We start from the raw sequence: 144,179 nt of genomic DNA on the forward strand, positions 1-144,179 counted from the left end.
CTGTATATATTGGTGTGTCACATTGTTTCTGTTGCATTTGTCCTTGGGACCTTCTTTTCAGATGAGGAAAATGGGCTGAAAGAGCATTATTCATTTATAGTCCAAGACCCCCAGCCTTTCGATGAAGGCAGCATCTGACCTTCCTTCAGTTCAGTGACCTCTATGCAGAAGAGGGCGTCCCTCAGCTTAAGAATCATCCCAAGCAAAACTTTAACTCTAAAACCGCTTCCATCCACCCATTCCATCAGCTCCCTACCTCCTGCCTTCCTCCACCTCCAATACAGACTGTGCGTGGAGAAAAATCCACTTGATTGTCAGTAGGGGCCAAACAGGGTTTAGAATGGGATTTGTCCCCCAAACATTATGGGCTCTGGAGCCAGATTCTCTAACATTTGCATGATGGCTGCTTTCTGGTGAGGCCGAGCCCGGTCCTGCAGAGCCCTGACTCAGAGAGGAGGAGAAAGGGGTTCTGGGGACTGCACTCTGCACCCTCAGGTTCTCTAAAAGGGGAAAAATGAACTGCTCAACGGGAGTTAAGAAACAAAATCCACACCAACAAAGCAAGATCTCATCTGAGAAGACTCAGACATTCCTGGTTAGTAATGAAAAGCATTCCCAAGGACAGCGCTGGTGAGAGAAAGGAGGGTTGGGGGTTATGAGATGTGCCTGGAGCCTCAAAGATCAGCTGGCTGAAGCAAAGCAGGGCTCCTACAGCGCTAGTGATCCCCTGCTCCCTGCCCTGCCGTCCACTCTGGGTTTTCGGCATTGGAAGTAGCTGCCCTGTGTGCTAAGTGCACTAACTCCAGGCTGAGAAAGGCCAGCTGAGCCCCTTACCATCCCAATTTCTAAATCTCGGGGAAATGCCACAGTCCGCAAGTTGGTGCTATGTTTCATCTCATTGCATAATACTACACCATTCTCCGTGTGTAGCGGCTGTTCTATTTATATACATCGGTAGGCAACATATGGCTCTCCCCACCCCCACCTGTCAAAACTGTGACTACATCACTTCTGACGACCAGAAGGAAGCTGCTAGGCTGGGCCAGGATTCTAAATGCTGCGGAGGTAATTCAGAGCCAGGAGAAGTTGCACCATATGCTTTGGGGTTGCCGGCTGCTTATGTGCATGGGGACGGGGTTCAGTGCCAGTCCGCAAAACCCAGGGATGGCCCTCTCCTGGCTGCGGTACGCACCTGGTGGGGGTCTGAGGTGCCACTTTCTCTCTCCCTGGAGGAGAATCTGCTGGGGGCCACTGTTCTTCACGAGGGGACCCACGAGGAAAGCAGGCTCCCCCCAAACCTGACCTGGATAACATCAGGCCTGGCCAAATAGTATTTCTTTAAAAAAAAAATTTTTTTTTTTTTTGGTTTGATTTTATTGGATAAAGATTAAGAAAGCGCCAGCGTCTGAGAGAAGGAAAGCAAACCACGGCCGGCGGCACGCCAGCCTGCCGAGGGTCCGTGGCGCGGCCGGGCGGTCTACCTGGAGGCGCTGGTCTCGGCCAGCCGGTTGTTCATGATGCCCAGCGCGCCTACGCCGCCGGAGAAGCCGTTCTGGCGCGTGTTGACGCACACGCTGCGCGGGTAGCCGTTGGCCGTCTCGGACAGCTGCTTCTGCAGCAGCGCCAGCGACACCTTGTTGGAGGCCGTGAGGTCGCGCATGGAGATGAGCTCGCCCGACAGGCGGCGGCCCTCGGCGTCGCTGTCGCGGGCCGCGGGGTCGGCGCCGAGCGCGGCCAGGCGGCGGCGCAGCCGGGAGCCCGGGGTGATGGCGTTGCGCCGGGCCAGGGGCGCGCCGGGCGCCGGGCAGCAGCGCGCGCAGCAGCGGCAGCTCAGCTTGCGCAGCATCCAGTTGAGCACCTGCTTGATGAGGATGGAGATGACGTTGAAGAGCGAGTAGATGCAGCACACGCCGAGCAGGATGAAGAGGAAGTTGCCCAGGCGGTAGAGCCCCTGGTTCCGGTAGGCGGCGTGCTGGCTGCTCACCAAGTCCCCGAAGCCGATGGTGCTGAAGGTGACGAAGCAGAAGTAGAGCGAGTCCACGTAGTCCCAGCCCTCCACGCTGGTGTACATGGCCGAGGCGCAGCACGACAGCAGCACGGCGAACAGGCCCAGGATCAGCAGCACGTGGTACACCGAGGGCTTCCAGCCCGCCAGGCAGTCGGCCTCCGAGAGCGCCGAGCCGCGGCGGAAGGTGGCGGGCAGCAGGCCGCTGCGGCGCAACTGGCGCTCCCTGCAGGCGCGCATGATGAAGGCCAGCAGAGAGATGATGCGCTCCAGGAAGAGGTTGAAGAACAGGATGGTTCCGGCGCAGCCGAACAGCCCGTAGGCGATGAGGAAGGCCTTCCCGCCTACCGTCGCGGGGGTGGTCATGCCAAAACCTGTGGAGACAGGGCAAGGGTCAGCGAGGTCCTGGCTGGGCAGGTGGTGCCCACTGGGCGGGGGAGCCGGGCGTACATAGGTGTTGACGCGGCTCCTACCGAGTGGCATCACTCGGGGGAGGGGAAACAGTACTTAGACATTTCTCGCCCTTGGCGGCGTGGTTCCTGATTGGGGCAACGCCTAAACTGATGGCAGAGATGTGGCTCCTCCTCTTGGGGTCTGTGGATCTAGATGGGTGGGCAGGATGGTTACTAGGAAGGACCCATAAAGACTCATGAAATGAAACCACTGTATGGGTGCAAACCATTGAGATACCTACAAAGCCTACAAAGAGATGTCACCTGCTCTCCCACCCCTCAATTTTTTTTTTTTTTTAATGTAACCAATGGCACACGTGGGCCTCCCTAGGACACAATTCCATAAAGGCTTCATTTGATCTGGGATTACTAGGGACCAGGTACAGTGTGTTCAGTCCAGGTGGCTATGTGTGATGGTCTCTGAAAAGGGGGTTTATGAAACTGACAAAAAGCTTGAGAATGAGTCCACAACATTCAGGGAGTGAGCTGGCTCTACCATGGGGTGTCATCGGGTGTCTTTCTCATCCAAGGACCACCATCACCCTTGCTCAGACTTGTGGCCAAGGGAAAGGTGGTGGCCCAGCGGGGTCCTATGCTGCCATGTGTCAGGGGTCACTTTTGTCCTAGGAGGCCTGTTCTGTGCCTGGGCAGCTATTTATTGCTTTTAGTTCATAATTAAGCCTTAACGTGTCCACTTGTTCAAAGCACAGGCTTTAAGGGAGATTCTTTATCATTTGATTTCTGCCGAAGGCTTGGCTTCCCACCAGTGTGCTCTGCCCTTGCCATCCCGGGCAGCTCTCCCCTCCCACCTGCGTGCTCAGCTGGCTGTGGGCTGTAGGCTCTCTGTGGGACCCATAACCCACTCTGGTTTCGGAAGGGGGTTTAATCTCTTTGCACAAATATTCACTGCTGCTCGGAGTCTGAGCTGGAAATAGATCATCTGCCCAAACAGCACCATGGCACCTTTCCCACCTCTGCAGCAAAAGTTCAGGGGCATCCCTATTAAATTTAGGTGCCACGTCAGAGGGGCTGCCTGTGTGCTGCTAGTGGGGTGAAGCCAGCCCTGGGAACTGGGTGCTGAAGACTTCTGTCTCACTTGGTTTACTATTTCCTTAAAAAAGCCAGAGGTAAAAGATTTTTTTCCAGTAATTCCTTAGCCTCTATGCTAATCATTCTTGAGATTCCCTGGAGGAAATCTCAATTGCCTGACCACGATCTTCATCTTATGCTTAATAACTTAATTTAGGAGAAAAGCTATGACAATATCCATGTTGAGGAAGATGGATTATATCCTTAGATTCAGATTTGGGCCACAAGAGAGTGAAAAAAACAACAACAAATTAGCAGTGTAAGCAATTTAACGGATTTTTCCACACTTCAAAGCCAAATCCAAGTTCTTGAATTCATAAAGAAATCAGCTTTAAATCTATATGGTTATATGTGGAGTGAGAGTATTTGTATTTGTGTGTGTGCATGTGTGTGTGTGTGTGCACGCTTGTTTGCATGTGCACATTTATATAAAGTCCTGGATCAATAACCCAATTGTCCACAACTAAGTCAGTCTGTTCCTACAAGGAAATACTCTACAGCAATGAGAAAGCATGAACCACAGCTACTTGCAATAATATGAATGAATCTCACAAAAAAGAAGCTGAACACAGAATGCATTCTGTATTATTCCATTTATAAAAAATTCAAATTCAAAACCAGGCAAAACCAAACTATAGTAATTTTTTTACGGACGCATTCTCGGTTGGTAAAATTATAAGGAAAATCAAGGAAGTGATTTCAATAAAAGTCACAATTGGGGTTTCCTCTGGGGATGGCAGGGGGTAATAAACGGGAGGGGACACAGGGCCTCTGGGATGCCAGAAATGTTAATCTGGGTAGTGGTTACATGGGTGTTGTATAATTGTCTAACCATGTGCCTTGTGACTTTTGTTGGTACTCTTATGATAAGAAAAACTTTTTTAAAAACTTCTATGGGGCACCTGGGTGGCTCTGTCAGTTGAGTTTCTGACTTTGGCTCAGGTCATGATCTCACAGCTTGAGTTCGAGCCCCACATCGGGCTCTGTGCTGACAGCTCAGAGCCTGAAGCCTGCTTCAGATTCTGTGTCTCCATCTCCTTCTGCCCCTCTCCCGCTCATGCTCTGTCTCTGGCTCTCTCTCTCTCAAAAATAAATAAACATTAAAAAAAATTTTTAAACCTGCTAGATTGTTAACTGTAAGGGAACTTAATTTTGATCTCTCGCTGTATAAGTGAGGGAGCAGGGGCAGAAGTGACATGATCTATAGCTTGTTGGGAACACATACCTTACACATGTCCTGGCTTCTAGCCTGGTCTTAGACCATTCTACCCGACACTGCTTCTACACATTGAGGAAAAACAGCACCTCTAATAGGGGATCACTTTGCTAGATTCCTGAAGAAATGGAAAGTCCTGAGCCTGGAAAATTAATTTGCCTAAGAGAATACTGAATGGGATTTTCCTAATCTTTAGGATTTTTAGCTGAAATCTCAAAGCTAAGAGTGACACGTGGCACATTATCCCCTATTGGAAAGAGAAGTTCTAGATGCATTTATGCAGAATTACTAGATCAAAATGGGTCTGGTGACTAGCACCCCCCAGCCCTGGGCTACATGGAAAGGCTGGGATAACGGGAGATGGTCATGAAGTAGCAGAGTGGTTGTCATAGTAGGAGGTGCTGTGGCATCCTCCACCTACCCTCAGGCCAAGTGATGGGGGTGCGGTCAAGAGCACCTCGCCTGCAGCTAGAGGGGAGCTGGCAGCTCACTTCCCAGAGGCTAGCTGACCTGCAGAACTAGGCAGGCCCATCCAGGGCCCCTGGATGGAGCATAGTGAGAGTTCTGGGAGAGGCAGAGGTATCTCCTAGAGTCTGAAGCTGTGCTGGAGAGTTCTCTGGGTGAGAGACTGACTGGAGCGGGCCACACAGACAGAGGTGGGAAGAGGGGAGCAGTCTGCACTTCAGATGCTTGTTGCATCAAGGCTGTGTGAGAGTGACAGGGTCAAGTGGATGTGCAGAAGGCAGCCAGGTCTGAAGACATTCTGCCCAAGAGGGTTGCTGCTGGGTGGAGGGGCCTCTAGCAATAAGAGGCTAGGAGATGGGGTGCTGGGACAGCATTTGAGGCACTCCCAGGAGGTAGGATGGAGAGGGTGCCCCCACTGAGGGAATGGTGCAGTAAAGTGGGCCCTGTGGGTGGTCTCCAAAGACCCATAGATAGGCCCCATGAAAGGGTATGTCTGTTCTAACAGTGGGCAATAGGTAAGAAAGGATTATAGTGGCACCAATGATGTCAGACTGAGCCAACAGACTGCCCTCCCCCCACAGGCCCCTGAGCTAAGGGCCAGACATGGAGCTGGAGGGAGAAGCTGATCTTTGATTAGAAGTGAACTTGAAGACTGGATTTATATTGGATTTAGATGGGACTGGATATCTGAGAATGAGTTTCAATTTTAAGACTAATGGTACTTAAAACAAACAAAAAAACAAACAAAAAAAAAAAACGGCTGATTGGAAAACTCTAGCATCTGCCCAAGACCTGAAGGGATCCGAAGGGAAGTTCCTTAAGACAGCAGATGAAGACAAGGTCACTTCTGTGTCAGGCCATTGGATAAACTGGTTCCACGTGGATTCACTTGCTGCAGCAAAGCCCCCAGCTCGAGCCCACAGTCCTTTCTCGCCTCACTCCATCTTGGCCACAGCTGTGGGGGAGGGACACCCCACTCACCAAGGGGTTAGGTAGTTGTCAAGGCCTCACAGCACAGAGCGGGAAGCTGTGCCTGAAACCCAGGTCTGTTGCTGTCTAACATTCATGTTCTTTCCACCAATCCCAAACTGCCTTCTGAGAGCACTGCAGGGCCTCCTTTCCAACTGTAACAGCTCATCTCAGTCCTCCAAGGCTGGCAGCCAAGAGAGCACTTTCCCCCGGGGAGGCTGGCTGACCCTGAGTCATGACTCGTGTCCCTAAGAGTCCTCTGTCCCCTGTGGCTCTCTTTCCCTGGACCATTGCCGGGGAGAGGGGCCACGGCTCCTCCTTTAACGTTCCCACTGAGATGGATGCATCACCCCTCCTGTGGCACAGCTAAGACAAGCAAGGCTTTAGAACCAGATGTCCCAGGGCTTGGTTAGGGACAGCAGGAGGCATGCCATACAGGGGGGCCTGTACTTTTGGCTAACAGTCTGGCTGGCGGCTCATCTGCCCCTTGGGGTCCTCACAGGACTGCCCGTAGCTGACCTACCCCCCCTGAGTCAAAGGCCAGGCCACCAGGAGCAGCCTCAGATTCCTCCAAACTCCCCCATGTCTGGATTCCTGGCCCCCCTCCAGAGTCTGGGTTCCCTGTTGAGGATTTGTCTCTTCCCTTCATGACGGGGCTGAGAATGTGACATGTTTCCCACTGACCATTCTCCCTCCCCAGAGGGTTATGGCCTTATCCTAGGGCCCCCATAAGGCCACAGCACTAGATACGCCACAGGAAGACGGACATCCACCCGTTCACTCCTTCAGAAACACAGCTTGGCCGACTCCGTGCTAGGCTCGGGGTATGTTGGAAAACCGGGCAGATGCGGTCCCTGCCCTCAGAGTATCTGGGCTGCCTTCTTAGAGGTTAGCACTCATCTACTCCTCTGCTCTGCAGGCTCACCCCTGGGCCAGGGCACAGCTTTTCTCTGATGCCCCCACAGAGTCTGAGCCAGAACTTGCTCTGGGGTCTCATCATGGCCATGACCACAGGCCCAAAGTGATGCCAAATGCTTGACTGGCTGTGGCACCGTCGGCCCAGAAGGAAGGGGACAGGCAGGTCAGGAGTTTCTCTGCCAGCACAGAGAGCACCCAATGCAAGTGTCCCTCCCACCAGCCCTATTCCTGAGGTCTGGCTCTGTGCCCATGACACCTCCTTTTGCTTTTCTACACACAACACTGTCTGTCTGCTCTGCCCAGGAGATAGGTGGCAGTTTACTGTCCTTCCCCATTGACACCGATAGGCTCAGAGCTCTGGGGGCACTGAGGCCTTGGGGTCAGGGCTGTGGAGTATGTGCCTGGTGCTGCTTCCCAGAGTGGAGTAGCAGTCCCTCAAGCTCTGGCAATCTGTGGGGAGCCAGGCTGGCTCCGGAGAGGGGCCTTAAAGCCTCAGCCAGAAAAAGGCAACCCCAGGCACCCTGAGAGTCCCCTCCTTCCCCCAATCACACCCTGCAGAGGCATAATCTGTCCCCAGGTTCACACCAAGCCTGCTGTTTTGTTTATGCCACAATTGATCTGCCATCCCCGTTTGCAAAGAGCAGACACTTGGGGGCTTTATTATGCCACTTTGACAAAAACTGTGAAGCTCGTTCCCACAGCCTGTCTGGTGCCGCCTTTGCAATTGGGGCTCTGGTGACGGGGCCTCTGGAGTTCAGCTCAAAGAGGCTGGAATCGAGATGGAGAGGCCCGTACTGATCTGTATCGGGTACCCCTGGCTGGCAGCGTCCGTGCTGGACACTGGACACTTGTCCTCTCATCCGATCCCCCAACCACCCTGGGAGGGAGGCATCATCAGCTTTAATAAGGACATGAGCTAAGGGAGGTGAAGGTACCGGCTGAGTTTCCGTTTGTAAGTGGCTGAGCTGACTCTGAAGCCCTTTCCATTGTGGCAGAAGGCTGGGGAGTCTTCGCTCTTTACCTGGGGTACATTTTCTGCTGGCTCTACAGTGTCAACTTAGAGAAGGGGAGATATAATATATAGTCCAATCCAGTATACTTTTGAGAGTAAAAGGGGCACTGATCATCATTACACCAGGAAAGCCATAAATCAGGGCTGATCCAAGCAACTGAGATGTATGATTAAAATTAAAGGGCAGATTCCAAAGCAGAGGCTGGTTAGCTCAGTTAGAATGTGGTGCTAACAAAATTCAGATTCCCACTCCAGAAGTTTATTTAGTGCGTCATGAAAAGGGCCCAGGAATCTACATTTTAGCAAATGTTTTCAGATGATTCTGATGCAGGCGGGCTAAAGCCCTTTCTTTAGAAAAAATGTGATAAGGTAGCCCTGTATGTCCTACTGGTTGGAATCTGCCCAATTTCAAATATTTTGATTTAAATTCCTTTAAAAAATTGGCTTACTGAGGTATAATTAATACATAAAATTGTAAGATATTTAAAGGGTATATTGTGGTGCTCTGTTGATTTAAATTTCAAGCAGCCTAAAACACTTGTGGATATTGTGGCTGTCTCCTTAACAACACCTCCCACCTCCAACTCCTATAGGAGGCAGCCAGGCCACTGGAAGAACTGACTGAGCATCAGGGGTGGGCTCTGTTAGTCTAGGCCAATCGAGATTACCAGTCCCTTACCATGACTGGCTCAAGGATGGATAAGCCTAAACCAATCAGTGCAGGACACTTTTATGGCCACAGAGATTGGTGTAGGAGTGGACACGTGACTTCATTCAAGTGAATCAGCTCAAAGAAGAGTTTCTCTGATAGTTCCCGGGTTAAAAGATTTCTCGCTCTAGAGCTGCCCTGGCCCCAGGAGTAGTCGGCAGCCATCTGTGGCCATGAGGTGGGGCCAACCTTAGATGAAGCTGACACTGCAGGAGGCTGAGTGGAGGCAGCCAGAAAGAAATGGGGCCTTCATGGCCCCAGTGAGCTGTCAAATCAAACTGGCCATGCTGCCCCACCTACCTCCAGCCTTCCCATTGCTTGAGCCCATAAACCCTTTTGCCTGCTTACACCTTCCATTACATGCCACCAAACATACTCCAACTGGTGTGATGGTTTGAGGGCCTGGGTGAGCAGCTCAGTGTCCAGGAAATAGAACCAGAGTTGAACTGGAAGTTATGACCTCTGTTGTGGCCTCTATCAGCCAAGCGTGAAGCAAATTGCTACCACTAACTTCTCTAAGCCTCAATTTCATCTGTACAACGTAAACCTCCCCCCGCCCCCCCGCAATGTGAACTCTCTTTGTAAACTGTAATACACTATGCCAAAGTATGCTCCTCAAGGTGAGCCTGGGTGGCTCCGTCGGTTAAGCCTCCGACCTTGGATCAGGTCGTGATCTCACAGTTGGTGAGTTTGAGCCCTGCATCGGGCTCTGCGCTGACAGTGCGGAGCCTGCTGGGATCCTCTGTCTCCCTCTCTCTCTGCCCCTCCCCTGCTCATGCTCTGTCTCTCTCAAAAATAAGTAAACATTAAAAAAAAATATGCTCCTTAAGATGATAAAACATGCTTAATGGCGGTGGGGAGAGGAGAATTCCTAAAATCAAAAAAAAAAAAAGGTGGATGTAAGGGCAACATGTTTATTTATGGTAGGACTTTTCAGAGCACTTATGTTAATGTGACTTATGAATCCGAGTAGGCTGTGCTGGCACTCTCCAGTGTTCCCCACACTAACTGGACCATAGACTGTATTTAATCACCTCAGGTGACTTGAGTGTTTCAAAGAATAATCTTTGGGAAATGCTGCACTCCACCCTCAGGAAGAATTGAGGATAAGACATTTTTAAAAGCGCTTGAGGAGTACCCACATTTTCAACAGTCACCGTGACAATGCGGTGCCTGGAATAGCCCCTGGGATGCAGAACGTGCTGGAGCTCAGCTTGTCGAGTGAATAAATAGACTCTCCCTCTGCTGGTTTGGAGCAGGGATTCTCAAACTAGTTTGCCTAGGACCCGCCTGGGGATCTTGTTGAATTCTGGGGCGGGGTTCCTGATTCTGCATTTGTAACCTGGCATCCAGTGATACCGCTGCAGCTGGTCAGTGAATCCTGAGTAGCGAGCACAGATGACTTACAGCATGAATTACCTTTTGGGGCCTGTCTCCACAATGAGACAGGGAATCCCTGGCAGGTGGGACCACATCGTAATTGGCTATTTGGAACTAGGTTGCTCAGGTTTGAATCTAGTTCCACCAATTAACCTCTCTGAGCCTCAATTTCCTCATCTGTAAAATGGAGATAATATAACTCCCTCAATAACTTTTTGTTTTGAGTTAAATATATGCAGAATATTTAGTGCCTAGCACATTAATAAGCCCTAAATAAAGATTTATTATTATGAATCTTTCTGTGCTCTACAGTGGACAAAGGAACCTCATGTAAAGTAGGCACTGATAGTTATTTGTTGACTGAATGACTGAAAGTAAAAATTTCAAGAATCTCTCAAGGGTGAGAGTTAAATACCAGAGACAGTAGGAAAGCTGAGATGTGGGGTCAGTGGGCAGGGATGGGCAAGGAGACTCATTAGCATTGCCAGATAAAATACAGAACTTCCGGGGCTCCTGGGTGGCTCAGTCAGTTAAGTGTCCAATTCTTGATTTCAGTTCAGGTCGTGATCTCATGGTTCAGGAGTTCAAGTGCAGCACCAGGCTCTGCACTGACAGCATGGAGCCTGCTTGAGATGGTCTCCTCTCTCTGACCCTCCGCAGTGTGTTTGTGTGTGTGTGCTTGCTCTCTTCCTCTCATAATTAAATATTTTAAAAAGCCAGAACTCCCAGTTAAACACGAATTTCAGATAAATAACGAATCATTTTTTGGTGTAAGTATGTCCCAAACATTGCATGGGGCACATTTACACTAAAAAAAAAAAAGATTCATTATTTATCTGAAATTCAAATATAACTAGGTGTCCTGTATTTTTATGTGCTCAATCTGGTGACCCTAACCAGGGCTCCGCTTGTCTGCTTGGCACAATCCCCTGGGAAGCCATCTCATTTGATCCTTCCTGACTGGCTGCTAGAAGGATGAACAGCCTCACTTTAAAAAAAAATTTTTTTTTTTTTTTTAAATTTAAAAAAAATTTTTTTTTTCAACGTTTATTTATTTTTGGGACAGAGAGAGACAGAGCATGAACGGGGGAGGGGCAGAGAGAGAGGGAGACACAGAATCGGAAACAGGCTCCAGGCTCTGAGCCATCAGCCCAGAGCCTGACGCGGGGCTCGAACTCACGGACCGCGAGATCGTGACCTGGCTGAAGTCGGACGCTTAACCGACTGCGCCACCCAGGCGCCCCAAAAATTTTTTTTTTAACATTTATTTATTTTTGAGAGACAGAGCACAAGCAGGGGAGGGTCAGAGAGAGAGGGAGACATAGAATCCAAAGCAGGCTCCGGGCTATGAGCTGTCAGCACAGAGCCTGACGCGGGGCTTGAACTCACAAACCGTGACATCATGCCCTGAGCCGAAGTTGGATGCTTAACTGACTGAGCCACCCAGGTACCTCTGAACAGCCTCACTTTAATATCAAGGAGGCTGGGTCTTGCCCAAGGCTACGTTAGCAGCCAGGCCTTCCTGTGTCCCTCCCCGCTCCCCCCCCACCAGGTAAGCAGGGAGCAGTGGGAGACTCAGGGTGGGCTGGGGGGTGGAAGGTGGAATGCCATTGGGCTGCTCTGTGGCCCGTGCCAAGACACTGACTCTCAGGGAGAAGGAGGGAGCTTCTTCTTGGAGGAAGGTTGGACACTTGAGAAGGCATCAGGCCAGAAAGATTTCCCTGGGACATGAGCCTCAGCCCTGGACCCTCGGGCTGTGGTGGGGGGAGTTGGGGGACAACTAACCAGCCTGGGTAAGCCCCGAATATTTTGGGAGAGCTGGGGCTGAAAGAACGGTGGGGGAAAGTCACTAAAGCATTCAGTGAGGAATAAAAACGTGGAGGGGGATAATAATAGCTGACATGTATTGAGCCCTCACTATTTCCAGGCACTGTGCCAAGACTTCATGTATATCCATGCATTTCATCCTCACGACTCCATGAGGCACTGGCTTTCATTCACTCTAAGTCACAGCTTTTTTTCCCTTGAATTTTAACATTCTTGAAATCAGATGCTTCCTACAGTCAATGACCTGGCATGGTTTATTTGGCAACATTTTAAATTCTTAACAGTACACAATAATGGTGCATTTCTAATCGATGGTGCATTTATAATCTTAGATGTGATGAACCACAGTGGGAATTGTTATCATCTCCATTTGTGAGATTAGTAAATGCGGTCACACTTAGTAAAGACACCGAGGTTAAATAACTTGCCCAGATCACAGAACAAGCGGCAGAGCCAGGAGGTGAACGTGGAGGAAAGAGCTTGCGATGTGATAAAGGAGAGAGTCAAACGCAGGGGAGTTCGGAAGAAAGGGAGGTCGGTTGCTTTTGGCTCGAACAGTGGCTCTTCACTCTGCCTATGCAAGAGAATCACTGGGGAAACTTAAAACTGTCCCCAGTACCCAGGTGCGCCCGGACCAGTGTAGGTCAGTACTGGGGCTGAGGTCCTCCCCGTGGAGGGTCTGGGAAAGACTTATGGAGGAAGGTGTATTTGTGTTCAGTCCAGAAGGGTGTGTGTTTTGGGGAGGGAGTGGAGTTTGGAGAGGGAGGAAGCTGAGGCCTGGGTCTGAGAAAAGCATGTCCACTGGGAGGGTGCCGGGCACTGGGCCGGGTGTGCGAGGGGCTCAGCCTGGCCCACAGTATCCAGTAACGCTCGCCTATGGATCAGGTGACCGTGTGGAAGGAAGGGGACGATGTGGGAGAACTTCCCATCCACCTTGTTCTCAGGCTGAACTACGGGAACACTGTGGGAATGAGGCCTCTAGAAACACCTCCAGGGGCAGCTCCAGAAGCTTCTCCAGCATCTGAGCCTGACATCCGGCAACATGCCCTGCCTTTGTACAAACTTACAAACTCCGGAAGCTTCACGCTACAGAAGACAAAATTGGCATGTCTCCATTCCTGCAGGCTTGGGAAGGGCCAACGTCACCTTTCTTGGAGAGCCGACAGCAGAAACTGGGAGCAGAGGCTGTGGCGTCAGGCGCATGCCTCACTTGTGAACGCGGCAACACGGACAGGTTACTTCTCCCTCTAAAAACGGCCTGCTGACCGCCTACCTCGGAAGGTTACTGTGAGGAGGTGGTTCCCACACGCCTCCCGCAGCACCTGGGACATGCTGAGTGTTCACAAAGCAGCGAGCTTAATTGGCAAACAGCACGGGAGAGGCAAGGCTCTTCCATCACAGCTCAGGTGCATCGGGTGAAACGTGGAAGCCAGGGGTGAGCCGTGACCAGAAGTTTCAGCGGCAAGAAAGAGCTCCCCATCTACACACCTAAGACCGACTCTACCACTGTCTGCTTTTACCTCCCTGGGCCTCAGTTTGCTGGGCAGTTTCAGGTGAGTGACAGCACCCTCTGGACTCGCTTCAGGCTCTGGCCTTGTGCACGGTGGGAGGCCCAGCTAGAGGGAGGCACTGCCTTCTCCAATCCCCCAAATTCGCATGGCAGGATCCTAGAAATCAGGACCGTTACGGAAAAGCCAAGACCGTGGGCTGCTGTATTTGTTGGCACTTGTGGATTTCTCTCAATTGCAAACCAGATGGACAGTTTCTCGAGGACAGCAGCTCCTGGTCCCCTTCTTTCCACAGCTGAGCGTGGGGCTGAGCTCATACCAGATGCCCCATGACTCAGGACAAAGAGGCACCGCCAGCAAAGCACCTGGAGAATGTGGGCCCCTCCTCATTCTCCTGTTTGCTTTTGGGTTGTTCTGTGGGGGCCTCTGGGATGATTCTTGATGAGAACAGGAGAGCAGTTGGGGGTGGCTTAGACGGCAGGGCCTGGGGGCTGGGAAAAGAAGGCTGAGCGCTGCAGGCCAGTGATGTTTAACGTTAGAAAAGTTTTGGTAAACTGTGAGCAATGGGCAAGTGACCCCGAGAACCAGTTTTGAACCTTGGCATGGGCGTTCCCAGCCAGCCGGGCTGACTTGAACCTCCTCCCACTCTGTGCTGCTTCTGTGGGATTAAGGTTTTTCTCTCCTCACCAGAAATCATTCAGCAAAATGAGTTATTAAAAGCCGGTTAACTACTCCTGCCTCCGGGTAGCTCCTGCTTAACAACCTCTCCCCGGGAGCAGCTGTCAAACCCAGGCCCCGTGGAGCTGGCGGGAAGATGAGTCATTTACATGGAGCCCATCCTGCGTCCTGCCCCCCAGATCTGTCCCTGCCTCTCTCATGACTAATCCTTTTGGGGGATGAGATCACTGCCCCTTCTGCCCCCCACCCTCCCCAAAGAGCAGAGCCCTAGCCTCAGCCCAGGGTTGTGGGAGAAGGCTGGATCCAAGGCCAGGGGGAGTGAGGAGCGGTCTCTGATGGGACAGAGGCCTGGCCAACAGGAGCCTGGAGAGGGCGCAGCGATATGGGGGAAGCCAGAGGCCGCCCTGGCCTTGCTCCTGGACCTCAGGGGAGGTGGGGGGGAGAGGAGGGGGGAAGGGGGGGTTTCCCCCACACTGGGCTGTGGTGAGGAGCTTGAGAGCTCACCTTTCAGGCAGACATGGTTGTGGGGAGAAAGCAGGTGTGTCAACCCTGCTTGGAAGTGTCACTACATCATCACCTGAATCTCCTGTCACCTCAAACCCTGTGCCATAGAGGAGCAGAGGTTTTAAAGCCCATGGTGGTTCCTGTAAGGCAGAATCGTGCTCTCCCACCGACAGTTCCCCTGCCTCTCGGCCAATTCCGTTTTCGTGTGCCTGGAGAAGCGCAGCTTCCCATCCTTCACCCCTGCCCATGGAGCTGCAAGGCACATTTGAAGGAGGAGAGATGCAGGGAAGGGGGCCAAGTGCCTGGGAAGCTGGATTCCGAGGCTCTTTGTGCACAGGGGTGCTCTTCAAGGCCCTGGTCTGAGGGGCTGTCCCAGCACGTGGCTCCCCCCACCCCCCCGCACCTCTCCTCACAGAAGGAGGGCTGTGGGCTGCTCCAGAGAGTGCTAGAGACAGACAAGCCCAGTGTTGAGAGCCGGACCTGGGGAAACGCTCTTGGGGTCCCCACAGACCCCTGTGTCTGCCCCGGTGTCCGCTGACATGCCCCCTGCCCTGTGGGCTGGCAAACAAGCTAGAGGGGCTGTCACGGTGCCTCGCTTGGCACAGGGGCCTCTGTTAGGGCCTGGCTGTGTCAGGAGGGATTGGACCTGTGGCCTCAGGACTGAGGCCAAGGGATCAGGGGTGCCATCTCCTCCAAATGGGGCAGGGCAGCTCCTACTGCACATTGTGCTCTCAGCCGCCTACGGGGAAGGGTGGGTGACCACCGGCTCACGGGAGGTGAGGGATGGAGGGACTGGTATGGAGCCCTAGCCCATGCCCAGCACTCTGCTGGTGCTTTCCAAGATGTACCCCGGAGAAATTCCTGGAGCAAGTGCTTCTGGTCCTTATTCAGGTGAGGAAACCAAGGCCCAGAGAAGTCAAGTAATGAATGAAAGAACACCAGCACACAGGTCCCAAACCCCACACCCATGGTTCTTTCCATTCGCCCTTTTGAGGCCCGACTCCTCTTTGGTTCAGAGAATGCACTGATTTTGCTCTAAAACATGCAAATGATCATACCGTGACAGCGAACTGTGACCAAAACCCCTGCCAAGGGTCTGCGCCATGAGTGTGTGTCAGATGCTAAGTGACAGGAGATGGAGGCTGGGGCTCGGCACCGTGAAGGACCTTGTCCAGGGTCACAGAAAATGGCCTAACTGGGATTCCAACTCAGGTCTGCCTGACTCTAAATCCTACATTTCTCCTCACCTTGCTTTTGGCACCCCATTCATAGAGAGGCCCTGATGACTTGGGACCCTCCTTCTGCACACTGTCCTAGATGGACTATCCTGCTCAAGCCACACTGAGCTCCCAGTTGACAGAAGGATCTGGAATGTCTTAGTCTGGCACTCAGGCCCTGACCCTCTTTTCTAGCATCATCTCCCCTCTTTGAACCTTCTTCCTCAGGCCCTCGGGTACCCTCACTGCCTTATGCATACACACACACACACTCATTCACCAGGAATTTACTGAAAGCCTGCTCTGTGTCGCGCATTGGTGGATACGAGGCAAGCAAGATGGTCAAAGCTGCAGCCTGAACAAAACCTAGTGTCTAGGAGATGTGCCACGAACACTCCCCCACCCCGCCCCCGTGCCATGCCTCTGCACCTGTCCTTCCCCACCTTGCAAGGTCTGTAACGGCTTATTTCCTTTTCTTTACACTTATCTGAAGTCCATTCACCACCTGGCAGCACCTTTAGCTCATCGGGTATTTAGTTCTGTGCTGCTGTGGTGGCCCCTGTACTACTGACCATGTCCCAGAGCATTCTTTACCTCTTTGTGCTTTTCTGGGTCGCCTTGTCAACGAGGACCCAGCCCATGTCTTACATTTCCTCTCTCCCTCTACAATGCAGGTGCTCAGGGAGCAGCTGCTAAATTCCTGACAGAACTGGCAGTGTGTCCAGTGGTCACCAGCAGGGACTGTCCCAGAAACATGGTTTCCACCTTCGTTTGAGTTAATTCACCTAACATGTTTTTGAGACCTGCTATGTGCCAGGCATGGGACAGGGGAGGGAATACTGTGATATACCGTATCGTCTGTGCCCTGCTGCCAAAGGCCACCAGGAACACATCTTTAGATGAACAAAATTAAGTTCACTGCAACAAGGGAGATGTACATCCTGGAGAGCCATGGAGCTTCTTAGCCAGTGGGTATCAGAAAGGACTTACTTAGGATTTGAGCTTGTATTAGGTGATCTGGGGGAGGGCTCAAGGAAGCAAGGCTTTGCTCAGGTAGCAGGGATCATTCTAGGATTGGGCATTTTAATACTTCTTACATAGGGATGCCTGGGTGGCTCAGTTGGTTTAGTGTCCAACTCTTGATTTCAGCTCAGGTCATGATCTCATGGTTTGTGAGACTGAGCCCCATGACAGGCTCTGCACTGACAACTTGGAGCCTGCTTGGGATCTCTCTCTCCCTCTCTCTCTCTGCCCCTCCCCTGCTCGTGCTCTCTCTCTCTCCCACTCAAAATAAATAAACATTAAAAAAATATTTCTGGGGCACCTGGGTGGCTCAATCAGTTAAGCACCCGACTCTTGATTTCGGCTCAGGTCATAATCTCATAGTTCATGAGTTTGAGACCCTCCTCGAGCTGACAGCATGGAGCCTGCTTGGGATTCTCTCTCCCTCTCTCTCTGCCCCTCTCTTTCTCTCTCAAAAATAAATAAACATTAAAAACATACTTCTTACTTAGAGGGTGGGAGTCATGGAGCAAAACCATAGCTGTGATTGGTAAAGAAGTAGAAGTCACTCATAGTAACCAGAGGAGGGTGTTTGGTCATGTTCGTGGCTTGGGTGATGTTCTTATTTGCTCTGTGTCTGGGCGTGATTATAGGTCTTGGTTTTATCTTACTCCGTTGTAGTCATAAAGAGGCCTCGTGTGATGTGGGTGTCCTGCAGAATTGCTTATGTTGAATGTGAGAACACCCCAGCCTAGATGTGAGCACAGGCCAGTTCCTGGCTTTCTGGGGCCGTTTTTGTCTTTCTCAAAATGGTTCTGCACTCAGCATTCCATAATAGCATTTTATTGGAAGCCATTCATTTTTTTTTTAAAGAAATTCCTTCTGTTAACTAACTAGAATTTAAATAAAATCTTGAAACATTAAAAAAATAAGGAAATTCCTTCTAAGTCTTCCAATGTACTTAAAAAATATGTGTATATGCATGTGCGTGTGTGTGTACGCACATGTATTTAGTTCTGTGAGTGGAACATACCTCTAGGTTGTAGAAATATGGGTGATTTTTATTTTAATTTTCTTCTGTATGCTTTTATAAATATCTCATATTCCCTGTGGTACAAAGGGGATAGTTACTACTTTTGAAATCATAACTTCCCCCCAACAGCGTTTAAAAAATTTAGACATAGGGGTGCCTGGCTGGCTCTCTCAATAGAGCATGTGACTTGATCTCAGGGTCATGAGTTCAAGCCCCACATTGGGCATAGAGGTTACTAAAAAAATAAAAAATAAAAATCTATAAATAAAAATGAGTAAAATAAGGCCCCTGTTCTCAAAAGAATGACCCTGATACCAGATGAAAAGGACAGCATGGGAGATGTCACAAGAAGCCAGGAAATAAGAGAAGGGGCCTGGGGGGCTTCCCACAGATGGTACCACTGGCTAAGTAGTAAACATGCCTTAGGCAAGCAGGTGGAGATTGGGAGATGGACTCAGGGGTCATGTGGGTAAGGTTTCTAGGGGAGAGTGTGCTGTATGAGAATGAGGGCCTCTGAGGAACCCCAGTATTTAAAGAGCAGAAGAAGGGTGCCTGGGTGGCTCAGTCAGTTGAACCCTTACATCTTGATTTCAGCTCAGGTCATGATCCTAGGGTCATGGGATTAAGTCCTGCATTGGGCTCTGGGCTGAGCATGGAGCCTGCTTAAGATTGATTCATTCTCTTTCTCTGACTGCCTCTCCCTCCCTCCCCCTCTCCCCCTCCCTCTCACCTTCTCCCCCTCTCCCCCTCTCCCTCCCTCCCTCTCCCTCTCTCCCTCCCCCTCTCTCCCTCCCCCTCCCTCCCCCTCCCTCTCTCCCTCTCTTTCCCTCTCTCCTATCTCTCCCCCTTTCTCCCTCTCTCCCTCCCTCCTGGGTGCCTGGGTGGCTCATTTGGACTTCGGCTCAGGTCATGATTTCACAGTTCATGAGTTTGAGCCCCCATTGGGCTCTGGGCTGACAGCTCAGGGCCCAAAGCCTGCTTCGGATTCTGTGTCTCCCTCTCTCTCTCCCCCTCCCCTGATCGTGCTCTGTCTGTCTCTCTCAAAAATAAATAAACATTAAAAGAAAAAAAAAGATTCTCTCTCCTCTGTCCCTCTCCCCTACTTGTGCTTTCTATAAATAAATAAATAAATAAATAAATAAATAAATAAATAAATAAATAAATAAAATAATAAAGGACAGAAGAGGAGCCAGTGAAGGAGGCTTTCATGTGCTCAACAAATACTTATTGAGGGCCTACTGTGTGCCAGGTGTTGTGCTAGGCCCTTGGGATTCATCAGTAATTCAAACAAAGTTCCCTGCCCCCACGAGGATTATATCTCAGCATGAGAGATGGATAATAAAGTACAAACATAATATGCAAGTAAACTGTGTTAGCAAGTAGTAAGTGCTATGGAGAAAAGAAAAAAATAGAGCTGGCCCAGCTGTGGGCTGGGAGGAGGCACACTGCAGTATGAAGTGGGGTGAGTCAGGGCAGGTCTCATTAAGGAGTAACATTTGATGAAGGATTGGAAGGAGGTATCTGGGGTAAGAGTGTTCCAGGCCAGTCAGCAGCCAGAGCAAAGGCCCTGAGGCAGGGGAGCTGGAGATGGGAGTAGAGAGCAGGAAAAAAAAAAAAAAGAAAAAAAAGAAAATACTGGACAGAGAGATTAGTCAGCAAATCTCTCAAGGACCCTCTCAGGGAAAAGTTGAACTCACGCAGATGTCCGACAGTGTCCGAAAACCTCCCACTCTCATTTGATTTTAGCATGAAGGATAAACAAATAAACTAGTGGTCTTAAAGAGGAAGAAATACAACTATTCAAGTAGATTTCAAGGGGCAGCAGAGATGCTGAATATAACTGATCGCTACCTTTGTTCTCGATCAGAAGGATGACATGCCATTCTAGAAGGAATTAAGATTATGAGAACCACCATCAGCTCTTCGGTGTACAGAGCAAATGTTTATGTCCTATCACATGTAGCCACTGCTACCACCCAGGAAGGAGAATGGCACCATCATCCCCATTTTACAGACCAGGAAATAAGTCTATGGGAAGTGATGTGAATTCCACGACATCTGACTTCCTCGAGTCTGAGCCAGAGTTTGTACCTCCTACCTCTCAAACCTAGATTCTTTCATTTATAACCAGGGAGATATTGGAGGGCGTGTCAGTTTGTATTTTGTATATAGTGTTCATGTGCTCTCAATCAGTTTTTAGCTATTAAAATTTTTACACGATGGTAATAAAAATAATTTTAAAAAGCCAGTTTCTCTGGCTGGCATGTGGAGGGCAGCCTGAAGGGCCAGGATCGAGGAGTCCAGTTCAGAGACTGTGGCGCCAAACAGGTGGGGGTGGCCCCGAACAGGGCAGTAGCCAGAAGGAGACTAAAGAAAGGGGGAAGACGCAAAAGCAGGAGAGAACAAAGTCACCGAAGCTAGAGCAGACAAAGGATTTGAGAAGCAGAAATGAGGCAGAAAGGGGTTGGAGACTTCTAGAAGGATCTGGTCAGATAGAAACCTGACAGTTTCCCTGGGATTTGGCAACTGGGAGAAGCTGGCTCTAGACATGAAAGGAGGGGGTGGGGCCTTATGGATGCCAGGCTGTAGGGGGTGCAGAGGTCTTGAAAGAGGAGGAATGGATGCAAGTGGGGAACCTGTCTTTGAAGCCCTTACGAAGGAAGTCTAGGACATCCCCACCCAGCAAGGCTCGGGGCCAAGATGGGTGCTTCGCTTACTTTACCTCAGGGAGTATTAAGGTCTTAATGTTTGTGTGTCTCCCCCCACCCCACCCCAAATTCATATGTTGAAATCCCACCCCACCCCCCACCCCCCTGCTCAGGTGATGGTATTAGGAGGTGGGGCCTTTGAGAGGTGATGATTAGGTCATGAAGGAGAAGCTCTCACAAATGGGGTCAGTGCCCTTATAAAGACCAGATCCCCTCATCCCTTCTGTCATATGAGGACACAGAGAAAAGGTGTCGCCCACGAACCAGGAAGGGGCATTTGTCAGACACCGCATCTGTCAGCACCTTGATCTTGGACTTCCCAGCCTCCGGAGCTGTGAGGAATAAATACAGTTTAAGCCACTCAGTGTAGGGTATATTGGTTATGGCAGCCTGAACAGAATAGGTGGGGAGGGTGAATAACTTGCCCAAGTATCAGAAGACTGTGGTTAAAATCCCAGGCCCTGGAGTCAGAGGTTCAGGTTGTAGCTAGCCCCACACTCACTCAGAGCTATTTGCCACGTCTCGTGTCTTCATCTATCAAATGGAGACAGTGGTACCTTGCAGGGTGGCTCTTGGACCAGCAGAGTGCCTGGCAGGGTGAACCTCAGTCAAGTGTTCATTATTAAGGTTACACACCCTGCAAGGGCAGAGAGGGAGAAGGCCTGGCTGGGCGGACCTCTGTCCTGGAGGAAATACCTACAAAGGGTCCTAAAATTTCAAGTGTCAGCTCTTGCTTTTAGGCATTCACCCCGTCTTAGCCCGTCCATGCTGCTGTAACACAATACTGTACATGGGGTGGCTCGTAAACAACAGAAATTTATTCCTCACGGATCTGGAGACTGGAAAGTCTAGGATTAAAGTGCCAGCAGATTCAATGTCTGTTGAGAGCCCTCTTCCTCATTCACAGATGGCACCTTTTCTCTGTGTTTACATGAGAGAAGGGGTGAGGGATCTCCCTGGGATCTTTTTTATAAGGCTCCACCCTCATAACCTAGTCATCTCTCAAGGGCCCCACCACTTAATACCATCATCTTAGGGGTTAGGTCTCAACATGGATTTTGGGGGGACACGAACATTTCAGACTATACCACCCCCTCACATGTGCTTCTGTAACATTATGAAGTGCCTACTGTGTGCCAGCCAGGAGCCGTGTTTGCTGTGTCAAGGGGCTTAGTGTCTGGGAAGACACAGGCTCAGCCCATTAGAGGCCTGAACAAGAGTCCAGGGACTCTAAGCAGTAAGCCCCCTCTCGTGGGATCTCCAAATGCCATGTCTGTGTTGAGTCACATCATCAGAAAACAGCAACCGCAAACCATATTACCCTCGCTCCTCACAGACATGCCTTCAGGAATGATTTAATGTTTTACCTCCTGCCTTTAGGAAGGCCATGTCTGTGTTTTCTGCAGAACCAAGGTAAAAATATTGCCCATGTCCCTTATTAAAGATCCGTGAGATTTGCTTCTCGAATTTAAGATCCGAAGTATCAGTTTCCCAGGGGCACTTGCACGTACTTGCTTCCTTTTCTTGAATGCTAAGCACCCAGTGTGTCTGCTCAGGGGAAGTTCAGAGCTGATGCAGTGACCGATGGCTGTAGGACTGTGTCCTACACTTGGGACAACCCTCATCGATTTGCAACTATTTTTTTTAGCTCTTTTTGCCCCTCCCTCCTTCCCTCGTCCGCTTCCTCCTGTCCACAAGACCTGCTGAGCACTTGCTCTGTGCAAGCACCGTGCTAGGGCACAGCCCTGCTCTCTTAGAGCTTACCCTTCAGTTTAGTCTAGTTTTATCACTAAGTTTGTTCACACTCTGTGGAAAGAAGCCGGCTTTTAGTCGTATATAATAAGCATCAGCAATTTCTAAAAATCTTAAGTCACAGTGACCCCACCAAATGTATGGAATCTCTTTCTCTAAGGTGGTTTTTAAAATGCAGACCAACTCTCCTTCACCAAGGAAGGCTCTGACATGTTTCAGTCTGAAGGCAGGGGGATGACCTCGTTGATCTCTTGTTCCCGCAAATTATTATGTTGAAGTCCTAAAATGACTGTATTTGTTTATAGAGGCTTTAACGAGGCAGTTTAAAGTAAGATGAGACCACATAAGTAGGTCCTAAATAGGACTGGGGTCTTTTTTATTTTTTTTTAATTATTTATGTTTGAGAGAGAGAGAGACAGAGTGCCAGCACGGGAGGCACAGAGAGAGAGGGGAACAGAGTATCTGAAGTGGGCTCCACACAGTCAGCAGAGAGCCCAATGTGGGGCTCTCACTCACAAACCTCAAGATCATGACCTGAGCCAAAGTTGGACACTCAACCAGCTAAGCCACCCAGGCTCCCCCAGGACTGGGGTCCTTGTAAGAAGAGGACATTAGGACGCAGACACAAACTGAGGCAAGACCATGTGAACACACACAGAGAAGACAGCCACCTGCATATCAAGGAGAGAGGCCTCAAAGGAACAAGCCCTATGGACACCTTGATCTTGGACTTCTGGCCTCCAGAACCATGAGAAAATAAGCCACCCAGTCCATGGCACTTGGTGCTGGTGGTCCAAGCTGACCGACCCAGCCTGTGAGCTAGGCTGCGGAAGCCCAGCATCGCCGCACCCTTGCTTATCCTGGGTTTTTGCAGCAGCGGTGGCAGCAGGGAGCTCAGATGCACAGCTCAGTTTCTGAGCCCTGATCAGGAGGCTGTGTTTATATTTATCCTGCTAGCTGCAGGGGACTGTTTATACCCAGAGCAATAACCTCCCGGGCGAGCTGAGGGCAGCCAAGGAGCCAGCTGCTCCCGTCAGGCCTGCTGGGTTCGTCCAGCCAGGCCCACACCATCAGGCCCCATGGTTCTCATGTGCCACGTCCCTCCAGGCTCTCTCTCATGCCAGAAGCTGGGCTTGGGCTCAGGGGCCGAAGTCTGGCCTTCCTGGAGCCCAGGCAGATTACACAGATGCTGACTGCTTCTCACACACTGTCTGGGGTGTGCATGGCCCAAGGACTGGCCTTTGCCAACCAGTCTCCATCCTAGTCTCACTCAGATTCAACATGATAGCAGGTGCTCAACAAACAGAGTAAGAAGGGGTTTTGGTTTAAAAAAAAATTAATCTAGGGGTGCCTAGGTAGCTCAGTTGGTTGAGTGTCTGACTCTTGATTTCGGCTCAGGTCATGATCTCACAGTCATGAGATCCAGCTTGGGATTCTCTCTCCCTCTCTCCCTCTGCCCCTTTCCCCCACTCACTTTCTCTCTCTCCCAAAAAATAAATTTAAAAACATTTTAAAGATTAGTCTGGACTTACAGCTTCATAAACTGTAAAGTGCTCCTGCCACCTGTCCTCCCTTTTTGGTCCCCTTCATGGGGGCTCTGAGAGGGCATCTCCTGGGAGCAGGTCCCAGCCACTCCAGGGTTGTTCAGCAGTCTCGAAGCTGGCTTGGGCTTCTGGGAGCCGATGACAGGTTTCAGCAGGACCCTGGCCATAATGCATAGATTCTTTTTTTTTTTTTCACCATTGCTCAACTGCTCATCTTTTATTTATTTATTTCCCCTAAGTACTGATGTTTATTGTTTGCTAAGTAGGGAGTAGAGGTTTAAAATTGATAATTTCTTTTTTTTTTAAATATAATTTATTGTCAAATTGGCTAACATACAGTGTATACAGTGTGCTCTTGGTTTTGGGGGTAGATTCCTGTGATTCATCACTTACATACAACACCCAGTGCTCATCTCAACAAGTGCCCTCCTCAGTTCCCATCACCCACTTTCCCCTCTCCCCCACCCCCCCATCAACCCTCAGTTTTTTCTCTGTATTTAAGAGTTTCTTATGGTTTGCCTCCCTCCCTCTCTGTTTGTAACTATTTTCCCCCTCCTTCCCCCCATGGTCTTCTGTTAAATTTCTCAAGATCCACATATGAGTGAAAACATATGATATCTGTCCTTCCCTGACTGACTTATTTCACTTAGCGTAATACCCTCCACTTCCACCCACGTTGCTGCAAATGGCAGGATTTCATTCTTTCTCATTGCCAAGTAGTATTCCATTGTACACATAAACCACATCTTCTTTATCCATTCGTCAGTTGATGGACACTTAGGCTCTGTCCATAATTTGGCTATTGTTGAAAGTGCTCATAATGCATAGGTTCTTATTTATCAGAGAAATCACTTCCGCACTGTGACCCTGAGTCCCCAGATCCGAGAGGAGTGGGATGAGAGTACCCGGGCCAGGCAGGGTGCCCAGGCCTCTGCCGCCTGCAGAGAACTCAAGTGTGCGGGGAGCCGGTGCATGCCACGGCAACGAGGGAGCAAAGACACAGAGAAGCTTACAGGTTTCCAGCGCTGGCTGGAGGGCACTTTATACTCAGGGGTGGACAGAGAACGCGGGTCAGTCTGCACAGCGACATGTACGTGTTCTCTTTAAAGGAATTATTTGAGGTGGGAACTTTAATTCACTTGAGCAGGTGTGCCAATGTAACCGTGAGAAAGGGAGCTGCCAGAGTGCTGTGTCACAGGCCCTGTCACAACCACGGCCACCACCACATGCACAGATGACAACTACATTGTTTAGCTCTGACCACTTCTCTGGGTCACTCTCCTCACTAGGTTTCTGTGGGGTTTTATGGTGGTAAAGGCCATTTTCACATATAGTTTATATATGTTTCCTCCCAACCATGGGAGGTGGGTGGGACGTCCCCGTTTTCAGATGCACAATCTGAGGTCAAGACAGGTTTGGTCTAAGGCAAGGAAGTGGTGCAGGCGGTGTCAGAATTCAGGCCAGTGACCCCACTGTGGCTGACCCTACCCTTTCGGGTCTGTGATGACACTGTCCCAGGGTTTGAGGGCAGAAACTCGTCAGAAGCTCAGCTGTCCCTCTTGGTGCTCCTGCCCCTGTCTGAACAGACACTCCGGAAGGCAGTGGGGTGTCTTGCCCCCCACCCCGCCCTCACATGTGCTCTGTGACTCTTTGGGAGGAAAGGCAGACTGGGGATCAACACGGTTACGTGGCCCCGGACACTGCCTGCGGGCTAGCCCTCTGGGGCCGGGCCCATGAGCTAGGACTTGGGGCTGGGTCACTCCCTCCTTTTCCCTGCCGCTATGATCCTGAAGGTCTATGAAAGAATGTGCACCATCTTTACAGTCTCTCTTTCCTCTCTGTGTCACAAAGTGAGATGTCATCCACCCAGATTCGATTCTCATAGCTCCTTCTGTCACTGACGGGAGGAGGGCAGGGGCTCTTTCCACCAAGGAGCCAGGAGGACGCCCATCACTGTTTCTGGGAGCAGGTGATCCCCAGATGTGGTGCCGAGTCCCCAGGGCCCACCTTCTCTCAGCTCTTGGTGGCAGTGAAAGTCCAAGAAAGATTCTGGAAACACTGCCACCAGTTTCACTTCTCTTTCTTTTGGACTGATTCCACTGTCTCAGAGGAGAGTAAAGACAGACCTCCATCCAGATGACAGCCACACAGACATGCCAACACTCCAGTTCACTGCCCTATCCCCCCTCAGCATACACTTGGAATCAGGGGCTAAAGCTAGGCCAATGGGCTTCTCATCGTATCTCTAGATCTTTGTATAGTTTCAGCCTGCTCTTCCGTAAGACTTCATAGCCTGGGGAGGCCCTGGCCTCTGTGCGCTGGGCCTAGGCCTTGCTACCTCTGAATGACGGGGATTATGGGCTGCGAACAGCATCTGGAGAAGCCTTTCTCCTTCACAAGGCACTTTTCCAGGCCCTAGAGAGGGCTAGCACCATTGTTCCCAGGGTTCCCACTAAAACACATCAGTCCCGTGTACTTTCGTGTCTGAGTAACTCATAGATTGCAAAGCTATAATTTCATGGGATTTGTTTTAAATGCCCTTTGTTGGCAGACGTGGGCTCAGCATGAGCACTCTGTAATTTTCCAGCCTCCTAAGTGGCCCCCCTGTAGCTAACACATACCACGCACCAAACATAACCCACCCTTTTTCCACCCCCCAGACAACCTGATTACTCACTCACATGGTCTTCACCAGGGCCCTCCCAGGGGGGGCGGGGGTCCCCTGGCCTAGGTCCTGTGGGGGCGGCATTCGTGCTTCTGAAAAGCCACAGCACATCCTCTCCAAAGAATACTATGCATCCAACAACAGGGATGCTTTTACAAAGTTTATTTCTACATTATATATCAATAATATAAGGCCTACAATTTTTCTACAGAAGAAAGACTCAAAGGCAAATCCCCGGCGTAGTTCTATTTTCGCGGTAGAAATATTGGGAAGGTTCTTCTTTCACTTCTATGTGCTCTTCTCTTTTTGAAATGTTCAATAACGAGCATATATTATTTTAATGGATTAAAAACTGTGTCATTCTATTTTAAAGGCAGGGTCTAGCCTCTGGTGGGGAGGGAAGTCACACACGTTTGTGGTCAGATAATCACTGGCAGAAGTGAAACGAAGAAGGAGGGTCCGTGGAGGCTGAATTAGCAGGGTGGGCCCTGCCGTGGAAGACGCCCTTGAGTGCTGTGTGGGTTTTGGAGAAATGAAGTGGGGGAGGACCGGAGAGGGCTTTCTGGGCAGAGGTGATGTGGTAATAAAGAGCCGAGCGGGATCAGGTGTTTGACTAGAGCCGAAGGAGCAGCAAGGGGAGTGTTTGCTTACACATAGGATTGGAGAGGCAGGGGTCAGTTTCTGGAAGCTGGAGGCTGCCGCCAGAGGAGGGACCCTTTGGGAGACCTGGATACAGGTCCTCATCTTCCCTCCATTCAGTCATTTACTAAGTATCTTTAATGTCTCTAAATTCCTCATCATTCAGGCAGCAGCAGCCTTGCCGCAGGGAGGGGGCAGGTGGGATGGCTGAGGAGGTAGGGCCTGGGCCAGAGTCTCCTTTCTGTCACTTGCTGGCTCTTTGATCTGAGAAAGCCCTTTAACTCCTCTTTCTTACAGTTTTCTCACCTGAGGATATGAGTTGCACCTATTTCCACAGAACCTGATGAGGATTACATGAAATAAAGTATGTAAAACGCTTAGCATAGGGCTTGGAAACGTTGGCCATTTGTGCAGTTAGAGAACAAAGAACAGAATTTCTAAAGATAGGAGATGAGGACGAACAGAGAAGAGAAAGGTGGTAGAATAAAACTCCCAGACTGAATTTCATTCAGCTTCCTTTGTTTTCTTTGGGTAAATAATTTGTTCAGGAGGCCAGCTGGCATTATCTAAATGCTCTCTTGGGGAGGAACCCACCCACATTAAATTCCCAGAGAAAGAGACCACTATGTACAGGGAAAAGCTGGAAAGGGAGCAGGCATCAAAGGTGGACAGAGGAACAGCCCCTCCCCGGTTGGAAACTCCCAAGGGCTTTCAGAGCCTAGAGCTGTGGGTCTCAGTTATCTGGCTCAGATTCCCACAACTCTGCATTTGTTGCAAAGGCGTCTGAATCTGTTTGTTCACTGAGCATTGTTCTCAGCCATAATAACTTTCTCCTATATGCTTGTGCTAGGAGTTTCCAAATATATGTAAATGTAAAACCACGAATGCATTTAAAAGTGGTATTGAATTAATTCAGAGGACTTTGTGTGTCAATATGTATTTTCCCTATTAATTAATGAATACTGAAAGTATATGTCACTTTTATCATATGGGTTCTATATAAATACTTCTATCATGTGGGTTCTGTAAAAATATTCTGAATAAATAAAAATATTATGTAAAAGTATTTAAAGTGATCTATACACACACACACACATATATATGTGTGTGTGTGTGTGTGTGTGTGTGTGTGTGTATATATATATACTTTTTTTTTAAATTAAGTAAACTCTATGACCAATGTGGGGCTTGAACTCAAGACTGAGATCAAGAGTCCCACGCTGCACCGACTGAGCCAGCCAGGTGCCCCAAGGTGCCTCTAAAAAGGTTTGGAGACTTCTGGTTTCTAAGATAATCATCTAATCACCTGGATTGCTCCCCCACCCCCACCCCAAGACCAGCTAAAATGACAGAAAAGGGACAGAAAGGCTTAAAGCAGGAACAGCACTGAGGATGGGGAGGGAGATGTCCAGTGGATGAGGAATCTCAACGTACTTCTGGAAGGTGGCAGCAGGTCAAGGAGTGGTGACTGGTGAAGGTGGGTGTGGCTGAGGAGGGGAAGGAGATGAAGTGCCCCAAGGAACCCTGGACAGGCGTGGGTGTGGGAAACATCGCAAAGATAAATGGCTCACCCGCTCATCTAAAGAGAAATCTGAGTCTGCAAGCCCCACCTATGCAGATTTTCTATTTTTAATTCTTTAAAAAAAAATTTTTTTTTAATGTTTATTTATTTTTGAGACAGAGAGAGACAGAGCATGAGCAGGGAAGGGGCAGAGAGAGAGGGAGACACAGAATGTGAAGCAGGCTCCAGGCTCTGAGCTGTCAGCACAGAGTCCGATGCGGGGCTCGAACTTACGAACTGTGAGATCATGACCTGAGCCGAAGTCGGACGCTTAACCGACTGAGCCACCCAGGCGCCCCTCTATTTTTAATTCTTAAATGAGAATGGACAGTCACAATCCAGACATTTGCAGAAAACTGTGCCCTCCTTCTGTCGGTTCTCCTAGCTTAGCCACCCCTTCAGCTTTTGGACCACTAAGACTCAGTCTTCAGATCACTTCTGGGTGCCACGATCACTCCCTGGGACTCAGGGCTTCCAACCTTGGCTATACACTGGAGTTACTAAGGACTTTAACAATATACTCATTCCTATGCCCTACCCCCAGTGAAAATGATGCAATCGGATGGTGCGGGGTAGGGTGGTGGTTGGACATTAAGACTTTAAAAAGCTCCCAGATGGGTCACCTGGGTGGCTCGGTCAGGTGGGCATCTGACTCTTGGTTTCGGCTCAGGTCATGATTTCATGGTTTCATGGGTTCAAGCTCTGTGCTGACATGAAGGAGCCTGCTTGGGATTCTCTCTCTCTGCCTCTACCCTGCTTGCACTCTGTCTCTCTCACAATAAATAAATGAATAAACTAAAAATGAAATAAAATAAAATAAAAAGCTCCCTAGGTAATTTTAATATGCAACCAGGGCTGAGAACAACTGCCCTAGCCGATCTTTGGCAGGGCATCAAGTGACACATACGGAGTGGTTCTTACCCCTGCCTGCACATTAGAATCATCTGGAAAACTTTAAAAAGTATTAATCCTAGGTCCAGTCCCCAGAGATTCTGACTGAATTGGCTTAAGGTCAAGTCTGAACATTGACTTTTTTTTTCTTTTTAAGTTTCCTAAGTGTTTTCAATGCCACTGTAGCCAGGGTTAAGAACCATTGGCCTATAAAAATTTGTATCTCAGCCCTGAACTTTTTCTTGAGTTCTAGACTTGCAAATACAACTGCCTAACTGACATCCAACCTGACGTTTAGCAGACATCTCAAAGTTAATATCTTCATAACTTAGCCCTTGATTCTCATCTCCATCACAGCAACTCCCCTCCTTGATTCAACTACAACCTTCCTTATCTCAGTAAATGGCAAATCCATCCTTTCAGTTGCTAAGGTCAAAAGTCTTGGACCCCTTAGAGTCTTAGAGTCCTTATTTTCTTTCTCTCACACCCTATATCTGATCCATTAGAAAATCCTACCATTCTACCTTTGAAACATATCCATAATTGAACCACAGACTTTTGCTTTAGGCCATGAAGGAGAAGCTCTATCCAGACATCCCTCTTACCATAAACAACTAGGAAACTGACAAAATCTATGAAATAATTATTTTCAAACACTAGAAAACAGGTAGTACAGGACTATGATCCCTGAGAGAAGGGAAACAAATGAAGTGAGACCTGTGATTGTCCTGGCTTTCTGCTTGGAGACAATTTTCAGACAGCAATAGAGGAAATGGGGGTCCAAACAGAGCCCAGCACTCTTAGTGAATTGAGGAGACAGAGACTTGAGTTCAAGGAGGACAAGGCAGCTACAGCAAAGGCAGCATTTGCAGGGTAGTGTGTGGGAAAAGAAGGAATTACCAAGAGAAAGAGCAAAGGGGCTTCCTTGGGTCTTTGGCTGAATAACAATCTGTGCAGATGTAAGATGAAATTTCTTAACACCAACAAAAAAATAACTTCCAGGAAAGAACAATTGCCAGAGATGTGTAAGCCAAACAGTTTCTAGAGCTCTTATAGAACCAGGAATCACCAGAGTTCCCATTTGCCGGGATGCAAAGGTTTTACTGAATACATAACACATTCAGTAGAGACCACAGAATGGCTCTACCTTAAGAGTGTGGCTAAACTAGCCACAGAGAAAAGGCTCCTTTATTTCTACCTTTAAAAAAGTTTAAAAACAAGTCTGGAAAAGATCAAATGCATCTTTAAGTAACTCAACTGTCTGTTAGAACAAAGTCCAACCCTTTTTGAAGAAGTACAGCATAATCAGGCATCAAAAATGTAAAATTCACAATGTCTCTAATAAAAAAATTATCAGACATGCAAAGAAGCAGGAATCCACAAACAAGAGAAAAATCAGTAGAAAAAGATCCAAAAAAAGCTAGAGATTAGGGAACTAACAAAGACATTTAAACAGCTGTTAGAAATATGTTAAATATGTTCAAGGTTTAAGAAAAAGATAAACATAATGAGAGAAATGGAAAAAAATAAAAAAGAACTAAGCAGAACTTCTAGAGATAAAATATCTGAAAAGGAAATTTTACTGGATAAGTTTAACAGATTAGACACTGCAGAAAAGAAAGAAAAAAGATCAAACCGGAAGACATAGCAACAGACACCATCCAAAATGAAGCACAGTGAAGGGAGGAAAAAGTCTGTAAAACATAAAAGAAAGCAATTAGCCTCTGTTACCTGTGAGACAGTATCAGGTGGTCTAACTTATGTGTAATTGGAGTCCAAAAAAAGACGCTGGGGTGACAAAAAGAATATTTGAAAAAATAATGGTCAAAAATTTTCCAAAGTTGGTAAAATTTATAAACACACGGATCCAGGAAGTTCAATTAAGACCCAAGTAAGATAAACACAAGGAAAACTATGCCAAGGCACTTCAAAATCAAATTGCTGAGAATCAGGGATGAAGGGGAAATCTTAAAAGCAGCCAAAGAATAAAAGGCACATTACTTACATATAAACAAAGATAAAAATCACAGACTTCTTGTCAGAGACTATGCAAGCCAGGAAATAATCTTGTCTCAGTTATTTAAGTGCCCAACTCTTGATTTAAGCTCAGGTCGTGATCCTAGGGTCTTGGGATTGAGCCCCACGTCAGGCTCTGTGCTGCATGGAGTCTGCTTAAGATTCTCTCCCTCCTTCTGCCCCTCTCCCCTGTTCGTGCTCTCTTCTTTAAAAAAAAAAAAAGGAAATAATATTTAAAAGGCTGAAGGAAACAAATAACCCTTCAGCCTAGATTTCTATACCCAGTGAATAGAGCTTTTCTGAACACTATTCTGGAAGACCTAATCACTTCTCCCTGGCTCTGCCATTAAAACCTGGTCTAAGTCACCATCATCTCTCATCTGGAATATTTCAAAAACCTCCTAACTGGTTTCCATGCTTCTACACTTGCTTCTAAACTTCCCCTAAAGTTTTCTTCTTGAACAGTAGAGTGATCTTAAAATCAAAGCTTATCTCACTCCTCTTCTCAATACGTCCACTGGCTCTGCATTTCACTCAGTAAAATCCAAAGGCCTTGCTGTGGTCCATACACCCTGCATGGGTCTAATCCTTGGTTATTGTTCTGACTTCACATTCTAACACTCTCCCACCTGACCCTCTTCCAAACACTATTCCAGTCACATTGGCCTCATTGCTACTCCTGCATGCAACTTGTACTTAAGAACCATGGCTGGAATAATCTTCCTCCAGGTAGCCACACAGCTCACTCTCTTGCTTCACTCAATGTCTTTCCTCAAGGGTCATATCATCAGAGACCCTTTTAGAACACCCAATCAAAAATAGCACCCCCATTTCCAACACTCTTTAGTCTCTTACCTTGCTTTTTTTCTTTTTGTAGCATTTATCACCATCTGACACTTATTTGTTTATTGACTGTCTTCCCCAACTAGAATGCTAGTTCTATACAGTAGGGATTTTGTCGACCTGTTCACCGCTATATGAGGAATGTGAAATCAACCACTCATACACATATACACACTGCATCCGTACCTCATGTTTTTCTGGAACTCTCCAGTTCCTGACTCCTTGATGCATAAAGACATTTTGGTTCCCTCAAAGGGGCTGGGAGGAGCTCTAAATGACAGGTATTTTAGTACAGTGGCACCATTCTGGGGTGGGAAACCCTGGAAACATTACAAGAGGAAAAGACCAGGGCTTTGCAGATGGTGTCTCACTTGATCATATTACATGGAAAAGTTGGGCCTCTCCCTGCAGGGTCTGAAACATCTCCTTCCTCCCTTCTCAGCCCTGGGGAGTGGGGCAGGGTCAGGAACTGGGATAGAATTAATCAGAGTACTCAGCTCCAAGTCTGCAGCTTGGGTGCCCTTCAGCCACAAACAGCTGTAAAAGAAGAGGAATTTTTATAGAAAAACATTTAGAAAGAAATAAATCAGACATTTATTTGAAGATGAAGGTGATCCTAGAAACAAAAATGCCATGAATTTAGGTCACTGCTACACACCAACCTCTGTTGCAGTCTTGTCGCCCTTCCCTAGTGCCTTTCTCAGCACAGGGCACAGGAGACTGCCCTCTGCAATCTCTGAGCAGGGAGGTGAGGGCTGCCCTGCTGAGCCCAGATTTGGAGGACGGGCTTTCTCCTCCAGCCTCAGCCTGACTTCACTCCCCACTTTCTTTGTGGCTGGAGCATCCTTAAATGCCTTCCTTCCACTACTAGACACATACACAAGCAGCTCTAGATGTATTGTAGAGATCACTTTCAGCCCCGTTCCCTGGATCTTCATGTGTGGCCTTGATGACAAGGGATGGGAAGAACAGAGAACAAGAAAATCCAAGATTAGTGGAGATTGTGTTGGGTCATGTTGAGTGCCAATCACTAGATCCTGCCATATCATTCCTGAAAACATCTCTCTCTCTCAGCTTCTCTTCTGTTCCTTTCCAAAGGCCTCAGGATTATCAGCCCCTGTCCCTAGCCCCTTCCACCCAATTCACTCTGCACACAGATATTCAGCATCCTGGATTGACATATAAACAAATGAACAAACATTTATTGACCCTTGGCCTATTATGTGAGGGTCTTCCCTGCACGCCTACAAGGCAGACATTATTGTGGGAAAGATTTGTATATAGCTATTAAGTCTAATGTGCCAAATTCTGCTAGCTCTTTGTTCAATGTGTGTGTACCAGTAGCTATAAAATAAAATTATAACTATCATAGATCATGAGCCACTTAGAGCTCATGAAGAAACAATACACATTGGCAATCCTTTTGAATGAGTTTGGAATCACACTGCAGTTCAGAGCTAAATATACAAACTAAGTACCTACTCCTCAAGGATTTACCACCCATATAGACATGTAAGCTCCCCATAAAGTGAAGGGGACAGCTGGTAGTGGGCTGATTTAAGTGTTCGAGGTGAACAGCCAAAACAAGGTACTTCACAATTATCTGGTTGTTTCCAGGCAGTCTAGAGAATGACAATTTAGACTAGATTGCCTGACTTAGTGACATGCTATATAGTGACTAATCAGTCAGAATCCTTCTCTAAAACATTCATCATCACACTGCACTCCTGCTCAAGAACACATAATGGCTCCTTATTGCTCCCCACACCAAGTCTAAACATTTCTGCCCAGCTTTTCAAGGCCCTCTGATATTATCTAAACCTACAAAATCAGGTCACTGTTCCTTAACATGCCAAGGCTAGGCTGGTCCTGATGTTACACGCTATTCCTCCAGGCCTCCCTACCCTACAGCCTGAGAAGTGGCATCAGACACTGTGGAGTGAGCAAAGGCTCTGAGGTCAGAAACCTCAGCTCACGGTCCAGCTCTGCCACTCACTGTGCGACCTCAGCCAAGTTATTTATTAATACAAACACTAGCTCTGTTAGAGTGCTTATTAAATGCCAGGGCCAGACTAGGTACTACATTCATTACCTCACAGAATCCTCCCAACAACCAGAGAGAGAGGCATTATTATACTCCCATTTTATAAATGTTAAAACTGAAGCTATGGAAGTTGATTCATCTGCTCAACAAATACCAGATGCTTGGCAACAGGTGCATAACTGTGGGTGAGAGAGAGGAGAACCCTCCTCTCAAGGAGCAGGGAGTGGCTGGTGGTCAGGAACAAACAAGCAAACAAATAAACAAATACACAAACCCAATGATTTATGAAAGTGGTTCATGCTCTAATAAGACAGGGAAGGGGCACCTGGGTGGCTCAGTTGGTTAAGCATCTGACTCTTGATTTCGGCTCAGGTCATGATTTCAAGGTTTGTGAGTTTGAGCCCCACGTTGGGCTCTGTCTATGCTGTCAGCACAGACAGAGCCTGCTTGGGATTCTTTCTCTCCCCCTCTTTCCACCCCTCCCCTACTTGCTTGCTCTCTCTGTCTCAAAATAAATAAACATTTAAAAAGTTAAAAAATAAGATAAGGAAGTGCGATGGACAGTGGTCAGGGGTGAGTAGGGGTAGTCAGGGTGGTCAGGGAAGGCTCCTCAAGGGATGACATTTTAGCTTTCATCATGGGGACTTGAATGTGGTTGAGAAGTCAGCCATGCTAAGACTCAGGGAGCACTGCTCTAAGGAGCAGGAGCAGCAGGTGCAAGTACCCTGAGGTCTGATAAGTCCAGTTTGGGCATAGTGACATGAGCAAAGGGGAGAGGAATGTCAGTGAGGCTGAGAGAAGAAGGGCCAGAACCCACAGGGCCTTGCAGGTCACAGTAAGGAATCAGATTTCTTGCAAGGGAAAGTCATTGAAAGGTTTCAAGTGGAACACTGGACAAGAACTTGATCTAATTTATACCTTGAAAGATCTCTTTGACTGCTGTGTAGAGAAGAGGTTGTCAAGATGCAGAGAGGAAGCTAAGGGTTGGTTAGGAGACTGCTTTCGTTGCCCCAGCAACAGATGGTAGTGATGGTGGTCAGAGTGGATCAGTAGTGATAGGTATGGGGACAAGGAGATGGAATCAGCATATATTCTGCAGCCTGAACTAACAGGATTTGATGATAGATTGGATATGGGAAGTTAGGGAGAAAGAGGAATCAGGACAGCTCCTTATGTTGGTGACATTCAGATAAGGAAGATGGAGACGGGGCAAGAATCAAGAGTTCTGTTTTTGGTCTTTTTAAGTTTTCATACCAAATTAGACATCCATGTGGAGATGTTAAGTAGGCAGTTGGACCTGTGGTCTTGAAGCTTAGTGTGGAAGATTGGGGCATTTCTTCTGGAAGTCATCAGCAGATAGACAGGGTTTAAGGGCATGGGATGCAAGGGGATGAGAGTGTGCAGACCCAAAATAGGCAACTTTGGCAGAGGAATATTTTGAGCTGACGGCAATAGAGAAACAGCAGATACAGGAAAAGCTCTCTACCCTTCTCCTATCTGCCTAAATGTAGAGTATAAATTTTCCTTGGTGAAGGTGTCTTCCCTTCCCTCAACCGCACCAGAAAGAAAAGAGCTCTTAATCATCAGAGACACTCACATCACACTGATGCTGCAGGAGATTGAATCTGCATAACAAACCTTACTAAAATAACACTTAAGTTTAAGTTTCCCTTTCCTACAATTTATCACTCCTAGAAGCTTAAACCTTTTTTTCTTTGTCTTCACAATTTACAGCTTCACAATTTATAGCTCTTTATTAAGCTGGTATATCAAACCCTGGCCTAACTGCTTCTTTGGGTATCAATTCTTTCCTTAAAAGGCCTCCATATACATACATAATAAGCCCTTTCTCCTGTTAACCTGGCTTTTGCCAGTTTAATTTGCAGGGCCCCAGGAACTGAATATAAGAGGGTAGAGAAAAAAGATTTTTCCTCCCCTACAGGTGAAATGCGATTATCTGAAGAGAGAGCAGAGAGAGGGGTCTGAGGACTGAACATGGGGCTCTCCAACACTGAAAGGCCAGCCAGAGGAGGGGATCCAGCAGAGGAAACTGAGGAAGGCAGCCAGTGAAGCTAAAGGAGAGCATGGTGTCCAAGAAGCCAAGAGAAAAGAGGATTTCAAGAAGGAGGGTGGTCAGCCATGTCTAATATTGCTAAGATGCTGAGTAAGCTGAGAACAGGGAAGCCATCACTGGGTTTGCAGAAGGAGGCTGCTGGGGATCTTGCAAGTACAGACTCTGGAAAGGCGGGATAACCTCTTGATTGATGTGGACCCAGAAGAGAAGGAAAGGGAGGAAGGGAGAGGTTGGCTACACTTTTGAGAAGTTTTCCTGTGAAGGGGAGCAGAGAAATGAGGTAGCTGGAGGACAGTGCAGGGGTCAAGGGGGCTGTCTACTAAGAAGGGAGAGGGACGCCTGGGTGGCTCAGGCGGTTAAGTGTCCAACTCTTGATTTCAGCTCAGGTCACGATCTCACGGTTCATGAGTTGGAGCCCCACGTCGGGCTCTGTGCTGGCAGTGCAGAATCCTGCACTGTGCTGTCATAACAGGGCAAATGGTTCCACGTGATGCATGGATTTGGCGTTGTGAGGATAAGAGAGTCTCTGGTGCCTTTTATTTTCTCAGTGAAGTGTGAGCAGAGTGAGGGGTGTGAGAGGCTGGAGGTGGGAAGAGGGGACATAAGCGGTGAGCTGACATCGTAGGAAGGTGGTAGGAGGGCCGGCCTGGTACCCAGGGCCACTGACAGAAGGTTAGATCGGCCAGCATGATGGCACTGTTTTCTCCAGCCACATTCAGCTGCTTGGGTGCAGGTGAGGAATAGGTGGAAAGCTGGCATTTTGATGGTGGCCAAGTGGAGACAGGGGCACAGCACATGGAGAGCAGGGCAAGGAAGTTAAGGGTCCTTGTAGAAGGAGTAAATCTAAACTGGACTGGAAAAGAAGTAAGGGACGGGGGGGTGGCACCTGGGAAGAAGCCCAGTTGATTGAGTGTCCGCCTTCAGCTCAGGTTGTGATCTCGCGGTTTGTGGGTTCAAGTCCCGTGTCGGGCTCTGTGCTGACAGCTCAGAGCCTGGAGCCTCCTTCGTATTCTGTGTCTTCCTCTCTCTCTGCCCCTCCCCCACTCACACTTTGTCTCTCTCTCCTTCAAAAATAAATAAACATTAAAAAAAATTAAAGGGGATGCCTGGGTGGCTCAGTTGGTTAAGTGTCCAACTTCAGCTCAGGTCATGATCTCGCAGTTCGTGAGTTCGAGCCCTGTGTCGGGCTCTGTGCTGACAGCTCAGAGCCTGGAGCCTGCTTCTGATTCTGTGTCTCCCTCTATCTCTCTGCCCCTCCCCCACTCATGCTCTGTCTCTCAAAAATAAAATGTTAAAAAAAATTAAGGAAATAGGACACTGCAGGTCCTGAGGTCCCAGGATCATTGTTCTGGGACAATAGAGGAGAGCTGGAATGACAGAAGGAGGTGGTCAGAGGAAGAGATGTTTGGAGTCAAAAGCTTTGAAGGTAGTGCAGTTCCTGGTCATAGCAAAGACAGAGGTAGAGTGGGGTGGGACAGAGAAGAGCATCTCTATAGACGAGATGGCCGAGGGCCATGCACCCTGGGTTTCAATGGGTCACACTCAGAAGACGGGAGAGGGGTGCAGAGGACGGCAGTGATCAAGACCTCCTCAGTGAGCGAGCAGGAGACGTGCCCTGGTGACTGGCTAGTGAACAGCAGAGCTGAAATTCAAACCCCAGACCAGAGCCCTCGCTCTCTACCTGACCACTGTGTCACCCTCACGTTGTCTCCTGGTGATGCAGATTTTCTCAGTCTGACAACAGAGACATGAACAGCCACCCGCCTGCTGAACGGTGTGTGTCAGGGAGCTTTGTAAGGCACTTTCTGCACGGCAGGCATGAAATCCAGTCTGCTGCCCTGTGGGTACAGGGCACACTACCCACTTCAGCTCTCGGCACACCTGCTTCTGAGATGCTCACTGGGCCAGATGTGTGCTCATTAGTTTGACCACGGTCCCTTGCCATCAAGGACTGTGCTGCTTCAGGAATTTGAGGCTCGTGTGTAGGTGGTGATGGCAGGAAAAGGGACTTAATGCAGCTGCTGGGTTCCTGACATACTGGCTGCATGCTGCACCTCACTCTAAATACAGTGAAGTGCCTGGGTCTACTTCTAGAAGCCCTGGGGTAAAGCCCTCTGCAAACTGAAGCTTTCTTTTTACAAGGCGAATCGTCATCTGATTTTCATATTTTACTTTTTCTTAAACTGGTGCCTAGGTAGACTTGAGAATCTTGCACACAGCCATTCATCCCACAGATATTCCTGGAGCCCCTCCCATGTGCCAAGCCCTGTGCTGGCCAATGGGAGGCACAGCAGAGATCGGAAGACACGGGTGCTGGCAGGACTGGGCACTGGCAGGATAGGGCCCTGCGCTTCTTCGTCATTGGCGCTGACAAAGGCAGGGTTCTCTTCCCTGCCTGCTGCCTGGGGCTTCCAGACCTCCCCCAGCACTGGCTCACCTGCCACCTTTCCTTCCTTACCTTCCATTTAAACATAGAATCCGGGCATCAAAAACTGCATGGTCTCCAAAATGCACCCTGCCCTCCTAAGAAAGGCCAACCAGCCCAACATGGGCAGAGTTTTATGTGTTCCTTTCCCTCTCGGCCCAGGCTGTCTCTGCAGCATTTCTGGCAGGCCCTGGTGTGAGGAGCTCAGAATTCAGAACACTTGGCAGCAGGGAATGAGATGGTGGCCATTTGGAAAGGATTAGGAAGAAGTCACACACAGTGCGATTTGGGGTTTGTGTTTATCTCAACTGTAACTTTCCAGAAAGCTGGGACACCCAATTCCAATAAAAGCTCCCCAAGTATTTTTGGAGGCATTGTGATGGTGCTGGATTGCGTGGGTGGGCATGTTTTTTCCCAGTTTGTGCAATTGTGTTTAGTTACTGGGAAAACTTCTGTCCAATTTGTGAACCAATATCCGGTTCCCAAGGGGTGTGTCCTGGGCAGGATGGGGAGAAGGTAGCACTGCTAGGCTGAGGGCTAGAATTTAACAGGGTCTCCTTAGGGCTGGGGACCAGGGGCTGTGGCCAAGGCCAGGCCATATGGGGAATCAGGGTCGGTGAGAGAGCTGGGACCAGAAGTCTGGCTTCTTTGTTTAGGACTGAACTTTTGCTACCACTCCTGGGGCAACAGGGGCTGAGTCTCAGAATCGTCTGGTGTGGTTTCATGCTAAGCATCGTGTAGGGCCCCAGGCAGGGGAGCAAAGGACCAAGGTGACTCAGCCACAGAGACAGCACTGTCAGCCAGGGGAAGCCCCGCTAGAGTGAGCTGGCTGCTTGCTGCACACCTGCCAGCCGCTGAGAGATCGTTAAACCAATGGCCCAGCGGAGAGGCCAGGGAATAGCCAGTCCCTCTGGCTCCAGAGTGGGGAGGGAGGAGGGGGGAGATTCCTGGAGCCCAGCCTGGGCCCAGCTTTTTGCATTTAAGAAAAATGTTTTTATTACTATGTCCAGTAGTCCAAGGTTGTCAGTTACTAACACTCATTCATTCATTCCATCCATTCAACAAATGTTGATTAATCACCTATTTTGTGCCAAGCATTATGCTTCATGATTTACAGAAATGGTCTCTTTGCTTTAATTATCTCCATCCGTCTCCAGATACAGTGCCCACTTTATAGTAGTCATTCAGTGCATGCCTATTATTGTTAACTGTAGCAGTGACAAGCCCCACTAAGAGCTCCTAGCCTGGAAGAAGAGAAAGGGAGAATAATTTCTGACACCTATGTGCTGGGTCCTGTGACAATTTTGATATAGCTTGCATTATTTCCAGGGAAACTGCCATAGAGACAAATAGTTGCCACAAGTCTGGGGCCAGTAAGAGGGACTTCATAGAAGGTCTCGCTCTAGTGGCCCCATTTGAGTTGGGCTTTGAGGACCAAGTTCACTGGGTAGAAAATGGAGAGAAAGGGAAGAGCATTGCAGGTCAAGAGAACAACAAAAGCCATGGCCTGGAGGCTCAAAGTGCCTATAGTTTGGGGATGGGGGTGAGTGGGAAGGGTTGGGGTGTAGTGGGGTGGGGAGTAGGGGAGGGATGGCCAGAAGTTAAGAGTGGCTAAGGAGGGGGGTGCATTGGCAGGTCCTTGGTTTCATGTGCTCCCCTAACATCTGGGCATGTTTGCCTCCAGGATAAGACCTTGAGCAGAGCCTTTCATAAACCAGCTGGCCCTTGGGAACTGAGCTGGCTATATCCCCAGACTTTCCCTGCTGGTGTGTGGACCTTCTTTCTGGCCCTTATTCGGTTTTCTGTCCTCACCTCTCCGTGTCCACTGCTGCTAGCCCAAGTGCAAGGCTGAGGGCCCTCAAGTCATGGGGTCCCCTCTCTGAGCAGGAGCTTGGGACAAAGTTCCCTTCCACACAGGCTCCCAGAGTTCTGGTGAGCTCTGCACAAAGCACTATGCTTATCTACCTTCTCTCATCTGCCCGGAAGTCTCCCTCCCAGAGAGGAGCAGTTGTAAACGATGGAAAGCAAGCAGCCCTCAGTTCATTGAAGCCATTGGGTTTGCGAGGAGCACAGCAGAGCCAAATCCAAGTCCTTAAATTGTGCTTGAGCCCTTGCTGATACCTCCTCATGTTCTCCTCCTCCACCCCCACCTCCCAGCAGACTGAAGACCTGGCTGTGATCCTTCCCCGTTGGTGGTAATGAGGGGCTCAGGGGCAGCAGAGAGGATGCTGGGTGGTCAAGAGTCCTGAATCTTCTATCCTGCCAATGACGCACTTGCTGTGTGATCCCAAGCAAGTCGCTCAACCTCCCTGAGCCTATTTCTTCATCTGTGAAATGGGATAATAGCTTCCTCTTTGCTGTCCTTGGGTTTTTGAAAGGTTCCTGAGTAAACATGTTTTCCGGTGAAAGCATGGTAGACCGGCAAGCATGACATGAGGGGGAGACCACCAGCAAGAGTGATAAGGCTTCAGCTCTCGCTCCTGCTCCCCAGAACAGAGGCCCTGGGTGCTGGCACAGTAGAGTCTGGAGAGGGGAGATGCTGGCAGCCCCTGCAGCCTCCCCTGTCCTGCCCTAGGAGGCCTCTGACTGGGAATGCTTCTCTGCCCATCAGGGGCACTGAGGTAGCCCCAGGGTAAAGAGGACCTGGAGCGACACCCTGGTTCCTGCCCACAGGGTGGCTACTCACTGCAGTGCTGTCCTCCAGTGGCCTCCCCCTGCAGTCCCATCTCAGAGAAGCATGGCAGGGCCTGACTTCAGCCACCTCTGCCTCTGCTGCTCTCAGCTCCATCACCTCCCCCTAAGCCCGAGCACTGCCAAGAGGCCCTAGCCCACCTGGGAAACCAGGGGTTCGGGCAGCAGTTGGCCCACCAGGGCTCCATTCTGAGAGTGGAGAACAGAGAAGCACCAGGAGACACTGGTCTAACCCACCACTCAATCATCCATTCAATTATTCCCTAAATAGGTTCTTTAAAAAGATTACCAGAGCACACACATGTGAAGAATTAGTAAGACGTTCTAGTTGAGGAACCAAATAAAATGCATTTTAAAAAGCACCCTCCCAGGCCAGTTATGTAACAGTGCAGGACAGCAACACACCCCAGAGGCAGTGGCCAATGAGAGGGCAGCAGATGCCATGCTGCAGGTGTGACTGGGACCCAGAGGGTTGTGCACAGGGTGGTGTGTATGGGTGAGCTGCAGGGGGTGAGTACTGCCTCAGTTTCCCTCCTGTGCAGTGAGGCAACTTGCCAATGGGGCCACTTCTGGGCAGCTGATGGTTCCTGAGGGCTTGCCAGGCATTGCACACACGGACTAGCTCCCTCAGTCCTTAAAGTAACTCCACGGGGCAGGAGCCATCGTTATCCTCACTTTCTAGAGGAAACACAGGTGAGGAGAGGTATATCTACGCACCAGGAGCCCATGGATTGTAAGTGGCAGAACGGGGACCGGAAGTCAAGCCGGCAGGCTGCATAGCTGGCGTGTTTAGTCCACAGTATACTGCACTGGGAGAATGGGAGCAAATCACCTTCCTAGACGTGAGAACGTCAGAGCTGGAAGGGACCCCAGGGACTGCAGGGACTCCCTCCTTTTAGGAATGGAGAAACTGAGGTAGTGGGAGGTGATGTGTCCTGTCCAAAGCCACAGGGCCAGTGAGTGGCAGAGGTGGGTCTCAGCTGCCAGCCCCTGATTCACTGCTGCTTCTCTACACCCTGGCTAGTAGAGGTGCAGCCTGGGGACCAGTGATATGGATGTCACTGAAAGCCCGTGAGGAATGCAGAGTCTCAGGTTCCTCCAGACCTACTGGGCAGACACCTGCGTGTTGACAAGAATCAGAGATTCACATGTACTTTATAGTTTGAGAAGCACTGCTCTGTGCTACTCTGCCTTCCTGCCCTGCAGTATGTATTACTGTGAGCACAACAATACTGTATCCAGATACAGTAAAACCTGAAATTATAAAATTCTGGCATCTCTATCCTGGGCTCACCTGGGGGTGAGTCCTCTGGGATCTAGGGGAAGCAGAGCAGGTCCCCCACAGCTCGATCCTTCAAGGACACAAGTACACCAGTCACCGCTGACTGCTACTGAGCTGGGAGCTTAGTCCTGAGCTGGGGTTGCCAAGCCCAAGGAAGGGGTGACACTCACAGACAGGGTCCAGAGCATCCTCCCCCATCACCACTGATGGCTAGCAGAGGCAGCCTAGAGTGCCGTGAGGAACAGCTAGATTGGAGGCGGGCCTGGGAATGGCAGATTCAGGACAAAACTCCCTGGGGCAGAGCCTGACAGCAAGGGTGGCATCCAAGGGCTGGCTTGGGCTGAGGGCCTGGGGGTTTTGATTCTCTCTCTGCTCTCTCCTGGCACCTCCTCTACTACTGTGAAAGGCTCTTCTCAATCCCATGGAAAGTCCTATGTCCTCATAGCCTCAAGCCCCTCCACCTCCCGACTCTTCCCTACACAGAAATCCTGCCCCCTGCCCCTGAGTGCAGTCAGAGCTTGAGACTGCCCAGTGTGCCCACCTCAGCCCACACACATTCCGGTCTGCTGGCTGGCATCCCCTGTCCCAGCCCTTGGGCCCTGGGGAAGGGAGTGGAACTAGACAGCAGCCAGGGGAGGGTCAGAAGACTGGGGAAGACCCAGGCTAGGAGTGACCACAGGAACACAGTGGCTTTTTGCTCTGTCTCTCAGCTCCTCTGAATCTGAGGCGGCCATACAGGGGCAAGGAGAGTCCCATTGTAGATGACAGGGCTGGGGGCACCACACCCCACCTTCAAACACAGACCACCTTCAGATGGAGTAGGAGCTTTTCCCTGGAGGACACCTCGAAGGCACCTGACTGACTTGGCTGCTCCTGAGATGTCCTATTCTCCTTTCTATAAGCTCTTCCCTTTTCTCCCTGAGGTACAGCTAAATGTTCCCCTGACCTGCTGTGTGACCTTGGGAACCTCTCCCCCTCTCTGAACCTTATGTGAAATGAACAAGGCTAAATTAGCCCTCTTCAGGCGGGTCTTGGAGGAGCTCTAGGGGGTCCTCGGAGAAGCTTTTGGGGAGAGCATGGCATCCAAGAGTAGGCCTGACGGGCAGGGCTCCAATCAGAGCAGCTTTGCTACTGTCTGTTTTCTATAATGGGAGGCTTGTTGGCTTTTGTTGGCAAAATGGTCTAAATGCTTGGGAGACTTTTATGGTAGTGTCTAGCTGGGATCCCTGAGGGGTAGATCTTTGCTCCTGTGGCACAATTTGGGCCATTCCAGGCTGTGGCCCAGTCAGGGCTGAGGGGAAGAATGCTCTCCTTCAGCTGGCTCGGCCCAGGAGTGGTGGGAGACGGTCCCCAGGAGTGCAGGGGACAGGACGGAAGAGGCTCCAGGTACCCCTCTCTCTCATCTTTGATGGCCTGGCAGCTATTCCCATCTGTTCCTCTTTCCTGCCATTCTTCATTCACCCGGAACTTCCCAAAGGAAGCAATTCTCATTAAAGCAATGGAGGCTAAAAATGCTGAAGCCACAGACTTGTTCAAGGGGCGGCTCAGCCCCAGGGACTGAATGCAATCCTGGAGAAAACTAAGTGGCAGTCTGTGGCCTGTTTCCATGGAACAAGCAGCTGGATAACTGGTCTCTGTCAGGCCATGGAGAGGTATAGGCTCAGCTTGGGGGAGACCAGACAGTCCCTCACTTGGAAGGGGCTGGCCACAGAAGCCACGAAGACAGCAGTATCCACTGACTCAGCAATTTCACCACTGAGAATTCAACCCAAGGAGATATTACAGGAGGAAAAGGCCATCTGCATAAAGATGATCACTGTGGCATTACTCAAAATAGCCCCAAACAGGGAACCACCCGGCTTCCCAGCAATAGGGGTAGTAAATTATAGAACATCAACCAGATGGAATATTATGCACCCACTAAAATTAGCATGTGAAGGCTATGTGGAAACCTAGAAACAACACTGATGATAAAATGTTAACAAAAGGGAAGCAGCTTAGCACAGATCAGTTCTCTTTCTTTTCCCTATGAAAGGTGTGCCAGAGAACTACAGTTGTATTATGAGTGATTTGCTCTCTTGTTCACTGAATAAATAATGATCGAGTGTCCACCATGTGCTGGGGTCAGGGCTGGATGCTGCGGATGGGTGTGGATGAGAATGCGTTTCCTTAAAGGTCCTTCAAAGCTGTCATAGCACCATCTTTCAATAAAAAATAGTTGATGGGGGAAATAAGTGAGGAAAGGGGCTCCATTCCTTCTGGGTAATGTTATTTGCCTCCTGGGATCAGAACCACCTCCAGCTGGATTACATACATGTTAGAAGAAAACCGAATGTAAATGTGGCGGTGACATTTCGGTCTTATAATGTCTTAGTTTCCTTTGAAGTGAAAACAGTTTTAAAAATCCATGTGAAAAAAAGAGGAAAAAAGTTAGGACTTGTTACTAATCTCGCGGCTGAATAATTAAGTGTGCCTAATTCTGAAAGTAGCAAGCTAAATTATGCAGTGTCAACAGTGACAACTCTCTTATACCTACACCATCCCGTCTAGAGCGGCGTGGTTTTAACTTTATAGCTCAAATACGCTGCCAGCAAACCTAATAAAAGGAAGCAAAAATATTTCTGTTTATATCAAGCTGCCATTTGAGAAAGACTTTTAAATATGTTCTTCCCTATGTGTAAATCTGACAGCAGTTGCATAATTAAAACCCCAGTAGAGAGTTTCCTTTTAATCTTTTCAAAGTAAACCAGTAAAACATCCTTTAGGATGTGAAACGATGGATTAATACCCTTTGGATTGCTTGAATATCTTTGAGCTAGAGCACTGCCTCCAAGAATATTGTTTAGTGCGAACAGAACACAAGCCACCATCTTTACCTGGAGGAGTTCATGTAATCACAGGAGATGCAGATAATGATCTGCCAAAGGCCACACATGGATCTACGATGAGCTAGACTTGTCTTGGATTTTGTTAAATGGAGGAATGAATAAATGAATGCATTCACATTAAAACAAACTTGATTTCAACCCCTTAGGAATATGTCACATCGCATAAATGAAAGAAATAATACTACTCAGGGTTTCAGTTCAGTGTAAGCAATCAATATGAATAATTTAGACCACAAAGTGGATTTGTATTTTGCTTGAGCTATTCAGGCTGACTTCCTACACAGCCTCAACTACTGCTGAACAATCACTGGCAAATTTTCCCACTGGATCTGTACCATGTGGACACACATGTGTCTATACCACTGCAAACTACCTAGCTCTGGTATGGGGCCCTGTTCAAGCCAAATGTCCAGACAAATATTCCATGTTATCATGGTGTTCCATCTAACCCTAAATACAGCCACATGTGTGTCTCCCTCTAGCTGAAGGCCCATTCCTGCCACTTCTTCCCTTTCCCTGTGTGTGTGTGTGTGTGTGTGTGTGTGTGTGTGTGCGCGTGTGCGTGCGCGCACGCACACACACACACACACACACACACACACACACACACTGGGGCAAAAGAACGCAGAAAGCAAGTGGTTTCCATCTCTGTACCATTCTGATAAACACCAGAAGGTCTCCTACTTGTTAGTACCTGTCTCTGACCTTCTTGGTATTGGCTCTTGCCTTCCCAGATGTCTTAGACCTGCCAGATGCTTCTCATCTGTCTGACCTCTAACATATGTTTGATCATTCAAGTGTTCTCTGGACTTAATCAGTTCTTGGCCTGACCAACAGACCAGTTCTCCTGCCCAGCCCTGCCCTGATGTCAGACCATCCCCCACACACCCATTATTAAATACTTCAGTCTCAAACAAGAAGGTGTCCGCCACTTATATGCATGAAACTGGTAGACCAAACACTGCACAACATGAATTCTCGATCCAGCTGAACATATAATTAACTGTGACCTGAGACAATTTCCTTAGAACTTTGCACCACACGGGACTGGACTAAAGGTCTCCTCCTTGTTCTAATCATCTTTAGTGAAAATAGCCAGGATATGTTGCCCATAAATGCTATGATCCATCTGCTGTGGAATATGCTTTAACCTGTGTCTTATAGAATAAGCTTTAACTTTTCAAAACGTAGCACCGGGCCTGACATACACAATACATCAATATTTATAGAATAAATAAAGGAAGATTTGTCCATATGAACATCTAGATGAATCATTTAGCAGGGTCCATGCACCACAAAAGAGGAATGCCCACCGTTGCATGGACCATCTATACCAAGATATCCACTGATCAGAGAAAACGGAGTGCATGCTAATTTTCCTCTTCACTGGATGAGGTGGCAGGCAGAGAATCCTGACTGCCCATTTTGGACCAAGCTGTGGCTTCCTGAGCTGCTAAATCCACAAAAGCACCAATACTAATAATAATTGTCTCTGAAGACTCAGGGCATTTAAGGGAAAGAAATGATGTAAGCAGAAGAAAAACTGATGTATGTAGACCTTTACTTACATCCCATCTAAGTATATTTGGCAAGAGAAGGCTGAAATGACAACCATGCTACTTTGGGATTCAGCAGAACTTATCTGACAGAAGTGACCAGTTTGAACCAGTGCTCCAGGCCATGGCAGCACGTGGATCCTGCTACTCGTGTAGCTGTCTTGGCATCCCTGCAAAGGTCTAGTTCACTGCTAAGTTGTCCACAGGCTAGTTCCTGTCCCTGAGTGTAGCTCCCCTGAGAGATGAATGTCTCCGTGCAGCAGATTTTGGAAACAATGTGCTGGGTCATTCGTAACACAGCCACATGCTTCGCTGTAGCCCTCCTACACTGCTTGCCTACATCTGAAAACACAAATCAAGAAAGAGAACATAGTTCCTTTCTGCTTGACTAAAGAACAGCCACTCCTGCCAGTAGCTTAAAGGCTGGGGCTTGGAACAATTTGCCAACACACAGACTTGATTTCGTGCAAGGACTGAGAGAAGCTTTAGAAGCTGTGGCTGGGCAGTGCATGAAGAAATTGATGGGTGCTCATCCGAGAGGTACAGAGACCAACAGGTCACTGGCATGGGGCCCCATCTGGATGGACTCACTCCCTGTAGGGGAAGAGGACACTGCTAACACCTCTCCCTTTAGCGTGTACGTTCCATTAGGAAGCTGAAGCCAGAGCATGTAACCGGGAGAGAAATGCTGTGGCCATCCAATATGTGCACAGGTGTGCCTCTAGGTGGAAGAAAGAAAAAGGGTGTGTTTCCAAGAGGAAGAGCACAAATCAGTAATGAGCTATGAGTGCATGATGTCATCCTCTAGGACTAAGCATCCTTAGTACTTTTAAAGCACTTAAAAAAAAAAAACCAACTCTAGTTGCTATAGCAACTTGATGCAGCTCTTACAAGGGGATTTTTTTGAGGGGGGTCATTTTATATCTTCAATCACCATAACAACATGATATAGCTTTTAAAAGGTATTTTTACCAAATTTGTGTGTGCTTTGGGCTTGGGCCATATTTGCCATTTCTATTTAAAATAATCAGATGAAGCATGACACATGAAAAATCATTGAAGGAAAGGAAGCCCTTTCGTAGACTATACATATACACTCAGAGAGACATCTCTAAGCTGCTCATATCCTGCACATGGATGAAGTCTTTCTCTGCCTCCCAGCAGCCATCTGTGATGGCTTACACTGGCCAGTTGGTATGCCCACCTCTGAGCTGGCATACAAAACCAGCCCAGAGCCTACCCATGGAAGTTGTGTCTATGCAATCCTTCACTTCTCAACCCAGTGAAACCAGCCCTCTCCTCCAAAACTACCACCAGGAGATAGTGCCTTGGGGTGACTAGTGACATGGCCAGCCAAATGCCCTCTCCCACCCTGGAGCTCAACGCAGGAGCGGACAGCACACACACACAAAATCTCACCGAAGTGGCAATCCTGTATTTATTCTGCACTCTGTAGTAACTGAGGAGGAGGTCTGTTTCACATGACACCCAGCATCCTCAGAAAGGGGGGATGGGGAAAGTGGGTGACAGGAGAAGAAAAAAGAAGGAAGGGGTGTAGTGCTGAGCAGCCAGTGGCTCCAAGATCTCTATAGGAGAGGCTGGTGGGATGGGGGTGGGGGTGTGAAAGTAGAAGTGGGGGGCTTGAAAGAGTATTTACACATCATATTTTGTGTGGTTCTGAAACCGTGAACTGTTTATACCAAACATAAGAAGGAATGATAAAAAGTATGGAGAAACTGCCCCCTCCCCACCCCACCCGGTTACCCCTTGGTGCCACTATTGGTTGGAAAAGATGGCAAGGTAACGAGAGAGGTCAAGAAATTGGAGGAGAAGCTGGGAAGCGGGTGGAGGGAGAAGGGGGAGAAAATCCAAGTGGGAAGGAGGGCGGAATAAGAGCTCTGAAATCCTGGCCTCAGAGTCTAACGGGCTTTTCTTTGGTGGAGAGGAAGGTGTAGACTGTAGGAGTAGCGGGTGGGAAGGAGATCAAGGAAAGTGTTCGTCCTCCCCAGGGTAAAGGGCTAGAGGATGCTGAAGAAAAACATGTGGAAAAGAAGAAAGAAAAGAGATTAAAAAAAAAAAAAGATAAAAACGTGGTGAGTGGAGGGAAAGGGGGCTTCCCAAATCATCTGCATGAGGAAACAGACCCAGGGGGCGTGAGAAATAGAAGGAAATAGAAGGCCCTAGACGCTTATTCTCACAAGTCCTTTTAGAGGAGAAAACTGAGGCGCACAAAGGTCAAGTTACGGAGCTGGGAAGCGCTAGAGCGCGCGGGCGGCCGCGGGTCAGCCCAGTGGCTGGGTGAGGGTTCTCCCCATTGGGCCGTACTGCCTGGCGAGTCAACGCTGGGTGAGCGCCAGAGATGGGTCTCCCAGGCCACTTACCGCGCCGAAAGCCAGTTAAGAAAGAGAAGGGTCAGGGGGAGGGGGACCGGCGGAGGGGTGAGGGCAAGACGAAACTAGGCAGTGGGGCATTAGAAGGGAAGGGGGAAGCCGAGGGACGCAGACCAGCCGCCGAGCGGTAGAAAGGGTGGCAGGTGAAAGGCGCGGAGAGGAAAGACGCGCGCGGGGCGCGCTGCTCACCTATGGTGGATACCACTGTGCCCACGAAGTAGAAGGCGCCAGGGAAGTCCCAGCGCGGGCGCAGCGCGTCTGCTCGGACGCCGGCAGCCAGCGCGGCCTCGTAGTGCCGGAGGAAGGCGCGCAGCTCTGGCTCCGCCACGCCGTGCGCCGCGCTGAAGTTGCGCAGCGTGGCGCCCCAGCGCGCCCGCGCCTCCGCCTCGCCCGGGCTCTCGAGCGCCGAGAAGACTGTGGCGCCCGCCACCAGGTAGAGGCCGATGAGCGCCGCCAGCAGCACGAAGCGACCCGTGTCCTCGTTGAGGTGCGAGCGTCGGCAGCAGCAGCAGCAGCAGGAGGGGCGCGGCAGGCGGCGGCGGCAGCGGCGGGGCGGGGGCCGGGGGCTGCGGGAGGACATGGTCCGGAGCTCAGCCCCAGGGCCGGGGCGGCGCTCGGGGCCCGGGCCGCGACATCCCCCCCGCGGGAGCAGAAGCGTGAGGATGGTGGCCAGGGGTCGGGGGCCGCCGCGGAGCCCCTTGCCGCTTCTCCCAGAGCCCGGACGGCGGGGCGCCTCGCCTCCGCCTCCTCCTTGGCACTCAGGCCGCACACGGGTCCCGCGGCCCTTGGGGTTCCCGGGCTGGGACGCTCCTCTCCGCGCCCCGACGCCTCGCCGGCTCCCGCGGCTCCTCACCAGCCACCCTCGGGCGCGGGGGTCTGAAGCTAGGCCCCTGCCGCCCTGTGGCCGGCGTCCGCGGGGCCCCGGGCCTCATACTCTTCTCCAGACAGGCCGCGGGCTGCGGGCGGGGCGGGCTGGGGAACCCGGGAGCCTAAGACTGGGACGCCGCAGCAGGGCACGAAGAGAGCCCCTGGGGTCGTCCCATGAGGCGTTCCCTGCTTGGCGGCTCCCAGGCTCAGGCTGCACCGGCAGTCCAGCTCCCACCCCCGGGCCTGAGCCGGCGGCGTCGGCTTCGGAGCCTCAGAACCGAGCCGAGTCCCGGGAAGCGCTCCCTTTCCAGCTCCAGCCGGAGAGCCGCCCGGCACGGAGAGGCGGAGTCACCGGCGCCCGGGGCGGGGTGTTGAAGGCGGGGGGGGGGGGGGGGGAGATAAGGATGGGAGGGAAGGGGTGGGGAGTTGGGCTGCTGCGACGCCTCCCAGTCGTTCCGGCGGCATTAAATGCGGGGCACCGAAGCAGGTGTCCGGACTGCGGTGCTGGCTACCACCCTGTCGGGGAACCCCGTCCGTCCCCTCCCTGAGTTTCGGCTTCGGAATCCCTTTCTTATCTCCAAGCTGCCGCCAAACTTTGCTCAACTTGGTGGTGCCCTGAGGTCGCAGGGCGTTGGGGGCCACACAACGCGAATCCCCCGACACCCGGTTCTTGGGCTGCAACCGAAGTTTAAGTTCCCTCTTCTTCCTGGATCCTTCCGCAGCGCTAGGTCTCTGAGGGTTCCTTTGCAGAAATGATCCCGCCTGGGAAGGAATGGGGGTGGGGTCACTCGGCTCTTGGAGACCCGGGAGTGAGGGAGTCTCCTCCCCTTCCCAACCTAGCAGGCGGCCGGCGTCAGCACCGCGGACAGCGCATCGGTGCGGCAGCCGGGGGGCGGGCGGCTCTAGGGCTGCCGGGGCCCGCAGCGCGGGGCGAGGCCCGTCATCCTGCTGCGCGGTGCTCCCCAAACCCTGTTTCCCTTTCTCCTTCTCCTGTGTTCCCCCAGTCAGCGGCAGGTACAGTTGCTGAAGCAGAGTGCTGACAGGGCGAGGACGCTGCGGAGCAGAGACAGGGGAGGAGTCAGGGGATCGAGGTGCCACCGGAGGAGGAGGAGGCGTCCAAACCCACCCTGCTGCTGGGTCTTCTTTTGCCACCAGCCCCCTTGCCCCTCCAGCCCAGGATCGGGGAGTCTGGATAGGAACCTGGCTGCGGTGGGGTGGGTAGAAGGGTATAGGAAGCTCACTAGAGGGCTCTCAGGAGGCCGGCGTGGGGGGCGGGGAAAGGGTGTGCTTTTGAGTGTGGCGGGGGCGGGGAATCGTCGTCCCCTGGTCCCGCCGCTCCCGGGAAACAGCAGGTGCTCCGCGCTACCGCGGGAGCTTCTCCGCGAACACAGTCTGGGTTTGGCCTGGGTCACAAAGTTCTGTGGTGAGGAACACCTTAGGTACGGACGAAACACCACCTTATTCAGGCAGCCAGCCCCTTCTCTGCCCCCTTCCGATGACGATGATGAATCCACGCAGATACAGAAAATAAAAACAATGATGGTAACTGTATTTAAATACCCTAGGTGGGTGAACTGGGGCAAAATGCAGAACTGTTTCCCCACCCCATTTCCCAAGCTATCTGGCCTCCACAATAGAAAACACTGAGCTAAGGTCGACCAAAAGTGGTGGCAGCATCGTCCGACCCCTCAGGGTCCAGGTGCTCAAAGTGGTTCCTGAAGGAGCCTCAGTCCACTCACTGAGCATTCCCCTGCTTAGAAACCAAGTACCTCTGACCCCATGCCCCCACATGGAGACTGGAGGTGGGTGGGGAGCAGGAAAGCTGGCAGAAAGCTAAAAGGCATCTGACTTGGGATGTTGATTTGCTTAAACCAGGCACATTGGAGACTTGGATCTTCCTAGAAATGCTGTTCCAGTTTGTAGATGGAGCCAACTGCACTCCCCTCCGTGTTAGGGAGGGACAGATGAGAAGAGGATCCATCACCATAGTCAGAATTAGGCTTTCTGGCTGTGGGTGGCACGTGTCATGTTTTGCAATGATCTTATTAGAAAGGGGCAGGGGAATCTTTGCGTGAAGGGGAGAATCTCATAGTGGGAGACTTAAGCAAACACAGATTATTGCCTTCTCAGACTATTGCTTTATTTGCAAAATGCCCTTCAATTACTCTTTTTCCAAGGCTTTGCCTCCCTTGGGCTCTCCACTGGTGTTGCCCCAACTTGTTCTGTCTTCCCTATGATACTCCCATCTCTACAAATTCCTGAAGGCAGGGGGGACAGCCCAGCCATAGGCCTTCAGGGCTGGGTTCCACTTGACCGAAGTATCTGACAGACGCCCTGAGAAGTATCATTCCAGGAGTCGGCCCTAGAAGCCTCTAGAGGCAGCTGAAGGGCATTGCCAGACCTCAGGGCCTTTCTTTGCCCAGAATCCCAGGGCAGTGACAGAGTGCTTTGCTGCAGTGTTCTGTGCCTCTGGACCAGCTCCTTGCTCAGTTGGCAAAGGGCCTGCCTTGTCCTCCAGCTTGTTATTCTAGCTTGATTAGCAGCAAATCCCTGGCATCAGTCTCAGCTCTGAATGATCTAATCAATTTATATAATAGGAAAATGATGAGTTCCCTGCACATAGGCACGGGTCCTTTGAGGGACCAGCCCCATGATGAATGCCACTTTGTCCACTGAATCAATATTTAAGCCACTGATTTCCAGCTGGCTATCCTCAAAGCCTTCACCTTGGCCCTGAATTACTGCAAGAGCCTCTGAGGGATGAAGACTTGCTATCTGAGATGTCTCCCTTTTTAGCTCCATCTTGCCTGCATCTGCCAGTCATTGCTGTGCCCATGCCATTTGATCTGATCACTTGACTAATGTCCCTAGACCTCAGTCTTCCATGGTCCCCCAAAGATATTAAAACCCTGCTATTCAAACCCTTGATGATATGATTCCCAGCAAATCATTCCAGGCTCCCTTTCTACTACATCTTGCTTATCCAAGTGCTCCATACTCAGCCCAGTCATCAGGCCTTTGCTAATGCTATGGCCCCTGCCAGAGTGCCATCTTCTTTCTCCTCCTCTCCAGCTCTTCAAATATACAGCTCAGCTCAGGTTAGAACTTTTTTCCAGAAAAATTTTCCTTTGTAGGATATTTTGACCCAATCACTTTGATGCCATCATTTCAATCCTAAGATCATTTGATTCTGCTATGCCCTCAAGAACTTCAAATAAGACATCTGAATGGGCACAGGTCTTCTCTTTTTCTCTATTGCTGCCATTTGTTAAAATTTTTTTTTCAATGTTTATTTATTTTTGGGACAGAGACAGAGTATGAACGGGGGAGGGGCAAAGAGAGAGGGAGACACAGAATCGGAAACAGGCTCCAGGCTCTGAGCCATCAGCCCAGAGCCTGACGCGGGGCTCGAACTCAGGGACCGCGAGATCGTGACCTGGCTGAAGTCGGACGCCTAACCGACTGTGCCACTCAGGCGCCCCTCTATTGCTGCCATTTGTAAAAGAAAACACAATGACAGGAATGTAAACCAGGAAAATTGGGAAAGGTCAACTGCACCCAATTGGCAGCTCTACTCTATGTATATATCCAAGATCAGTGAAAAGATATATCCACACAAAAGCTTGTCAGTGAATGTTCATAGCAGTATTATCAATAATAGCCAAAAAGTGGAAACAACCCATCAAGTTCATAAGTGTCCATCAACTTATGAATGGATAAGTACAATGGGATATATCCATACAATGACATATTCAAGCATAAAAAGGAATGAAGTACTGAACACATGCTACAACGTGAATGGATCTTGAAAGTATTAAGTATTAAGATGCCAGTCACAAAAGATGATGCATTGTATGATCTCATTTATAAGAAATGTCCAGAATAGGAGAATCCATAAAGATAGAAATAACTTAGTGGTTGCTTAAAGGCAAGGAATTGAGGAGGAATAGGAGTGACTGCTAATGAGTATAGGAGTTTCCTTGAGGGTTATAAAAATATTCTAAAATTGTGGTGATGATTACACAGTTATGAGAATATACTAAAAAGGATCAAATTGTATATTTTAAATGGGTGGATTGTATACTATGTGAATTGCATCTCAATAAAGCTATTAAAAATACACCTACAACTAGTTGACCAAATTTTTATTGAAAAAATGGAAATAGGAAAGAACTGATCCCAAGGAACATGATTTCTTTAAAATAAAAAAATAGGAAAAATTGGGAAAAGTTTAGCTGTGCTAAAGAGAATTTTTTTTTAATTTTCAAGTAATTTTTTATTTTTATTTTATTTTATTTTTTAAATATATGAAGTTTATTGTCAAATTGGTTTCCATACAACCCCAGTGCTCATCCCAAAAGATGCCCTCTTCAATACCCATCACCCACCTTCCCCTCCCTCCCACCCCCCATCAAGCCTCAGTTTGTTCTCAGTTTTTAAGAGTCTCTTATGCTTTGGCTCTCTCCCACTCTAACCTCCCTCTTTTTTTTTTTCCCTTCCCCTCCCCCATGGGTTCCCGTTAAGTTTCTCAGGATCCACATAAGAGTGAAAACATATGGTATCTGTCTCTCTCTGTATGGATTATTTCACTTAGCATCACACTCTCCAGTTCATCCACATTGCTACAAAGGGCCATATTTCATTCTTTCTCATTGCCACGTAGTACTTCATTGTGTATATAAACCACAATTTCTTTATCCATTCATCAGTTGATGGACATTTAGGCTCTTTCCATAATTTGGCTATTGTTGAGAGTGCTGCTATAAACATTGGGGTACAAGTGCCCCTATGCATCAGTACTCCTGTATCCCTTGGGTAAATTCCTAGCAGTGCTACTGCTGGGTCATAGGGTAGGTCTATTTTTAATTTTTTGAGGAACCTCCACACTGTTTTCCAGAGTGGCTGCACCAGTTTGCATTCCCACCAACAGTGCAAGAGGGTTCCCATTTCTCCACATCCTCTCCAGCATCTACAGTCTCCTGATTTGTTCATTTTGACCACTCTGACTGGTGTGAGGTGATATCTGAGTGTGGTTTTGATTTGTATTTCCCTGATGAGGAGCGACGTTGAGCATCTTATCATGTGCCTATTGGCCATCCAGATGTCTTCTTTAGAGAAGTGTCTATTCATGTTTTCTGCCCATTTCTTCACTGGTTTATTTGTTTTTTGGGTGTGGAGTTTGGTGAGCTCTTTATAGATTTTGGATACTAGCCCTTTGTCCGATATGTCATTTGAAAATATCTTTTCCCATTCCATTGGTTGCCTTTTAGTTTTGTTGGTTGTTTCCTTGGCTGTGCAGAAGCTTTTTATCTTCATAAGGTCCCAGTAATTCACTTTTGCTTTTAATTCCCTTGCCTTTGGGGATGTGTCGAGTAAGAGATTGCTACGGCTGAGGTCAGAGAGGTCTTTTCCTGCTTTTTCCTCTAAGGTTTTGATGGTTTCCTGTCTCACATTTAGGTCCTTTATCCATTTTGAGTTTATTTTTGTGAATGGTGTGAGAAAGTGGTCTAGTTTCAACCTTCTGCATGTTGCTGTCCAGTTCTCCCAGCACCATTTGTTAAAGAGGCTGTCTTTTTCCCATTGGATGTTCTTTCCTGCTTTGTCAAAGATGAGTTGGCCATACGTTTGTGGGTCTAGTTCTGGGGTTTCTATTCTATTCCATTGGTCTATGTGTCTGTTTTGGTGCCAGTACCATGCTGTCTTGATGATGACAGCTTTGTAGTAGAGGCTAAAGTCTGGGATTGTGAGGCCTCCTGCTTTGGTCTTCTTCAAAATTCCTTTGGCTATTTGGGGCCTTTTGTGGTTCCATACAAATTTTAGGATTGCTTGTTCTAGTTTCAAGAAGAATGCTGGTGCAATTTTGATTGGGATTGCATTGAATGTGTAGATAGCTTTGGGTAGTATTGACATTTAGATAATATTTATTCTTCCAATCCATGAGCATGGAATGTTTTTCCATTTCTTTAAATCTTCTTCAATTTCCTTCAAAAGCTTTCTATAGTTTTCAGCATACAGATCTTTTACATCTTTGGTTAGATTTATTCCTAGGTATTTTATGCTTCTTGGTGCAATTATGAATGGGATCAGTTTCTTTCTTTGTCTTTCTGTTGCTTCATTATTAGTGTATAAGAATGCAACTGATTTCTGTACATTGATTTTGTATCCTGCAACTTTGCTGAATTCATGTATCAGTTCTAGCAGACTTTTGGTGGAGTCTATCGGATTTTCCATGTATAATATCATGTCATCTGCAAAAAGCGAAAGCTTAACTTCATCTTTGCCAATTTTGATGCCTTTGATTTCCTTTTGTTGTCTGATGGCTGATGCTAGAACTTTCAACACTATGTTAAACAACAGCGGTGAGAGTGGACATCCCTGTCGTGTTCCTGATCTCAGGGAAAAAGCTCTCAGTTTTTCTCCATTGAGGATGATGTTAGCTGTGGGCTTTTCATAAATGGCTTTTATGATGTTTAAGTATGTTCCTTCTATCCCGACTTTCCAAGGGTTTTTATTAAGAAAGGATGCTGAATTTTGTTAAATGCTTTTTCTGCATCGATTGACAGGATCATATGGTTCTTATCTTTTCTTTTATTAACGTGATGTATCATGTTAATTGATTTGCGAATGTTGAACCAGCCCTGCATCCCAGGAATGAATCCCACTTGATCATGGTGAATAATTCTTTTTATATGCTGTTGAATTCAATTTGCTAGTATCTTACTGAGAATTTTTGCATCCATATTCATCAGGGATATTGGCCTGTAGTCCTCTTTTTTTACTGGGTCTCTGTTTGGTTTGGGAATAAAAGTAATACTGGCTTCATAGAATGAGTCTGGAAGTTTTCCTTCCCTTTCTATTTTTTGGAATAGCTTGAGAAGGATAGGTATTATCTCTGCTTTAAACGTCTGGTAGAACTCCCCTGGGAAGCCATCTGGTCCTGGACTCTTATTTGTTGGGAGATTTTTGATAACTGATTCAATTTCTTCGCTGGTTATGGGTCTATTCAAGCTTTCTATTTCCTCCTGATTGAGTTTTGGAAGTGTGTGGGTGTTTAGGAATTTGTCTATTTCTTCCAGGTTGTCCAGTTTGTTGGCATACGTTTTTTCATAGTATTCCCTGATAATTGCTTGTATTTCTGAGGGATTGGTTGTAATAATTCCGTTTTCATTCATGATTTTATCTATTTGGGTCATCTCCCTTTTCTTTTTGAGAAGCCTGGGTAGAGGTTTATCAATTTTGTTTATTTTTTCAAAAAACCAACTCTTGGTTTCGTTGATCTGCTCTACAGTTTTTTTAGATTCTATATTGTTTATTTCTGCTCTGATCTTTATTATTTCTCTTCTTCTGCTGGGTTTAGGGTGTCTTTGCTGTTCTGCTTCTATTTCCTTTAAGTGTTCTGTTAGATTTTGTATTTGGGATTTTTCTTGTTTCTTGAGATAGCCCTGGATTGTGATGTATTTTCCTCTCAGGACTGCCTTTGCTGCATCCCAAAGCGTTTGGATTATTGTATTTTCATCTTCATTTGTTTCCATATATTTTTAAATTTCTTCTCTAATTGCCTGGTTGACCCATTCATTCGTTAGTAGGGTGTTCTTTAACCTCCATGCTTTTGGAGGTTTTCCAGACTTTTTCCTGTGGTTGATTTCAAGCTTCATAGCATTGTGGTCTGAAAGTATGCATGGTATGATCTCAATTCTTGTATACTTATGAAGGGCTGTTTTGTGACCCAGTATGTGACCTATCTTGGAGAATGTTCCATGTCCACTTGAGAAGAAAGTATATTCTGTTGCTTTGGGATGCAGAGTTCTAAATATATCTGTCAAGTCCATCTGATCCAATGTATCATTCAGGCCCTTGTTTCTTTATTGACCGTGTGTCTAGATGATCTACCCATTTCTGTAAGTGGGGTGTTAAAGTCCCTGCAATTACCACATTCTTGTCAATAAGGTTGCTTATGTTTGTGAGTAATTGTTTTATATATTTGGGGGCTCCCGTATTTGGCACATAGACATTTATAATTGTTAGCTCTTCCTGATGGATAGACCCTGTAATTATTATATGATGCCCTTCTTCATCTCTTGTTACAGCCTTTAATTTAAAGTCTAGTTTGTCAGGTATAAATATGGCTACTCCAGCTCTCTTTTGACTTCCAGTAGCATGATAAATAGTTCTCCATCCCCTCACTTTCAATCTGAAGGTGTCCTTAGGTCCAAAATGAATCTCTTGTAGACAGCAAATAGATGGGTCTTGTTTTTTTATCCATTCTGATACCCCATGTCTTTTGGTTGGCCCATTTAGTCCATTTACTTTCAGTGTTATTATAGAAAGATATGGGTTTAGAGTCATTGTGATGTCCGTAGGTTTCATGCTTGCAGCAATGTCTCTGGTACTTTGTCTCACAGGATCCCCCTTAGGATCTCTTGTAGGGCTGGTTTAGTGGTGACGAATTCCTTCAGTTTTTGTTTGGGAAGACCTTTATCTCTCCTTCTATTCTAAATGACAGATTTGCTGGATAAAGGATTCTCGGGTGCATATTTTTTCTGTTCATCACATTGAAGATTTCCTGCCATTCCTTTCTGGCCTGCCAAGTTTCAGTAGAGAGATCTGTCACGAGTCTTATCAGTCTCCCTTTATATCTTAGAGCACGTTTATCCCTAGCTGCTTTCAGAATTTTCTCTTTATCCTTGTATTTTGCCAGTTTCACTATGATATGTCATGCAGAAGATCGATTCAAGTTACGTCTGAAGGGAGTTCTCTGTGCCTCTTGGATTTCAATGTCTTTTTCCTTCCCCAGATCAGGGAAGTTCTCAGCTATTATTTCTTGAAGTACACCTTCACCACCTTTCCCTCTCTCTTCCTCCTCTGGAATACCTGTTATGCATAGATTATTTCTCTTTAGTGCATCACTTAGTTCTCTAATTTTCCCCTCATACTCCTGGATTTTTTTTTTATCTCTTTTTTCCTCAGCTTCCTCTTTTTCCATAATTTTATCTTCTAGTTCACCTATTCTCTCCTCTGCCTCTTCAATCCGAGCTGTGGTTGTCTCCATTTTATTTTGCAGCTCATTTATAGCATTTTTTATCTCCTCCTGGCTGTTCCTTAGTCCCTTGATCTCTGTAGCAATAGATTCTCTGCTGTCCTCTATACTGTTTTCAAGCCCAGCGATTAATTTTGTGACTATTATTCTAAATTCGCTTTCTGTTATATTGTTTAAATCCTTTTTGATCAGTTCGTTTGTTGTTATTTCCTGGAGATTCTTTTGAGGGGAATTCTTCCATTTCACCATTTTGGATAGTCCCTGGAGTAGTGTGGAACTGCAGGGCACTTCCTCTGTGCTGTCTTGAATAACTTGCGTTGGTGGGCGGGGCCGCAGTCAGACCTGACGTCTGCCCCCAGTCCACCGCTGGGGCCACAGTCAGACTGGTGTGTACCTTCTCTTCCCCTCTCCTAGGGGCGGATTTCATTGTGGGGTGGGGTGGTGTGACCGGTCTGAGCTACTTGCACACTGCCAGGCTTGTGGTGCTGGGGATCTGGCGTATTAGCTGGGGTGGATCAGCAAGGTGCACAGGGGCGGGAGGGGCAGGCTCAGCTCGCTTTTCCTTTGGTGATCTGTTTCGGGAGGGGCCTCTCTTCTGTGGGCATCTTGTCTATGTTTGGTTCCGGAGAATCCATTCTGCTAGTCTTCTGGTGGTTTTCTGGGTTATTTAGGCAGCTGTGGGTGGAATCTAAGTGATCAGCAGGACACGGTGAGCCCAGCGTCCTCCTAGACCGCCGTCTTCCTTCTAAAGGGAAAATTGATTATGAATTTAAACTTGAATAGGAGTTTGCCCCAGAAAATATTTTCTCTTAACAATTAATCTGTGTTGGTAAAATTCTCATAAAAAATTCTGTATTCCAAGTAGCAAATTCAATATGTCCTGGGTGCCTGCAAATCTCTTTGATCTTCCTGATCTCAGAACTCTTCTATTATTTATTGCTCACTGGCAATTAGTTGTGTAGCAAGATATAAATTATATATTATATATATAACATATATATAATATATATTTATATATATTCACAGGATTACAATCTGGAGAAGCTGATCATCTCTATCCTGTATAGGACCACTTGAGATATGCAATTACAGAAATCCTCCTCCCCTAATTGTCCTGGAGTTAGGGAAAAAGAAGACCTTTTATGTTTTATATGATTTGGCAAAAATTTCCTCACACCATATTTAAATTTTTTTTTCAACGTTTATTTATTTTTGGGACAGAGAGAGACAGAGCATGAACGGGGGAGGGGCAGAGAGAGAGGGAGACACAGAATCGGAAACAGGCTCCAGGCTTTGAGCCATCAGCCCAGAGCCTGACACGGGGCTCGAACTCACGGACCGCGAGATCGTGACCTGGCTGAAGTCGGACGCTTAACCGACTGCGCCACCCAGGCGCCCCTAAAATTTTTTTTAAGATTTTATTTGGGGGGAGGCACCTGGCTGCCACAGTCAGTGGAGCATGCAACTCCTGAGCACAGGGTTGTGAGTTCAAGCCTGACATTGGGTGTGGAGATGACTTAAAAATAAAATCTTTAAAAAACTTTTTGAGTGTTTATTTATTTTTGAGAAAGAGAGAGACAGAGTGAGAGTGCGGAAGAGGCAGAGACAGAGGGAGACACAGAATCCAAAGCAGGCTCCAGACTCTGAGCTGTCAGCACAGAGCCTGGTGCAGGACCCAAACCCAAGAACTGCAAGATCATGACCTGAGCGGAAGCTGGACACTCAACCAACTGAGCCACCCAGGCACCCAAAAAATAAAATCTTTTTTAAAAAATATTTTATTTTTTAAAGTCATCTCTACATCCAACATGGGGCTTGAACCCCCAACCCCAAGATTAAGAGTCCCATGCTCCGACTGAGCCAGCCAGTCACTGCCTCCTCCCATCCTGTGTTTTAGAGAGCTGGTGACTGAGGAGTGAAAAAATTTCACCCAGGACTTTCTGGTATGGAAGCAAAAGATATCTGATTTGTCTTCCCTGAATTTGAGGTCAAAGAGGCTTGTTGAGGAAGGGTAGTGGGCAGTGTCTAACCACAGCCCAGAAGCTTGGAAAAGGACCCTTTGAAATACAGTTATTCTGAGGATGAGGAGCTGGACTGGAAGCTAGGCTTGGACAAGTGTCTAAATGCTTTGGTAGCAGAGGATATAACTGATGCCAGATCCCCCCTAGGCACACCTCCCTGGCACTCTGTGGGGTTTGAAGGCGAGAGTTGGTTGAGCCTGGACTTATGACCTGAGAAGAGAGCAGACTTGGTGGCCAAGTCATGGTAAAGTGTGTCTGAGCAGTGATGGATAAGCAATGCCACAAATGGTACAGAGGTCCTTGCAATAACAGGGGTGATATTGTTCCTTTTCTTTCCAGTTAGCATTTGGAGGAGGGAGTTCTTTTTAGACTGAATAAGCCTCTATTTTCTTACTGATCTTCTGTCTAAATTTTCTATTCATTATTACAAGTGGGTATTTAAGTCTTCAGCTATTACCATAAAACTCATCTCTCTCTTAAAATCTGTCAGTGTTTACTTCATATATTTTGAGGGTCTGTTGTTTGGTGCATGTATGTTTATAACTATTTTAGCTTCTTGATGTATTTCCCTTTTTATCAATATGTAATGTCCTTTTTTGGTCTATTATAATAATTTTTCTTTAAGATCTATTTTTTCTGGAGTATAGCCACTCCAACTCTCTTTTGGTTGATGTTTACATGGAATGTCTTTTTCCATCCTTTTACTTTCAATCTATTTGTGTCTTTGGATCTTAAGTGAGTCTCTTATAGACAATATGTAATTGGTACATAAGACTCCTAAGTGAACTTGTTAAGAATGTCTATGATTGTTTAGCTGCCTCCTGGTATGTTCCCAAATAATGAATAGATATTTACTGAGAACCTATCAGGTAAAAAACAATGTGAAGTGATGTGAAATGATGTGATGTGAAGTGTATGTATGCATGCTCACACATGTGCTGAGCTCTGCTTTCCCTGCAAGAGCTTAAGGCCTGGCTCAGGAGTCAAGATACATGTATATGAAGCAGTAAGGACTATGACACAGCAGATACAGTTAGGAGCTGTGTGGTGCTAATCACAGATCAGAGAAAGGAGCCTGTGGTGAGGACTGCAGGAGTCAGAAGAAGCTTTGGGTAGCAGGCAGAATGTGGGTAGAGGTCAGATGGACTGAAACAAAGGGAACATCCCAGCCAGGAGAGTTGACCTGAGTGCTAGTGTGGAAGAAGGAAAGAGCATTTGTGGCAAGCATAAAGGAAAGATCCTCTGTCTTTTATAATCCATGACTTCATTGGCTGACCTGTCCGCCTTTTAATACACCTTGAGTGCGTGCAATAACTGACCCTGTGAAACCTCAGGGTGTTTTCTTTCCAGGGTGAGTGTCAGATATCCAACTCAGATGGATTAATGAAGTTAATTTTATGACAAACTTTTGGGTTCCCCATATACACCACCACACTGAGGTGGCGTGGGGCAGGGGTGGTGGTGGTGGATCAGCTGTATCTGCAGAGGAAACGAGGGACAAATGAAAAACATATTGGGTATAGAGTCACAGGCTCCCGTGTTAAAACCTCCCTGTGTACCTGTTTCCATATCTGTCTTTGTGAAGAGTGTGCTGTCATCTTTATGTAGCATGATGCTCAAGGATTAATGAAGCCAATGATGCCTATCTGTTTACAAGGAGCTTGGAAATAAAGTTCAGAATCCTAGAGTGAGGGGTTGCCATGAGGCCACTGGGGACAACTCCTTGCCTCCTAATTCTCTTGTCCATCCTGAAATCTGTGGGGTCCTTATCTAAACATCTTCACAAGCCCTCTTTTCCAATGCCAAATCATTTCTTAATTTTTAAATTTTAAATCTTAAAATTTTATTTTAAAAACTGACCCAGATTTTTTTGTTCTATAGGTAAGACCATCCATGTATTGTCCCAAGTGAATTTTGACATAAGTTTTTAGAAACTGTATAAGTAATGTGTGATTAACATAGAATAATTGAAAAATTAAATAAAGCAAAAAAAAAAACCCCACACATTCCATCCCATTATCCATAGAGAATTGCTGTCATTAATCATTATTTTTCTTTTTCTTTTTCAAAGTAATCTCTACACCCAACATGGGGCTCGAAGTCACAAACCCAAGATCAAGAGTCATATGCTCTGTAGACTCAGCATGCCCTATTGGCTGGCTTGCTCTATCTACCTACCTACCTACCTACCTACCTACCTACCTACCTATCAATGGAGAGAATTTCATTTGCTTACATAGTGCCCTCCCAATTCAGTTTAAGCTGAATTTCACATTGGCAGGTCTTCCTGATTTTTTTAGGCTCCCCCTCTTCCCTCTTTCTTGTTTTTTTTTCTTCACCTTTCCCTTCTCCATTAAAATATCAGTAAATGTTTGCGTTTGGCTTCTAAAGGATACTGCTGGTTCCTATTCAAATCCATTCTCCACCTCTTTTCAGTAGTAATTTGTTATAAGTTAACATTTTCATGGCTCTATGTTACAAGCATTATTCTAAATGCTTTAGATATATTAATACTATCAGTCCTCATAACAACACGATAAGGTAGGTATTACTATTCCCCATTTTATAGATAAGAAAATTGAGCCATAGAGGTTAGCAATTTGCCCAAGGTTACACAGCTAGCAAATGGCAGAGCTAGAACTTGAACTCAGGCAGCCTCGTTCCAGAGTCCATCCAAAAATAGAGTCCACAGGACTGTGTGGTTCATGGGACAGGCAATCAGTGCAAACTTAGAGTTTTGGCTAAAACATTCATGATGGAGAACACAGTTCACAGAGGTAATTCTTCATATAGTAGGGATCCCACAGAAGGTTAATTTGTGATTGCAAAAGGCTTTCTATTATACAGGCTTTTTTTTTTTCTTCAGAGAGTAGTGTTTTAGAATGTTTGTGAACTGGCCAGGTAGGCTGGTTAAGGGGTTAGGAGCTAGCAGGGAGCATAGTGAAGCTAGGTGAGCTGAGCAGAGTGAAGGTGGAGAGGTCAGCCTTGTTTTCTAGCTCCCTGCCTCTCCACCCTATGGAGCACACTCCAGAACTATATTCTTCATTAGCCTCCTGTCCTTTCCTCCAGCACACTGGATTCCTTCCACATTTCAAAAAGACTGCAAATCATCTCCCTTGTCCTCTAGAGAGAAGTGTCCTGTTTCTTAGGCAAGGAGCTAGACAGAGATGGTTAATTAAATTTTCAAGTAAGTAGGCAGTGGCTTCCTTAGTTCCCTGACATGGGGGTCAGCACTAATTCTTTAAAAAGAGCATTGTAGAGACTCAGCAGATTCTGAGTATAAGTTGGATGCTTGCCTGACTCGGGCCCAGACAAAGGGCCTGGTACCCACATTCTCCCTCCCTCTGCCCTACTCCCACCTCCTTGCTTCTGGAGGAGCCCAGTGCCTGCAGTATTCCTTCATCCAGGCACAGGATCTGAGTGGGGACAGGGGTAGGGTCCCTGGGGTAGGTCATTCCCCGCTTCAGAGGATGGAAACCTCCTGGAATGAATGCTTTCTCTTGGATATATTCCTTGGTCAATCATCACCATGTCTACAGTGGAGGCGCTAGGGGTCCTGTGTGCACAGAGAGAGTGGGGAAGGAAGATCCTGGGGTGGGCCACAGATCGCAGAATGAGGTCCATGAGAGGAGGACTTGGATGCTGTGTGAGAAAAATGGCAGCCCCCAGGGAGGGAAAAGGCAAGGGGAAAAGGTATTCTTGTTTTGTCTCTCTCACTAGCTCTATCCTCCTGGAACCAAATCTACTATTTACCATTGACATAAAACTCCAGAGGGTCAGCTCATTCCTGGTAGAGCAAAGATGTTCAGTGGTCAAAGAGGTGATTAGCGAAAGCTCCACATAGTCAGTGGGGCTGTGAGGGATGCCAACCATGTTTTTAAATCTGGAATTAGTACACATGGTCTCATCCAAATGTGCTATCGGGACAGACAACTAAAAATTAGGACTGTACCAAGGAACCCAAGACCTACAATCAGGTCCACTTACACAGAAATTACTCCCTTCATGCTGTGTGTCAGCAGGAGGAGAGGAGGAGAAAGAAAGAGAAGGGCATGAGAAGTCACGCCTTTCGTTGTCCTGGAGTGGACATTGTTGTTTCTGCCCATCCAGTCCTCTGGTTTGGGTGGGGAAGGTCCTATGCAGTTCACCCCCACCCTACCCCATCCCCACCACGGGGATGGTGAGACCCAGCCTGGCCAAGCACTGCACTCTGTCCATCTGCCATGGGGGTGGCTCAGGCAAATGAGACTTACACCTGGGACTTTTGATGGGAATGACTAGCTCTAGGGATAATGTCTGAATAGAGGGTCCAGAAGCCAGCATGTGGCCAAGCCTGCTAAGGGGGCCACCACCAATTTACTTTTTGTTTCTATGGATTTTCCTGTTCTGGATATTCCATATAAATGGGCTCATACTACTTGTGACTTTTGTGACTGGCTTCTTTTACTTAGCATAATGCTTTTTGGGTTCATTGACACTAGTATATGTCAGTACTTCATTGTTTTGTTAAGGCTGAATAGTGTACTGTGGTATGGATATACCACATTCTGTTTATCTGTTCACCTGTTGATGCACACTTGGGTTGTTTCCACTTTTTGCTATTGTGAGTAGTGCCACTATGAACATCCATGGACTTATTCAAGTATTTATTTGAATACCTCTTTGCAACTCTTTGGGTTGTGTGCCTAGGAGTGGAATTGCTGGGTCATACATTCATTCTATGTCTACCTTTCTGAGGAATTGTCAGATTCTTTTTCCACAGAAGCTGAATAAAATTCCCTTTTTTATTGTCCCGTATGACTCGAGGAGAGCTGAGATGCCAAGTCTGTGCCCTTTACTGTTCCCAGGGCCTCCTGGAGAATGGTCCTCACTGGTCTGGAATTGTTCCGGGGCTGGTGACTCTGATGGTCTGACACCCAGGAATGATCACTGCTGAGGAGCCACATCCCATTGCCCCTAACACCCCTGAGGAGCCATGTACCAGAACAGCCTCTTTAGCTGCTGGGAGAGGCTCTTTTGGGCAATTTCTCTTAGTTTGTCTATGCATACTTTCCTCCTGGGCAGCCTCCCCCAGAGTGGTGCTGAGAGGTGGCAGGCTAATTTGGCCCTACTGAATTTCAACTAGGGTCGAGGCTGTAGAATAGTCTGTTTCTCCATAGACCCAGACCTCTGGGGCCATCCATCATCAGGTGTGGGAATGCCAACCCAGTTGACTATGGAGAGAGTTGAGCCATGGCCAGGACACTTGGGGTCTTATCTGCCATCTACCCATCATGTGACCTTAAGTTAGTCCCTTCCTCTCTCTGGACCTCAGTTTCTCAAGTGTCAAATGAGAGGGGCCGATGATCACACTGACCATTTGGGGGCTGGGTGCCTATCACCCCACCTTGCTCCCAAAGTTTCCTTCTCTGAATCTTCATGAAAGTTGGGATTTTGTAGCTGGCCAGAGGCACAGCAACAATCCAGACCACCTGCTCTGGCCCCTCGTCCCCACTCTTGGTGTGTGCATGCTGGTTCTGGCTGGCCATTGTGTGTGGAAGGTGAGAGCTGGCTACTGAGGCCATTCACTATTAGCACCAGCGCCTTCTTGCAGCTGCGACTCTCCAAACAGCAGCTACCCAGCAGATAGATGATGAGAGGTGCTCCCCACAACAGGCATCTAGTGATGTTGGAACTTCTGGGGGCTGCCTGGGGAGGTGGCTCCCTGTTTAAATGCTCAGCTCACAGCTGTCAAGTTCATCTGCATCAATAGCAGCATTGCTAGATGCCCCCACATGCCCATTCCCAGTGACCTTGGAGGGCTGAGCAGCAATAGGGGTGCCTATCTGTGTATCTGTCTTTTATACACATGCAAATGGCTATCATGGAGCCTAGCCTTCACATACTAAGTATCCACCTCAGAATGCCTCTCTCTAATATTCTGTTATTCTAATCAAACATTCACTCTGTTTTAAAACATAGTAAGTGTATTTGGCACAACAAAAGCACTATAACAGAGTAAGATGTATGGTTTCTATTGCTATTATTATTATTATTATTATTATTACCCAAATCATATAAATCCGATAGATATAAATGACAACTTTCTAATTGCAGTTTCATAATGATTTTCAGCATCTAAATATTTTTAAGTTTCCATAAAATCTGATGCTTGGGGCACCTCATTAACTCAGTTAGGCAATCCAACTCTTGATTTCAACTCAAGTTGTGATCTCATGGTTTGTGGGTTTGAATCCCGCTTCTGCACTGTCAGCGCAGAGCCCTCTTGGGATTCTCTCTCTCTCTCCCTCTCTCTCTGCCCCTCCCCTGCTTGTGGATGCATGCTCTCTCTTTCTCTCAAAATAAATAAATAAACTTTAAAAAAAAGATAGAAAATCTAATGCTTTTGAACTGGTCTTTGGAATATGAATGATAGAAGCCAGTGCTTGGACACCCTCTCTATGGGAGGAGAGGCATGTATGGTTTGGGAATGCTCTATTCATGTCACAGACCCCTGATTTTCAAAGGGCCAGTAAACTGCCTTATTGAAAGATGGGTTTTATGTGATCCCTAGGGCTCCATTGCCCCATCCCTTGGTGTCCTCTCAAGGAGCAGATGTTACCAAGACTACTGGGACCACCAAGAGGCCTTGGTAATGAAGGGTGGAGGGGGATGGGCAAAGCCATGGTGGAAAAGATGGACACTGGAGCTCCTGCTCTTTCAGTACTATTGGTGTTGACAAAGGGATGCAGGAGACAGATGAGGGATGGGTGGGGATATGGGGAGGACTAATTTAGTCCTTAGACCCCTAAACACTTCCCCATCCTGAGATCCCAGGCTCTGTGGGAAAATCTATTGATTAGGACTGCAGCCCCATAGGATTTTGTGCCCATGGCCCCATCCTGCCTGGAGAGACGCTCTTGGGTTTTCACCTAACCAACCCTCCGCATCTGCCCTCGCAGGATAGGGGATGTGGTTTCCCCATAGAAGGCGGCCCAGGCAGGCACACACAGTGTCTAGTCACCGAATGAGAGGGACTCACTCTTGATGGATTGATTGACTGTGGATGACAATGCCAGGAGTGGGCATGCATGTAGGAGACCCCTGCCCTCAGCACAGCATTATCCTTCTCCTGATCCCTGGGGACTGCGCCAGGCAGCAGAGCAGGATAGAGGCACAGAGAGGCTAAGACTGTGTATATGGTGGGGATGCATATGGGACATCCATCCATCATTCCTGTCAGACCAATGCAGGCTCCTTCCTGGACCCCTCCCTGCTCTCTGTCCCTCAGGCCAGGGCTCTGGACTGACCATGGCCAGTTGGATCTGCACTAAGGGCAAAGGGCTAGTAGAGCCCATGAACCCCTTCCTTCTCATTTCTCCAGTGAGCCAGGAGGCTCTACCCAGGGGAGAACCCTCTGACCATGGTGATTAGGATCCTGTATTGTCCTTTTGCTGAGGCAAAATAGACAGCAGCCTATGTGGTATAACTTTAAGAATTAGAAAAATTTCCTCAATATAGTTCTCTTTTGTGCCTGAATTCCCATCATTAGCAGTTCTCACTTTTGGGTTTTGATGATTTAAATGTTTATGGAAAGGGGAATGTTATGCTTGAAGACCCATCTCTCTCACATTAGATTTTTCCCACGACAGAAGGGCCCTGGGGTGACACAACCCCCACCTCCCACCCCTGGTCTGGAGCAGGATCAGGGGAGAGGTCCCTCGAGTGGGGCAGGGGTATAGAAGACTGATGTTCTTGACTTGCCTCTTTTACTATGAGCATCACAGCAGTGCATGAAGGAGTGGACAGGAAGGGGACAGGGGTAGGCTTGTTGAGAGTAGCTGCTGTGAATTTTAATTCAATTCAGTGCAGCTGGCTTGGTGAATCAATGTTGGGAAAACACAGTGCTCTCCTGGGAGGAGAGGTGTTGGGTATAAATAGAAGGTATTATCATTGTGAGGAAATTGGGGGACGTCATGTTGCTCAGTCCAGCTCAAGGCAGCAGAGAGAGCCCAGCCATGAGCTGTAGGGCTGAGAGCGACATGTTTTCATTTGCTTATCCCAAGAGAAAGAGCCCTATCTTTGTTCAGGGCTCATCATCAAGGTGACCTGAGCAAATCCAGTGCCCTCTCTGGGCCCTTAGCCTCTTTATTGCTGGATACATTGGGCTACGTCCATTCTCAGGGGGCACTTGATAGGGTCCTAACCATGCTGGTGAACTGACAGTAAAAAGGGATTACCACTCTCCACTCAAACTCTGAGCAATAGCTGTGTCTTCCCCTGATACACCACTGTGTTCTTTATGTTTAGACAGGTTTATTGAGCTATAATCTACACAGCCTACAACTTACCCATTTAAATGTATGATCCAGTGGTTGTTAGTATATTCACAGATATATACAAACACCACTACAACTTTTGAACATTTGCATCACCCCCAAAGGAAACCCTGTACCCTTTAGCTATCACTCCCATCTCCCTATCAACACCCCAGAAGCAACTCTCCTTTCTCTCTCTATAGATTGACTTTTCATATAAATGGAATCATATATGCTCTTTTGTGGCCGGCTTCTTTCACTTAGTGCAGTGTTTCCAAGGTCCATCTTGTAGTGTGCAGTTCCCTTTCATGGCCAAAGAATATTCCATTGTATGAATATGCTGCATTTTGTTTATTAATTCAGTAGCTGTTGGAAATTTGGGTTATTTCTACCTTTTGGCTGTTATGAATAATTTTTTGCATGGACACATATTTTCATTTCTCTTGGGAACATACCTAGGTGTAAAATTGCTGGGTCATATAACTCAAAGTTTAATCATTTGAGGACCCCCAACTTATTCTTGATGACAATTATCAAACAACTTATATTAATCATGGACCTTCCAGGAAACCATTCAACAAATACTTATTTAGCTCATTTTGTGTTCCAGGCACAGTTCTGGAAGCTAAGGAAACAGCACTATGAATGGAGGTCAGTCAGCCATGCAGCTTCACCATGGTAAGAACTTTGGCTTTTACTCTGAATGGAATGCAGAGAATTTGCAGGTTTGTGTTTTCCCCAGAAGGTTTATCAAAGTCTAATTTACAAATAACAAACTGCACATAGAGTGTACAATTTCATGAATTCTAACATGTGTGTCTGTGAAAATGTCACTGCAAGATGGTGAACATCATCCCCATAAGTTTCCTTGTGCCTCTTTGTGATTCCCACTCCTGCCCCTCCTTTTGTGCCCATCCCCAGGCAATCACTGATCAAAGTACAGATCAGTTGCATTTTCTGAAATGAAACAGTATGTGCTTTTTTTCATGTGGCTGCTTTCACTTGACATAACTATTTTGAGGCTTGTCTATATTGTTGCTTTTATTGGTAGTTCATTCCTTTTTATTGCTGAGTAGTGGTTCATTACATGTATGCACGACAGTTTGTTTATCCATTCCCTGTTAATGGACATTTGGAGTGTTTCTAGTTTGAAATTGCTACAAATAAAGCTTCTATGAACATTTGTGTACATGTCTTTGAATGGACATATGCTTTGGTTTCTTGAATAAATACCCAAGAGTGCAATGGTTGGATCATATGGTAGATGTATGTTTAACTTATAGGAAACTAACAAACTATGGAACAATGGGGTGGTCCAGTCAGTTGAGCGTCTGACTCTTGATTTTGGCTCAGGTCATGATCCTAGGGTTATGGGATTGAGCCCTGTGTTGGGCTCAATGCTGGGCATGGAACCTGCTTAATCTGTCTCTGCCTCTGTCTCTGTCTTTCTTTCCCCTGCTGCTCCTCTGTGCACATGCATGTGCACTCTCTGTCTCAAAATAAGGAAATAAACATTAAAAAAGAAATTAACAAACTGTGTTCTAAGGTGATTGTACCATTTATACCTCCACCAGCAGTGAATGAAAGTTCTAGTTGTTCCACATCCTTTCCCCCGCTTGGCATGGTCAGTCTTCTTAATTTTAGCTATTATCACTGTGTAATGGTGTATCTCATTGTGATTTTAATCTGCATTTCTCAGTGACCAGTGATGCTGAGCATCTTTTCATGTGTTTATCTGCCCTCTGTGTCTTCTTTGGAGAAGTGTCTGTTCAAATCTTTGGCCGTTAAAAAAAATTGTTGCTTGTTTTCTTATTATTGAGTTTTGAGAGTTCATTTTATATGCTAGATATGAGTCTTTTATCAGATATATGATTTGCAAATATTTTCACCTAATATGTAGCTTATCTTTTCATTATTGTAGCAGTATTCTCGAACAGCAGAAATTCTTAATTGTGATGAAGTCCAATTCATCAATTTCTTTCTTTTCTGTATCATGCTTTTGGTGTCCTAGCTAAGAAAACCTTGCTTAACTCAAGGCCACAAAGTTTTCCTTCTGCTTTCTTCTACAAGCTTTATACTTGGAGGCTTTACATTGGAGTCTGTGATTCATTGTGAGGCCACTTTTTTATATGGTGAGAGGTATGAATTGAAGTTTTGCATTTGGATCTCCAGTGGATCCAAGTGCTATTTGTTGAAAAGACTATTCTTTCTCCTCTGCATTGCCTTTGCACCTTTGTTGAAAATCACTTGTGCATATATGTGTGGGTCTATTTCTGGACTTTCTGTTCTGTGCCATTGATCTATTTGTCTATCTTCATGCCAATACCACCCGTCTTGACTAACTTTATGATAAACTTGAAGTCAGGCAGTGTTCCTCCAGCTTTGTTCTTTTTCAAGCTGTTTTGATTAGTCCATGTAAATTTTAGACTCAGTTTGTCAGTTTCTACAAAAGAACCTCCAAGGATTTTTATTGGGATTTCACTGACTCTATGGAACAATTTGGGAAGAATTGACATCTTAACAATATTGAGTCTTATGAGCCATGAGCAGAGCATATCTCTCCATCTGTTTAGATCTTTGATTGCTCTCAGCAGTTGCATAGCTTTCAGCGTCCAGGTCTCTGCAGGAGTATCTGTGCTCCCACATGTCTTAGCGTAGGATGATTGCCTACTAGGTGAGCTCTAAGTCTGTAACAATAGTTATTCTGGCTGACTGATAGAGCAAGGACCCCTGCCCTGCCTGGGACTACTTGCTGGGGATATGGAGGTGGTGATGAACATGTAGTATCAGCCACTGCCCACTTTCCCTACCAGAAAGCATCCTGTGACTGCCGCTTGGGGGTTGGTGAGCCTTTATGGCTGCCATCCTATAGATCTCCAAGATCAGCCCAAGTGCTGTGCCATTTCATGACCAACCCAAGCCTGGAACCGAAATCCACAGAAGCAGGGCTGAGCCTGTCTTGCAGAAAGCCAGCTCCTTCCTTGTACTCAGCTTTGTGAACATCCTACCTGACATAGACTCATCATCTCAGATCTGCATATGTCCCTTGAATCATTTTCTTGGACACTACTCTAAGTTTTTCCAGGAAAACACCCACAGATGAGAAATAGCCAGATCGGTGCTATCGATGCCAAAAGCCAAGAAGTAGCGTAAGGTAGGGTGAGTCTGGAGCCCAGAAGGACTTGTGTGGATTCATCCATGGGGTGTTTCTAAGATTGGTCAGTTCCCCTTACCTATGCCCTATCCCCTCATGCTGGGTTAAAGCTGTAGATGCCAGGCTGGATGCCTCTAGACTCTCACCTCCAGATAATTTCTGCTTGGGGTGGGCTAGATTTATCTTTATATATCATTATATTCATCAAATTGCTCTCCTGATCAAGAACCATCAGGGACTCCCCAGTATCCTCAGGATAAAGTTCAAATTCCATGGTCTGGTATTCAAGGAAACCCAACATCTGCTCCTTCCCCACATGCCCCCAACACTCTATTCCACCCAGGCCAATATTCTCACTGGCCCCAGCATGCTCCCAATCCCAAAGCCTTTGCTCATGCATGCCCTGTCCTGCTCTTCCCCTACACTTACCTGCTCAGATCTCAGCTCCTTAAAGATCAGTTCAAATCCCCTGTTTCTGTGAAATGTTGCTAACAATTCTAGCCCACCCAGCCATCCTCTGTTCCTTAGATTTAATGGGTTTTATTTACAACTTGATTTCAACTTCATTAGTTCTATTTAAAATAAGTTATTATTGGGGAACCTGGGTGGCTCAGTCGGTGAAGTGTCCGACTCTTAGTTTCAGCTCGGGTCATGATCTCATGGTTTTGTGAGTTCGAGCCCCATGTCAGACTCCACACTGACAGTGCAGAGCCTGCTTGGGATTCTTTCTCTCCCTCTCTCTCTGCCCCTCCCCAACTTGTGCATGCATGCATGTGCTCTCTCTCTCAAAATAAATAAGTAAACTTAAGAAAAATAAAATAAAATAATTTATTATTAGCTAACAATAATTAGTAAGAGTTCCCACTTAATGAGAGCTCTGGTATCTATGCCACACACACACACACACACACACACACACACACACACACACACTTCATATTTTTTGTTTGGTTTATAAACATTTGTTTCCTTGTAAAAAATGTTTCTAATTTAAACATCAAAAGTCTGGGCTCCCAATAGCCCTAATTATAGATAATGACATGGAGATTCAGGGAGCCTAAGTAACTTTCCAAGTCCCACAGCAAGTGGGCATTGTGGTGGATTTGAGCCCACACCTGTGCCCTTCCCACACCCACTCCTGGAGGACAAACAGGGCTGAGAGCCTCATGGTACAGAGGAAGGGGACTAAAGCTCGAGAGGTTGTTCCCTTCAAGGCCACACAAGAAAAACAAGTGAGCCCTTCCATTTTTAGCACTTTGTAGTAAAAAAATAAAAATAAAATAAAATAAACTGTGGTAAAATATACATAACATAAAAGTTACTATTTCAAAGTGAACAATTCAGTGGCATCCAGTATGATCCCAGTGTTGTGCACCCAAAATCTCTATCTCATTCCAAAACATTTCATCACTCCACAAGGAAATCCTGTGCCCGTTAAGTAGTCACTCTCTGTTACCTCCTCCCCCCCGCCCCAGCCCCTTTCTGCTTCTGTAGATTTGCCTATTCTGAACATTACGTAAAAGTGGAATCATACGACATGTGGCCTTCCATGTCCAGCCTCTCTTCCCTGGGCTCTTTCATTGTAATGCTGCCATTTTAGATATATCATCTGTGCCGTACCTTAAACTCATGTGTCAGATGGCTGTATCAAAACGAATGAGCCCTAAATGGAACCTAGGTTTTATGATACCTAATGGCCAGGGAAATGCACCCCACCCTCTGCCCTCATGCTTTGAGTCCGGCCCAGAGCCTTGCATTTACTCTATTTCAGAGAGGCCCCTCTTGCTCTTCTTTCAGACCCTACTCCCACCCAAAAACACACAGCGCCTGACACGGGGCTGGGTGGCGTGGGTGCACACCAGAGCTGGTGGCGTTGCCTACAGCTGGCAAGGCATGTGGCCTCCTCTGCAGGCAGAGCTTGGGGCTGCCTCCACTGCTCCGGCTATGTCCCTGCTCAATGTTCTCCAGGTCAAGCCATCAGCATCTCAGCCTGAGTGCCTTCTCACATGCCTGCTGTGTGGGGCTCACACTTACTTGTGCCCAGCCTGGCCTGGGGCTCTCCTTGTGCAAGCAGCTGGAAGCAGCCCTCCCTAGCAGCTTGACTTGTCTTCCTACTCTCTTTCAATTCCTCCACTTCCAAGGAAAGAGTATCACCCATACATGCAAAGGCTGGTTAGTTCTCAGCCGGGGGTGGCGCCGATATTGATACCACATCTAGAATTCAGTGACCGCGGTCTTCTGCCAACAGGAGGATCAGCTGACAAAACCCTCGGGACTTCCAGACAGCACTGCCTGCCCCGATGTGGTCTTCTCTTCCGGCTTTCTCCACCTGGAAAGCAATGCCTAGCCACTCTTGCCAACCTGTCTGCTCACTTCGCCAGAGAAAATATTCTCTTGTGAGAGATTTGAGTGTGATTTTCTGCTCTAGAGGGACCTCCCCCATCAGGTCCAATTTTTTTTTCCCTACCTCTGGTGCTCAAACTCCACCATTTCAGGGTCTTTTTGGTAAATAAAGCAGGGTCGTCTTTATGCTCCTGGTCTCTATAGAGGTAGTTGCAAGAATGTCAGAGAGGGTGGTGAACTATAATCTCCATTTATAAATAAAAACACTGCACTCGATATGCTGACACAGCTTCCACCCATGTCTGCTACCTTTCTCCTTCTAACCAGATTGCTCTCCCCAAGCCCTTCCAACGTAGACATTCCTGAGCCTCAGTATGAACGAGTTTATCCAGCCATTCCCTGTGAGGGAGACCCAGATTGCAGATGTGTTCTAGCTGCTGGGTTTCTGCACCTCAAGTTCTGGGCAAGGGTATGAGGTTGGTCTCATGTGCCTCCATGGACCCGCAAGTACATGTGCAAGAAGCAGACTAGGTTTGCCCCGCCCACTGATGTTCACTTCTCCCCGGCAGCTGTCAGACTTTACTGTGTGGGGTCAGCACTGATTTAAGGAGCTGTGTGGGTCATAGCTCCTCTGTCCACCACCCAGTCCCAAGTGCTGCATTTGTCTGGAGATTTCCCATGCCCCAGCTATCCCTTAGGCTTCCCTAGGCCTGGATAAGCTGCTGGTGTGCTTCCCACCCCCTTGCTGACTTACCCTGTGTGTGACCTAACTGAGATGCAACAGTTTCTTTACTGGGCATTTCATCTGTTTCCAATTGTTAGGCTGTTATAAATGATGCTCCAAGGATCATCTTTGTGCCTTGTATCATTGAGATGGCCTCAGTGGGAGCCAGACAAAGACAGGAAGGATGCTCAGAATCCAATTGGATTTAAATATATGCAAGAGGTGTGGCCCAGGCAGATTGGAAGTACAAGAAAAGAATTCAGAATAGCATTAAGCAGTCAATAGAGGAGCTCTAACACAGTGAGGAAGGACTGGGGGGTGGGGAGGGGTGGCGGTTTGCAAATTCAGACCAAATGTGATGAGCAGGAGAGGTGCAGTCCAGGGCACAGGCTGTGAGACCACTTGGTTTGGAGGGTGTGGACTGGGAATCACAAAGTTTAAGCAGAGCTACTACATAATCGGGTTCAAATTATCCACATTGTCAAGAGAAAAGTCTCCTTAGTTGTCTGTAGCTGCAGATCTCAAGTTCCACCCAAAACTGTGTTCTCTGAGTAACCTCAGCCCAGCAAGAGAATGGTAATGCTTCCATGTTTTTATGGCTTAAGTGTTTGTTCAGAGTGACTGATGGGGCCCTTGGGTGGCTCAGTCAGTTGAGCATCCAACTGCTTGATTTTGGCTCAGGTCATGATCCCAGGGTTGTGGGATGGAGCCCCATGTCAAGCTCTGCACTGATCATGATTGTGTAGTCTGCTTAAGATTCCCTCTCTCTTCCTCCACCCCTCTCCACTGTTCACATGAGCACTCTCTCTCTAAAAAAAAAAAAAAAAAAAGAGCAACTGATAGATTCACCCTGCGCCTCCCACACAGTGGCTTAGCATAAGCAAGGACAGTATTAATGCTCTCCTCTACCAGGCAGAATGGCAGAATGTTTCAGGAGACAGGGGAAATAAAGCTTGTTCGTGGGCAGGGGCTTGCTTCTGGAAGAGCACGTGGAACCGGAGTACTGCTGTGAGCCGCCAGGGCCATCCAACCTCTTTGAAGCCCTTTCCCCAAGGTCCTTCTGGCCTCATCTGCCACCCACTCCCAAAGCTCCACATCATGGGCTTTACCATAGCACCCACTTCTGGGTACCTCAATCTCTATCTGGTATCTGTGGCTGCATATCTCCAAACATAGTGGTTGAAAACAATGATACACTCCTTTTTTTTTCCTCACGAGTCTTCAATTTGGGCAGGGGTTGGTGGGGACAGCTCACCTCTTTTCCACTCGGTGTCAGCTGGAGTAGCTGGAAGGCTTGGCCATTCATCCCAGCTGCAGCTAAGACCAAGACCAGCAGACTCACCCACACCTTCCCCATGTGGTCTGGGCCTCCTCACAAATGGCGGCTGAGTTCCACGGCTAACTGTCCAGAGGGAGAGAGAGACAGAGAGAGGCTGGTGGAAGCAGTATTGCCTTTCACAGCCTCATAAATCCTAGAGCCTCCTTTTTACCACATTCTGTGTTGTGGTCTAGCAAAGGGTGGGAGATAGACCCCACCTGCTGATGGGGCAGCAACCAAGTTCTGGAAGAACATGTGCGACAGGAGATGTTGCCATGGCCCTTCTGGGAACAATCATCTGCCTCGCTTCCATGCTGGTCTATCATTGGCTATGGGCTACCCCTGGGGGCATGAACTCCCAGGTGCTTGCAGCTGGGGAAAGGAGGGACCAAAGGACTATATTTCTAAGACAGTTTCTGGTGTGGGGTGTTCAAAATAAAGGCACATGGAAGTTGGGCAAAAGGTGCATAGAAACACTCAAGGGCAGGCCTGGAGGCTCTGGGAGATGCACCAACAGGTCTGCTAGAGGATAATAAAAAAGAATACTGACTGATCAGAAGTCAAGGTGAATTATATCCCTGTACCTTTACCTCATGTGATCACAGACATCTCGGTTTTTTAGCGAATATTAAGCGACAGAAAATGTGAACCCAAGATCAGCCAGAGGCTCATTTGTAACCAAGAACTGACCTGACCTGGCATATCCATCTCTCAAATCCTTATGATGTCTGACCACTGAAGAGATGGACCAGTGGCCCTCTCCTAAATCATGCTGTTACTCACCCATGACTTGTTTTGATCCAGCATAGACTGGACATCGACCAACTGGTTTTTGCACATGAACATATATGCATGCAAAATGAAGACGTCTTTATCTACTGCAGATGTGTTTAAATAAGGTTTTGATTTATAACTACCAACATGTATTTAAATATTTTTGTTGGGCCATGAAGACTGTAGTGTTTTGGATATGTGAACTAGCTTCTCTGAGAAAACAGTAAGAAAGATATATATACATATTTTTCTACTAAGTGAATATGTTCATGGAAGGAAGGCATGAAAGAGCCATAGAATGTACTCCTTACCTGCTGACACCAGGGAGGCTGTTCAATATGTTTGTTAGGATGGTGTCCTGGAATAGATTTTTCCACTAGAAGATAAGGTTTTGCATACTACGTGTACAAGTTTTTCTCTTACTGCCCAAACTTCACAGGTGCTTAGACCCTCTCTCACCATCCCAGTGTGGCTCTCAGAACGCTCCAAATAAAGGATGAGAGTATTCCCTGAGGGGTCCTAGGGAAGCGGGGAGCTTGTGAGATGTCGTCCCCAGCTAGAGCAGCCACATCCTCTGCTCTGTAAAGCTCTGCTCTGCTCTGAAGGAGTCAGCCTGACTCCAGCTCTGATGTCATGGGAAGAAGAGTCTGCCAAGCTGCCTCAGTTTCCCCGATGTAACTATGACCAGCCTGGCCTGAAGAGATTGGAGGCCCATTAGAGGCAGGAACACATAGGGTCAACTGTGCCACTTGTGCTTGATGGTGTAACAGGCGAGCCACGCCCCACACCCCTTCCAGAAGGACTGTGGCAGGGCAGTGGTGCTCACAGATCCATACATAAACATTCAGTGGTATCTCTGGAGACCATGAGCTTCTGCCGCTCTGATGTCCCATGCCTGGGACTGGAACCCCCATGGCTAGATTCTATTTCTCTAGTAAATCAAGACTCTTGCCTCTGGATCCATCTTGGAGGCTTCAGTGGAGAAAAGTCTTAATATGCAAAGTGCCTTCTCTGGAGAAATCACTCACCCAATCCCAGGCCTCTGTCTCCTTGGGAAAGTAATGAACAATCCCAAACCATAAAGGAAACAATCCCACAAGGGAAACAATCCTGCAAGGGAAACAATCCCACAATGAACAACTATAAGGGAGAGCCATTGCAAAACCCAGTGCATGTGTCTGGGAAGCACTGAAGAAGGATGACCAGCAATGGGGAAATGCAGCAGACTCTTCTACTGGATTGTACAGTCGTATTCAGCCCAGACCTCCCTCCTTTCTCTCCCTCTTGGTGGATGTCATGGGAGTGAGCAGGCGTGCTCTGGGCTTTGACGCTAGGATGGTTCCCTCGGCAATGGGAAATGCACCAGATCTGGAGACAGAAGTCCTGGGAATAAGCCCCACCTCACCCCTTACTTACTAGCTGTGTAACTTGGGCAAATCCCTTTGCCTCTCTGAACCTGCTTCCCCATCTAAGCCTGCCTTCCTTTCCTCGCTGGATGGATGTGAAATGCATGGGAAAGAGCTCAGTGAGTCCCAAACTCTCTGTCTAAACATAGACGGTCATAACTGGCACTGACTCAGCATAAGTTTCCAGGTTCCCTGTCTGGGGCATTGCACAAAATCTCTGAAGGACATTCCAAAACAGAACTGAGTGATGCCTACTTCCACAGGACTGCTCTGGAGACAGACACTGTAAGGCCTGGCTCCCTTAATGCATCCCTGAACCTGTCAGGCAAGTTGCAGCTCAGGGCAGTGCTGTTGAGGGTGAACTGCATGTGCATAAGGTGAGAGGAATTAGTTCCTCCTGTTACTGGCCACTGACATGGAATGCAGAAAGCTTATAGAATGAATGAAGATCTCAGAGAAAAGCAAGAGTTGGGATGAAATGCCAGCATCATACTGGATGATGAGGTGTGATCAGTGAGCTCAGATTTGTGGCTGGTTTGATCTGCGTACCCTCCCTTTTCAGCTGCCTGGGGCTCCCAGCTATCAGGATGAGCTCTCAGGAAAGGCCTGATGTCAGTCACTTCATCTTTGATGAAATGGAAGCCACTCGGTCCTTCCCCTTTGGGTTTCTACTCTCCCACTGCAGAATGGAAGGCATTGGCTCTGGAATTAAGAACTATCAGCCCTCGACTAGCAGGTCAATGATGATTCTTAGGAGTAAGAGGTCTCTTTGGTTTCCCTGAAATTTCTTACTTTCCATCTTGGAGTCGGGCTGACCTTGGAGAACCCTGAGATATGGGCCACAAAGTGTCTTGTGGATCTTGGGGATGATTTTCAACTTTCAGATGGAAGACGCAGGTCTAAGGGGATTTCTGCTCTGATCCAGGTGGGGCACTCAGAGTTCATCTGATGAATGCGGACATTACCACTTGAAGCCCAGCTGGTGTGCATAGCTAAATCTATAAAGGGCCACTTACTGGGGCACCTGGATGGCTCAGTCAAAGAAGTGTGCAACTCTTGATCTCAGGGTTGTGAGTTCGAGCTCCACGTTGGGTATAGACATTGCTTCAATAAATAAAACTTTTTAAAAAATAATAAAGTGGCACTTATTAGAATGGAGGCTCCAAGGGATGCCTGGGTGGCTCAGTCAGTTGAGCATCTAACTTCAGCTCAGGTCATGATCTCACAGCTTGTGAGTTCGAGCCCCACATCAGGCTCTATACTGACAGCTCAGAGCCTGGAGCCTGCTTTGGATTCTGTGTCTCCTTCTCTGCTCCTCCCTGGTCATGCTCTGTCTCTTCAAAAATAAGTAAACATTAAAAAAAAAAAAAAAAAAAAGAATGGAGGCTCCTCAAGGTCAAAGGCTGTTGGGGAAGAGTTACCAGGAATCCAGACATGAGAGCACCATGTGCATGCAGGGTGCTTCCAGAAGCTGGAAAGGAGGCCTAGCCTCTCCTCCACACCAACTTAAAAAATTGTTGTAATCTGATCCTTGGGCTGCAGCTAAAATGTAAATTCCCCTGGAAGGATCACTATCCTTTAGTTACTGGTAATTTAGCCTCCCATGTGAATGAGTTCTAGACCTAGTCTCAGAAATCTGTATTGGAGCAAAGAATGTGGGCCCTGGGCGACAGTGAAAAACAGGGGTAACAGTCATGGAATCTGGGGTTCCAGGCAGCGATACACACTAAGGTAAGTTTTCTCGTCTTGGTCTCACAGTATCTATGTAGAGTGGGTTTCACCCCATTGTATAATGAGGACATTGAGGCCCAGTAAGTAATTTGTCTAAGGTCAGTCAGCCAGTGGTCAACACAGCTGGCATTGCAAGCCACATCAGCCTGGCCCCAAAGTTGTAAGGATCCCTCTGCTCCACACTCCTTCTTCAGGACAGAGGAGAGGAGGCTGTGGATAGTGTCAGAGGGAAAGAGTGGGGACCCAGACAGCAGGTGAAACATCAGGCTGTGAGCATCTTAATACACAGCCCCGGGATTTCAAGGAGAGGCTGTTGCAAATCACACTCCAGGCCAGTGTGTGCTCTGCATAGTGGTTGGTGCTGTGAGTGTAGAAGAAAGAAAACCCAGAGCAGTGGTTCTCAATCTTCAGTGTGCATCAGGGGGCCTGTTGAAACACAGATTGCTGGGCCCCATCTGTAGAGTTTCTGACTTAGTAGGTCTGGGGCGAGATATGAAATTTACAATTAAAACAGTTTCCCAGGTGATGCTGATGCCACCGGTTTGAGGACCACATTCTGCAAACCAGTGACCTAGTATATGTCTCAGGGAGTTTCTCTCTGGCTCAGGACAGGATATACACCTGTAAACCAGCAGAGAGCTTTATTAGGGGGGCTGAGGAGAGGGTGCTGTGATAAAGAGACCCAACAATCAATCAAGAGCTTAGAGAACATACAAGTTTCTCCCCTAGTAGGGGAACCTGGGTGGCTCAGTTGGTTAAATTGCATCTGACTTTTGATTTTGGCTTAGGTCATGATCCTGGGGTCATGGGACTGAGTCCTGTGTTGGGCTCTATGTTGTGCTTGGATGGGATTCTCTCCCCCTGCCCCTCCCCTGTGCTTGCTCTCTCTCTCTCTCTCTCTCTCTCTCTCTCTCTCTCATAAACAAATGAATAAAAGAAGTTTCTCCCTTAGGCACCCCCCCCTTCAGGACTGAGACACCATTTGCCCAAATGCCAGTAGGGGCATTGGTTGCTGAGGGCTCATAGCTGAGTCCCTCTCTGGGAATTGCCCTTGACCAAAGGGATCCACCTGACCCAAGTTACACCCTTTGATGGGGGCAGCCTACATTCAAGGAGAACTCCTTGATATGGACTACAGCAGTCCCACCCCCTTGTCTCAATGTAGGACAACACTGAAGGGCCATCCTAGCTCCAGGGCTCCCCACTGGATCAGCTGCAGCCTCCTCTCATCTGATGTCACTGCAGTTCAGCTTCTGCCCTGAAACTTGCAGGTGCTGACCTTGAGAGTGTCCCCCAGTAGAACTCCAGGACAGAGTCTGCTCCACATAGGCCCACCTAAGCCACAGCCCAAGGTGAGCATCCTCAGGTGGCATGTAGCTTTGCTGCCCTGAGTCAGTGAGGGGCCAGGTTTTTCCTACATTGTTTCTTTACCATCCTTTTGGCTTTGCTCTTGGCTAAAGCCAGGTTGCAGGTCCCTCTGTGCACCTGTTGGTGGAACCAGGAAAGAGAATGTAGAGGCAGCACGGTTGCCTTGGGACACCAGCCTGGAAGTAGCACCTCTCCACTAAGTGACTCCAACCTAGTCCCATGGCTACATACAAATGCAGGGATGCTGGGGAATAGTGTGTGGCTGGGCAGCTGCTCCAGGCTGGAACTCCTGCTTTGGAAGATGGAAGAGGATGGTGTTAGATGGACAAGGGCCCCCAGACAACCTCTGAATGTGAATCTGTATGGCCCCGATGCCACGAGCCACAAAACTCTGCAGCCAGAGTAGAAATGTGAGCCTGTTTATGGGGCACAGAGACCCCTGAAGCATTGCCATCCACACATGACAGCCCCAGAACTGTTGCTCACTATGGGCTCTGCATAAAAGGCTGTGCTGCAGATTTTGTCCAGTATCTGGAACGCTGAAACTCTAGTGTGTCCCTGCCAATCCACAAAAGTTTAGCCGGAAGTAAGCAAGATGAAGTGACCTGAGGAGATAACCCTCAGCAGGCTCAATAAAAAGAAAATAATTCCCAAGCCTCAATTTTTTATTATTAGCTACAAATTACTTATAAAAACCTTCCATTTGGTCATGTCATACGGTGGCCTTTTGCCAGTCCCCTCGCCACCCAGAAAGGGTGGGCTCGACGGTGCTCGCTCTGGTGGAGGAGCTGCTTGTTGCTCCTGGGTGGGGCGGACTGTCCTCCCTCATTCCAGGAAGTGTCACCAACAGGTCCCGGGGCACAGGGTCACATCATACTGACCCCACCATCCCCCCACATGGAGTCCACAGTCCATCTTGTCATGCCTTGGTTACAAATACCCTTCACTTCCTTGTCTCCCCCTTGAGCCCTAGTTACCCCCCTGCCCCACCCCCACAGAGATCCTTCATGCATCCTGCCTGTGCTGCCTCTTTAGGTTTATGAGCCCAAATCTCAAATGTGTACTCAAAAGCCTCAGGCAATCCTTGTATCCCTTTCTATCCTAGGGAATCTCTTTCCTGCCTGCCCTCACAGTGTTCCGCCTTCTCCTGGGGATCACAGCCACATTCCCCCTCCCACTCCCACCCCTTTCCTAAATGCCACATCCTTCCTGGAGAGCACAACCCATCAGAGGGAACTCTTCACTGACCCATCACCAATGCCATCAGTGCCCACCTGCCCCTCACTCCTGTCCCTGAAGAGGAACCGTCCTGTTTTTGTCTGAGGCCAAACCCTCCTCTTGGTCTATAAATCCTATCCCCAAACGCTGGTGTTCAGATCCACAGCTGTGCCTTCCCTCTGAGCTGCAGACTCAATCTCAGGCACTTCCACTTGGGTGTCTCGCGGGCAGACCAGGGGTCAAGGAGGGAGACACAAAGCCAATCAGGCCTGGGGCACTTTGGCAGGCCCAGTCGGTAGACCATGTGACTCTTGATCTCAGGGTTGTAAATTCAACCCCATGTTGGGTGTGGAGATTACTTTTTACAAAATAAAATCTTAAAAAAAATAAAAAATAAAAAAGCCAGACAGGACTGACCACTGCTGGGTCAGTTATGGGGGAAGGTGCCCACAGAGAAAGAAAATTCACCTCCGAGGCTATTCGAGAAGACATCACTGAACTGGGAGATGACAGAGGAAAAGCTGTGGCAGGTTGTCTCTGCCACGAGGGAGCAGCCCATTTCCTCCCAGACCCCTCAGACATCTATCATGATGGAACAGCTCGTGAGTGGGAGGGCTTGGCCAAGGCCCTCTTCACTTCTGCTCCCAGCAGGCCCTGCCAGTGGCCGCCATCTGGACTCAGAGGTGACCGTCCTCCTGGGGGCTGGGCGGTGGTGATTTCAAGGCTGGCCTCCTCTTGAGCAGGTGAGGGAATGGGGCCAGACTCAGATGCTCATCTAGCTCCACCTCAGGAGGTACCAGGGAGGATTTGCTGACAGCCTTTCTCCCAGTGCTGCTTCAGGGCAGGGAGACCAAGTGCTGAGGGTGGAGGGAGACCCCTCCCTGCCTCCCTGCATGCTCAGGGGTCCCGGGGGCTCCAGGTTCCAAGCCTGCCAGCAGAGGCACCTCGTTAAGAAACTGCCTGGCACCGGGTGTGGGGACAGGCTGTTCGGTCACCCTGGTCACTGACCCTGTCCTCTCTCTCACTCCCCCCACGTTCCAACCAGCTTGATCTGTGGCCAGCATCTGGTAGCCAATTTATTCAGGCCCTCAGGTTTGTTTTGTTAAGGACTTTAAAATGGATTAAGAAATGTGCAAAGGGCTTGGTCATCACTTTTCCCTTTCAAGCGTACCTGAGCAATTGGATCAGGAAGTCCCTGCCTGCCTCTTCTCTGGCAGGTCAGCGGCAGTGGCCTCTGTCTTCCCTGGCAGGGCCAGCACCGGTGGCCAGAGGTCCCAGGATGAGGCAGCTAGCTGGGGCTCAATCCCCTTCGAGCAATCCCTCTGGCCACATATCCTGGACCTGAGCCAGGAGAATGAGGGGGTGGTGGGGAAAAGGGACTTCTTTCTGTTCTCTGATTCTTCACTCCCTGTTCTATAGGGACTGTAAATGCCCAGGAGGCAGGGCCAGGACTTCAGTGCCCCAGCACATGGAGTGTCACTGCCTGGCCCTATAAAGACTTGAGTCATGACGATGGGCTGAAAGGGAGGCCAACGTGCCTGTATACATCCATCTCTCTGGGTCTGTCTTCCACCCCCATCTCTGGTGCATCCTCAGACATGGCTCTCCTGGGAGTTCTTCCCCTGGAGAGGGTGTTTGATGTTGCTCTGATCTGAGATCAGGCACTGAAGAGAGAATGCTCATCTCAAAATGGGTTTAGAAGCTATTATGGATCCCACCGTGTCCCCCAAAAATGAGATGTTGAAGTTTTAGCCCCCAGTACCTCAGAACATGATCTTATCTTACCTGGAAATGGGGTCATTGCAGAAGTAGTTAACTCAGATGAGGTAATACTGGCATAGGCTGGGCCCCTTGTCCAGTACAACTAATGTCTTTGTAAGAAGAGGACAGAGTCACTCAGAAGACAGCATGTGACGATGCAAGCAGAGGTTGGATTGCATCTGCAAGTCAAGAAACCCCAAGGATCACTGGCAAATACCAGAAGCTGGAAGATACAAGGCAGGGTTCTACCCTGTAAGTTTCAGGAGGAGCATGCCTGTGTCAACACCCTGATTTCATTCAGACTTCTGGCTTCCAGAACCGTGAGACAACACACTTTTCTTGTTTTCAGCCACTCAGGCTGTGTACTTTGTTATGGCAGCCCCAAGAAACTAAGAGGAGAAACACTTCACTCTGGAGTACCCTTCTGAGTCACATTAACATTGTCCACTCCCTACCAATCCCCAAATCTTAGCCGGAGGTAATCGAGATAAAGTGACCAGAAGAGATATAACCCTCAGGAGGCTCAATAAAAAGAAAATAATTCCCAAGCTTCAATTTTCTTATTATTAGCTACAAATTACTTAAAGAAACCTTCCATTTGGTCATGTCACACGGTGGCCTTTCACCAGTCCCCTCGCCACCCAGGAAGGGTGGGCTCGATGGTGTTGGCTCTGGTGGAAGAGAAGCTTTTTGCTCCTGGATGGGACAGACTGTCAACGGTGCCAGTATGGCCCCGAGACTCATCGGTTACCCTCCAGTTTGTCCCACTCACCGCTCCACTCCCAGAAGGCCGGAGGTGGGGTCTGGTCATAATCAGGGCAAGGGGGCCTTGAGCGATGATCCCCACTGGGATCTAGGGCAGAGATTATAATGGCCTGGGGTCACAGGTTGGTCTTTCGATATGTCTGCTGCAAATCCTCATTAGGGCCCACTCCTGGGAAATCTACAAAACATGTTTTCTCACTGAGTTAATGGGATTCAAATGATGTCTCAGCAAAACAGAAATTATTTCAGGTCACGAATCTTCAGAGTCAACTGAAGAATGCTCGACTCTCTGAATGTTAAATGTATGAATGCGGAGAGCACGGCAGTGATGGAGGCGTCCCATACTATGCCAGCGCATCTCTAGCCTGCCCTAAGTGCCCTGGCTGGTCCTGGATGTGCAGACCTTTGCTCTGGATCATGCCTGGGGGCTCTGCTGTACTTCTCTCATGCTTTCCACCAACCCAGAAAAAACTCAGCTCTCCTAACACCACACCTGAACAGTCTGAGAAACAAATTCAAGTCCTTAGTGATAACAATAAGCTTCATTTTGTTTACCTCTCAAATGCCGTTCCAGGCACCAGTCCAGTTTACCGTCAGAACAGCTCTTTGATGTGGCCTTTATCTCCTTGTTACAGATGAGGACATAGCTGCTTAGAGAGGTTGAGGACTTGACTCAAGGTCACCCAGCTAGTGAGGGGCAGAGCCAGAACATAAGCAAACCCCAGGCTGTTGACTCCAAAACCCCGATTCTGTCAGCTCTATCCCGACGGGGGCCTCTCTCTGCCCTCCTCTCAGGACAGCTGCCTACTTTCTGACAAGAGCCTTTTAGAAAAACCACAACTCTTAAGAATTTTAGGTACCGTGACGTGCTATGGATGGAAAATGTTGGAGCAGTAAGTCCTTCTGGGGCAGCCTTTATGCCTATGAATTCAGAAAAGTCTCAATGCTTAGTTCTGGATCTATTTTTAGCTCCTCTCAATCTTGCTGGCGGCCCAGGCGTGGCCTGAAGTTCTGCTGGCCTCCTCGGGCAGAACTGCCAAGCAGATTGAACCCTACCTATTGAAATGCTCACAGCGTTTGAGATGAGGTGCTTTTCCCAGTTAATTCTAACCTGTCACTATTCATTTTTTCCACTGAAGTCCAAATAGCAACGTGTCATCTCCCAAACAAAGGGCCTGCATTGACTTTCATTCCCCTCTTTGGGTTAGAGTCATTCAAGGTGCCAGAATCAGAGAATTAAGGCTTGTGTTTGCATGTGAAGGGAAGGATCACGGGGTTACATAAATTATGGGGCACCTAGTCCATGGAAGGCACCACAGCTATTAAAATTCCAGTGTGTTCATCAATATGGAAAGGCATTTATAATATATTGTGGAGTAAAAGAACCATGTGTAGCATAACCCATTTTGCATTTTAAAATATATCTACATGTAAAAATTACCAGGAAGGCATATTCTGAAATAATTATAATTGTTATCACTGGGTGGTGAGATTCAGGGTGATTTCGTTTTCTTTTATCCACTTATCCGAGGTTTTCTTTTTTTCTTTCTAATATTTCCCTCAAATTAAATACATATTTGTTTAAATTCAAACACAATAAATTTACTGGTAAATGTGAAACTGTAACAGCAAACCATGGCCCTGATGTTCAGTGCATACTGGTTTCTCTCAAATCAGGTCACCATAAACTTACGTGTGAATGAATTTCTATTCAGGCCCACATTCTATTCTTTTTTTTTTTTTTTTAATACCTAGTGTTCTATTTTGAAAACTTAAGACCCAGAGAAAAGTTGCAGGAATGGTACAATCAACACCCAAAGTCCTCTCACATAGGTGGAGGGACTGGTCGTGTTTTTGCCGCATTTGCTTTATTTATCTCTGTATGTTTTTGTATGTATTTTTTTAATGCTTTTTTTTTTAACATTTATTTCTTTTTGAGAGAGAGGGAGAGAGACAGAGCACGAGTTGGGGCGGTTCAGAGAGAGAGGGAGACACAGAATCTGAAGCAGGCTCCAGGCTCTGAGCTGTCAGCACAGAGCCCGATGCGGGGCTCGAAATCATGAACTGTGAGATCATGACCTGAGCCAAAGTCTTACACTTAACCGACTGAGCCACCCAGGTGCCCCTGTTGTACGTATTTCTAACCCCCAGCATCTGACACTGTTTTCAGTAAGTGAATGAACGACTGTAATGGCAGGAAAGCCAGTATTTCAAGGGCAAGGAGTCTTGAGCAGGTGAAGGAACACAAAGAGGTAGAGGCAATGGCTCTTGAAGTGACTGTCTCGTATGGTAAGGGGGAGAGATCCAGGATGACTCCCAGGGTCTGGCTTGGAACATGTGAGTGAGCACCAGTGCTGTTTTCCAAGATGGGGCACATGGGAGGAAGAGCCAGTGGCAAGGGGTGAGGAAAAGGGAGATGCTGACTTCAGTTTTGACATATTGCTGTCCAGTAGCCTACAGGATGTCCAAATGTAGATGCCCAGCAGGCAACTGACTAGGGCTCCGGAGCTCAGGGCCAGGGACAGGTCTAGATGTGGACATTTTGGAAACCTAAGAGTGATGTGGATGGTTGACCACTGTGCTGGCTGGCCTGGGCAGCCTTGTTCGTGCCTGTATTCTAGCATATTAACTAATAGTTTTTCCTTTTCCTTGCCCAGTTTGGACAATAATTTATATGGCCACTCTAAAAAAGCGGAGGCCAGTTGCTTCCTGTTTTCACTTGATGCCACTCCCCGGCCTGGCTCTGTGGGTGTTTTATATTGTGTGCAGTTAAACTAGAGGTCTGTGTCCTCTGTCCTTGGTATCTCCTGTTTTGCTTTACCTGGTACCTTCCAGGTAGGTGGTGCCCAAGAAACATTTGCCTGTCCTGCGGTTGAGAGGTCCACAGGTCCCCATCCACTGAAGGGAGAGGGGGCAGGAGAGGTTCTGTGGGTTAACTTGCTGGAAGCTGGCAGAGTGAGATGCTCCCCTTAGACCAAGCCACTATTAGGTATGGGATTTAGGAAATGTCAGAGAGGTGAGGAAACTGAAACATTCTCTGTTCTCCTCATGGGCCCACGTTGCTCCCTTCCCTCACTCACTGCTGGGGCAGTGACAGCTGGAGTGTTGGTAAGACCTGTCCCCAACATAGGTCCTCAGAGACCCCGTGCGACCCAGCTCTGAATGAGTCTTTCTGGAGCCCATGCTGCTGATGAGAGCCACATCCTGGTCCTGGGCAGATCTTTGGACAAGTCCTGTCAACCTCTACTTTCTGCTGTTCCCCCCACGTGGGCTTTACTTCAACCAAACACCCTTTAAACACATCATGAACACTTTTTAAAAAAAAGTTTATTTATTTATTTTGAGAGAGAGAGAGAGAGAGAGAGAGAGAGAGAGAGAGATCATGAGCAGGGGAGGGGCAGAGAGAGAGGAAGAGAGAGAATCCCAAGCAGGCTCCACACCATCAGTGCAGAGCCCAATACGGGGCATGAACTCACGAACTGTGAGATCATTTCCTGAGCCAAAGTCTGACACTTAACCGACTGAGCCACCTAGGCGCCCCACACCCTAAACACGTTTGCCTCTGCGAACAGGAATGCCTTTTCCCCGTGCCCTCATGCCTCTCAGTCTCATGTCTAACTGTTGAAATCTGTTCTTTGGGGCTGACTCAAATGTGACCTGGTGTCCCAGGAGACTGTCTTGGATCCCTCCCCACTGGACACAACACTCACTTCATCTGGAAAGTCCTAGTGGCACCCACTGTCTTCCTCAGAGTTTCATCTGGACTCTTGCCTCACTCTTCAGAACTCTGGGTGGAGATACTTTCTTTTGTATTTTTAAAGTTCTCCACAATGCCAAATGTGGGGATAATTTTCCCATGCTGTGTATAGAAAGTGTGGGTACAAGAATGCAAACTGCCAAGAATTTAGTCTCCAGGTTAGAGGGCCCCATTGAGGGTTATGAAGCAGGGCATAGCAGAAGGAAGACAAAGTTTGGATTCATACATTCAACAAATATTTATTGACAAGTTGGACGTATTAGACATCGTGCCACATAATGGATTTACAGAACCAGTCACTGTCTTCAAGGACCTCAATATTTAGAGGCAAGAGGGAACAAGACATGCATGTAAGCAGAGTTACCAAACAATGCAGTAGGTACCATAATAACGGCAAGACTGTTATTACACTGTACAGCAAGAGTATACAGTGGTGTCAGGAAGGGCTTTACTAAGGAAGTAACATTTAAGCTGGGTCTTGAGGCATGCATAGAAGTTCTCCAGGTGTCCGAGAAAGGGAGCTGCTGGTAGAGGGAACAGTAAGAGCAAAGGAACTGAGCCCCAGAAATGATTGTGTAGGGGACTGGAAGAAATTCAGTGCAAGGAGGGAACATATAAGTGTGTGGGGGGAGCCAGAAAAATGCCAGGGAGATCAAGCAGGGGAGAAGGAAGGGAATCTGATATTGGAGGCAAAGGGCAGGTTTTTAAGGAGAGGGAAATTGTGGTAGCTGTAGCAGCAAGAAGAGTGGAAAAGAGGCAGGTGTGAATGTGCAGCTAGTCTCCATCCATGTATACCTGGGGCTGCCCTGCACTGGTCACGGCTGCTTTGCTTTGGATTATAGGTCTCTGCAGGGAGCTGCCTGACTCACCCCTGAGTTGCCAGCAGCAGCTACAGATCCCAGGCCTCCTTACCCACTCTCCTGGAGGGGCACTTCTGGGGACAGAGACCTCGAAGGGCTGATTTCTGGGCTGAAATCCCCTTTGCCACCAGCAGGAAGATGCCCGCGCCCTCAGGGGTGGGCAGATGGTGAGGCCTGCCTTCCAGCCGGGCAGCCGCGCTGGGCTGGCAGTGCCCTTTTGAGCGTGTGGGAGACAGCAGGGGCCCACAGGCCAATATCCGCCCTCCCAGGTGTCCACACTTGGCACCCCCACCTGTCTCCAGCCAACTGTGTCCTTGCAGATGAAACTGGCAGAAGGAAGGAGCTGGGCTCCTAATTGGATTCTTGAATTTTTTTTTAATCACAACTTGGATGTTTCCTGTTCTGTCCGTTCACACTGTCATTCCTTTTTTTTTTTTTTTTTTTTACTACTTCTTAATGCTTCCTCCATGCCCTTGTCAGCCTGGGCTGCAGGGACTGCCCCCAGTCCCCAGCACTTACCTAGTCCTATTGGGTTGATGGGAGAGTAGGCAGGGTTTCAGTCTTATCGTGAGCATTTACACAAATGGAAAATGTCAGCATTTAATCCGTAAAGGAGCCCAGGCTTGGAAGTTCCAAAAGCAAATGTTTGAAGGTGAAGGGTGCTTTCTCTGAGCACAAGTCCAGGAAGGAAAGCTGGTGTCCTGTCAACTCATGTTCCTCGCATTTATTTACGTGTAAGACCCTCTTGAAGACTTAGAAGACACCCTGCCCTTCTGGAGCTTCTAAAACAAAAAGACAAATTCACAGCCTATTACATCCCAAAGCCCACATCATTGTGCTGTCAGGCAGGCAGGGAGGGTTTGGTGGAGGAAGGGCTCACTGTGAATTGGGTTGGGAACCAGCCCTGGGGCGGTGGGGGTGGGGGGTAGGCCCAACTGAGACACTTCCTAGAGAGAGACATGTGAGGAGTGACAAGTGCATGTCAGGCTATAGTAACTGTGCGACCAAAGGCTAAAAGAAGAGCCCGGGGACATGGGTGGCAGGCTGGAGGGTGGTGGACAGACTCAGGGAGCCTTGAATGCCTGTCCAGGGAGTTAGGCTCTTCTGTGTATAGGAGAGGGGAGAGGTGGCACAGGTCTGTAGGTGCATCCAATCCTGGCCCTGCCGCTGATCATCTTGAGCCCTGGGCAAAGTGTTCCTCCCTCTGGGCCAGGTGGCAGGGGAGGACAGGGACAGGAGCTGCTGATTAGGAGGACAAGGGTGCTCTTTAACAAATACCCACATCTAGTGCTAGACATACTGGTGAACATCTCTGGGGCATGGTCTGGACATGTCTTTGTTTTAAAAGATACTGCTACTTCTTTTGTCTACACTGGATGACTTCATTTCCAAGATCCCGTTAGCTCTAAAATGAACATGTTTCTGAGGTTTGAGAGGATGGTAATGTAGCGAAGGAAAAACTTTTCCTCTACCCTCTTAGGTTCAGTGACTAGATACTGCGTATTAAACTGATGCACATGTGAGGCAGTGCTCAGTGATGAGTAACTCCAAAGGGTGGTTAGAATTTGGGCCTTATATACCAAACTTAATAGGAAAGACGATGGGTTTGTCTTTAGGAAAGACAAATGGGTTTTTAGAACAAATGGGAAATAAGAAAGTGTGATGATGTTTGTTTATGCAGATGTGAGTGATCTCTCTGTCTTAAGAGCCAGTAGAACTTCCCCCCAGGGAGGGAACTGATGGCATGTTTGCTCTTGATCTGTCTCCCAGGAGTAGACCAACACCAAAGAGGGAATTTATGCAGTCCTCATTTCTCAGAAGTTTCTGCTTTTAGTCAGATAAGAGAAGCTCTGAGAAGGCTTTTATCTGCATCTGTTGAATCTCAAAGATCTTTTGCTTAAAATAATCTTTTACCAACACTGAGGGTCTGAATAGAGCCCCACGGTGAAATGGCTAACATGAAGGAATTCTCGGCCAGCCTGGAGCTAACCTTCACAACCAGTGGAAACCAATGGCTGAAGATTCATTCTCACTGAGTAGACCACACATCTGAATTGCTGGAGTTATATGGATAATTGCAGGACAAAGTTGATGCTGGGGGTTGGAGAGACATTTTGGGGGCTAAATGATCCAGATAATTGCAGTGGTGGTGATGCCCTCCCGGCATGCCCTGGGGTGGTGGGAGCACATTAGTCATGGGTTGGGGTGAGGAGAGGTGGTTGAAGAACAGGGAATAAATAAAAGGAATGAGCAGTCCTGTCTCAAGCAGGCCTGCGAGGGCGGGGGGTGGCTGCCAGCATCCCAGGCAGGGAGACATGAGTCACACCCTGAGACGCTGACCTGCCAGAACCCAGCCTCTCTAGAAGGAGGGAGGAGGAGGCAGGCTCTGGAGATTCCAAATGTCAGGCTTTGCCTCTTGCTAGAGCCTTGAGCTTGAGATCTTTGTCATCCCTCATCATCAACCTTTGCAAAGCTATATGACTAACTGACCTCTGTTCGTAGGTCTTCTGCTGCTCTTTATCCTTAAACCATCAGAAGCTCTACACCTGACCTTAAGGACTACAGCCACCCAACCACCGACCACTGTCCTGGGCTGCAGTAACCAGAGTACCCTTACCTTTGGAGCTGCCCCATGGGACTGTTGTCTCTTCTAGACGGTGGGGCTGGTTTGTGACATTGGGAGGGAGGAATGACTTTTCACTGTGTTCTCAGCAGCCTGCTTCTCCCCAAGACCTCCTCGTATGGGACCCCTGGACCTTCTAGGAGGTCTTCTGCCCAGAGACAGGAGGACTTCTCTGATATTCTAAGGAGAATATCCAGACCACCACCACCCCCCCCGCCCCCCGAAAGTGTGGGCAGTTCTCAGAGCAACTGAAAAGCTAGCTGTTGCTGAGTGGCATTGCCAGACACCATGTCCTGCCCCAGGGGGAAGGATCACTCCAGCTGAGAACAGCCACAGCCCTTTCTTACCTCTGGGACCCACTTGCAAGGGAGCCAGAGGCCAGAGTCACTATTGGGTCAGCTCCTACCCTTCTAGATCTTCCTGTTATTGAGTGCTAGACTTACTGGCCTCTTTTGTTCCCGGCTCTGTGTTCCGTGACCTCCTAGGTCACAACCTCACCCCACCCAGCCTGGCCCCCATCCCTCACCTAGGTCAGTGCCTACCCCCTGCTCTCTGCCCTGGCCTCAGGCAGATCTGGAGCTTAGGGCCCAGTGCTGCAGGGTTCTGCCTTTGCCAGGGTCAGCCTGGGTGGAAGCTGAAGATGAAAGTCTTTTGCCAACCCTGGCAGAGATGTGCCGAATCGTCTAAAGTAATTGAAGCCATTTTCTGCCTGTGTGAGGGATTTTTATTCCCAGAGATTCTGCCTGACCATTTGGGGCAGCCCTGTTTGGCTAGCTGAGGGTTCATATTTTTTCCCACAGCTGGATGTTTAGTGTCTATGCACTTGCCTTTTAAAAATGTCATCGTCCAGAATAGCTCTGTTTCATTTTGTGTTCGATCTCCCTTTTTATCTTTAAGTGGGAAATGGGGAGGCCAGCATGAGGAAGCAGTCATGAGGTTCATCGGTGTTCAAAGCAAGAAACGTGAGAATGTTTCTCACCCCCCCCCCCCGTTTGCCCCTGCACGTGCTTTCCAGAACTAAAGAGCAGAGCTTGTATCCCAGCCTGGCATGGGCCCCTTGACCTTGAACCAGGCAAGGCTGACAGCCCCAGAACAGGGGCAGCTGCTGTGAAATAATTCAGAGACCTTATCGCAGAGCAGAGAAGAGCTGGAGGGAGACAGGATGCTTTGCCTCCACAGCCTCTGGCTTACAAAGCACCTAGAATTCCCTGGGACGGCAAAGAGGAGCCATTTCCCCCCAGGCTCACCCCTTGGTGAGCTCCCTCCATGCCAGCACTGCGATGTGGCAGGGGATGTGAGATTCTCGCTGAGGTCAGCTATCTGAAGCAATGGTCACAGCCATGTGAGGTCACTAAAGCTACATTTAAATAAATTTAAATGAAGTATAAAGTTTAAATATCAGTTCCTCAGCCGCACTAGCCTCATCTCGAGTTCTCCATGGCCACGTGTGGCTGGCGGCTGCCTTTAGGCCATTAGGCAGTGCAGATACAGAACATTTCAGTCATCACAGGAGGCTGTCTTAGAAAGGGCTGTGGGTTTTGGGAGAGGCTCGACAGAACTCATCGAATCAGCTTTACAATGAACTATCTATAAAATCGATGCTGCTACATGTCTCTCTGACCTTGGGTAGACATTCATTCTACAGACTGTCCCAAGCTTCGTTCTGAACTCAGGGAACTGTGGCCTTGTGATGCGTCCCTTCCAGAAAGAACAGGCAGCATGCCTCTGGTAACCAGACAGACTAGGCAACTCTCGGATCAACTACCAGCCTGACATTTCACTGCCCAAATGAATACCTCTGTGTCCAGCGGTGACACTTCTTACTTGGCCATCCTTCTGCCCCATTGATACTGAATAACTGGTTCACACTGGATTCTCAGCCCCTCGGCATCACCCCTGCCTTCCCCAAGCACCATCACCCCAAATAAAATAATCTGTTAATATCCTAGGTGCAGTCCACAAAGCTCCTGCATCAGAATTACTCGGTGGGGAGGGGCTTGTTTAAAATGCAAATTTCTCAGCCTCACTCCAAGCCAATGGAATCAGAATCTCTGGGGTGGGAGCCACTGCTAGTGAGAAAGCAGCTCAGGAACCACCCGGAGAGTCCCTGGAAATGAGAAATCACCGCCTTTTGCATTCTAGGGTCTCTGATATATTGCAGACCAGACTGCTCCAGGGCTGAGAGCCAGATAGATGCCGGTGGCTGGTGAGGGCTGGGGTGTGTGAGAGAGAAGTGTCCCACCCCCAGTGTACACACACAAGTCAGTACACATGCACACTACTGGCCCCTAAGGTCTGCTGGGTAATAACAGAACCTCACCTAAGAAAAGCCTGCTCCAGTCCTGATCTTGGCAGTCAGGGATGGGGGCCTGGCATTCTCCCACTCTCCTGCTGCATGGACTCCCCGACCAAGGTCTCTAGGACCTGCCTCAGAAAGACTATTTTCCTTTTCTCTAAATCAGGGCTTCACCACCTTTATTAGCCCTTGCCTCACTTTGGTGAGCACAAAACTCTACCTTTGGGATTCTAGTGTGCCGTTGTCTCCCTCTGTGTCTCCCCTCCCAAATATTCTGGAGTTTGTGTTACAAAAATAAAGCTTCTTCCACATTTTCCAAATGTAAAATTACATGCACATAATACTTAACAGAGCATGAAGGTATAGTTCATTACTGGAAAGAAAGTCATACTCAAAGAGCAGAGTTTCTCCAGCTCACAGTGAATCAGAATCCCCTGCAGGGCTTGTTAAACAGATGGCTGGGCTCCACCCCCAGAGGCTGATTCAGGAGGTCCGGGGTGGGGCCTGAGAATTTGCATTTCTCACAAGTTTCCAGGTGGTGCTTTTGCAGCTGGGTGGGGGGATCACACTTGGAGAAACACAGATCTAGAATGATTATCCTCACATACTCCCTGCCTAGAGCCGGAGGAATGGCCAAGCCTTTCTTTAAAACACCCAGCCAGGGATATCTCGTGGCTCAGTTGGAGGAGCATGTGACTCTTGACCTCGGAGTCGTGAGTTTGAGCCCCACTTTGGGTATAGAGATTACTTAAATAAATACAACTTAAAAAAGTAATGAAATAAAATAAAAACACCCAAATAATCAATCACATGGGGCCCCTCCTCTCTCTAGTCTCCCTCCCTCTTCAGACTGGAGCATCTATAAGGCAAACCAACCCTATTTCTGTCTCTCTCTTTTTTTTTTAATAATTTTTTTTTTTAATTACATCCAAGTTAGTTAGCATATAGTGCAACAAGGATTTCAGGAGAGATTCCAGTGATTCATCCCCTATGTATAATACCCAGTGCTCATCCCAACAAGTGTCCTCCTTAATGCGCCTTACCCATTTAGCCCACCCCCCCCAGACCCCCCTACAGCAACCCTCTGTTCTCTGTATTTAAGAGTCTCTTGTCCCCCTCCCTGTTTTTATATTATTTTTGCTTCCCTTCCCTTATGTTCATCTGTTCTAAGTCCTCATATGAGGGAAGTGATATGATATTTGTCTTTCTCTAATTTCGCTTAGCATAATAGCCTCCAGTTCCATCCACGTAGTTGCAAATGGCAAGATTTCATTCTTTTTGATTGCTGAGTAATACTCCATTGTATATATACACCACATCTTCTTTATCCATTCATCCATCAATGGACATTTGGGCTCTCTCCATACTTTAGCTACTGTTGATAGTGCTGCTATAAACATTGGGATGCATGTGCCCTTTCAAAACAGCATACCTGTATCCCTTGGATAAATACCTAGTAGTGCAGTTGCTGGGTCGTAGGGTATTTCTATTTTTAATTTTTTGAGGAAACTCCATAGTGTTTTCCAGAGTGGCTGCACCAGTCTGCATTCCCACCAGCAGTGCAAAAGAGATCTTCTTTTTCCGCATCCTCGCCAACATCTGTTGTTGCCTGAGTTGTTAATGTTAGCCATTCTGACAGGTGTGAGGTGGTATCTCATTGTGGTTTTGATTTGTATTTTCCTGATGATGAGTGATGTTGTGCATGTTTTCATATGTTGGTTGGCCATCTGGATGTCTTCTTTGGAGAAGTGTCTATTCATGTCTTTTGCCCATTTCTTCACTGGATTATTTGGTTTTTGGGTGTTGAGTTTGATAAGTTCTGTATAGATTTTGGATACTAACCCTTTGTCTGATATGTCATTTGCATATGTCTTCTCCCATTCTGTTGGTTACCTTTTAGTTTTGCTGATTGTTTCCTTCACCATGCAGAAGTTTTTATTTTGATGAGGTCCCAATAGTTCATTTTTGCTTTTGTTTCCCTTGCCTCCAGAGACGTGTTGAGTAAGAAGTTGCTGTGGCCAAGGTCAAAGAGGTTTTTGCCTGTTTTCTCCTCTAGGATTTTGATGGCTTCCTGTCTTATGTTTAATTGTGAGTTTTGGGTTTATTTTTGTGTATGGTGTAAGAAAGCAGTCCAGGTTCATTTTTCTACACGTCACTCTCTAGTTTTCGCAGCACCATTTGCTGAAGAGACTGTCTTTATTCCATTGGATATTCTCTCCTGCGTTGTCAAAGATTAGTTGGCCATATGTTTGTGGGTCCATTTCTGGGTTCTCTATTCTGTTCCATTGATCCGAGTGTCTGATTTTGTGCCCCAGCGCTGTTCTCAGTAACACTGATGGCCTCTCCAGGTGAACTTCCACATTGTTTTCTGACCAAGTCTGTCCCTGCAAAAGATGTCATTCACATTGGCTAGCCCAGAAGGGAGAAAGGAAAGGGAAGAAATGAAGAACACTTTCTTGCCAAAATAATACTGAACACAGATTTCAAACTCCACATGTACGAAGTGTGTGTTGAGTGCGGTATGGTGCATGGTGGTGTGTGTGTGTGTGTGTGTGTACCTGCACAGTTGGCGGGGGGCGCGGCACATGTGCTCACATGTGTGTTTACTGCTCTTTAGATTTCTGGGCACAATGTATAGTGAACCAAAGCTGAAAAGTCATATGGTGAATCAGAATAGTACTGATGGAGAATGCAGGCCTCCTATCCCAGCCAGGGCCTGGATGGAAACAGCCGCATAGCTCACGTATTTATTTGGGCCTTGGTGTCTCAGCAGTGAAGATGTGGAGTATATGAACAAAAGATGGAGAACTTTTTCTGCTCTATAAGTATAGGTTTCAACTTTTCCCGTGCAATCTATCTTGAGCTGTCCCCATAAAGCAGGCAAGCAGCCTCTGACACTCACATCTTGTTAGAAGTTCTACACTTTTTTTTTTTTTTTTGCCCTGAGAAACAATCTAGTTCTCTGCCAGCAAGGCTGTCAGGCAGTAACGGAGTGCCTGAGCTCATTCAGTTGTTTATGGGGCTTTCTCTGAGATCTTAAGCCCTTTTCCACAGATGGGGAAAGTGATGAAAAATCTCTCAGGAACAACCATGAGTGGCTCATCTGTCCTCAGCTGTCCTCATGTCACTGCTTGTTTCGTATCTGTCATGCTGCTTAGCTAGTCTCACCTGGCTGGTCAGTCTCACCTGGACAGTTACACTCAGTTATAGGAACTTCAAGAAGAGAAAGGCCCGTATGGCAAAGGACTCTAAATGATGCCTTATGGGGAAAAAGACACAGGAGGAGTGGAAGGTGTAATCCAGAGGAGTGTACTCAGGGAGGCACTGCCCTGTCTTCAAATATCCAAACAGCTATTACATGGAAACATCTTGAATTTGCTTCCTGTGCTCTCAAGGGAAGTTCTGACTGGTTAAGCCAGGTTATTTGCCAGGGTGTCCTTCTCTGCAGGCGTATCATGTTAAGTGTCCCTGGAAGCCTTTTCTCTCTCACCTCCCTCTCTGGGCAAAATTACTGCTTCTCATGGTTTTAAATGTCATCTTTGAGCAGGTGACTCCCAAATGTTTATCTCTAGCCCAGATCAGTTTTCTAAAATGTAAACTTGTACGTTCAGCTGCCGGCTCACATCTCCACTTGATGTCTCTTTGACATCACCAATGTAATATGTGCAAAAGTGAGCTCTCTATCCTCCCCACACCAAATCTTGTCTTCCCACAGTTTTTCCCATCTCAGTAAATGGCACCAGCCTCCACCCAGTCATCAAGTCAGGAACCTGGGAATCATTTTTGGCACCTCTTTCTCATTCATACCCCACATCCAACCCATTACCAAGCTCTGTTTATTCTCCTTCCAAAATATGCATTGAGCTCCTCTACTTCCCTCACCTTGAAACCCACAACCCCCATTCAAGCCTCTGGCAGGCACTATTCCACACTTCTCCAGCCGGTCTTCCCTGCCTCTGACCCATCCCACATAACAGCCACAGAGACATTGGAAGCCCCATGTCTAATCAGGTCGCCCCCTGCTCAAACCCTTCAGTGGTGTCCATTTCAGTTAGAATATAGTCCAGGCTCCTTCTGGCACCTGCAGGGCCTCCCGCTCTCACCTCCACTGCTACCACTATCCTCATCACTGTGCATTTGTGCCACACTGGCCTCTGACAGCTCTTTCCTGGTCCCTCTGTGTTGGCTTGCCTCCTCCAAGGGTCCCCTCTACCCCCTGACTTCCACTCAGTCTTTGATTTTCATCTATGTGCCCCTTTCCCAAAGAAGCCATCTATTTTGTTTATCTGCTCAGCATAACAAACTACCTACAAACCTAGATGCTGAAAACAACCACCATCTTCTTATTTCTCACAATTCTGTGAAGTACCAGGGGCTTAGCTAGGCCATGCCTCTGCTGGTCTTGCCTGGGGCTCTCTCAAGTGGCTGCAGTCAGACAGCTGCTGGGGCTGAAACATTCACAATGTCACCATGCCTATACTCACATGTCTGGCATCTTGGCAGGAATATCCCAGCTGGGACACGAGGGGGGCTGGGCCTCTCTGTGTCACCTTAGGGGCTTGCCCTCTCTGCATGGTCTTCCAGCAGGATGGCCCAATGGATTAGGACCTGGAATGATCCCATTAAAACTCTTGTTAGAATAGCCATGGATATGAATATCTGTCAGCATGACTAAAAGGTTCCCAGGAGTGATGGTGCAGAATAGAGTAAATGAACCAGACTTTGGAGTCTGACGTTCAAATCCCACCTCTACCATATGTGATTCTTGCTTATTAATTAAGGCTGTTTTGGTTGCCAGCAGTAGAAAGGATTCGGGCTAGCTCAAGCACAAAAGGAAAATTTGCAGTAAGGATCACACGCAGGACTGACAGCAACAGCAGTCAGGGCCCTTGCTCCCAAGTGCTGCCAGTAACCTGTCTCAGCCTCAGCAATCCCCCATCTTGGTGTTTCTCATCCTTTAGTTTCAAGTCTCACATCTGCATGTCCCTCCACATGCTGTTTGACCTGCTTGGTTCCAGCATCAGATTCCTGGTCAACCAAGGAAGGCCAGGGCACAGAGTCATGGCTGCTGGGCCCCCCTGAGAACGGAGGGCATGGCCAAAAAAGGAGGTCAGTGTGAGACCCTTGTGGACCCCAAGCAGGGTTCAAGGACACTAGTTCAAGTTACTGGTAAGCCTTAGTTTCCCTCACATACAAAGTAAGATAATCTACTTCTCAAAGTTATTGTAAGGATTAATCAAAACAATGTCTGAAAGTGCCTTACACGCAGTGAATGCTAAATTCATGGTAAGCGGCATTAATGTTTTCAATATAGCAACATTACTGCTACTGGACAAATGAACAAAGAGTTAATAGCTTCAAAACATTATCACCGTCTTGAAGGTTCTGTGTTCATCCTGTACTTGCCTTGTCCCACGCTGGAATTAGCTGTTTCTCTAAGGAGCACTCATTCCTTGGAGGTAGTATGGGAAATGGTATCCAGAAGCCAGTTCCAGTCCCTAGATGTGCTCATTGCCAGTGGGATGTCACTGCTTCCAGAAGCCCTCAGGGGACAGAGCTAGAGAACACGCACATCTGTTTGTCCACGCTTATTTCTATCTCTCTGTATATGGGAAATCACGTGTTCACACCGATACTTCTAATCCCAATCACCACAGTGTTTATTCTAGTATTCTCTTTTTCCTTAATTGTTAACTTCCTAATTTTGATGGCTCTGTTGTGGTTATGAAGAAGAATGTTTTTGTGAAGGAGAATTATTTGAGAGAAATACTAAGGTATTTACCTAGCGGGAGTCATGAAGTCAGCAATTCACTCTCAGATAATTCAGGGGAAAAAGTGTTCCTTGAACCATACTTGCAATTTTACTTCAAGTGTGAGACTTTTCAAAATAAATGCCTTAAAAGCAAAATCAGTCATACACAAATAACCCTATACATGCATCATTTCCTCCATGGCAGGCATTTTCCTAAAAGAAGAGATGCTGTGTCACAAGCCCTAAGCATATGGTGGAGCCTGGGTGGTTCAGTTGGTTGAGCATCCGACTCTTAGTTTCAGCTCAGGTCATGATCTCACAGTTCGTGAGACTGAGCCCCGTGTCAGGCTCTGTGCTGACAGCGAGGAGCCTGCTTGGGATTCTCTGTCTCTCTCCCTCTCTCTCTGCCCCTCCCCAGCTCTCTCTTTCCCAAAAATAAATAAATATTTTTTTTAAAAAGGCCTGGGCATTCATAATTTTAATGAATGTTGCCCATATTGCTCTCCATAGCACTGTTACCAATTTATATATACTCCTGCTTAGAGACAGTGGGAGGCCTGTACCCTCCTTAATACAGTATCTTATCAAATTTTAATTTTTAAAAATAATTCAAGTGGTGAAAACTATTCTCTTATGTAATTTTAATTTGCATTTCTCTTATTGTGAGTGAGTCTGAATGTCTTTCAGAAAGACTTAGAAGCCAGTTGCATTTTCCTTTCCTTGAATGGTCAGTGCACAATCTTTATCCATGTTTTTATTTTTATTTTTCCCCCCATGTTTTTATTGCTTATTGTTCTTTTATTATTGTTATCATTATTGATTTAGAGATGAGAGAAATTAAGCCAAAATGAATAGTAAATATTTTTATTTTTTTTAAATGTTTATTTATTTTTGAGAGAGATAGAGAGAGTGTGAACAGGGGTGGGCAGACAGAGAGAGGGAGACACAGAATCCGAAGCAGGCTCCAGGCTCTAAGCTGTCAGCACAGAGCCCGACACGGGGTTTAAGCCCACAAACCATAAGATCATGACCTGAACAGAAGTCAGATGCTTAACTGACTGAGCCACTCACACACCCCATAAATATTTTTCTTAATTTGTCATTTGTCTTTGGACTTTTTGGAGATAGTTTTTGTCACTCAGATAGTTTTTATTATTATGTAGGCACATTTATCACTCTTTTTTGCTTTATTTATTTATTTTTTGTAAACTTTATTTTATTAAAAAAATTTTTTTTATTTGAGAGACACACGTGCACACACATGCACGAGTAGAGGAGGGGCGGTGGGGGGGTGGAGAGAGAGAGAGAGAGAGAGAGAATCCCAAGCCTGATGCAGGGCTTGATCCCGTGAAATCAATTCCTTTTTCCCCATTGTTTCAACATGCTGCCTTTACTGAACACTGAATTCTTCTATGTATTGGGGTCTATTTCAGGAATTTCTGCTCTTGTCCATGATCTGCCACAGGTACTCTCTAGAGACATGGCTGGAGAGTCCCATCTCCTCTGGTTCTCACCCGTGTCTCTGGCCACTCCTTCTCAGCCTCAGATGGCTGGATCCAGGCTCTCCTCCCCTCCCTCCTGTGTCTCAAGGCACCCACCACCTGCTCCATCCTGGTACCTTTCCCTTCTCTCTCTCTCTCTCTCAGGCGGGTCTCTCCAGCTTCACTGCAAAGACCCTATATGCCTGGATGGTACGTAGTACTTACTTCTCTGGCCAGATCTCTCCCTCATCTCTAGACTCCTGTCCTCTGAGTCTCCACTTAGATACCTGCTTCCCCCACAAAGTTCCTCCAGAAATAGCAGCTCTGTTCATTCCATGGCTTAACTCAAAAATATTCAGGTCTTGACTCCTCTCTTCTCCACATTCACTCTATCAAGTCCTGTCAGCTCTGCCCTCAGATACACCCAGAATCCAAACAGCAACCTCCACCTTCATCCCTGCCCCCCTGACTCTTACTTAGACTATGGCAGTAGCTACCTAATTGGTCTTCCTATAGTGGCCCTGATCCCACTTCCCTTAGATTTAAAAATCTTAGTCGGTTCATGTCCTCCTCTGCTCAAAGCACTCCAGTGTCTCTCAAAGTCCCACAAAGGTCCCCAAAGCCTGCTTGAGCTGTGCCTCCCCTCAGACCTTTATCCCCTCCCATGCACCCACTTGATTGCTGAGTTCCAGTCACACTGGTCTCCCTTCTGTTCCCTGAATATGCCAAGAGGACTTCTGCCTCATGGCCTTAGCACATGCTCTTTCCTTTACTTACAAGGCCCTTCCCCCAGTTTTACACATGGCTCTCTCCTTCACCTCCTTCAGGTCTCCACTCATAATGCCACCTTCTTGAAAGGTCTTCCCTGAAAATTATATATAAAATAGAAACCCTATCCTGCACCCTTACCTTCTATCCTTTTACCCTGTTCTTACCAACCCTGAAATGTTACAAACAGTATTTTTTATAAACAGTATAAATGGTATTTATGTGTTTATTATATACCTATTCTTGCTAGCATGTAAGTCCCCATGAGGGCAGGGACTTGTTATTTTCCTTTACTGACATTCTTCTGCATCTAAAAGAGTGCCTGGAAAAACTCTGGAAAACAGTGTGGTGTTTCCTCAAAAAATTGAAAATAGAATTACTCTATGACCCAGCAATTGCACTACTAGGTATTTATCCAAAGGATACAGGAGTGCTGATTCAAAGGGGCACATGCACCCCAATGTTTATAGCAGCACTATCAACAATACCCAAAGTATGGAAAGAGCCCAAATGTCCATTAGCTGATGAACAGATAAAGAAGATGTGGTATATATATATATGCTACTTGGCAATGAAAAAGAATGAAATCTTGCCATTTGCAACAATGTGGATGGAACTGGAGAGTATTATGTGAAGTGAAATAAGTCAGAGAAAGATAGATATCCTATGATTTCACTCATATGTGGAATTTGCGAAACGTAACAGAAGACCATAGGGGAAGGGAAGGAAAAATAAGATACAAACGGAAAGGGAGGCAAACTGTAAGAGACTCTTAAATACAGAGAACAAACAGAGGGTTGATGGGGGCGGGGGGTTGAGGTGTGGGAAAAATAGGTGATGGGCATTGAGGAGGGCATTTGTTGGGATCAGCACTGGGTGTTGTATGTAAGTGATAAATCACGGGAATCTACTCCTGAAGCCAATACTACAACGTATGTCAGCTAACTTGACAATACATTTTTAAAAATAAAGTAAGATAAAAAAAAGAGTGCCTGGCATATACTAAATCCATCATAAATACTTGTTGACTGACTTACTGAATGAATGAATGAGTGAGTGAATCTGTTATGCTCTAGTAGTGCAATGTTTTAATTATTGTTGCTTTATAATACCTATTTTTCATTTACAATTTCATTTACAATTACAATCAAGATGCCATTGATAGTAAGGTCCACTATGATTTCATGTACCAGCGGGAAAGAAGTGTAACCAATAACTACCAATTAAACCATAACAAAGTGCTTGAAATTTAAAATTTATGCTTACTGAGAGAGCACTTTTAGACTTATGTAGACATAGAAGTTCATCATATCTTACACTTGGACATACATAAGAAAGAAAAGATAAGTAAAATAAATTGGCTAAGGTAGTTCTAAAATGTCTTCATATTCCTATTTTGATTCTGACCACTGATGTCCTTGTTTTCCAACAAGTACTGTCCTCTGTATCTTTACAAGTGTAAGTTTGATGATGTAGCATTTCTTAAAAGAATACCCCACTATTGACCCAGGATTTTCTTCCGAGTCGCTGACAATCTCAGCCAGTGTTGATGTGCATGGACAGGTGATGACAACTACCTCCTGACTGCCTTCCTTAGTGTCCTCACCTCCAACTAACTGAGAGTAAGGGCTTCAGCGTATGAATTTTAGGGGGACACAAACATTTAGTCTATACCACTAGGGAACAGAACCCTGGAGGGAAAACATCCCACTCTGTTGGGTCACTGTGGAAAGTAAGTATTCCCCAGACACCTACACCAGGTCTGAGCTCGACACCAGGGGATGATCAAGTTGAAGGATTTATCAGTGACTGAGGCCGGCAATATTTGTTGCTGGCAGGAGAAATCCACTGTCTAATTGTGAACCTCGGCATCCTAGAATTATGGGGCAAAGCCTATTTTCGATTCGTTTTGAGCTTCTCTCTGCGGCAATTCTAGCCAATTAAGCCGACTCTGCAGGTTCCCGGGCAGTGAGGGCTTTGTGTATGGGCTATATTTAGCGCCCATGGCAGGTGGACATCTGCCACACTGCGCCCAGCACTACCTTGCTCACCTCTCCAGCAGTGTCAAGATGACACCTGAGGGCTTATGTGGCAACGTGGAGGCTCCCCACACCTTGCACTAACCCAGATGCCTCCCTCCTAGCCCCAGGGCTTTGCCTCAGGTGGCACAGTGCCTTTTTATGGGCACTGTGCTCTGGGTCTGCTGGTTTTTTAAGGGCCTGTAGAAAAATACTTTAAACCTGAATTTAAAATGTATGGCTCCTGGGGCATCTGGGTGACTCGGCCAGTTGAGCATCAGAGTCTTGATTTCCGCTCAGGTCATGATCCCAAGGTCATGGGATTGAGCCCTGGAGCCCTGCAGCTCTGCATCAGGCTTGGTGCGGAGTATAGAGCCTGATTGAGATTCTTTCTCTCTCTCCCCCTCCGCCCCTCTCCCCTGATCATGCTCTCTCTGTAAATTAATTAATTAATTAATTAAAAATAAAATGTATGGCTCCAAGAGACAGAAATTTCTAAATTGAAATTAGTAAATGTTAATTAAATGCCCAGAAAATGTCAGTGGGCACCTACAATTGAACTCCACTATTATATAAATGTCTAATAAATATGTGGTTATATTATTATATATTTTATATCATATATTTAGTTTTTAAAAAGCTAAAATGTAAGGGTGCCTGGGTGGCTCAGTCAGTTAAGCATCTGACTCTTGATTTCAGCTCAGGTCACCACCTCATGGTTTGTGAGATTGAGCCCCGCATCAGGCTCTGTGCTGACAGCATGGAGTCTGCTTGGGATTCTCTGCCTCCCTCTCTCTCTCTTCCCCTCCTTGTTCTCTGTTTCTCTCTCTCAAAATAAATAAATAAACTTAAAAAAATTTTTTAAAGAGTTAAAATGTATAAAAGCCCTTTCAAATTTGCTAGAGCAAAGAGATATATTTAACATGGGGTATAGTTGCATTTTAATATTTGGTATGAAGTGAGATATGTCCCCTAATGTCAGCACGCCCAGGGCCTGGTCCAGGCAGATGTGTTTTCTAATGGCCATGAGACCCTGACCTCTGGGCAAGGCCTGATTCCCACTCAACCTGCTGCCTAGTTTGTGAGGACGCTTAGCTTGGCCCAGGACGATCCGGGCACGACCCGGACCCTAACGCTCTACAGCAGTGCCTCTCACAATGTCCTCCAGGAGCCACTTACAACGTGTGGAACGCTTGTTAGACATGCAGTTTGGGCCCTTGAGACCTACTGGACCAGATTATCTGGGAGAGGGCCCCGAGAAGCTGTACTTGTAACAGGCTCCCAGGTATTTCTGATACATAGTCAGGTATAAGAACCGGAGCTCTATAGACACTGGTTCTGTTTGGCAGAGAGCTGTGCAGAGTCAGTGAGAAGCAGGTCTCAGGATATGATGCAGGACGTCTCAGGTGCTGTGGCAGAGGACTGGGGCCAGAGCCAGGACCCAGGCAAGAGGTCTAGGCCTGGAAGGGGCATCAAGTAGGACCAACAGACTGGGGTTTATGCCCTTTCTGGCTCCTGAATTCTCCCACCTGCACCAGGCCAGTATGTAGGGCTCAAGCCCTAACAGGATCTCCTTGGGGCTGGATTCAATATCTAGGGCAAGATCAAAGGGACAGATATGGTGGGGGGGGAGAGGCGTGGAAAGGCTGATATGCACCCATTTATTCATTTATTCGGTGTACATTCATTCATCTAATATGATCGAGCACCTATTCTGCACCAGATGCTGGGCCAGGCCCTGGCCATACCACCAAGGACAAAAATGAATATTATTCCCTGCCTGTGTCGGGTGGCACAAAAATCTGGCAGAGCCACTGGGCAGATGCTAACAGGGCTGATTGGGCCTCATGAGAGCTGCTGGGAAGTGAATGTGGGGTCATGGGTCAGAGGAAGCAGTCCCATTTCACTCCGGGTAGGAAAGGGCCTGGCTCAGGTGGCCTCTGTGGAATGTCTGCTGAAGGATTCTGTACCTACAACTGATCAACCAGTAAGTCTTGATACCTCCCTCTTTCCCCCTGTTCTATCCACCTCCAATTCCTGTCTATTCTGCTTCCAAAATACCTCTTGCTACGTGCAGTTGTCTTTATTTCCCCTGCTACTATCTCAACCCAAGCCACTGTCCTCTCCCACCAAGTATGATGGCAGGAGCCACTGACCACATCATAACAATGAGAATTGTACATCATTGTACAATGATATACAATGTATAATGTATACAATGTACAATGTATAATGATCATTACAATCATTATAAGAGGATAAGCATTATCCCATTGCCTGAGTGATTGCTACTTATCCTTTATCACTTCCACAGAGAAGCCTTTCTTTTTTATTTTTAATTATTTTTAATGTTTATTTATTTTTGAGAGAGAGAGAGAGAGAGGGAGAGAGAGAGGGAAAGAGAGAGTAAGCAAGCAGGGGAGGGGCGAGAGAGAAGGAGACATCGAATCCGAAGTAGGCTCTAGGCTCTGAGCTGTCAGCACAGAGCCTGATGCAGAACTTCAACTCACGAACTACCAGATCATGACCTGAGCTGAAGTGGGATGCTTAATGGACTGAGCCACCCAGGTACCCCACAGAGAAGCCTTTTTTGACCACACCCCACCCCCAATGTAAATGAAGTCCCTTGTCTCTTTTACCTTTATTTTGTGCTCATAGCATGTACATGGTAATTATATATTCTTGTGATTATTTAATCATTGGATCATAAGCTCTTCTAGGCAGAGACCTGATCTATTTTGTCTCTTTTGGTAGACATAGTGCCCAGCACATTGATACTCAATAAATATTTGTTAAATGAATGAACAAGCAAGAACATGGTATGCTTGTTCTAAAGTGTCCATCTTGGGGCACCTGAGTGGCTCAGTTGGTTAAGCATCTGACTCTTGATTTTGGCTCAGGTCATGATCTCATGGTTCATGAGTTTGAGCCCTGCACTGGGCTCTGTGCTGACAGCACTGAGCCTGCTTGGGATTCTCTCTGCCCCTCCCCCGCTTGCTTGAACACTCTCTCTCTCTTTCTCCCTCTCTCAAAATAAATAAACTGAATTTAAAAAATGTCCATCTTTGTGGCAGGAGTCATGGGAAATGTAAGGAAGAGGGAAAAAAATCATAGTCCCTGGATTTTAGTAGATTTAGGAAACTATCTCTTGACGAAGACATTTGTATAGTTATCTACTACTAAATAAAAATTACCCCCATATTTAGCAGCTTAAGGCAAACATTTATAATCTCACACCATTTTAGCAGGTCAGTATTTGGAAAGACTTTAGCTGCGGGGTCTGCCTCTGGGTCTCTTTCAAGGCCAAGCCTATAGTCATTTGAGGGCTTGACTGGGGCAGGAAGATTCATTTGCAAGATGGCTCTCTCACATGCCTGCCATTAGTACTGGTTGTTGTTTAGTAGCCCCAGTTCTTCACCACATGAACCTTTTCTTTTTTTTTTTTTTTTTAATTTTTTTTTTCAACGTTTTTATTTATTTCTGGGACAGAGAGAGACAGAGCATGAACGGGGGAGGGGCAGAGAGAGAGGGAGACACAGAATCGGAAACAGGCTCCAGGCTCTGAGCCATCAGCCCAGAGCCTGACCCGGGGCTCGAACTCACGGACCGCGAGATCGTGACCTGGCTGAAGTCGGACGCTTAACCGACTGTGCCACCCAGGCGCCCCCACATGAACCTTTTCATAGGACTGCCTAAGTGTCCTTTTGACCCTGACATGGTGGCTAAATTCTTCCAGAGCAGGTGGTCTAAGAGCACAAACCCGAAATCACAATGTCTTTTATGAGCCTTGGGATTCACACTATGTCATTTCTGCCACCTCCTATTGGTTATACAGGGCAGCTCTACCTACTGAGGTTGACTGCACAGGGGCATGAATACCAAGAGATGAGGATCGTTGTGGGCCTTTGTTAAGGCTGAATACCAAGTGCTGAAGTGTAATGCCCTGTGCATGCGTGAGCATGAATTCAGAGAAGGGAACAATCTCTGGCTGATGAAAGTGGTTGATTCAGTCTGTAGCCTGAAGAATGACTAGCCACTGGGGAATTGTCCATGAATTAAGGGAAGGCAGGCTAGGTGGGAGCACAGCATAAGCAAAGGCACTGAGGCAGGAAATGGACATCATGAATTTATTAGTAAGAGAGGAGAGTGATCTGGATGGAGCAGAGAGTGCTTGTGGTTTGAGGTAGAGGTAGTAAGACAATATAATTGGGTGATATCTAATTAAAGAGGACCTTAGAAGCCAGGCAGTGATGTTGTTTTGGTGGGTTGTCAATAAGGAACAAGGTGAGTGTTAAGGTGTCTGATTATGATGAAAGCACAACTTTAGGAAGCATAATTTAGAGGTAGCATGTAAAATGGCTTGGTCTGGGGAGAGTCTGAAGGTAGAGTCCTGAGCCTTGGCATGGTGAGAACCTAAAATAAGATCTTGGTAATAGGAGTGGAAAGGAGGCAGAGTTTTGAGTATTATTATAGAGGAAAGGAAGATATAGGATGAGGTAAAGAGATGGGTCTGCATCTCACTTTCTCCATGCACAGAATGAGGGTGTATGGGTTAGCATCTGTCCCACCTATCCCCCAGCACTGGGTTGAACATCATGGGATTTGATGGATAGGAAAGTACTCTGACAGGAGAGAAGGTGTAGACACTGAAGGGATTACTATTGTAGGAACAACTCACTTGGTGAGCAGTGTTTATTTTAGGACAGAGGGAGCTAAGGCTGAGAAGAGACTAGAGGATATTTGGGGACATATCTGCCCAGCTCCGCATCCCTCTACCCCATTTCATCCCTCATGGATCTAAAATCCAACACCTCAGGGCACCCAGGGTGGCTCAGTTGGTTGAGCATACAACTTCTGGTCAGGCCGTGATCTCATGGTTCATGAGTTCAAGCCCCATATCGGGCTCCCTGCTGTCAGCGAAGAGCCTGCTTCAGATCCTCTGTCCCCCACTCTCTCTGCCCCTCCCCTGCTCGTGCTCTCACTCTCTCTCAAAAATAAACACTAAAACAAACAAACAACATTAAAAAAATAAAATAAAATCCAACACTTCTCTCTTCCCCTCTCTTTGTCCATGCCCCGCAGTTACCCAGCTGCAATCTGGGCTCTTGACTCCATGCGTCCTGGGGAGCCTGAGATCGCCCCCTCCTGTTCTGTTCACTACAGGCACACAGCAATCAGGAGACTGTGCTGGGGGAGCACTTGCCCTGGCCACCCGTGGCCACTACTGCTGTGGTCTGAGTGGCCTGAGAGACTGGGTTTTGCAGACCCCGAAGTTATACCCCAGAGGTACAGAGGAGGAGAGGCTGACTCAGCCAGCACACTTAGACCTGCAGGGTCTTAACCTCTCCTGGTCCACGTAGCTCCTTGCCCCAAATTCATTGGCAGAGAAAGCAGAGCTGTTTTGTCTCATTATGTCAATATCAATGAGATTCTGTATTCGAGTTCTTCTTCCCATTTCCAAGGACTTTGACAAGCCTCACCACCACCAAGGGGCATCTAATGAACAACAGCACTGTTGTGTACTAAGTCCCAGCTTCCCAACTTACCACCTGGTTACTTCCCTTCTGTAGGCCTTGGTCTTCCCATCTATGAAATGGGATAGCAGTAGAACCCCTTGTCAAGTGCTGGTGATGACTAAGTGAGGCTCAGGGAAGTGCCTGGCAGGTCACTGCGATAGGGCCAGGGCCGTGCTCCCACTCTCAAAGTGCCTGCAGGCTGGTTGGAAAGACATGTGAAAAGAAAAAAGTATGCTTTTTTGGGCTGCCTGGGCTTTTGTTAATAAATTTCCAGCGGGACGTTTCCGCCACTTGCCTTTTTTTAGAGACACGAAGAGAGGAGAATTGAAAACATTTCCTATGTTGAAATGAAAGGCACTATTTAATCTTGTCACCATCTGCCTTCGCTCCAGGCTGGGAGCCCACAGGCCCAGCTCCCCGTTTCCTAGCGACAGGACAGGCACACCTTCCCCATTAGAGAAAAACACCCACTGCGGGGGATGCTCCTGCCCCAGGGAACTGTGAACTAGTCGTCCCAGAGCAGAAGGGGACCCAGCCTCCCTGGATGTTTGTCTTCAAACAGGCCACGCTGTTCCTCCTTCCCAGGGTCCCACTGCAGTGGGGCCAGCACTTAATTTGCAAAGTCCTTGAGGTGACCCTCAGTGCCCCAAGCCCCCTCCTCTTCCCCAACAGAGCTCAAAGGCTGTCTCAGTTTCCTAGGGCCGCCATAACAAAATCCCACAAACTGGCTTACAACAACAGAATTCTATATTCTCATAATTCTGGGAGACTGTGCGACTGTCAGAAGGAAAATTAAGGTGTCGGTAGGGTTGATGCCTTCCAGCGGCTCTGAGAGAGATCCAGTCCATGCTTGCCTCTAGGTTCCAGTGGCTCCGGCAATCCCTGGCAACCCTTGGTTTGTAGATGTCTTACTCCCTACCTGCGTCCTCAGGTGGCTTTCTCCATCTCTCTACCTCTTCTCTTACAAGGAAGGGCACCTGTCATTGGATTTAGGGCCCACCCTAATCCAGGATGATCTCCTTGTGAGATCCTGACCTTAATTATCCCTTTAGAGACCCCTTTTCAAAATCACATTCTGAGGTTCCTGGTGAACAAATCTTTGGCCAGGGGTGGGGGGGGGGGCATTATTCAACCCACTGTAGAGGCTATCATGTCACTCAGGCTCCTCCTGTCTGAGTGAAAAGGCTTGGTAAACTGCTGTTAGGGACAGCATTCAGAATGCTCCAAATGCTCCTTGATCAACAGCCAAGAGGTGGATATGTTGGAAGTAGAGTTTGGGATGGCACAACACCTTAACCAGAGAGGATGTAGCCCTCATGGTGGGACACTGGGCACGGTGATCCTGCAGGTAGACCTTCTGACAAGATGCCTCCCTGGTGATCCTGTTCCTGAGGGGCAGCGGCCATGCCCGTGTGGTTGTGCAAAAGGAGAGTCACACCTGCCCTGTCATGACAGCAGGAGGGACTCCTGTACCACCTCCTTCATCCTGAAGGCTGTTGGGGTCCTTTGTCCTCCTGGGGCCAGGGCGGAGATGAGTGGAGTGCCCCACAGGTGGCTCTGGCCCACCCTGGAAGGGGGCTCTGGGAATGACTCACCTTCTCTCTCTCCCTCTCACAAACAAGACCACCACTTCTGGATGTGGGAGGGTCTCCAGTTCTCTCAGTCTCCCCCTCACTGACGGCTGAAACCCAACCATGTGAAATCCATTTCTTTCAGTTCTTATTTTTATTTTTGAAAACATCATATGCAACAACAAAACTATCACATGAATTTATTCCTTTTTGAATAGGTGATACATTGTCATAGTTTCAGATTCAAAAGGAACAAAAGGAAGTTCTGTGAAAATTCTCCCTCCCACTCCTGTCTCCCAACCACCCTGTCCACCTCTCTAGAAGCCACTGGTGTTTCAGTCTGAAGTATTCTCAGGAGATACATATATAGTCATAGATCTGCTCTTTCTCTTTTCTGCACAAATGGTAGCTACTATACCTAGTTTTGTAACTTGCTGTTTTCACCTCATGATATATTTTGGGGATCTTTCCATATCTGTCATAGAGAGCCTGCTCATATATTTTTTAAGCGGAGGAAGTATCCACAGTGTGGAAGCGCCATGCCCTGTTGATGGACACATGGGTTGTTGACTAGGTTCCCTGATACCATAAACAAGTCCACAATGAATAACCTTGGGTGGGCATCGGGTCACATGTGAGTAGGAATAATCCTAATATTGCTAGAAGTAGCGAGGCCGGGCTCCCCTTCCTCCTGCCATAAACCCTCTGGAGGGCACTCAGGCTCTGGACCAAATGGCGCAGTCTCCAAAGACCTGGCTGGTTTATTGTAAAATGGTGAGAGGTATGCAGGTGGAAATGTGAACCCACCTTGATGAGGGTATTTATGGATGCAGCACATTAACTCGAGTGTGATTCAAGACCATATAATTTTTATGTTGCCATTAAACCTGGCTCGAGCTGAAGCCTCACCTCCATGCACAGTCTGTGTGCAGGTCCCTCAGGGTGGGTTGGGGCTGGGGGGCTGCAGCCAAACTCCAGCTCTGCTCTGTGTGGCCTTGGCAAGCCACTCCCCTTCACTGGGACATTGGGTACTAGAGCCCTTGTCGTTCCCTCTTTCCTAGATTTGCAGAAGACAGGAAAACGTGTTCCGGAGCTCCATGCAAGCCAGGCCCCAACAGCACTCGCATCCTATTTATTAGTAATTACAGTGGCCATGAAACAGAGTGGACCCCATTTCACCTTCTGGCTGGTGTATTTATTTCCAATTTTATGTCCTTGGCTCTCTGAAAGAGAAATAAGGTTGAGAAACCTATTTCATTTTGTCTTACCTGGTCTGCCCGGGCAGTGCAGACTGTGGGCAGATCTGTGGGGTCCGGCTCAGCAGACTCTAAGGAGCAGGGGAGGTTGCTGTGGGAGCCCCCCCAGGGCCAGGCTAGGGGTGGCCATGGGGTGTCTGTGAGGGTTTTATGCCTGGAGGCCTTGAATGCAGACAACTAACAAACATTTTCCTGGGGATTTCTCAGTTAATATGTGATTCAGTCAGATCCTTAGTAAGAGCAGATTTAAACAGAAAAAGAAATGAGTGAAAAATTTTTTGGGGTGGGAGGGCTCACAGAACTCCCTTAAATTTGAAGCAGCAAGCTCAGAAATCAGGTGGGAGCTAGTAGAAGACAAAGTAGCCAGGAGCTCAAATCCATCCCCAGGGAATGAGGAGATGAGGACCCCACGGCTCCAGACACTAGATGCCACCACAGGCAGCATGGCCACTGCCCAGGCTGAACACAGGACACCAGAGGCTGAGGTGACCTGTTGCTACGAACTGTCACCCCATTGCCTACCGCAGGCACTGTGGTGGGCCCAATAGGGTGGCCTCTGTGTCTGCTCTTAGAAGTCACTTACCTGAGAATAAATGTCCCTTCCTGCCCCAATGCCTAATGTGAGAAACCTGGGTCACTGTCCACACCCTGACCACAAGGGAGGTGGAAGAAAATTGGTGCCTTTTCAGTTTCAAGAATGGGAAGCCAGCCTGCTCCCATAAAGAGTTATGGAGGGGGACCCACAATCTCAAGGAGGGGGGTCAGATGTAGGGGCAGCAGGAAGGCAACTATCATGGCTGCACACAACAGTCTTGGGATTGGGGTTACTATAAGCATATCCCACTTGTTGAGGTGTTAGGGTGGGGTCTTTACCCGAATCAGGGCTCCTAGGATCTTTATATCGAGCTCTTTGCAGAACTCTCTGACAATGTAGGTTACTGCTTGGGATCAGCACACCATTAGGGGATTATTGGCAGATACCCATCTTCTCCATCCTTCCCAGTGGCGCTGATGGTAGGCCTGGAGCACATCCCCACTCCATCTGAAACCCACACCCCTTAAGCTGCCATAATAGCTTCTTTTAACCATGAGAATAATGCTGTTTGTCCTTTGGAAGATATTTGCTGGGAAGCAAAGAAAAATAGAATGTTAGAGACAGGGAGATGTAGCCTGGGGATGACTGCTGAGAGAGGGGTGTGGTCACTGGGCAGCTGAGCTCCAGAGTGGGGAGTCCGCTGTGTGGGGACAGTGGGGGCACTGCACGCCTGTGCTCCACTGCACAATGAAGAGTCTTTGCAGCAGAGCACAGAGGCGCCCGGCTGTGGTTGCACATTGTAGGCCTCAGTAAGAGGTGGTGGCAGGGGTCACTGTCCAACCCGTGCGTCTTACAGACAAGGAAACCGAGGCGCAGAGAGAGGGGCAGTGAGTTGCCCAGAGTGACTCCGTAGGTTAGGGGCAGAGTGGAGAGTATGTCTTGCGTGGTCCCGCATCCCTGCCACCCCAGCAGGATGCTGGCACAGGTGGTGGGATGGAGGGTACTTGGAACCAAGGGGACCTGGTTGAAATGCAGACTTTGATTCAGCAGGCAGGGGCTGGCTGAGAGTCTGCTTTTCTAACCAGCACCTGGGGGCTGCGCTTGGAGGAGCCAGGCTTCAGAGCAGTGGTTTACGCAGAGGGAGTGCATTCGAATCACTTGGGGAGCTTTCATAAAATACTGATGCTTGGTACCAGGGACTCCTTGAACTGGAGGTGGTCAGTGAGCCCCACATACAGGTGGGCTGAGGAAAGCCACAGCAGAGACTGCAAGCGAGGAGTTTCCAGAGCACCAACAAACCTCCTCTCTTCCAGCTTCTCCTCAAACCCCTCAGGCCACAGCTAAGTTTAAACAAGCAAACACCTCTGGGAAATGTGCAGTGTGGCTGAAGTGTGGCTCCTTACAGCAGGACCTCCCCAGAGGCGCTGGGTGCCAGGGGCATCAGGAGGAAAAAGCCACGAAGGAGGGAAGATGTGTAGAGGGGAGGCCAGAGCCAGGAGGCACAATTTTGTGGCTGGCCCAGGGACCCCCAGTTTCAGTTGCTAGAGAAGACCTGACCTTAGCAAAAGGGACAAACAGGTCTGATACCTGAGGGCTGGGGGAGGGGTACAGTGAAGGAGACCCCGCAAGTGGGGCCACTGGCAGGCTGAGTAGTCGGCCTCAGGCAGCTTGAGTTCCACCATTCGTTCCCTCGGGCCTCTGTGGCCACTGCGGTAGTCATGACACCCCCTCCCCCAAGGGGCCTGGTTTCCCTTTAAGGCTCTGGCCTTGAAACTCCCACCCCAGCACACCTGAGGCAGGCTGTAATTTTCAGGATGGATATCACTCAATTCCAGGCAGGACCAAGGAAGTAACCAAAGCAAAAGGCAAGGTGTGGCTTTGTGACTAGGCCCTGGATTGGCTCCCCTGGGAGCACCAGCTCACCTAGGGCTCCCGGCAGGGCTCTGGTAGCCAGAGGAGGAGTACTCGGTGCCCTCTTAGAGAATGCTGAGACCCTGGAGCAGGTGAATGGTCTGCAAATTCCTGTTAGCTTTATTTAATCCAGTATGTCCTAGCATTTAATCATGGAGCTCTTTTATTACAGAACGACCATTAATGTTCTACAAGCCTCACAATGGGGTTGAGACCCTCTTTCTTGGAGGCTCTGGGACAGGACTGATGCCCAAGTGCCTCAGAGCTAGAGGTTCAGGGCCAGCTGGAGGCCGAGGTGTGACTTCACACCTCTAGCATGCCTGCAGTCTAGGGAGCCCTCTTGAGCCTTCCTCCCTGAGAGCCTTCAGAGGGAGCCGAGCCCAAACAATACCTTGGTTTTGGACTTCAGGCTTTCAGTGAGACAATATATTTATGTTTTAAGCTTCCAAGTTTGTGGTAATTTGTTGGCAGCAGCCAGAAGAAATTAATCTGATCAGTTATGTGTTCACCTTGGAGAGGGTTCCTGGCCCACTGCCAATCTGGGTTCCTGCCTCATGGACAACAGCCCGCCTCAACTTGTGATATATTCTTGCCCTCAGCGGCCTGAATCAGAGAAGCTCTCGGGGGCCCCCTTGGGTTAGGAGGCCCAGGCTCCCCTTTTCCCAGCAGAATCTCCTCACTCAGTCCCCTCCTCAGTGGGGGTTGAGTAGCTGGGGACAAGTTCCAGGCCAGGAAACTTTCCTTCTTGGCACCTGGGTGCCTTAAGCCCATTGCTGGGGGCAACGTGCGTGAAGACCATTGCTGGCCAGGAGCACAGATCTCAGGAAAAAGTGCCCTTTGTAACTGTGGGGGCATTGCAGTGGCTCCTACTGATGGCATTTGAAGTGGGGTGTGAGCAAATGGCTAAGAAAGAATTCTCGAGGGGCGCCTGGGTGGCTCAGCCGGTTGAGTGTCCGACTTCCGCTCAAGTCATGGTCCCGCGGTCCGTGAGTTCGAGCCCTGCATCAGGATCTGTGCTGACAGCTCAGAGCCTGGAGCCTGCTTTGGATTTTGTGTCTCCTTCTCTCTCTGCCCCTCCCCCACTTGTGCTCTGTCTCCCTCTGTCTCTCAAAAATAAAAAAAAAATTTTTTTTTTAAATTTAAAAAGAATTCTCAAGGCGTCTTTGGAACAAAAAGGTGGTTTTATTAAAGCATGGGGACAGGACCCGTGGGCTGAAAGAGCTGCACTGGGGTTGTGAGGAGTGACTCATTATATACTTTTAAGTTTGTGGAGGGAGGAGGGATAGAGATAAAGTTGGTTTCCTAGAGATTTCTGGATGCTAAAAGCAGGGACCCTGAAGATTTAGCTGCTGTCAAGATATGGTTGCTTTTAGTTTTTAAGGAAGTGTGAACATTAAGGCATGAAGGCAGCCATAAATGTCTTGGGGAATGTTGCATGCTGCGGGTCTCTGACATCTATCAATAGGCTGCAGGCTGTAAGGGAATTTAACTTAAACTACATTTTCCTTGCCTTTGTTTCCCTCATCACTACCAGCTGTGGGAAAGTCAAAGACACAGCAAGCCTAGCGTAGAAGTGGGTCTCCACAGGCCATGGCGCCTGGAGTTCTATCCACCTGCTGCTGGAGTCCCATAGACTGGGGTGCCCCAGGGTTCAGCCCCCAGGTCCCCAGAGGGGCTAGGGAAGCCTGGCCTGGCTGGGTCTCAGCCAAAGTCATCTGAAGGGGAGCCATGTCCCTCCCCTAAAACTGGGAGGGGGGAGGAAGGGAGGGCAGGGAGGAGGCTCAGGAGGAATCACAACCCCCAGGAGGTGGGACACTTGCTCTCATGGGCTGTGTGACTACTAACACATTGTTGAACTCTTCTGTGTCTCAGTTTCCCTATAAAATAAGAGCTTTGCTTTTCGATCGTCCCTAACTTTTCTTTTGTCACCAAGTCTGTAAGAGCAAATGGGGTACCAGGCTTTGGGGGTGGGGATGGGATTCAAAGGTAAATGAAACACCAAAACTGTCCTGGGAGTGTGTGCAGTCTAATGGGGAAAGCTAGACCCTTGACAGTGACAGAAATCCCTACTGGATGACCGTGGGAACAGGACCCTCTCCCAGTATGGGCTGCATATCAGGAAGGGCAGCCTGAGCCTCAGATGAATTACCAGGGACCCTTGAGGAGGACCTAGGGGGTCCCAGTGGGCATCCCCACGTGGAGCCAGGGCAGCATACCCCACAGGAGGAGTGTGAAGGATGGCAGGAAGGTAGACCTCTTGGAAGAAGGGTGGGAAATGGACAGGAACCTAAAAGAAGACAGTCTTAGGTTCATATTCAGCCTAGGTTTCTGGGCTTTTGTGGTATAAATTGTTGTAGAGTGAAAGGGAAATTGATATTTAAGGGTGGCTGGTGGCTGAATTGGTTTATATAGAAAAGGGCAGGAAGTGAGCAGGGGGAGCCCTGCAATTTGGGTTTTGAGAAGGTGTAACGGAGGCAAGCAACTTTGGGGTAACCAAGCCATGGTAGAAATACCCATCAATTTGTTTTTTGTGCTATGGTTATAAGCTGCCTTTGGTGTCTTATCGGATGACCATAGTAAAAACTTACATTGTTTTTCAGTTACGTTTCGATGCCAGACTGATGATTCTTTGGATGCTGAGACTGACTTCCAGGTGAGTGAAATCAACTGCTCCTAGGGGTTACAGGTGGGTGCAGCCTGCCTAAGAGGGAGACACAGAGAAAGACCCGATGTACCTTGCAGCCCAAACCAAAGTCAAACACAGACCTTTTCCCTTTTCCCCTGCCAATTTCCCAGCTCTTTGTCTCATGGATGATTAGTTAAGATCCAAACTATTTGTCACCTTGGTGGGCTGCCTGTGGCTCAGTCGGTTAAGCATCCAACTTCAGCTCTGGTCATGATCTCCTGGTGGGTGGGTTTGAGCCCCGCGTTGGGCTCTGTGCTGACAGCTCAGAGCCTGAAGCCTGCTTTGGATTCTGTGTCTCCCTCTCTCTCTGTTCTTTCCCCACTTATGCTCCCCCTCTATCTTTCTCAGAAATAAATAAATTAAACATTAAAAAAAAACCTGTTTGTCCCCCTGAAACTAGCTACACACAGCACACAGATAAAATTACCTGTTCAGCGGAAACTTCTCTTGATTGCAGTCACCTTACCTGCACCTTGCGTGTTCTTCCCTGTAAAAGTCCAACTCAAACTCCTGAGGCAATCTAATCTTGTCGGGTGTCTGCTTTTATTGCAGTAGGCTGAATAAAATGAATGTCCTTACTTGTCCGGTTTTTGTCTTTGATAGCCGGGCTTATGCTTTTTCCAACTTCATATCATTTTATCTTCAGGACATTCCTAGGAGATAGATGAGGAAGATATTCTTTGTTCCTCCTTTATACTTGGGGCAGGGGGTAGGGGTGAGACTCTGCAGTGTTAAACGTAACTTTTGTGAGGTCACAGAGGTATAAGTAGACCTGAGGCTAGAGCCTGGGTTTCCTTGTTCCTGGCACTTTTAAGGCTGGCCTGTCTTGAGCTCTGAAACCAGATGCAGCCCAGGTCAGACCAGTTCAGACTGGCAGCCTCTGCTCTTGCCTTCAGGGTCCTCTCCCTATCTGGCATCAGCCTGGACCGGACAGTGTGAGGATCCTAAATCCTAGAGCTTCTGAAGGGGCTCCCAAGAGATGATGTGTTCTGGGCTCTATTTTTCAGAAGCGGCAACAGACTTATGAAGTTTATTAATTTGCCCAAGATCACACAGCAAAATAGGTCATCCATAGAGCAGAACTGAGCAGTGGGAGTAGGGAAGATACCTCAGGAAGAGAGGTGACCCCTGACCTTGCACGTTACCATCTGGCCCCTGGATTAGCAGATAGGATATGATCTCCTTTGGGCCATGCCCAACCCATTTCTCCTGATGGGTTCTCAGGGTTTGAAGAGATGCTCAAATAAGTCACCTGGCATCTCACAGCCTCACAACTGCAAAGTGGGGTCCACACATACACACTGACCCCAAAATTAGTTGTCAGGATGTTTGAGGGCAAGAAATTGGTTTGAGGTTGTTTCTAGGAAGGGGTAGGCTGATTAATGGCCCCCAAAGATGTCCTAATTCCTGGAATCTGTGAATGTATTACTTTATATGGGAAAAGGGAGGGAACTGTCTTTGTTCAGGAAAACACTGTTAGGGGCCATTTGGCTGTGAGCAGCTAGGCCCTGGTCAGGACCTGAAGGGGCACAACTGAAGGAAGTGAGGGCAGAATAACTTTTACAAGACAGGCCATTTGCTCAACAGAAGGAAGGAAGGAGACCCAAGGACATAGCAGAAGCCAAGCTGGCAGGTACACAATTGGGACTTTGAAACACAGGCTGCCTAAATTCTAAGTTTTTGTTTGTATAAATTTCCTCCACCTCTTTCAGTATTTCAGTGACCTTTGCTAAGACTGAAATGGCCTTTTCACTTTCATTTTTGCCTTCATTTGGTTGAAAATAAGCCAAGGAGAGGAGTTGAGTTCTGTGGTTGACACAGGGTAGGGCCGGCACCTATGGGATGGAGAGATGGCCTATAGACTGAACTGCTATTCAGGGGAGCTCAGAGCACTTTGCCCATAATGTCACTTAATCCTGCCACAGGAACATCAGAGCTGGGCAGTCATGGAAGTAGTAAAAACAGATTTTATTTGGGACTACTGCAATAGGGGAGAAGAGATTTGGATACAGACCTATGCTCAATTCAGAATATGGCCTGGGCAAGTGGGAATTTGTAGCTGGTGAGCAGGAGGGAGGTGGTGGATGAGAAGAAACATTGGGGGTGATGGGGGTGCTAGCTAAACTGACCTCCCAGGAGACAAGGATGGGAGAGGACAAGGAATTTGATCAGATGCTGAGGGTGAGGAGATACTGAGGTTAGGGGTTCTGGTTAAACTGAATTAGCAGGGATCTTGCTAAAAATGGATTTTATAAGGAAGTGCACAGGTGGGCCAATGAGAAGATTCAGGATTCAGGGCCCTGCTGAAGTTTGGTCAAACAAAGAATTTTCGTCAGTCCTAACAATAATCCAGTGAGGTATATGCCATTATCCGCATTTTACAGATGAGGAAACCAAGGCACAGAGCTGTTACTTCCCTTGTCCAAGATCACACAGCTGGTGAATTAGCACTTCAACCTGGGCCATCTGAATCCAGAGCCCCTCTTCTTAACCACTGGGCCATATGGTCTCCTAATCCCCCCCTACTGCAGTGAGATTGTAAACTCTGCCCCTCCCCACAAGAATATAAAGAAATGCTAGGCAGGGGCAGCTGTGGAGTGGGGGTTCAAAGCCATCACAAGAAGGAGCTTCAAGGGACAGGGTGGCCCCTGTTCACACTTAGTCTGTACGTTGTCCTGTGCCCTCTCCCCAACCAGGCTGGGGTTCCTAGAGGGTGGAGGGGTACAGTGTGGCTTTGCTAGGTCACACTACATCCAACATTTGTAGAGGGCTCTATACTTTCTCTGTGTACTGTCCTCTATACAATCTAATTTCATCGACACGGTTGTCCCAGGAGGTAGAACAGAAATCATTGCCTCCATTTATGAATGAGGAAGTCGAGCCTTACGGAAGCCATGTGGCTTGCACGTGTCACATAGCTGGTAAGTAACAGAATGCTAAACTGGAACATGCAATTTTTTTTCTTTCCACCCCAAAGTGTCCCCTCTTCAGGTTAACTGCTTTAAAAAGCATTCCCCCCCACCCCCTCAAAAAAGAGCCCACTCTCTCATTTTTTTTCCATTTTGAAAGCACAGGCCCCATTTGCAGATGGTCTTGAGCTGGAAATAGCACGGTATGGAGATGATTTCCTCAGGATTCAGCATTAACCACTCATCTTGGGCTTGTCCTTCCGGGAAAGGACTCTGGTCAGGATAATTCTCGCACATTCATCCCCAAGGCTACTTTTATTTAAACGCAGAGCCAAAGGCTGAACTCTCACTGTTCCCACTGTTCTGATGAACAGCCAGCACCCTTTGCAAAGTAAGAAAAAAACAGCCTTCCATCAGTTTCTGCTCCAACTCAGAGAGGCCATTCCAGTCAAAAGCCACTTCAGCTAAGGGAGAAGTGGGCACAACAGAGCAGCGATCTCCCTGGTCCTAACTGGCTTTTCCTTTTCAATTTCTCTTTTACTTAAGAACCTCTTCCTGCGAAATGACTGATTGATGTCACTGTCCTGTATCCAGGGACTTTCTCAGCAAATGCATCCAAGGTGTGAAATGAAGGCCAGCTGTCCGTCTGTCATAAGGTACAGCATTCCCTCCCACAAAACCTGAATTGAGCACGTACTGACCACCCACAGCATGCCAGGGCCCCTGCCCTAAAGGAGCTCACGTGTAAGTGTGGGAGGAAGAAAGGATGCGTGGGAATAATGCAGGGAAAACCAGCACCTGAGGCTTGGAAGAGGCAGGAGGGCTTCCAGAAACTGGAGTGTAGGGGGTACATCAGGGAGGAGATGAGCCATCCATTGAGCCCTGGAGGCCTCCTCAATTCATTCAGTGAGACTTCCCCAGTGTGCCTGGGGACATAGCAGTGAAGGCAACAGATAAAAATTCCTGCCACCCTGGTGGGGAGAGAGACAATAAACAAGCCACAGAGAATTAGAAAGCAAGGAGTGCCCACTAGGGAAATTAGGCAGAGCTTGGGGTGATATAAGGAAGGGATTGAGATTTTAAGCTGGATGACTGGGCTTCAGTCAAGGTCAGTCAAAGGGAGTAAGCCCTAAGGATATCTGGAGGAGGCCTTCTGGGAAAGGGGAACAGAGATGGAAAGATCTGAGCCAGGAGTGTGCATGGAGTTTCTGAGAAACACAGTTGGAGGGTAGACTCTTTCTTGGCCAGGGGTTGTGATGGGGGGAGTGTCCTTTTTAAAATCCGTTACTCTGGGCAGCAGTACAGGTAAGCATCTGCGGACCTCTACTCAGTTCCCTGGCAGTTACCTTTGCTGCTGGAAGAACGATGTGGTGGGGAGGTTGGGAAGTGACAGGTTGCAGAGGGGAGGGGAAGGGGCAAATGACACAGGAGTATGAGCAGCCATTTTCTCTTCAAGTGACACCAGTGAAAGGTTAGGGGCAGAGGAGCCATGTGCTCAGATGTTGGCTCTAAGGGATCACTCTGTACTAAGAATAGTCTATAGAGGGGCACCTGGATGGCTCAGCCAGTTAAGTGTCTGATTTCGGCTCAGGTCATGATCTCACCGTCTGTGAGTTCGAGTCCGACATTGAGCTCTGTGCTGACAGCTCAGAGCCTGGAGCCTGCTTCGGATTCTGTGTCTCCCTCTCTCTTTGCCCCTCCCCCATTCATGCTCTCTCTCTCTCTCTCTCTCTCTCTCTCTCTCTCTCTCTCTTAAAATGAATACATTTAAAAAAAAATCATCTATAGGCCCCAAGGGTGGAAGCAGGGAGACAGGTTGCTACAACAGAGTTGATAAGTGTGTGCTTAACTTCAGAGAAACTACCAAACCAGTTTCCAAAGCTGCTGTACATTTTGTATTCCCACCAGCAATGAATGAGAGGGTGCTTGTTGCACATTCTTATCAATGCTTGGTTTTATCAGTCTTTTTAATTTAGCCATTCAAGTGGGTGTATAGTAGTATCTCATTGTGATTTTAATTTTTACTTCCTGGATGACTAATGATGTTGGGCATCTTTTCATGTGTTTGTGGTAGAAAGTTGGCAGTAGTTTGGAGCAGGGTAGTGGCAGTAGAGATGATGGGAGGGTCTCATTCTGGATATAAGGGATCTGGAAAGACCAGTGGGGTGATGCACTCGAGATGGGGGAGCCAATAGGCTCTAGAGCTGACATCCTTCCTGAGTCTTGTGGGAGAAGGAACCACCTCCAGACAAACTGGGTGTCTGCCTGAATTGTTGTTCCCAATATCCACTTTTCCTTTTTCTCAGGTGGCAGAGCTCTGATTTTGGCTGACCACAGGGTTAGTCAGAGTGGAGACCACACTTAGCCACGTGACCAAGTTCTGGCCAATGGGATGTGGACAGAAGAGTTAGGGCAGCTCCTAGCTTTAAAGGACAGCCACATGTACTCTTCACCCCTTCTTCCTGTCCTGCCTGGAACTTAAAAACCACTGTAGTCCACACCTGAGATGGTAGATGGCAGAGCCAGAAGAACCCTGAGCCCCTGGCTCCTGGAGTGTTCAGTCAGGCCTGGACTGCCACCTCCAGGCTTCTTGAATGGGAGGGAAATACATTTCTGGTTGGTTCCCTGCTGCTGCTGCTGCTGCTGCTGCTGCTGCTGCTACTGCTGCTGCTCTCAGCCTAATCTGAACTGATAGGACATGCCAACAAGTGTCTGCTCTCAAGATCGTCTTAGAAGGGGTCCATAAACTTGGCCTCCAGGTGGGTAGGATTTAGAGAATCAGAAGCCAAGCCGGTGAGCATTCTAGCCTGAGGCAGGACAAGAAGTAGCCTGGCTAGGAAGTAAGGGGACAAGGAGCTGGCCAGAGCTGTAGAAGGCTTTGATCACCACTGAGACGGTGGCTGGTGCCTCTAAGGCAAGAGATCGGCACCATGTTGAATGGCCCCTGGTACCTGTGTGTAACTTACATGTATCAGGTGGCACCTTAAACCTCCTTTCCTTATTCATAGGGGAATAAGCCTGGCTTCACCTTTGGAGCCCCTTTGTACCCCTAAACCTTATTAAATACCACTCCCGATAGCCACACAGACAGGCAGGCAGGGGTCATTCCATAAAGTGGTCAAAGCAGAAGTCCTAACCTGCCACTCCTGGTTCTCTAAAAGTGTTCTTTTCATTCCTAAAGTCCAACTCCCAGACCAGATGCACTGAGCTGGCCATCTCCTCCCTTAGCATCTGCTCTGGCTTGGCCAGCTGGGCTCTCACTTGTTGAACAACCCCATTCTCCCTCTGAGCCTTCTCCCAGACTCTTCCTTTTTGCTCTGTGCCAGAGGAGCCAGGAGCCAAGCACAAGACCATCCAGCGCTGAGCCAAGCTAGATATGTGGTAGAACTGCCTGAGGGGCCCTCGTGCCTTCTTCTCCTTGCTGCTTCCCAGAAATCTCCCTGATGTCAGTTATCTGAGATGCAGGACCCTAATAGGCTACTAGAACACCCAGCCTCAGAGTCCAGAGAACATCTTAGCGTGCCTGAGGCCAACTGCTAACGATTCTCTGCACCTGGAAGTGTGAAACAGAAGTGTTGTTATTTTCATGTGAACTTCACTATGTCAGCCATGCATGGAAGCTTTGTAGGGGTATCACTGGGAAAAGAAAAAGCTTTTACTTGAGGTCATTGAATGTGCCTTGGACACTGGCCGAGGGCACCTGGGTGCTGCTTCTGTTCACTGGGGAGGTGTGGAAGGCAGACCGGGAGGAAGTCAGGAAGTTGAAAATGGGAAGTGCCGCCGTCTACCCAGGATCTGCGGGTTCCTGTGATGAGTGTTATTCCCAGCCTTTCTTCCACCGAGGATGCCTCCAGAAGGCAAACTGGACTTTTTTTCTATGAATTGATATGCTTCCAAGTTTGATTACCCAGGAGTCATTGTAGATACCAGTCCATGCTCCTGGTGAGTAGGAGATGAGCAAGATTGTCACACAGATGATGTCATTCCAGCTGAAAAGGAAGGAACTGGGGCTTTACTTAGCAGTAGAGCCTCATCTTGGGGAAATTTTAAGCTTTCACTTGGGCTTTCTGAAATATTGTAAATAGCCCAGGAATGCATGCCCCCTCCACCCAACTCTTTCCTGGGCTCTACCTGAGAACCCATGCCTTGCCTCTAAGGAAAGCGTTTCAGACTGCAGGCCTTTGAGCAGGTGTTTTGGGTCCTCACTTGGGGTGTCCTCAGATCCTCCAACCATCTGTGGTGCCTTAGGTGAGTCCTGACCTGGGACCTTGCATTCCTAGAAATTCCTGCAAGTTCTTCATATTCCCAGATGTACTGACAGTAGGAAAAGTGGGTGTGCATGTGACTGGAGGCTCTGATAGGAGCTCAGGTTTCTTGGGGAAGCTAATTTTATGACAAATTAAATCCAAAAAGATGTGGAACATCTTAGCTCTGTTTTACAATTCTCCTTACATCTTCAGGTTACCCAAAAGGTTGTTTTTATAGAAAGAGGAACAAAGGAGGCTCTGAATTTTCTCCTTCAAGTGAGAGGGAGTAAGGATGCTTGGGTTTCAAGTGTCCGCCCCTCCCTTACTTGCTGTGTGACCTTGGGCACATTACTCAACCTCTCAGAGCCTCAATTCCTTACCTGAGAAACAGTGTTATGAAAATTAAACAAAAATCACATAGAGCATTTAAGGTCTCTGACATATAGTAAGTACTCAAACAATGGTGGCTGATGCTGTGTGTTTATTACATATAATATTCTCCGCCTTTATTTTAAACACCCCCCCCCCCCCCCCCGCCAACCATCACTTCCTAAGAGATTGACTTATGGCTGGCTCTGGAGCCTGGCCAGGAGCTCCCTCAACATGGAGACAGTGACTTCCCCACTGGACCCTGGGGCTCCTGTAGGGTTGAGGGGAGGTAGTCTCCTCCCTCTGTGCCAGCTCCTCCCTATTCCTCTGCTCCAGGCCCAGCACCAGACTCAGCTTGATGATGAAAATGTCCAGGATATGCCAGTGTAGGGGAAGAAAAATAATTTTCCCTCTGCCCTTCTGAGTTCTTGGCTAAGACCCCTGTAATAAAAGATTAGTAAGAGAAAAACAAACAGAAATTATTAACATGTATACCTCATGTGTACATGGGAGATACCCAGGAAAAAATGGGTAACTCAAAATGGTGGCTTTAGAATTCAGGATTAAATGCCATCCAAATTGGGAAGGGGAGAGAGGAAAACAGGCCCCACAAGGGAGACCAAATGATTTTTAGGGAAGATGAATGCTCCACACACACACCACAAGAGTTACTGGGGGGTATGATAGTCTGTGACAGAGGTTGTCTGGGTGTGGTGTGGAGTTTTAGTCTCCTCTCCTGTGAGGAGACAATCTGTCCCCAGTTGGTGAAACCCAGAGGAGATCTATGACAAGTGAGTTCCTTCTAGAGGATCTGTCGTTAAGCAGATAAGGGCAGTTCAGAGAAAGCCTCTCCTGGTCTTTGCTGGTTTTCAAGTGCCTACAACTCAAAATCATCAATATACCAAAGCGGCATATTTTAGGGCCGCAAATTCTGTTACCCTTCACCACAGTGGCATGAGGATTATTTTGAGCCGAAGACATTTGAGAATTAACAGCTGCAGGAAGGAGCTTTTTTTGAACTTCCTTTAGCTTCCTAAAAGCAGTCTCCCAAAAGATTTCAACTGTCATAAATCCCCTCTCCAGGAGCTTCATCGCAGAGAAGATTGACTTTTATCACTAAAGACAAGAAGCCAGCACAAGTTAGCACTGGGAGAAGAAATCATCTAAACAGACATTGTCCTAAAACTATCAATTCTCCCATTCATTCTCCTAAGGGCGCATTTATTCTTCCTAAAAGTCACTTGTTCCCCAGCAATGTGCCCCCCGCCCATCCCCATACCTTTATAAAGTGGTATACAAGCCTCAGATTCTAACCAGTTTCATGAGTCACATTTTTCTGTGAACTCCCTAATATAGGTAAATGAATAAAAAGCTTCCTTTTCTCTTGCTAATCTGTCTTTTGTCAGTTTAATTTACAAGTCCTCAATTAATGAACATAAGAGGGTAGAGGAAAAGTTTTTCCTCCCTAACTGTGAGTCTGACTGGCCAATATCTTATCTAACAGCATTGAGGTTTTCCTCCAGGAAGCTTTAAGAGTGGCAAATTGAAGAAGGCCTACAATTCCAACAGAGCCCACGGAAAGGGTGATGGGTGGCAAGACCTTTGTGAGGGCATCCTATCCCCTTTGGTGCTTCATTTCCCAGGCTCAGAAATTCATTGCTTTTGTACCCAGAGGTGATCGGTTTCTACAAAACATCTCACAGGAGCCAAGCCCACAAAGACTGATGGATAGGTCCAGCACAAGGAAAGCTAGGAGGTTACCAGAGGTTACTTAGTGAGCACTGAACTCTGATTAGGTGGACAGTGGCCCATGATAATAACGACTGGAATCAGCAGATAGCCCATTATAAATAAATCTACTATGTCACAAGGCCATTCTGGGACCACGGTCACCCGGAGGTGTGTCTGTTACAACCATGAATTTCTGGGCACCACTCCAGACCTAAGAATTCACCATCTCTGGCACCGGACTCAGGTAGCTGCAGGTTTAACTAAGTCTCCAGGTGATTCTTCTGAGGCTCAAAGTCTGCAGGCCTCCGCTCCAGGGATATACCTGCAGAAAACTGATTGCTTTGGTGGTTCCCTCATCACAGTTAGCCCTTCTGATCTGTGGATTCCTTCTTTAGGCCGGTTGATTCTTTCAATTAGGGTATTTTGGGAACCAGGGAGCTATTTTATCTCCATAAAACTTTGTATATCTCTACTCTGATATAGCAAATAATTTATTTTATATTTTAGCCTCAGAGGTCAATTTGATTTAGCTCTATCTGGTGAGGACATTAAAATTACTTCTTCCTTTTAGCTAGAAAGCCACCTATTGCTCAGTGCTCTGTTGTCAGTGTGGTAGTGGGAGGCCCTCCAGTCACCCCCTGCAGACCTCCATTACTCCCTGTTCTGGGCCAACGGTATAAGCCAATGCATTTTATTTTGCCAGTCAAGCGTTCACTCTACCCCTGTGCTTAGAAGCTCTCGCTTGGCTGCTGGGGGGTAGGAGTGAGCATATTTGCATGGGAAGTCTGGGTAGGGTGGCTATACTTCTGGGTCTGTGCCCACTGTACTGATGGTATATGAACAGCGCCCTCCTTCCACTCGTGGCCAGTTTGGATAACAGATTATAAGCAAACCATTGCAGAAGCATCTCGAGAAGCAAAGGATAAAGATTCTGACCCTTTTCCTTTTGATGATCAGTTTTCTTCAAATAGCTCTGTGGCCTGGGATACACTGACTGAGATAAGATGACACAGGGGACCCCAGAAGGGAATGAGGAGTCTGGACCAGGGACCCAGGCCCAACACCAGTATGCAAGGAAATACCATATGGCATTAAGTATGAGTGAAGAAAGCGAGTCAGAGTAAAGAAAAGGGGAGGAGCAGGTATTTCAAATGCGGTGGTCAGAGAAGGCCTTCCAATAAAGTGACTTTGAGCAGAGACCTGAGGGAAGACAAAGAGCAAGCCTTGGGATCCCAGGGGAAGAGAATTGCGGGTAGAAGGAATGGCAAGTAGAGAGGTCCAGAGGCAGGACCAGCTTATTTAGTCACATGAACCTGGAGGTTGGGGAGGACGAGAGAGGGAGGAAGCAGCCTGAGAAGGCAGGAAGGTTCCTCCTTAAACACTTTTGTTTAAATAAAGAAATGTACACTTATTTAATGGAAATAAATTTATTTAATGTATTTATTTGATGTAAGTTTTATGTGACAGGAGAGCCTTCCTCAGGAAACAAAGTGTTTTAACCTCAGTGTTTCTGAACTAGGCTTGATCAAGAGTGGAAAGTCATGGAAAGACAGGACAGGACAAAGGGGGGAGTCTGAGCTTAGGTTAAGAACTGGGAGAAACTTAGCAAGGCCTGTTTGTTAGGAGTCTTCTGGGTGTCCCTCTGTCTTAGATGTGAGGGTGCTCCTTTCCTCCAGGAATGAGGAGGGCATCTCTCACATGAGGGTCTTATGAGCTGCTTCAGGGAAGAAGGGTGGAGGAAGGTTGGAATGATTTCCTGCACCTGCCATTTTCTCAGATCCCATCAGCTGAAAATATTCAATATGCCAAGTTGCCTTATCTTGGGGTAGCACGTTCTGAACCCTGTCAGTATCTTGTAGTGACCCCTACAGGTCCTACTTGTACAAGTGCTACTCCTACAACCACTGTGATCTGTCCAAAATGTGACTCCTTGCATGAGAGGTGACAGGCCTCAAGGTTCTCAGAGATCACCTAGGCCTTGTTTTCTCCATCTGTGAGAAGGGGATGATGACACCTTCCTCACAGGAGGTAGTGTGGTGGCATTCTCGGCTGGAGCCAAGTTCCCGAAAGGGGACATGGCGCGACGGGACAAGCAGGATGTCTTCTCCTGATGGGAAAGTCCCAGACAAACCAGGATGAGTTGGTCATGCTCGAGAGAAGGGTCATTAGCTAAATTTCTTCTGAGGATGGACAAAAGGAAGGAACTCTGGCTAGCTAAAAGAGGGGAGAAAAAGAAGGATGCTGGGATAGCTCACTGAATCCAAGGAAAAGCAAGGCAGGTGAGCCTCGGGTGGAACAGACCCAGCATAGCGATAGAGAGCTCAGCTAAAACCGTTTTGCCAGCCTGTCTCTGGTCACTAGTGTGAGCCATCACAGACAACAGGTAGCCAGCAGGGAGTGACAACCACAACTGGTGCCCCCAAAATGACCTTCCTATAGTAAGAGCAACAGGACTACTGATTTATTTCACCCACCATGTCTCAGGTAAAATGTCCCTCGTGGCCCACCTAACCAGAAATATACCAGGAAGGGAACCCCGAAAACAGGCCAGCCTGGCTACAGTGACACTTTCCAGCCACCACATACCCTGGTTCTCCCTTCACAGGTGGCTTCATCATGTGAGGGCTCTCCCTGTTTGTACCTCCCACTTTATACCTCCACAAACCTGGCTGAAAAATGACAAATATCAAACAAAAAGGGCCAAGGACAGGCAAACCCCTAAGATACTTAACTCCAGGCCCATAAGATCTATCAGTTTTTGGGTATGATCAGCTATGTATTTATGAATTGTCCAAATGTGTTGTAATCCCAAACGTTCCCTTGACATCTTGATATCCAAGATATTTGTTTAATATATATATATATATATATATATATATATATATATACACACACACATATATATATATATAAAGTGTATATATATAAAGCATATATATATATATGTCTTGATGAAAAATATATGTGTTATCTTTTCAACATTCTCTTTACTTAGTACTCTAGTAAGGTAATAAGAGTAGAAATTTAAAAGGAAATAAGAACAGTGCAGTGAGCACCCATATGTCCTGAGGGGGACTTGTCTCATTCAGATTCCCAGCACCTACTATGCTGCTTGGCCAGAGTAAACTATACACACACATACACATATGCACACGCTTTCATACACACTTACGTGTATATAAAGTGTAAGTCAAACTTTCTTTTTTCCCCACTTTATTGAAACATAATTGATATATAACATCGTATAAGCTTAACATAATGATTTGATACACTAACATATTGGAAAATGATGAACACAGCAGGGTTAGTTAACACTTTCCCATAAATACACTTTGAAAGAATGAATTGCATTTATATTTGTAGAGTTTCCTTCCTTATAAAAATCATGTGTTCCATTTTATGGCAGTGCTAAGGACATAAGGTTCACTTTTAAGAAAAACCTATTTTCAAGTGGGAAAAGTGGAATTGATTAAAATAAATGTACTTAATAGTTGCATGGAAGGTAGAACGCAGCTATAAAAACCATGAAGTATGAGAGTGAGGTTCGGGAACCGTGGGGTGGATGTAAGTGGGGACTGTGTTGCAAGGGTGTCGGGGGTGGGGGCATGGGGAATGTCTACTTCCAGGAAAGGCTTCCCAGCCCGTCTATCCTGACACCACCCATACGCACAGGAGATCATGGGTTAACGGCATTGGCCAGGTCCGCTGGCAGCCTGTGTCCTGTGTTCAGGCAGCTCTGAGAGTTGTGGCCAAGGCAGGCAGCCGCTCACAGAGAGCCGGCCAGGCACAGGCTTTAACATATTGCTACCAATAGTCCCTTCACAACAATCTAGGTTTTTCTCACATGCATCTCAAAACTCATTCCCCTGTTCCAAACCTGCTTCCACATTTTTAGATATTTGTTACAGCAGCACCCCACTCTGTTGTACCAAAATCTGTCTGAGTCAGCTAGGGCTGCCATTATAAAATACCATGGATCGGGTGGCTTCAAGAACAGGAATTTGTTTTCTCCCAGTTCTGGGGGCCGGAAGTCCTAGACCAAGGGGTTAGCCAGTTCCATTCCTGTGAGAGCTCTCTTCCTGACTTCAGACAGCTACCTACTTGCTGTGTCCTCACACAGCTTTTCTGCAGTGTGTGGGCAAGAAGTGGTCTCTCTTCCTCTTCTAAGACCACCAGCTCTATCAGATCAGAGCCCCAAACTTACTTAATCTTAATCATCTCTGAAAGGCCCTGTCTCCAAATACAGTCACATTGGGGGTTAGGGCTTCAGCATATGAGTTTGGGGGAGGACAAAATTCCGTGCATAGCATAGGGAATCCAGAAAAAAAAAAGTGCAGGGACCATTGGTGGTGATTTGGTTCCAGAAACCCAGGAAAGCCCCTTCTTGGCTCCCCTTCCTCTCTGCTCATTCATTAGTTTAGTATCTATGGAATACACTGCTGGCACTTTCCTGGTTTGCATTGCTCCTCTTGGCTCAGGAAACTAGAATATCACACACACACACACACACACACACACACACACAGGGGGACCTGGAAGGAGTAACTTGAGAACTGAGGTGATCTCACTGTAAATGCTGAATTATAAAATGCCTACCAGAGGCCAGGCCCCCATTCACTACCCCTGGTCCTTTAAAGCCCTGTTCTCCTGAGCAGCGTTCCCCTCCCATGTCTGTCATTCACTAGATCTTTACATCAGCTGGGTATTGGGGGATCCAAATATACTAGAGGACGCAGCCTTAGGAGCACATAGGCACACCATTTGGCACCAGCAGGGCTACCTGAGTGAAGCAGGAGAGGAGCTGGTGCTGAGGTAACAGGGTTCTTATTTCCTGGGCAAAGAATTAGGTCACAGAGTACAGGCCCTAGAAGGGGACTTCCAGTTTAATAGCGTTAACATCGAGACTTGGGAGTTTTTAATTCAAAATGAATTGGCAGAGAGGAAAAATTTTCCTCTGCCCTTCAAGAATTTTCTAGCAGGTCTAAGAATTAAATTGACATGAGTCAGATTAACAGGAAAAAAACAAACAGTCTAATTACCTGGGCACGGAGGCCCAATAATAAAATTGAGACCTATAGAAATGAGCAAAGCAGACAGCTTTTACACATTTTAGGCAAAGAAACATGTCTGTGAGGAACTGACAGGACAAAGAAAACTTATGTTCAGGAGCTTCAATTAGTAAGGAATTTCAAACAGAATTTGTGCTGGGATAGTAAATTAGTAAAAAGTAACCGGGTTTGTTTGCGTGGCCTTCTTGGCTCTGAATTCTTCCTGTCTCATGGTAAGGACGTCTCTCCACTCCTGGTACAGGGAGGGTATCTTTCACATGGGAGATTTCGTTTCTGCTTTCTGGAGACCAGGTGGGATGGGGGCCAGAGCATTCTTCTCATGCTGGCTGTTTCTTAAGTAACTTTAATTTAAAATAACCAATATGCCTAAGTGGTACATTTTGGGGCAGTCTGTCCTTGGCCTCCACAGGGTCAAGGACTTCAGTTTAAGAAGTAAAACTATAGGGGCGCCTGGGTGGCTCAGTCAGTTGAGCATCCGACTCTTGATTTCAGCTCAGGTCATGATCCCAGGGTCATGGGATCAAGCCCTGCATCAGGCTCTGTGCTGAGTGTGGCACCTGCTTGTCATTCTCTCTTTCTCTCCCTCTACCCTTCTTCCATACTTGTACTCTTTCTCTTAAAAAAAAAAAAAAAGTAAAATTATATAACTTGAATCTAGGGCCAGGCAGTATTCTTAGACTTGACACTCAAAGCATGTTTCATAGAAGAAAAAATTGATACATTAGACCTCATCAAAATGAAAAAGGTTTTCTCGGTGAAAGACCTTGTTAGGATGAAAAGACAAATTACGGAGAGAAAATACTTGCAAATCATGTGTCCAACAAAGGAGTAGTATCTAGAATATGTAAAAACTCAGTTTTAAAAAAAATACACAATACAATTAAGAAATGAGCAAAAGGCACGAAGGGACATTTCACCAAGGGAGTGGAAATACACACATGAAAAGAAGTTCACTATTGTTTGTCAGTAGGGATGTGCAACTTAAAGCCACAGGCTCACCTATCAGACTAGCCAATATAAAAAAATAGCAAATACTGGAGAAAATGAAGGGAAAACAGATCACTGATATGTTGCTCGTGGGAGTGTAAAATGGTATCATCACTCTGGAGGAACAGTTTGGCAGTTTCTTATAAAATTAAATATGCAATAACCATACAATCCAACATTTGCACTCTTGGGCATTTATCTCAAACGAATGGAAACTTATGTTCACAAAAAACTCTGTACTATTTTTATAGCAGCTTTATTTGCAGTAGCCAAAAACTGTAAAGAATTTAGTTGACCTTTAAGATGTGAATGGTTAAATAAACTGGTGTATCCACATCATGGAATAATACTCTGTGAGAAAAAGGAACAAACTATTGATACACACAGCACCTTAAATGAATTATGGGGATTATGTGGCTGACAGAGCAGAGCCTGGTTGGAATTCTCTCTCTCCCTCTCTCTCTGCCCTTCCTCTGCTTGCACACACACTCTCTCTCTCAAAATAAATAAATAAACTTAAAAATATAATCAGCCTAAAATATTCCACATGCCAAAGAGACACATTCAGGGGTGGGAAATTTCACTCCCCTATAAGATCAAAGAGAGGTGATTGTATTTGAGCCTCCACTCATAGAACAGATCATATCAGTTTCAAGAGTCTGAAATTGTACATCCAAGGACAATCTCTATTCACCATAGCCCTGAGTTCAGCATCTCTTGAAAACTGCACTTGATTTTATGCAGTCTCAAAGCAGAAGGCTCTCTTCACTCCATGACCATCTTTGGAGTGTTGCCTCTGTCTGTCATTTACTCTCTCTCCATCCTGTTCATAATATTCCAGGTGCAGTGTCTTCTTCAGGAGCAGCCAGGGCTGCAAATAGGCATGGAATGGTTCTGGACCAGAATCTGCCATGCTTGCTGCCTCAAACATTTGTTATCTTAGGTCTGTGTATTTGGAATGGTTAGGGAAGCTTTTATAGACACTGATAGCTTCGCTCTAGACAGGCAAGGTATATTAGACATGTTTGGTCTCGTGATGGATACCCACTCTGAATGGTGAGTGTGTGAGGCTGTCAATCTCACAAGCATCCTGGGACTAGAAAACAACCAGTGGGAAGGCCCTGCTGTGGCCTGGACTGGGGAGGTTAGGAACAAGGCTTTCCCTGCCACCTCCTAGGGAGCCTTTTGCCTGCTCTCCCCTCTTTGCTTCTACATAGTCTTTCTGTTCCTCAATGACCTCACCTAGTATGTGACTATGACTTACCATTGACTGTGAGTGGGAGCAACACCAAGGAACAGGCACAAGCTGGGTGATCACCTGGAAACCTTCCTTCTGTGGTGGGAAGCTCGTGTCCATAGGCTGGTTCTCTTTCTAGGACAAATCTGGATCACAGGCAGTCCTGTGTGAGCTCTAGGCTGGCAATCTCCTGTGTGTAGTTTGAAGGCACTGGGAACCTCACAAAGTTTTTCTGCCTCCCTGCTCCAGAAATTCTATAAAAGAAATTAGAGTTTCTTGGGGCACCTGGGTGGCTGAGTTGGTTAAGCGTCTGACTCTTGGTTTCAGCTCAGGTCATGATCTCATGGTTTCTGGGATTTAAGCCCCACATTGGGCTCTGTGCTGACTCTGTGTAGCCTGCTTATGATTCTCTCTTTCCCTCTCTCTGCCCTTCCCTAGCTCATGCTCTCTCTGTCTCTCTCAAAATAAATAAACTTTAAAAATTTATTTTAAAAAATAATAAATTAGAGGTTCTTTTGTGTGAAGCCCTCTCCAGACAAGGCCTTGGTGCTGGGAAGGAGCAGAGATGGACAGACTCTGGCACAGGCCACTAGAAAGCTAGCCCCTGAAGAATGCAATAAAAGGTAGTTTGTGATAAGCCACAGAAGAACTATGTGTGTTGAAGAGAGGAGAGAGGACAAGTGTTTCAACTGATGAGCACTATTCTGAATGGCGGGCAGTGTGAGCGTTGCCCTGCCCAGGGAGGTAAGGCTAAGTCAAGTTCTTGGAAGAAGTCGAGCTGGAGCCCACAGGTCAGTGATGAGGCAGACTTAGATCTGCCTATGGAGAAGGGGAACAGTGATGAGGAAATTACCCCAAAGGTATTTAACATCCAGCTTCAAAACTTTGAGTCTTCCTTGGGAAAGCAAGCTGGTACAGCCACTCTGGAAAACACTATTGAGGTGTCTCAAAAAACTAAAAATAGAAATATCCTATGACCCAGCAATTGCACTACTAGGCATTTATCCAAGGGATACAGGTGTGCTGTTTCGAAGGGACACATGCACCCCCATGTTTATAGCAGCACAATCAACAATAGCCAAAGTATGGAAAGAGCCCAAAAGTCCATCGATGGATGAATGGATAAAGAAGATGTGGTATATACATACAATGGAGTATTACTTGGCAATCAAAAAGATTGAAATCTTGCCATTTGCACTACGTGGATGAAACTGGAGGCTATTATGCTAAGCAAAATTAGTCAGAAAAAAACAAAAATCATATGACTTCACTCATATGAGGACTTAAGATACAAAACAGGTGAACATAAGGGAAGGGAAGCAAAAATAATATAAAAACAGGGAGGGGGACAAAACAGAAGAGATTCATAAATATGGAGAACAAACTGAGGGTTGCTGGAGGGGTTGTGGGAGGGGGGATGCACTAAATGGGTAAGGGGGACTAAGGAATCTACTCCTGAAATCCTTGTTGCACTATATGCTAATTAACTTGGATGTAAATTTAAAAAAAATAAATAAACATGATTAAAATTAAAAATAAATAAATAGATAAACATTAAAAAATTACTGAAGAGATATATATATATTTTTTGTCTAGTAAGTCTTTGAAATTTGATGTGTATTTTATCTCAACTTGGACTAGCCACATTTCAAGTGCTCAGTAGGGACATGCGGGGACCAGCTACCATACTGGGCAGCAGAGGAACAGTAAGAGTCCACCATCATGTTACCCAGCAATACCAGTACCTCTGCCCTGACGTAGTGTCTGAAATTGTACTATGGGCTACTCTTATGGCTGGAAGCATCATCTTCAGAAGGCCACCTGTACCTGCAGATGTGCCATCTAGGAGGGTTAAAACATTGATCCAGCAGACTATGCCATTAGCACACCACCCAATCAGAGCCATAATGACTTGGAGGCAGAGAAATGTCTCTTAGGACTTTTTCTGCCCTACCCTCAGTTATCTAGGAAAGACTAGGTCCTTAAATGAAATGCTTTCCTTTTCAATTCTCTAAGCCCAATTGGCTGCTTTGAAAGCTCCATACTTCTGGTTCAGTAAACTTGTCTCCTGCCCTCTTAAGGATCTCAATTGAGCAGTCTTGGACTGTTGGTCTGGGCCTCTGCAGAATTATAGTGTCCCAAACCCCACCTTCTTTTCTGGACCCTCTCCCTGCTTGCTCCCCAAACCTTATCCCATCACCAGCTTCGGGGGTCCTATTCCTGTAGGATTTTGCCATTAAATCCCTTAAATGGGGGTCCAAGCCAGTTTGAGCAGCCTGAGAACAAACTTAAACTGGAAATCACAATTCAAGATGAAGATTAGAAAGGTGCTTCTTGAAAAGGCTCAGCTGCTCAAAGCAGCCTCATTTTCTCATTCATTTCTCTCTATCCCAAAATGTAGGTTATCAGAGTTATAAGAACTTACATTGTTTCCAAGGGATATAGTAAAGCTATTTTTGTATTGAATGAGTGGAAAATGCCTCTGTAAACATTTAATTTTTTTAAGTTTATTTATTCATTTATTTAGAGAGAGAGTAAGTGCATGCAGGGAGAGACAGAGAGAGAGAGAGAGAGAGAGAGAGAGAGGAAGAGAGAGAGAATTCCAAGCAGGCTCTGAGCTGTCATTGAAGAGCCTGACCCAGGGCTTGATCTCAGGAAATGTGAGATCATGATCTGAGCCGAAACCAAGAGTAGGATGCTTAACTTACTGAGCCACCCAGGAGCCCCAGCATTTAAATTTTTCTTAAATTGGCACTTGTGTAAAAAAAACCCAAAACAACAACAACAAAGCACAGATTTCCCACAGCCAGCAGTTCCAAAGTTTTGGAGTAGATCAGTAAAATTTTAATATAAAAAATAACAAAAAAGAAACAAACAAATCCTTTCGTTGACCAAAGACATGTTCAGAAAAATATTCCAAAACTTGGAACTAAGGAAAAGGGATTATTACTATCTTTCTGTTTAGAACCATGCTGGCTGAATGTATGGATGTTAAGCAGTTTTGTATCTAAATTAGCAAACTTTTGCAAACATTATTTCTCTTAGCCACTCTAAAGACTTCACTCTTTCCAATTCCCCCTCTTTTTTTTAATTTTAGAGAGAGAGAGCGAGCATGCATGAGCAGGGGAGAGGGGCCAAAGGGGAGAGAAAGAGAATCTCAATCATGGGGCTGTATCCCATAACCCTGGATCATGACCTGAGCCGAAATCAGTCAGTTAAGCATCTGACTTCAGCTTGGGTCATGATCTCACGGTTTGTGAGTTTGAGCCCTGCGTCAGGCTCTGCCCTGGCAGTGCGGAGCCTGCTTGAGATTCTCTCTTTATCTCTCCCTCTCTCTCTGTGCCCCTCCCCTCCTTGTGTGCATATTCTCTCTCTCTCAAAATAAAAAATAAATAAACTTAAAAAAAAAACTTCCTCATATCTTTTTACTTTTTAAAATGTGTGTACTACAAAATTTTTAATCATACACAGCTTGTAGTGTATTCTATGGGACAGTGTGACCTATTATATCATGTACCTTCCCACACAGTTGCTGAGAAGTGACAGCTCCCTGGGCTGCCATCCCTCCCTGCGTTCTGGAAAGAGTTTGCTTCTGAATGGCAGGTCCTCTCTTCTGGTCCTCATTCATGGGATGGAACCTCTTGTCCACATATAGTCGTTACTCCATTTGTGCCCCCAGAAATCAACAATACAGGGCCACAGTATAGGACTGGGGAATCAGGAGACCTGAAAGTTTGTCCCAATATTGCTACTGATAGATAATAGAATATGCCACCCCCAAATATGCCACTTTGACCCAAGGATTGTTTTGAGCTGAAGGAAATTGAGAAGAAGCAGATACAAGAAAAACTCTCAGTCCTCCTGCTTTTTGCCTAAAAGTAGGACATAAATTTGTAAAGTTGTCCCCCTCCCCTCTCTTCCAGGAAGAACAGATGTTTATCACCAAGATAACTCTAGACCCTTATCAGTTTAGAGATGGCACCAGAGGAACTGACATGATAAATTTTACTAACTAGCCCTTATGTCCCATTAGTTCCCCCCATATATTTACCTTCCCCAAATTTGTCACCCCTAGAAGCTCAAAGTCCTTTGTCTTGCCTCGTCACTACAAATTTATTGTTCTTTTGTTAAGATGTTGTAGAAGTCCAAGTTCTAACCACCGCCTTTGAGTTAGTTACTCATCACCCCAGGGTAGACTAAAAATTCTTAGGGCATCCAGCTCCACTTCCTGGTTCACTTTCCCAGCTTCCTCCCTTCCTTCTTCCTGGTTCAATGAAGGTGTTATGCATGTTTGCAGCCTCTATTTGGCCCTAGCTTTTGTTCTATGTCTGAAGCCCATCCCTACCCCTTCAAACCATCAGCTATGATTCACCTGTGGGTTTCTGAATACTGGAAGTTCCCACAAGTGAGCCAGAAAGTGGGTTCTTTTATTTTTTTTAATATCAACAATTTATTTATTTATTTAAGAGCATGTGCATGCAAACAGGGGGAGGGGCAGAGAGAGAAGGAGAGAGACGGTCTTAAGCAGGTTCCACACTCAGCATGGAGCCTTACGTGGGGCTTGATCTCATGACCATGAGGTCATGACCTGAGCCAAAATCAAGAGTCTGATGATTAATTGACTGAGTCACCTAGGCTCCCCAGGAAATGAGTTCTAAGTGACTGGGAATAATAGTCCTATGCTCTGGGATTAGGGATGGGAAGTATCCACTCTCTTCTGGTGGTTTTATCCATTATTGCTTCCTCTGGATCTGGAAGTTGTTCCAGCAAACCCTGGCTGCTCTGCAGGAAATGTTACAAATAATTATTATTTCTTCAGGAATTACTTTTTAAAAATATATGTGCCTTTTTAAAAGATTGGTTATAGGGGCACCTGGGTGGCTCAGTCAGTTGAGCATCCTGACTCTTGATTTCAGATCAAATCATGATCCCAGGGTCGTGGAATTGAGCCCTGTGTTGGGCTATGCACTGAGCTTGGAGCCTGCTTGGGATTCTCTCTCTCTCTCTCTCTCTCTCTCTCTCTCTCTCTCCCTCTCTCCCTCCCCTCCACTCACACTCTCTCTCTCAAAAAAAATTTTTTTAATAAAATAAAAAGATTGTTATTGTGCAAATGTTTCTGACTGCCTTATGTAGCCAGTTTTCTCCCCTGGCAGGACCCATGTATAATTTTAGGTAAAAGTAGAAAGGAAATTATGATTCCATAATCATAAGACTAGTTTTAGTAATACACCTACTTCAGAGAATCTCAGCCTCCCTAAAGCATGCCCTGTGTGCAAAGAGCAAAGACACTAGATTCTGGCAGGATTTGGGCACCACACTCACTGATTGTGCAGGTGACTATCTCAGGACTGAGACATGTTCCCCACTTGGAAAAGTAGATCTTCTGATGTGAAAAGTGTGAAGACAGATGGGACACAATAGCATAATCATTCTCACATTATTAGTCCATGATCATTTCATTTTCGCTGGCAACCCATCTTCCTTCTGTGTTTCCCCTCACTCAAAAGCCTATTGTGGCCATGGCCAAGGCCTCACTATATGCAGAAATCACAACACCATCAACACTCATAGAAACTGGTGTTTTTCTCCATTTGGGTGGTTTCCCATGACCAGCCAAGGGAAGGACCCAACAACCATTCTCAATGCCCATAGGTTGACCTTGAGTATTCTTGTTATTTTATCATTGTTACTTTTTCCCCAGAGGAAAGGAAAAGGGCCTACTAGGTACTGAATTGTGTCCTCTTTCCAAACAAAGCCTTTACAAAGTAATTAAGGTTCAATGAGGTCGTAAGGATGGACCCTAATCCAATAGAGCTGGTGTTCTTGTAAGATGAGGAAGAAATACCAGAGTACTCTGTCTCCCCCATGTGAGGACACAGCAAGGTGGCTGCCTTCTGCAAGCTAGAAAGAGAGCTCTCACAGGAAGTAAATCAGCCAGTACATTGACCTTGGACTTCCCAGCCCCCAGAACTGTGAAAAAATTAATTTATATTAAGTCATTAGATTATGAGGGCCTGAGTAGACTAATACAGGGCCATTCATTCATTCTTCATTTGTTGAGCATCTTTTATGAGACAGTTTGAGGTCTAGCCTTGCTGTTGACAGATTTGAGTTTAGTCTTATGGGGAGGGGAAATCTTTTTCTCTATCCTCCTAGGTTTCATGGCTGAAGCCCTAGAAATCAAACTGACAAAAATTAACCAGAAAAAAAAAACCAGAGTTTATTAATTCATGTAGAATGTTCCAATGGTTGGAACTTGGGGCTTATTTAGCATGTTAATTATAAATTTGTAGAGAAGTGACATAGCAAAAAAAAGAAGGGGATTAGCTTTTAGGGGTGACAAACTGTAGGAAGGTAAATATATGGGAGGAAGCCCAAAGAAGATCAGAGTTATTAAGAGTTATTTTAGTAAAATTTGTTATGTAGATTCCTTTTTTTTTTTTTAAGTTTACTTATTTATTTTTGAAAGAGAGAGAGCACAAGCAGGGAAGGGACAGAGAGAGAGAGGGAGACACAGAATCTGAAGCAGGCTCCAGGCTCTGAGCTGTCAGCACAGAGCCCAATGCGGGGCTCAAACTCACGAACCGTGAGATCATGACCTGGGCCAAAGTTGGACACTCAACCAAGTGAGCCACCCAGGGACCCCTGTAGATTGCTCTTGATGCCTTGGGCTGATAAGATTCTAGAGTTGTCCCTGGTGATTAAGAGTCTAGGAGTTGTCCTCCGCTTCCTTGTATAGAAGAGGGAGACACTTTTACAAATGGAAATTAATATCCTGCTTTCAGCCAGATAGGGGGAGGGCAGACAGCTTTTTTGTTTTTTCTGCATCTGTTGTTTCTTAATTGCCTTCAGCTCAAAATAATCCTTATGCCAAAGTGGCATATTTGGGGGTGGCATATTTTGATTTCCTTCACTCCTGACTCTACCAGCTAAGTGACCTTCACCAATTTACCTGACTTCTCTAAGCCCTCAGAGGCTTATAAAATGGGTTCAGTAAGAGTATTTTCTTCTTCATAGCACTGTGATGAGGATTAAATGAAATATTGCATATACACTCTTAAAATAGAGCCTACCAGAGTTTGTTATTTCCAGTGGGGAGTGGGGGAGGGAAGAGATGGTGCAGAAGTTAAGGACTTAGACTTTGAAGCTATATAGCCTGGGCTTGAATCTCAGCTCTGTCACTGTGTGACCTTAGGCATATAACCTAACCTGTCTGGGCCTCAGTTTTTTTCATCTGTAAAATATACAATATAATTCATAGGGTGTTGAGTTATAAAATAAATGAATATATGTAAAGCGCTTCCAGCAGGACCTGGCATACTGGAAGTTTTATGTAAGTTTTAGCTGTTTCCATCATCCTGGGCTCAGGGAAGGGAGAGTAAACCAGCAGCAGCAGCTTGACAGACTCTTTCTGCCTGAGGTCAGTGGAGTCGACAAGGCCCATTGCTGTGAGTCTGGATCCCTGAGTGAGTGTTCACACCTGCTATCCACGTGTGACCTTGAGCAGTTCCTTCATCTCCGTGGGTCTCATTCCCTCTTCTGTAAAAGGTGGCTGGATGACAGGACCTCAGAGGTGGGCGCTTGTATTCATGATGGGGATAGAAGCAGAGGCAGGGACTAAAATGACAAAGCAGAAATCCAAGATGACCTTTTGGAGTGCCATAAAGGTGGACCAGTGAGTAGGAACACTGCTGGCCTGGTGACGGCAGCCACCCACTCAAACTGCTGGGGAAGGTTGGGTGCTCGGGTGAGGGACATAATTTCTGCATTGGATTGGAAGGGATGAGAGGCCCATCCTCACCACCACCTTCACACCCCAGATCCTTGCCAGCATGTAGCAGTGTGGCATAGACAACTCCTCTT

The 144,179-nt window shown here is 47.4% G+C and overlaps 1 protein-coding gene and 1 long non-coding RNA gene across 2 annotated transcripts; both read right to left on the reverse strand.

Annotated features, from left to right (window-relative positions):
• Positions 1-1,387: 1,387 nt before the first annotated feature.
• Positions 1,388-50,533, reverse strand: KCNK12 (potassium two pore domain channel subfamily K member 12). The gene is made up of 2 exons (XM_047853456.1): positions 50,143-50,533; positions 1,388-2,379 (listed from the first exon to the last, which is right to left on the reverse strand). Exons 1-2 carry the CDS (start codon positions 50,531-50,533, stop codon positions 1,478-1,480), a joined length of 1,293 nt encoding a protein of 430 aa, XP_047709412.1. The 3' UTR covers positions 1,388-1,477.
• Positions 50,534-114,294: 63,761 nt separating this feature from the next.
• LOC125162688 (uncharacterized) lies at positions 114,295-120,465 on the reverse strand. The gene is made up of 4 exons (XR_007151134.1): positions 120,234-120,465; positions 119,670-119,782; positions 115,509-115,759; positions 114,295-114,602 (listed from the first exon to the last, which is right to left on the reverse strand). It is a non-coding gene; the product is annotated as an uncharacterized LOC125162688 (long non-coding RNA).
• Positions 120,466-144,179: the final 23,714 nt, after the last annotated feature.

Source organism: Prionailurus viverrinus, chromosome A3 (genome assembly GCF_022837055.1).
Source record: "Prionailurus viverrinus isolate Anna chromosome A3, UM_Priviv_1.0, whole genome shotgun sequence".
Lineage (NCBI taxonomy): Eukaryota > Metazoa > Chordata > Mammalia > Carnivora > Felidae > Prionailurus > Prionailurus viverrinus.

What these genes read in the sequence shown, in the direction of transcription:
- KCNK12 (XM_047853456.1), bottom strand. Translation starts at nt 50,533, where the DNA reads ATGTCCTCCCGCAGCCCCCGGCCCCCGCCCCGCCGCTGCCGCCGCCGC. An exon ending in CACAGTGGTATCCACCATAG is followed by an intron (nt 2,380 to 50,142) that starts GTGAGCAGCGCG and finishes CTGTCTCCACAG; the next exon opens with GTTTTGGCATGACCACCCCC.